The sequence below is a fragment of the Linepithema humile genome, chromosome 8 (assembly GCF_040581485.1).
Source record: "Linepithema humile isolate Giens D197 chromosome 8, Lhum_UNIL_v1.0, whole genome shotgun sequence".
Classification (NCBI taxonomy): Eukaryota; Metazoa; Arthropoda; class Insecta; order Hymenoptera; family Formicidae; genus Linepithema; species Linepithema humile.
The window spans coordinates 1,912,710-2,056,888 of NC_090135.1; the positions used below are offsets into that span (position 1 = coordinate 1,912,710).

Consider the following 144,179-nt stretch of genomic DNA (forward strand, 5'->3'; position numbering starts at 1 on the left):
TAAAAAAACTTGGGGCGCCATACCCAAAAAAGGTTCTGAGGCTTGCACTTCACCTTATGACCTAAAATGTGGCCAAAGAAGTACAACTCTGTAAAAAAAACTGAGGGAGAAAACCTCAAAATGGGCCTCTGTAGACTGTTCTCCTTCTCCCTCTCCCTTTCCCTCTCCCACTCCCCTTTCTTCCTCCTCCTTCCCCTGTCCTTTCCCCCTCTCCCTTTGCCAGCCTGTATGCCCTAAAAAGCCGAGGAAGGAAAACCTTGTCACAAAAACAGGGGGTTTGAGATACCTCCTGATGAAAAATCTCAAATGGAAATAACCAGCTGGCCGGGATCCAGGCTAAACAAAGATCACCCCGAGGAAGGAAAACCTCGTTTAACAATCGTGGATTCGAGATACCTCCTGATGAAAAGTCTCAAATGGAAATAACCAGCTAGCCGAGATCCAGGCTAAACAAAGATCGCTCCGAGGAAGGAAAACCTCGTCAAACAACCGGGGATATGAGAACACCTGATGAAAAGTCTCAATGGAAATATCCAGCTGACCGGGATCCAGGCTTAACAAAGATCGTCCCGAGGTAGAATAGCCTCGTTAAACAACCGGGGGTCTGAGGAATACCTCCTGATAAAAAGCCTCAAGTGGAAATAACCAGCTGGCCGGGATCCAGGCTTAACAAAGATTGTCCGGGAGAAACGGGCCGCTTCCTTAAAGCGCTACAGTAAGGTGCCCCTGAGAGTGGACAACTCGGTTGGTAGCAATTCCACGTGGCAAAGCTACGTACGCCTTGGGTGCCCGAGAGCCGGACCGGAATCCGGAGAAGGGAGAAAACAACGTCCCGGAGAAGGAATAACTCCGTGATCAAACCTGGGTTTTCTGACGGGGTTCCCATGATTGGAAAAACCCCTCGTGATGGTACGACTTTTAGTCGTCATCTTGTAGGTTTTCCTTGGAGGCAAGCAGGTTCCTCCTGGATGGTCTGGGGGAGGATATGGATGAGATCCACTCGTCCTGCTTTCCCTCATCAAAGGCCAAACAGGAGGAAAGTAAGAGGAGGAGGGCTGGGGGGAAACAGGAGTTTCTTCCTCTCCCCACGCCTTCCAAGCCCCGCAAAAGGGGAGGCTAAGAAGCCCCGCTCCCTGGTGGTGGGAGTAGCCAAAATATGTCCACTCCTACCATAGGCACCGGGGAGGGTCTAGAATCGGGGTGTTCAGACGGAGTTCCGTCGGCCCCACCCTCGGTCTGGACGGGGGTCCACGCATCAATCCCGCCCCCTCCCCCCACTACCATCGGGAGGGCGTGGGGGAGCAGAGGTGACCCTGCTTCCCCACATCAAATGATTAAGACCCAGTCATGGGCAGTCCGGAGGTGTTAAAACGGACGAGTGGGGTCGCCGACAAGGCGATGAACCGGGAAGGTTCAGGAAGTAATGCCACAGGCGGTTCCCTGGACCCTCCTAAATACGGTCAGCGTGGATCACCGGTGGAGTTTTAGTGGGTATACCTGGGAACTTTAATTTCTAGGAGACTCCCACATAACCCGTAGTCCTCCCCCGAGGATAACGGGTATCCATAAAAAATTTCTTCACTTTAAAAAAAAAAAAAAAAGAAATCATACACTAAAGTTTTTTGACAGAATGTATGGTAAAATTAAAACACAACACTTATAACCTATATACACATATACACTTATTTTACTTAATACATTTATAACGAATTTGATCACTCGCACTACACTGCACTACACTACTCTGGTGAACAGAACACGAATAAAAAAATTGGTGAACATTAAGCAGCCTTGAGTGTGCACCAGTGCAATGTAGTGCGAGTGGCCGAATTCAATATTATTTTTTTGACACATCTTCTGTAAGGTTATTTGGTATGCGCGGCTATTTTTTATAGCGCCACCAACACAAACCTAACTACTAACATCAATATAGCCATCTAGTGTAAAAAATGATAACTGTACATCCTAGAAAATTGATAATATTTTTGACATTTTGACTGGATTTTTATATATTTATTTATAGAGCACGTAGAGCAAAAACAAGCATACTTTTATTATATATTTTGGGTATGCGCTATCGATTGAGACTATTATTAACTCGATTGGCCCAGGCATTTATGAGTTCTGATAATCTCGGCTCTCTGGGCTCTTTGGGTTCGCGTAAAGATACACGTTTGGTCTTGCGTTGCGCGTGAACTTGGCGCGAGACACTACCGTGTCTCTTGATGAAGTTTCAAGTGGATCGCGATTTTTTTTTTCCTTGCTGGGTGCCATCAACGAAACATTTTGTCGAGATATTAGAAGAGGATGAAGTCGAATACGTAGACGATGTTGCTATTATAACTTTTTCACCAGCGATATAGTGAGATTTGTCTAATGTATTCAGAAACAAATCTTTTTGGCAGTGGTCAGAAATTTCTGAAGATGACTCAAAATTTTCACGCATTGCTCTGAATAAAGTAAATCGATGACTATCTCTAGGAATATCGAAATTACATGCAAATTTTAAAGAAATGGATGTCTACTGGACTCCCATAGCACTTTGAAGTGTATTTGTTACTGTGGGTTCAAAATTCTGCTTGTTTTTTGATAATCCATGTACACTTCTTTCCAATTGATCCTCAGGAAACCTGTATAATGACATACATAATAATATATAATACATATATCTTTTTATTCAGAATTTCTTTCAGTAATGTTACAAACAAAAAAAATTAAAGAGAAAAAGAACAATTTTGATTAAAAAATCAAGAAATTACTTAATTTATTAAATCTCATAAATATTGTTCTTTTGTTTTCTTACAAACATTTTTTTAATGTTTATTTCTTAATAAGTAATAGCAAATAATAATTATGATTATACTTACATTTTCTGAATTTGACTTTTTGACTGGTTATTTTTGAGCATGTGCTCTGGATTTTTTTAATTCTTGTATTGATTGGATCACGTTCTAATTTGATGTTTTTAATTGAAATGTATTTTCTCTATTAAGAAATAACAAAAATATTAAAAGTAAATAATGATAATGTTTACAACACTGACAGTAATCATTATTTAATATAAATTATTTTAATACTTGTCTCTTTTTTGTTTTGAAAAAACTAATATTTATAAAGTTCTCCAATACCAATGAAAATGATTGAATCATAGGGATAAAGTCTTTGCAATTATTAAAATCCTTGAAAATTAGAAATAGTACTTGAAGTATTTGATATTTTAATTATTTATTTAAAAAGAAGTTTATTATTCTTTTGATTTTCACAAACTTTGTTTTTGCAATTTAATAATTTTTATGGATGTTTCTTAATGTCTTAAATTTAAATATTGATAAACTAAGAGTAATTTAAATAAATATTATAATGTATAAGATACCTTTCATTTTGATAACCAAAATTTAATTTCTTTGATGCATTGTCCTGAGGTTTGGTGTTGGATTGCAATAAGACATTGCTAAAAGTCCTACAATGCAATTCTTGGAGTTAATATGTTATTAAAATAACTGATTTTTTTGTGACTTAATATCTTCTTTTCTGAATGTGTTTTTCCATTAATTTCATGTTTTCAAACAACGGCTACTGTTTTATTACTTGTGTTACACTTCCACTGCGTGTTGCACGGTCATTTAGTCTCCTTTGCTTGCTGTATCTGTCCTTCAACCTTTTCCATCTTTGTTGTACTTCATTAACTATGGAAAATGAAAAATGGAATTTAAACATTATTTCAAACATTAGGATATAATTTGGCATAAACAAAAACATACCTGTGTAATGTTCCTCAAAAATTTCCAAAATTTCCTATTACCAATAATCAATTAATAGAGATAGATTTAGAATACTAAGATGCATGACTAAATACTAACTTATTTAATTTAGAATTTAATGATTAAGGTGGAAACCCTAATATACTTGCGCTTATTCATATAGTCATTATTATTTATTAATCATAAGATTAAATATATTTGTTTAACAGAAATAATAAAAGTAAAAAGCTATAGATATATACAGGGTGTCCCATTTTAGAAACCCCACGTGAATAACTTTTCAAAGAGACATTTTTAAGAAAAATGATTTAGACCAAAGTTGTTGGGTTTGAAAAAGGACATTCGATAATGACATTGGTTTAACCTAGAGTGTACATGGTTATATATAGGTCAACTTTGTTTTTTTAAATAGAACACCCTATTTTTTATTCCAAAATCTAATAGCTGGTGTCAAGAGCTTTTCAAAACACTATAATGAAATTATTTTTTATTAAGTACTTTTCGAGTTATGAGGCTTGTAAATTACAGTATTTTGACATAAAATATAAAATATCTTGTAAAACATTCAGTTTTTGAGAATGTTACCTTAATACTTTTATGCATAAAATAATGAGACAAATTAATTGGTATAAAGAAAACACATTGGTTTTAAAAAAAAGTATGCAGTTGCATGTTGCAAACTACATATTTTTTCTTGAAAGCAACTATGTGTTTTTTTTATACCAATTGATTCGTCTCATTATTTTATGCATAAAAGTATTAAGGTAAGATTCTCAAAAATTAAATGTTTTACAAGATATTTTGTATTTTATGTCAAAATGCTGTAACTTTCAAGCCTCATAACTCGAAAAGTACTTAATGAAAAATAACTTTATTATAGTGCTTTGAAAAGCTCTTGACACCAGCTATTAGATTTTGGAATAAAAAATAGGGTGTTCTATTTAAAAAAATAAAGTTAATCTCCATATGACCTTGGCATGTACACCCTAGGTTAAACCAATGTCATCATTGGATATCCCTCTCCAAACCCAACAACTTTGGTCTGAATCATTTTTCTCGAAAATATCTCTGAAAAGTTATTCACGTGGGGTTTTTAAAATGGGACGCTTTGTATATGTGAAGATCGCTCTCTAAACGCAATGCTATGACGAAGTTATAATCGATAAAACAGACCTCATACGCATATATATATATATATATATATATATATATATATATATATATATATATCTTTGGTACAATTCGGGGACTTTTTTTGATACATATGGTATATTTTGAGAACATTTTGCACTTTTGAGGACCGTCCTCATTATTTTTTTTCCTTATGGTATATTTTGAGGACTGTCCTGAAAATTACAATGTTTCCAGTTGGTAATATTCGAGGACATAAGCTCTGTTGATTAAAAGTCTTCATAATAGACCAAATACATATGAATATTATTTTGTATTTGGTACATTTTTAGGACATAAAAAATTCAATTTATTAGCATTTATTTTTTATTTATTTTTATGTCTTCTAGCTTTACACCTGTTTTTTCATTTTCACTAGCATTAAAATAAGGAAAATAAATGCTAAATCATTATAATAATGCAACCTCTGTATTAATTCAATTTCGAGGACTGTCCTTAAAATTACAGCTTTTTAGTTGGTAATATTTAAGGACAAAATCTGTCGTATAAAAGTCTTCATAAATGACCAAACACATATGAATATTGTTTTGTATATTTTAAGGACATAAAAGAGTTTAATTTTTAGCTGTGTATTTGTTTTTTCATTTACATAAGCATTAAAACAAAGAAAATGAATGCTAAATCATATAATAATGCAATCTCTATATTAATTTATTAGTACGTGTCCTCGAAATATATATTCTGTTTTTTTCAGTTTATATTTCTTTATTATTATCTTTAGAAAAAATAAAAAAAAACAAATATAAGAATTAAATATTAAAAATAATTAATAAAAGTACATAAACTGTAGGAAAACTAAGAGATTATTGTATTATATAACATTTATTAGCATCTGTCCTAAAAAAATCCCAATCGCGTATTTTTCTGACTTTCTACTCATTTTAAACGTTCTAAAATTACTAAAAAAGTAATAAGTATTAAATTATTAAAAAATTTATTAGAAATAATCAACAACAGGAGATAAAAAGAAAACTTATTGTAAACGTTTTAATTTATTATACAGATATCGTCAAATGGTATATTTACAAATACATACAAATAGTATTCTAAAAATATAAATATTTTATATATATTTATTTAATCATTGATAATGAAGAGCAAATAAACAAAAAAATTTATGGAAGAAGATTGCAGGAAAAAGAAGAAATATTATACGTTCCGTCTCAATTTATTAGTACATCCCCAAAATTTAATAAACTGTATTTTTCTAATTATTTTTTTTTTGCTTGTTTAGTCTCATCGATATCAATAAACCTTAAGAGATTAAACCGCCTTAGCAGCCTAAAAATGATATCTATGTTTGGAATTTTTGGAGGAGAAAACAAAAGATCAAAAACTTTTGATTGAGACTTTATTATATGCATCTTTAAAAATATAAAAATAATTTTTTAAATATATCAAATAAGAGGCATATCGAGCCGTTACTGGATGGTAAAAATGGAATGTAAAAATTTTTCGGATGTCATATAGAGAAATTGATTTGTCTACAAAAGACTTTTAAATTGCACACTGATCTCAGTTCGAGATACATAATGTGAAATAAAGTACAAAGATCTCCATATTCGGAGAACACATGTTGTACGAAATAAGAAATTACAAAAAGGAAGAAAGAGGAATAAGAAAAAATATCAGGGCGCGAGTGGCCCCGATATTTTTTCTAATAATTTTGTAATTTTTATTTTTAACAAAATGACGGCGCTATAGCCGTATCGCTAGCCATCGTTTTTAGATGGATCTCTCCACAGTGGTATTCATAACTTCTATACCATTTAACATGGGACAAAATACAAAAAATTTTCGTCATCTGCGTATCAAATACTAAAAAAGTAGGATTTTTCAAAAATATTGATTTTTGGCAAAATGATGAACAAAAGAAGTGCATTTTTCGCTTAAAATTTTATAAAAATGTCAATTACAAAAAAAGTTTTATAAGAGTAAGTATCCACTCCAAATTTCAAATAAATCGGATAAAAAATGTGAAAAACTTTAAAAATGCTATTTTGAGAAAAACACGTTTAAAATTTCAGTTATTGTTTAAAATTTCAGTTTTGTTCATAAAACAATAAAATCTCAATTTTATTTTCAGTCTGCTATTCCTGGGTTATATAACTGTCCTAATAGTTAATTTGTCTCATCTGCCTCTTTTCTAATAGTTTTTAATGTCTTTTGAGTTTCTTTAATGGCGACTGTCAAGGAGCGGTCAACCGCTTGCACGCGGCGCATGTTCGCTTTCGCACAGAAATTATAGCAGTTGAGGCTAATTAGATTCAGAATTTTCAATTAAAACCATTTAAATTCTATTTTTAAAGCTATAAACTATCGATTTAGGTAAAAAAATCAATTTTTGTTAAATCGCCAAGGTGGTCTAACCGCTTAAGTTTGTGTATTGCGAACGCCTTATGTAATGCTTATAAAAATAATCAATCTTTTATTAACAAAAAGAAATTGTTCTCAATCATATTTGATTTGGACAATGTTTGAGAAGAAATCGTGAGCTAATAGCCTAACAACAAAAGTACGTAGCAAATAAATTAAAAAATGGCACACAAATGCATTGCATCTTTTACTACGTTTGATATTAATATATATTTTTTTTACCAATTTACAATTAGTTATATAATATAACTATTGTTATTCCGTGGCGGTCGTGGCAGACATGGTAGCGTGCCTGCTCTTCGTGTAGGAGATCCGAGTTCAAATCCATCCAAGAACTCAAGTAAAAACAAAAAATAAAAATAAAAATAAAAATCGACCCCCACCGGTTTGTTCCGGCCAACCGACAGTCAGCACAACTCTGACGGCTGGATAGGACTCTGTGGGCCAATCACCCGCAAGTCCGAAAGCAATCGATTCGAGAAACGGACACGAGCCTCGGATATGGGACGGAATCACCGGCAACGACCTTTGGCAATCAAAAAGGCATACGAATTGGCACATGGAACATCCGGACATTGGCGCAGGCATCCCGATTAGCACAGCTGGCCAGGGAAATGACCAGGTGTAAAACCAAGATCTTGGGCCTTAGCGAAGTATGGTGGAAAGACAGCGGTGATATAACAACACCAGATAATCACTATATGATATTCTCGGGCAACTCAACCTCTCACATCAACGGGGTCGGGATTATCATGACAACCGAAATAAAAAGATCACTAATAGAATGGAACCCAGTCTCCGACCGAATTATCACCGCCCGCTTTCGAACAAAAAATCGCAATGTAACAATCATTCAATGCTACGCACCAACGGAGGCAACGGACGATGGAAAAGATCATTTCTATAATCAACTGCAATCAACAATCGCCGCAGTGCATAGGAAAGACGTCAGAATTGTTATGGGCGATTTCAACGGGAAAATTGGCAGCAATAATAACAACCTTACTGAAATAATGGGCTTCCACGGACTCGGAGAAACACGCAGTAACAACGGCGAACGACTGATCGACCTCTGTATGGCCAACCATCTCTTCATCGGGGGTACGCGTTTTCCGCACAAGGACATCCACAAATATGCATGGCAATCACCAGATGGAATAACACGCAACCAAATCGATCACGTATTAATTAATAAAAGCTCTCTGAACTCCCTCCTGGATGTACGGACAATGCGCAGTGCAGACATGTACAGCGATCATAAGCTAGTTGTGGCAAAAATACGCATAAAACCAATGAAAATAATAACATCAAGAATAAGTCGAAAGAAATTTGATACGGAAAAACTCAAGATCAAGAGCGTCCACCAAAACTTCTGTGAAACCCTTGCAGCCAAAATGGAAATAAATCCTGAGGTAGACGCCAGGGAGAAATGGGAAGCAGTGCAAAAAGCATACATTAAAACTGCAACCGAAATCATCGGGCTCAAAGACAACACTCGTAGGCCATGGATTACCAATGAAACCTGGGAATTAATAGAACAAAGAAGAACGCTATATTTACGACTAAATCAGAATCGGAATGAAGAAACTCTCGCAAGATATAATGACATAGAACAACAAATCAAGACAATGGCGAGAAAAGATCGTCGCAAATACGAGGAAAAAATCATTATTGACGCAGAATCAGCAGCAGAACGAAGAGATGTGCGTGGAATGTACCAGTGCATCAGGAGGGTTACTGGCCAGTTTACGAGCATCCCACCAATTAAAAACATTGATGGTCGCATTCTCACCACGGAGCAACAGCAACTTAACCGATGGGCAGAATTCTTCAAATACGATGACCCAACAAACGAAAATCAAAACATCGACTACCCGTCATCATCACATATCAGCACACAACCACCATCAACTACTGAAATTAGAACGGCAATAAAAAAGCTCAAGAACAACAAAGCTGCCGGTAGTGATAACATCGTACCTGAACTGCTCAAAACCGACTCAACTTCAGCGGCAGAGATGCTTGCGCCCATCCTGGCAGAAGTTTGGAACACAGGCAACATTCCGAAGTCATGGAAGCAGGGGCTAATCATCACAATACCAAAAAAAGGCGATCTACGCGAGTGTAAAAACTGGCGTGGAATAGCCCTCCTGAACACAATAACCAAGATCCTTGCATCTACTATTCACGAGAGATTGGCAGCTCACGTCAACGAGAAACTGAGGAACGAGCAGGCAGGATTTCGCCCCGGACGCAGCTGTATCGATCATATAAACAGCCTCCGCATTATTGTGGAGCAATCGGCGGAATTCAGCTCACCACTGTACATGACATTCGTGGACTTCGAGAGAGCATTTGACACCGTAACAAGACCGGCTATCTGGAAGGCACTTGAGAAATTTGGAGTACCAGCCCAAATAACAAGGCTTATAAAAGAGCTATACAATAACGCAGAATGTAATGTCCTCTTCAAAGGGAAAATGAGCCCCGCCTTTCAGATCAACAGAGGTGTCCGCCAGGGTTGCGTTCTATCGCCGTTGCTGTTCCTAATGGTGCTAGACACGGTGATGGAAAAATGCAACCAAGAAGCAGCAGGCGGGATATAATGGCTGCTGACCCACCGGCTCAACGATCTTGACTATGCGGATGACATCGTGATGCTGTCACACACGTACAGTGACGCGCAAGGAAGACTTTCAGCATTACAAAGATGCGCAGCAGAGGTTGGACTAAAAATTAACATTAATAAAACCAAGGTGATGCGCATGGGAACAAAGGAAAACGCACCCATTTCCGTAGTAGGACACACAATTGAAGAAGTCAACGACTTTGTATACCTTGGTTGCGTAATCGCCAAAGACGGAGGCACTGACATAGACATCAATAAAAGAATAAACAAGGCCCGACAAGCTTTCTTCCGACTCAACAAGATATGGAGAAGTTCAAAAATGTCTAACACACGCAAACTCCGACTCTTCAACGCCTGCGTCAAGTCGGTATTGCTATATGGCTGCGAAACTTGGAAGGCTACGAAAGGGATAACAAAGAAAATCCAAACCTTTGTGAACAAATGCCTACGACGGATCCTAAGAATATTCTGGCCAAAAACAATAACAAATGAAGAACTCATAAATATATCCAATCAGGAAGAAATCGACATCGAAATCCGTCGACAAAAGTGGAAATGGATCGGCCATACACTGAGAAAGGACCCACAAGATATAACTCGCATGGCCATGGAATACAATCCGCAAGGAAAACGCAAGAGAGGAAGACCTGCCATGACATGGAGAAGAACGGTCAACAAAGAACTAGAAACACTAGGAAAGAGCTGGGCAGAGATAAAAGTGATTGCCTCAAATAGAATAAGATGGAGGAGGCTCGTTGACGTCCTATGCTCCACTTAAGGAGATAAAAAAATTAAAAAAAAAAAAAAAAAAAAAAAAAAAAAAAATTGTTATTCTATTAATAACTGTAAAGGGAATCCTTATAACTGTATATACACACATTACTTTTATTTATTTTTATCAAAATATGAAATCAATTTGCAATATATATGTGGTGTATATTTTTTAAGTATACGCACGTATGATTGTAATATAGAAAGAAAAAAACAAAACATTTTTAGATTATTTTTATTTTATAACATTTTTAATAAAGATATTAATAAGATCACATTAAAAAAATAAACATAAAAATGGTACGCGCACCAACTAAAAAACTTACGATTTTAAGGACAGTCCTCAAAATATGCCATATATGTCAAAAGATGTCCTCGAATTCTAAATATATACAGGGTGTTCCATTTTAATTGCTTCAGTCAAATATCTCGAAAAATGAGCTCGATAGACAAAAATGTTTCAGACAAAAGTTGTATGATTTCGAGGAGGTCATTATACAATAACATATTTTTTCAGAAATAGAAGCATTTCAGAAATTTAAAGGTCAATTTTGATTTTTTAAATGGAACCATTTTAATTGTCTTACATAAATATAGATTCCTTGTAACATTGCATAAAAAATTATAAGGGTAAAACAGCTAAAAATTGAACGTTCTACGAGATTTTTTATATCTTAATCTGACATATTTTGATATAAAATATAAAATATGTCGTAAAATATTTAATTTTCGATAATTAATTTTACCGTAATACTTTTATGCACAGAATAATGACAAATCAACTGATACGTATAATTGTTTGTAAGAAAAAGTATACAGCTGCATATTGGAAATTATACATACATTTTCTTACGAACAACTATGCATTTTCTTTGCACCAGTTGATTTGTCTGATTATTTTGTCTATAAAAGTATTACGGTAAAATTATCGAAAACTAAATATTTTACGAGATATTTTGTATTCCCACACAGCACATGATATCATTCGAATATTCTGTAGTCATACTGTGAATATACGTATTATACATAATATACTGAGAATATTTCTATAACATCTCTTATAGTATATTATTTTTCGTATATTCTCAGAACATTCTTATAATATCTCTTATAGTATATTACTTCTCGTACATTCTCGTATATTCTTAGAACATATTTTTAAGTTACGTAAAATAATTTATGCAGTGCTGACAGTGAATTTCAGAATGCAGCTTTAAATTTCCTAATCTCCGAGAAAGAGCGCTCATATCTCCTTCTGGCTCGCTATTTACCAGGACTCGCGATACTAGCGCTCGCGCAAGTGTTATTAGAAGAACTGTCTAATACAAGAAAGCAAGTGCCGTGATTGCCATTTCAAAAATAAGTCTACGTGAAAGCAACCAATATTCTCTAAGGTTTGTTCAAATTATTATTACTCTTATTAGTCTTTAGTCAATTTTTTGTTTTTTTTTGCTTCCAAGTTGCTTTCCATTTACATCAAAACTCAGATAATTCTCATTTGACGTCATAACTCAATTGAATGCACGTTTCTTTTCATTCTGACAAATGAGATTCAACTGAGTTTTTACCTACAATCTGCACAAGCTCAAAATCGTGTGCTTTATTGAGGTTTGTTAACTCATATTAAAAGTGAGGTTATAAATTTGTGTGTTGAATGGCTAATATGAATGAAATACTGCCATCAAAAAAGAAAAAGATTAAACATTTTTGTTATCTTTAATAATAATATTTTATTCTTTATGTTAGCAATTCTATTAAAAAATTGAAATCGACGGTTAACAGTAACCGACGTTGGAAAAAGTGGCCCATAAACTTGCGCGTTTTTTTAAATCAAAACAAGAAGAATAAAAGTAAACAGTCAGTGCTAGATGTTCGTATGTATTGGAGTACAATTATGAAATAAATAACGTTTCAACCTGTATCAGGTCATCTTCCGTTAATTTTATATATTAACAGAAGAACCAAATTGAAGATTTGAATTATTTTATATAATTAAAATCGTATCTTTTATATAATATGAAATCATATTTTATGTAATTAACATTTCTTCCAAATTAATATTTTTTTTATAATTTAAATTTTAGTCTTAACATTAAATTTGACCATGAACAATACATTAATACTTGGAATTCTCAGCGATTTCATAATGCGAAATTCTAACAAGATATTGCGTGCGAATAATTAGCAATGATAAATAATTCATTTTCAAAAACGTTATAATGTATGATAAATCAATTTTTGTAAGAATTTGAAGATGAGCTGATATAAGTTGTTTATTTTATAATTGTATTTCAATACACACGCACGAACATCTAGCACTGGTCTGTTTGCTTTTTATTCTTATTGTTAATTTTGAATTTATTGGCCTTGAATTTAATTCATTTCTATCTTTAATATTCACTGAACAATGACGTCATTATTTGAGTATAAAATACTCACATAACTTTAGACTTGTGTGAAAATGGAGAACAACTGCATTCTCTCTGCTATATATTGTCCGCATTAACAATAATTGTATATTAACACATTCTAATAGAATAAAAATGAATCGAAAGCACTAAAGAAGAAATATTTCATATGTATCAAAACGCCACTTCGACAGAATAACTAAGTTAGAATCGGAAATGATTTCTGATGTTCTTCTCAGCACATTACATGAAACATCACATATTAATATTAATGAAAATTCCACAAAAACTTTTGTAAATGTTTCCACAATGGGTTGTGATATTCCGATTGATGAGGATATTGCTGGTAATAGTACTATTAATGAAGTGAGGGAAATAATTAATGAAACATCTATAGAAGATAAAAATGATTATGAATGCAGACAATCAAATAATTATACATCTGATTCGCAACAATCATCTGAAGAATTTTTACCTTATCTATCAGAAAATACAGAAATAATAGACAGTAATATAATAAGTGATTTAGCTATGTGGGCTGTAAAATATCAAATTTCTCACATTGCTTTAAGAGCATTATTACACAGATTGAGAAAACATTCTTGCTTTTCAACGTTATCATCAGATCCAAGAACACTTTTACAAACACCAAGGAAGCAAGAAATACGTATGATAGCGCCAGGAAGCTACTATCATTTTGGTGTATTAAATTCCGTATCAAAGATACTAGCATCTATAAAAGATAACATTGATTGTATAAAAATAACTATTAATATTGATGGGTTACCACTATCAAAATCGTCAACACAGCAATTTTGGCCTATATTAGGTTCGGTTGTTCCATATAATAATGTTTTTATAATTGGACTTTATTACGGTAACGAAAAACCAGCAAATGCCAACGATTTTTTGAGGGATTTTGTTGATGAAGCAAAAGATTTATTCGAAAATGGCATTAATTTTAATGGCCGTAACATACCATGCAGGCTAGAAGCTCTAATTTGCGACACACCAGCAAAATCATTCGTTCTTTGTGTGAAAGGACATACAGGATACTATAGTTGTACTAAATGTCAAACAGAAGGAGAATATGTTTGTAATCGAATATGTTTCCCACAAGTCGATGCGCCACTTCGAACAAATGACGATTTCATTCAAAAGATAGATGATAATTATCACAAGCCAAATATCACTTGTGTTTTACTGAAATTACCTCATTTTATGCCGGTGACAAATGTTCCTTTGGATTACATGCATTTGATATGTTTGGGAATTATGCGCAAATTGATATATTTATGGCTTGTGGGAGACATTCAGTATCGATTACAATCAAGAACTGTTGAAGAAATTTCTACAAGTCTAGTAACACAGCTGAAACCTTCAATACCTGTAGAATTTGCAAGGAAGCCACGAAAACTCGATTGTGTTAAATTATGGAAGGCTACGGAGTATAGAATGATATTATTGTATATAGGTCCATTAGCTTTTAAATCCAAATTAAAAAAGAATGTTTTTTTTAATTTTCTAACATTACATGTGATTGTAAGAATTTTGTCATCACAAAAATTAAACGAACATCTAACCTATGCGCAAGAATTGATTCTTTTTTTTATAAATACATTTAAGAAACTATATGGAACTCAACATATATCACACAACGTGCATAGTCTTATACATCTTGTTTCTGATGTCCAAAAATTTGGGCCACTTGATAATTTTAGTGCATTCAAATTCGAAAATTACATGCAAATAATAAAGAAATATATTAGAAAAGCAGATAGACCTTTATCGCAAGTAGTGCGCAGATGCATTGAAAAAAAAATAAACTCTGAATCATCACTATCATTGATTACTTTATCAGATTGTATAATGAAACATCCCAGTTTAATGGCGTTGCATTCTGATGGTCCACTGACAGACAACAGCACCAATCCACAATACAAAATTGTGAAATATAATGGACTAACATTAAAAGCTGGATCACTGGCGGATAATTGTTGTGGCTTAAAATGTAGTGCAATTGTGTGTATACAAAATATAGCGTACTGCACTAAGCGAAATATTCCAATAATAATAGGTCATGAATTTTTGGAAAGAGAAAATCTATATAATATTCCTTGCCCATCCTCATTACTTGGAATTTATACTGTACACTCTTATTCTAATTTGAAATCATGGCCGTTACAAAATGTCATTACAAAATATGTCAAATTGCCTTGTGAAGATAAATATACAGTTTTTCCATTGTTGCATACCGCTATGTAATTTATTGTAAAAGAATATTTATTGTAACAGTATATTTATTGTAATAGAATGAATGACGACAAATTTTACGTCATTGAGTTTGAGGATGGACTTCAAATAGTGCCCAACAATTGGTTAAGTACAGTCCTGAAGAGTGCTGTCTGGCCTGTTGGTTTCATCAGTAATATAAGATACGATAAAGCTGTAAAATCGATGGAAGAACCGCAAAGTACATGGTTGAGTCATCCCATTAAAAAAATCTATGGAACATATTGTAAGTAATATTATATTCTTCTTAAATGTATTATTACTTCTCTGTATGAAATATTAATATATTTTAATGTTCTTTTGTAATATAACTTAACAATATGTTTCTTCATAATTATATTCTTTTTTTTGCAGCGCATTATGCAATAGCAAGAAAAAAATTAAAAGAAGCTGAGGAAATATCAAATCTCAATTCTGGAACTGAGAAAAATGAATATCTTAAGAGGTCTAGAAAAATTAGAGCCGCAAAACTCATGAACTCATCAATGAGTGGTGGTGATGAACTTTCTGATGAAAATTTGCTGTCTGATCTTCCAACAGTTCCAAAAACTTCTAATATGACTACTAAACATGTTTCGAAAAAACAAAAACTAGAAAGACGTGCAAAAGAAGGTATGAGCATTAATAGAAATAATAATGGATTAAAAATCATGAGATGTTTTAATAAAGATCTAGTGAAGCAAATATTGAAGTTACTTATATATACTGTTCATTATGTATAAATTATACATGTATGATTCTTGTTGATAGAACAGGGTAAGCAACGTTAGCAGGGTTAGGACTTACTTTACTAGATTTAGGGAGGGACAGTCTTTTGCTGAAAAAAAGTCAACTGTTAACTGTCTTTTGCTGAAAAAAGTCCCATTATAAAATATTTTTTATATATATCACACAACAAAGTAAAGAAATATAAAAGCACGTTAAACTTTTTTGTTTTAGAATTACAAAAGCATACAAACGAAATTTTTGATGGCGATTTGGATTGTATAACTATGAATGATTGCAATAATAATTTAAGTATGTATACACTACTTATAATAACAAATATTATATTTTATCGAATTTCTTATAATATTGTGTTTATCATAAATAAGATAAATTTTGTATATTTAGATATAAATATAATAGAAATAATGTATGTACAAATTATATGAACATCACATTGATAACATTGTTTCAATATTTTTAGAGCCGCAATGTAAAAATTTTTCTAACACTAAACATAATAAGGAGAATTATGATAAAAGCGAAATGAGCAGAATTCAATTTTCTAAAAATGTATCATATGATGAAGAATCGTATGATACTGATGATAGCGAATTTTTAACATCAAATTTAAACCGGAATAATACAGGAGGTTAGTATACCAGTTTATTGTTATTTGTATTTTACATTGTATTTTATTTTTGTAATTATTGATGGCAGAATGCGCGAGGTTGAACGGAGGACAGCTTTAGTTAGAATACAACTAACTTCCTGCTTTAGTACAAATATATCTTCCGCACTGCGCACTCTTTGTTATTTAATTCTGAATTTTGTATCTTATCTCTAATGTTTAACACTACTTAGTAATACTCTATATACTATAAAACTGAAACTTAGATGTGACATCAACGAAGGTCTTAATGTAAGTTAGTAACAAAACGTGGCGCAGCTACGCTGTATATAAAAACCAAAAACAAAAGAAAAACTCTTAATAGTGTAAGAGAGAGAAGAGGGAAACCACACGTCATCTCTCTCTCTCTTCTAAAGGCCAGAAGATGTCTTCACTCTAACAATTGATGAATTAATATGCTGTGTACAGTCATATTAGTGTTTCTGAAACAAATCAGCATGAATTTAGTTATTATATTTTTTTTCTTATTTCTAACATAAACAATTAAAAAATTTTTTTATTTTATCTGTAGACAATTAAAATGTTTTTTATAATGAGAATTTTCCAATAAAAAATACAGTTTACACTGTGTTATATTATAATTTGTATCTATTACCAAAGACCGTCCGATCTTAATACTATTGCAGAAATAAAATCAAAATTAATAATGCGATTTAAAACAAATATAAGCAATTAATAAAAATAGTAATGCATAAAGTAAGTGTTTAATATAGATGGAAAGAAAGACATGCAATTTGTAATATGTATAGCACATTATATCTATTATCAACAATGAAATGAACATTGCATATAAAGCTTCATTATGTATTAATTAATTTTAAAATTGTATTGGAATAATGGTAACATTTTTTTTATTACGTTTAGATACACAATGTACTGGAAATTTCATCACTCACAGTGAAGCAAATAATGAGGATAATATTGCGAGTGACAATTGTGCAGCCTCAAAGAAAACAGCAGTATTAAGCCCAGAGTTAAATCATGAACAAAGTTAGTAAAGGAACTAATTTTTATTGTATTTTTTATTTGTGACATATTAATACTTATAACTTTATTTATTCTGAAGCAACTTGGCACAATTTATTTCTTTTTTTATATTTCTTTATTTGTACAATTTTTGAAAAATTTTTTATTTCATTTGTACATAAATATGCATCAAAATTTCGATTGTTTTAGAAAATTTTCAACATTTTTTAATAAGAAAAGTAATACATTTAGAATTAGCATTGAATGATATAAAAAAAAATCAAAAAATCATGTTGCAAAAATTGTCAATAGATTCTTTCCATACAAAAGAAAAAGAAACTATTGATACATTAAACGATTTTCCATTGAAAGACCAAAACGATCTAGATACTATGGAAATAAAACTACAAAATGATTCTATTTATCGAGACAAAATGGTAAGTAAAATGTTAGTATTTTATTATAAACAGTGTCTTTGAAAAAAGAAAGGATAATGGTTTAAAATCTGACAAACAATTTAATTATGAAAACAATTTGTACAGTATAAATGTTATTTAAATACTTTTACTCACAATTGCAAATCCCAAGTTGATATCTTTCTTTTTATTTTTGGATGTTATATACAAAGAGTAGAAAACTGTTTAAATAATAAAAATACAACTTCAATTTTATAGTAACATATTTTGTAACTATTAATAATGCAATGTAATAATTTCAGAAAACACAATTGACACGTGTACTGAGCAATTGTTTAAAAACTTCATGTTTACGACTAATTAAACTAATATTTTCGAACCAACTTGCTCTGAATTATAGTTGGTTTGGAGCTAAAAAGAAACAAAATTTTTCTACTTTGAATGTATGCAAAGTAATAATGAGTAAGATATTTAAAAACTCTCTTTATTTTTTTATTAATCAATGTTATAACTAAACCAATGAAACTTGTTTACAATTTTTCATATTTTTCAACAGTTTCTTTTAAATATTACAAATAAAGCATAAAATGTTACTTAATTTACATTGCATTACATTATAGTGATATTTGTTTTAATTTATTAATAAATATCTTTTTTCCAGGTGTTATACGAAAATCATTTCCTGATACTACAGATGATAAGATCTCTGCTCCTATTAAAACCTGGTTGGCTCATGCTAAAGAACGTATAGAGAGACATCAAAATCAATCTCAAAATCAAGATGAAAACCAAACTCAAGAATGAATTATGAAAGCTTGTCACATTTTTATTACAATAATTTTTTTGAAGTTTTATTTGGGTAAAGGAGAATAGGAGTTTCTTATATCTCCTTGGACATTGATCAATCTTTTTTTGAAATTTTCTTTGAATAAAAAGACTAGGAGTTTTTAATATCTTCTTGAACATTGATCATTTTATTTTTTGAAATTTTCTTTGGATAAAAGACTAGGAGTTTCTTATATCTCCTTGGACATTGATCAATCTTTTTTTTATTTTTTTGAGTTTATTTTGGGTAGAGGAAAAAAGACGTTATTGATTTCTTGTTAATGTTGAAATTAAATTCAGAGAAATGATGAGGCGTTTAATTCTCAGCACGTAATTGTTAGAGAAATGTTATGGTAATAAAAATAAAACATCTATAAATTTAAATATTTTTTATTAATAATAATTTTATTAATAATATTATTATAATGTTTCAGTGATATATGGAAAAAAATATTGAAGCGGTGTACATACAAGTCACCGAAACGTTTTATTAGATAAAAGCCAGAATATTTATATTGGCGCAGAAAATTATGTTCGTTATGTTGATTCGAAGTTGAGAGAGGAAAAGGCACTTAGAAATACTTGGAACTGAATATGCAAAAGGGTTTACGGATTGTTGTGTGAAAATGTTAGTTACGACTTTTAAGTCTGCGATTTTTAAATCTCACGGAATATCCACGGATCAACATAATCAAACTAATAGTAAGTAATCACTATTATTAATCATATGTGTGTATATATACATATATACATATATAATTCATTGGTTTGCAATTAATTTTATGATGCTGTTTCTGTGATGCAGTACTTAACAAGAATAAATAATTACAGAATTCAAGCTGAAACTAATGGCTAGAGTGTCCGACGATGTGAATGTTAAAAAATTTGGAAGAACATATATTGCGAACGCAGATCGAGCGGATATAATAGCAGTTGTGTAGATGTATTATATCATTCAAGATTTCGAGAAATATTATATAATATATATAATTAGTTGTTAGTTTCTTACTATATGTAGTGTTTTTCTAAGAAACGTGAGAAATCGTGCTGTAAACATTGAAAAACATTGAAGTCTTCCCGTGTATTTTTTTATAAAAAAATAAATAAATATATTTTACATTAAACAAATCAAAGTATAAATTAATTTATATACAAAGCTGTGTATATATGTATACGTGCATGATATACCGTTCACATACCGTAACCGTTCTATATGCATACTGCGGGATATTCACAGTACGTACTAAGAACCAAGTTACGCGAGACATAGGAACTTACTGAGTATGTACTGCAGGATATCGTAGTACGTATATCGAATATTCTGAGAATATACGCAATATACTTTTGTGATATTCTCCGAATATTCTCAGAATCTACCTGTGCTGTCTGGGTTTTATATTAAAATATTTTAGATTAAAATAAAAAATATCTCATACCGTTCAATTTTTAGCTATTTTACTCATATAACTTTTATGTAGAATATTACAAAAAATCTAAATCTTTTTATATAAAAAAATTAGAGTAATTTTATTTTAAAAAATCAAAGTTGACCTTCAAATCTGCGAAATGTCTTAATGAGGAAAATTTTGTTTCATCCATTACGAGATATTTTAAGATATCTCTTAAAATCTAACAATTTTTATATAAAACATTTTTCTTTAAAATGCATTGTTCAAGAGATATATGAGATAGTCATTTAAAATGGGACACTCTGTATATATGTATAACAAAATGTGATATAAATATGTTGTAAATACATTGCACATACAAACAATAAAAATAAACATAAAAATGGTAGTGTTGAATGCTTTTTTTATTATCTTCCTAATGAAAAATATAATAAATAAAAAGTATAAACACTTATATAACTTAAATTGTATTTATCATTTACCTTTTGTTAAAATATGTATATATTTGTTAAGATTGCATTATATTTAATATAGAAAATATATTAAGATATATTAATACAAATAAAAATATTTTCTTTTACAGATACATTTAAAAATACATTTTAATCGATAATTTCGTGTAATGTTCAAAATAACGACGAATATAAAAACTGTAATTATTAAACAATAATATTTATCATAAAAATTAAATATTAGTAATTATTTTTAATTAAAGTTTTAATATTCATATCGTGAAATATTTAAACTTAGAACAATAAAAACAAAAACTTTAATTGTAAGTATAATTCAGTACTATAATACTTTTCCTATCTAACAAATAATAATGTTTCTCTGATTTCCTAATTTCATTTATTTGAGAAATTTATTGTAGCAGATTGTTCGACTAATTTTATTTTCAAACTATTATGTATCAATTATCAATCATTGTGCGTTGAAGTGGATGGTTTTCGCTTAATTTTTGAGGAAGAATCTTTGTTATTACTATAACTTATTATAAAAATAATCGACATAGCGATTTTAAATTTTAATTTTGGACACCGCTTGGATATTTTACCTCTCTGGCCTTTAATAGAAGACAACAATCTACATAATTTTTGCATTATTATAAGAATTTCCTGATACATTATATGGCACTACATTCAAAAAACATATAGTCATTACGGAAATTACTCTTAATTTAATGGACAATCAGATTACGGATCTACTCAATTTCATGGACCATCATAAAAAAAATACACAAAGAAATGTACAGAAAGCTGGTAATAATTAAAGATATTACAGAGAAGTCTCACAATTTTTAGAAGCTGCACAAGACATGAAAGATTTAGCGAATAATTTAATTGATGAAAGCGACAGCGCTGAAAATGATAAAAACACAAAAATTAAAGACAATAATAAAATATTTTAAAAAATTAATTGTTTATCAGCAATTGAATGATAGTGAGTAAAAAATTTATTTCCTAAATATGTAGATTGCTTTATTATAATTTTAATGCAGATGTATAAAAAACGTACAAAAACTGAAATAAAAATAGTATAGAAAATGCAGATCAGGAAGTAAAGATCTGGTTTATGTACATGTATACATATACATGTAGGTATGTACATGTATATTCAACTAATAATGTTATTTGATATTAAATAATCGTAAAAAGGATATTTATGTATAATTTGTTTAATTTTCTTTATGTGCAGATGCATTTATGACGCCTGTTAAATATGCAACTTTGATACAAGAAGAGAAAAGAATTGTGTTAGAAATATTTGGAAAATAATTACAAACTGGGATTACAAGATATACTAATAACTGAAAAAAAATACAGAATCTTATATCTAGTCCTTGTATGATTAAACGAACAGTTCCACAAATATATATATATAAGAGTATGGTTATACACGTAAAAAAAATTAAATAAATTTTAAAACTATTTATCACAAAAATCGCATCATAAAATTGTTTTAATACTTAAAAAAATGACTCAGTGTGTAATATACCTTTAGGTTGCAGTCCACTTGACGCTATAAATATACTTTGAGACGTTCCTTCGATAAAGAAAGAAAGAGAGAAAGAACACTTCAAAACATTTATAACGTCAACTGGATCGCAGTCATAGACATTATATAGATCGAGCATTAACTATTTGTATGTACATATACAATAAAAGTCCTCAAAAATACCCATTTATTTAAAACAGTAAATATTATATAAATAAAGTATAATTAGCAATATACAGCTATAACAATTATATTGTAGTTATAAAGTGATATTGCTTGGCTTAAATTGAAACATGTATAAAAATTTCAATTTTATACATCCATGTCCCTATAATAGTCCATACATAAACATATACATATACATATATATGTCTTCATATCAATCCATTAGCTGTTAATATCTATACATTCTTAAAATAGACCGTATATGTTAAATCATTTATAGTTTTGACAAAAATAATATAGAATATAGATGATTGCGAGAAATAGCTATATTGACTAAATAATATTTACTGCTTCTAAATATACGCATCCTAAGTAGCACATGTTTGTTTCATATGTACGTTTCATATACGTTTCCTAAATGTATCCAATGGTTTAGAAAACGTATATGAAACAACACGTGCTACCTGGGATGTATATGTATATGTCTTTTTAAATGTCCTTAAAATATACCAAGCGCGTGCGCGCGTGCGCGTTTGGTACAATTTGGGAACATTTTTTGATACATATGGCATATTTTCAACTCTGTTCGAAAAATTAAAAGTTTTTTCGTTGATGCGTAAACTATTTTTAAGTTTATTTTTATTTTTTATTATATTCTGATTTGATGTCTTTATTAAAAATGTTACAAAATATAAAAATATATAAAAAAGTGTTTTTTTTTTCTTTCATCCCTAACAGCACATGACATCCTGCGTATCATCCCATTTTCATACTGATTCTACTGTGATCATCCAGTAAAAATTGAGATCATCTCTGTAAGATCTCTGTAGTATGATTCGGTTTTTTTTTGCACGCGTTAATTCTCAGAATTTACTCAACGTACGCAAATAATACATATACGCTTTTCTATCGCATGCATATATTATCGGAATTTACTCAACTTACGCAAATGATATGTACGCACCTTTATCGCGCGAGTATAATCTCAGGTTTGACCGCTATGATACCAGCGCCAACTACGTCATTTCCATACGTACTACTTCCGGTCTTTTCCCGCTTGTCCGATCACCGAGAATTGTGTGCGTGAACGAGGAAAATTGAATTCCATCGATATCGAAGGTAATCCTATTTATTTCCTTACATTTATTTGACAAAAGTAGTAAATATAAAGTCAGAGATAGTTGTATTATATTTTTGTGACATTTCTAATTAATTTTTATATATTTGTCTGATCATTGTGTTTTTAGGTTAAGAAATACTTTAAGATTATATTGTTAGCTTTTATTATTAATTGTCTAATCTCTCTGATTTTTTAATCTGTTTTCAGCTTGCAATTGCAGGATTGAAGTCTTTTGTGCATTAAATTTTATTTGCATTCTTTTATTTGGCTGTATTCTCTGCATTCCACATTGTACGTAAGTCCTTTTCTATACTTTATATTTCACATTTTAAATGTTGGTTAACATTACAATTTTTCACTTATATTTACTTGCATAATAATTGTTTCTTAGCTTTCTGCTTTTTGGTCTGTTTCAGCTTGCAGTTGAAGGTTTAGAGTCTTGTACGCTCAATTCAATTGGCATTCTTCTTTTTGACTGCTCTTTCTGCATTCCAATTTCTACGAAACGTAAGTATTTTTCTATACTTTATATTTCACATTTTAAATGCTTGTTAATATTAAAATTTCTCACTTATATCTACTTGCATAATAATTGTTTCTTAGCTTTCTGCTTTTTGGTCTGTTTCAGCTTGCAGTTGAAGGTTTAGAGTTTTGTACGCTCAATTCAATTGGCATTCTTCTTTTTGACTGCTCTTTCTGCATTCCAATTTCTACGAAACGTAAGTATTTTTCTATACTTTATATTTCACATTTTAAATGCTTGTTAATATTAAAATTTCTCACTTATATCTACTTGCATAATAATTGTTTCTTAGCTTTCTGCTTTTTGGTCTGTTTCAGCTTGCAGTTGAAGGTTTCGAGTCTTGTGCGTACAATTCTATTGGCATTCTTCTTTTTGGATACTTTGTTATTGAATATCGAGAATATTAATTAATTGTTATTATTTAGATATGCTATCGCAATGAGTGACAGAGTACATAATGAAAACGACTCTTCATGCTGGAACAAAAGTTATTACTTTTCTACCAGGAACAAAGGTATGCATTTGTATTTATTTTATGTTATAAACTCATGTATAATTCTACACAAAGTTTTATTAATTTCTTATAATGTTATATTTCTAGATCAAATATTGGTGTGTGGGACGAAAGGAATGCCATCAAAGATTTAAGGAGAGCTGCTGAGATTGATCTTTCTTTACACAATTCCGTTGAGAAGAAATTGCAGATATTTGTAGCAGCCATTAAAGAAAAAAAGACTGTAAAAATTTTATTACTTTAATCTATTTTTTCAATATTTTTTAGTAACAAAAAATGAAAGAGATTAGTTTTTTATAGGTCGTTTTTTTTAAGATCTTATTGATAATTTTTTTTTAAATATAAGGAATTAAATTTGGAAGAAAAATCTTGCTTTAGTATTTATGTAATTTGTACTATGCTAATGTTGAAAGGTCAAAAATGATATGTATCGATATTTATATATGACTTAAAAGAATAATTTATTAGTCTGTTTAAATGGACTGTAAAAATAATTGTTACGCGATGGTGATTTAATATTAAATTAATAATATATTTGCATTTAAAGGACAAGTGTCATGTTTGATATATGGCATAATTTATTGTGCAATACTTCGAGTAAAAGTAAAACATAAAATGGATAATGTTTTTAAAAATATAATTGTGCAATAAAATAAAATGTAGATAGATATATATTTATATTAAATTTAATCTACAAAAATTTTATTTTATAACAATAAATTTATATTATGCTTTATCAGAATATAATTTGGAAATAAAAATAACATTTAATAAAAATTATATTTTATTACTTAATAACCTAACCTAACCTAAGCGTAAAATGACGCGCGCTTGAGCGCTTGGTTGTGTAAATGTGTGCGTGTATGTATGTCCTACTATACAATTCCCATTTTCATCCCATCTTCACACTATTCTTCTACTATAGACATAAATGCGACTAACTGTAGACGTTAGTGCGACAGTCTATGGGACGTTTTACCCCGGACATACGATGATTTCTAGAACGTACTACGTAGTATCGCAGTATCTGTGAGACTGTTCTGAGAATATCACAATTATACTGTTGCGATATTCTCATGATGGTCTCAGTATCTCCGTGTGCTGTTAGGGCATATTCATACAATCATACATCATGCGTCGAAACGTTTCCAACTGGCATAATTTCTTATGTTTTTTAAATATCTTATTATCAGTAAGGACACAAAAGGACACTAAAGAATTATATAAGTATCATAAGTATTGCTCATTGGATATGGAACAGAGACAGAATGATATTGTATCGACTGTGTCTCTTGCTGGAAAACAACCTATGAAGACTTTTTATTTAATAGATTTTATGTCCTTGAATATTACCAACTATAAACTTTTAATTTTAAGAACAGTTCCCAAAATATACCATATGTATCAAAAAATGTTCTCGAATTGTACCAAATATATATACATATTATATACAATTATATACAGTTTAAATTATATAAGTGCCTATATTTTTTATTTATTATATTTTTTATTAAGAAGATAATAAGAAAAAAAAAACAGATAGCGTGAACGATTTTCATGTTTATTTTTATTGTTCGTGTCTATATTATACAACGTATTTATATCATATAGTTTTTATTAAGACGTGTATTGTATTTAATGTAGAATAGGGATACATAATTGATCGAATCCGGCCCGCGAGGATTTACAATCCAAACCGTGACAAAAAAAGCAAAAAATATAATAATAATAATGTTTTAAATTTAGCTGCTGCGGTCCGCGGTATAAATCTTAAATTTCACATTTGGCCCAAAAAATTTTGCGTTTCCCTGATATAAAAAATATATTATAAATAAAAAAATTTTTTTTATAGTATACAGTTTATTGCATTGTATTTAAAATACATTTAAAAATACATTTCAGTCTATAATCTCTTGTAGTGCAATTTTTTAAATATTGTATATTGAATTAAATTCACAATATTCAATGAACATAAAAACTGTAATTATTGCACAATAATTATTACATTATAAAAATTAAATAATTAAAGTTTTAATATTCTTTTACATTAAAATAATGAACATGAAGATTATAACTATCACATTATGAAAAGCAAACCTAAGTAACTATTTTTAATTAAAATTTAAGTTAAAGTTTCAATATTTATTTTGTGCAATATTTAAACTTAAAACAATAAACAAAAAAAACTATAATTATCACAATATAAAAATTAAACATAAATAATCATCAAATAAAGTTTAAATTATTGCTTTAATATTGCACATTAAATTATTTTTTAAATATCAAAAAAATTTTAAGATAATTTTTGTGACCGTTTTAAAAATTTAATTTCTTTTTTTGCGTGTGTAACCATACTTTCATTTGAGGAACTGTTCGTTTAGCTAGACATGGAGTACTAGATATAAGATTCTGCATTTCTTTTCCAGTTATTAGTGTAACAGTTTGTAATTGTTTTTCAAATGTTTCTAATACAATTCTTTTCTCTTCTTGTGTTCAAGTTGCTCGTTTAACAGGCGTCACAAATGCATCTGTACATAAAGAAAAAATCATACATAAATATCCTTTTTACATTGTGGTTGTTTAATATCAAATGACATCACCAATTTATTAGTTGAATATACAAATTAAATTTCTTACCCTCTGATCTGCGTTTTTTTTGTACCGTTCTTATTTCAGTTTTTGTACGTTTTTTATACATTGAGTCTGCATTAGAAACATTAACATCATAATAAAGTAATCTATCTATATATTTCGGAAATAAATTTTCTACTTACTATCACTCGATTGCTGCAAACTATCTTCAAATATTTCATTCTCTTTGATTTCTATATTTTTGTCACTTTCAGCTTCGCTGTCGCTTTCATCAATTAAATTGTTTGCTGCATCTCTCACACCTTGGGCAGCTTCTAAAAGTTGTGAGACTTCTGTAATATCTTTAATTATTACCGGCTTTCTATACACTTCCTTGTGTATTTTTTCATGATGGCCCATGAAATTGGCTAGATCTGTAATCTGATTGTCCGTTAAATTAAGAGTTATTCCCATAGTGGCTATATGTTTTCTAAGTGTAGTGCCACGTAACGTGTCAGGAAATTCGGTTTTGCTCTCTTTAGCAAAACGCAACATAACTCGATATGCACGTAAATGTTTATCAATAATTTTGTCATGTCCTGGAATACCAAATAAATAAGGATTTTTTAAGTGTACTTTGGCTTTACTTCTTAACTGTAAAAACATTTGTGCACATTCCAAATTAAGTTCATCTAATATTATAGGAACAGTTCTTCCTAACTTTCCGCGTATACAAAATCGGACATATTTTTGTGCTTGTTCTTTTCTTTCTTTAGATAATTTACTGAACGTATCGATATTTTCATTAATTCTTTCGTAATTTTTAAAATCAGAAATTAATATTCGTTCAGTTTCTCCTGGCCGGCGGCGATTAAATAATTGTATTGATGTTAAAGTAGCTTCTCCAAGAGAAATCCAATCAGACAATGAAAATTTGTTTTTCAAATTATTGTATGATTCTTTTTGCACTTTTAATAGATGATTCCGCAATTTTTGTATATCTTTCATTGTAGGAAGTTTTGTAATTTTTTGTCTTCTAAATTGAGTTTGAGATTCGACTACAGTTTTGTTAACACTTGCTCCATAATCAACCGTTAACAGTTTTAAAAAATTTTTTGTATTTGTTTTTGTGTTATCGTCATGTTCTTTTATGCATTTTGTTATTAAAAGTTCGCCAATATACTTTACGTAAGTATCAAGATTAGATGCAACAGCTGGCTTTTCATAGGTATCCTTTTCTTTGTCATATTGTGCAACAATATTTATCGCATCTAAAAAAGTATCGTAATATTTTGGGTCATAAATAGAAGTCAAAGACGTTACATCATTATTAATATTTCTCATCGCTATCAATAGACGACTTACAAGCCGCAATCGAGCTCGAATCATTTGTAAATGATGCGATGAGTGTCTATATTTTTTGCACTGGGAATTCGCATACAATAACAAAAAACTATCATAACGAATATTGCGCGTTACGTCATCATTTCTCATTACTGGTAAGACTAATCGTCGTACTCTTTCATCAGCTTCTTTGAGACATTTGCCTTCTATTCTTCGACCCATTCGACCCAGTCGATTTAACAATGCGACTTTTTTCTCCTGTCCGACCTGTACATTTTTTGAAATGATGTCTTAATGTCGATTTTAAATAATGACCCTTGCAATTTCCACATGCCAAATAATTTTTCAAAATCTTAGATTAATTTTCTCTTGCTCGTCTACATGGAATAAAACCTTGTCCTTCGTATTGTTTTTCAATATTAAATTTGAAATTTCCTCTTTTTCTTAAAGTATCGATGATCTTTCTTGTTTCGCTACAACTTTTAGGTAAATATTTGAACTTTTGAACGTCAGGTTCCTTAGAATGAACCAATTCGAAATGTCGAGCAATTTTTGCTTGCATTTTGTGACAGAACACACACATATATTTTTTTGTGCCAGCAAATTTTGTAGGTATTACTGTTTGTTCATCTTGCCGAGTTTTAAGAATTTTAAATTTCCATTACAAGATACGCATTACGGAATACAATTCGTGTGATACAATTTTTAGTTACATGATACGCATTAACAAGACGCAATTAATATAAATTATAATCTTTATTGTCCAAATCCGTTCTATGTTCAAATTATGAGAACATACTGTTGTGTAAAAAGCCAGCATTTCCAAAGACATTTTTTTGTATAAAATTCGGAATTGTAGCAGAAAAATAATTCGATGATTAAATTCCTTAATTGAGCGGTGGAAGAGAAGGAGTGAATATGTCACTGACAGTCTGAACAAGAGAGATTCACTCTTATGTGTTGCAAGTTAGAACTCTATGATTAAAAATTGAGTTGGAATTCGTTGCTCATTTTTAATCATAGAGTTCTAACTTGCAACACATAAGAGTGAATCTCTCTTGTTCAGACTGTCAATGACATATTCACTCCTTCTCTTCCACCGCTCAATTAAAGAATTTAATCATCAAATTATTTTTCTGCTACAATTCCAAATTTTATACAAAAAAATGTCTTTGGAAATGCTGGCTTTTTACACAACAGTATGCTCTCATAATTTGAACATAGAACGGATTTGGACAATAAAGATTATAATTTATATTAATTGCGTCTTGTTAATGCGTATCATGTAACTAAAAATTGTACTACACGAATTGTATTCCGTAATGCGTATCGTGTAATGGAAATTTAAAATTCTTAAATTAGTTTTTTATAATATTAAATTAACATCTAATAACACTGATGAAGGCCTGATCCAGGCAGAAACGTTTGTTTTATATACATTTATACTATTGACGTAAATATATGTACCTTGTCCCTACATCGGTTCTTTATTTTATTCTTTGATTAAATAATAAGTCTAAGACTAAAAATAATCATAAAAATTGAAGTAACAACATATAATATGGTTCTATTACCTTGTATTTCAGTATCATTCTCTTGTGCAAAGCACAAGTTTTTTACATTATTTGTTTTAATTTCTTGAAATTTGCAGGAAGTTGAAGGAAGTTGTTTTTCAGCATTATTATTCAATATTGAATTAAAACTTATATCTATAACGTAACAAATAAACATAGAATATAGATTAATTAAATAGCTAATTTATAACTAACAATAAGTAAATAGTAATTAAATAATTTGTAAAAAAGTAAGCTAATACAAAATTCAATAATTTTATTTACAATTTGTACAAAATAAAAATACTACCTGTATTTAATAAATCAGGAAATTCATTAGAATTTATTAAGTTGGAATCAATTATCTCCTTTTCAAGTATATTAGTATCAAGTATTGATGATATACTTAGATCATTAATGATGTCAGTGCTTGTATTTCTTATATCATTTTTAACAAAATCGTTAATGTTAGACATGACATCTGTGTTTGTATATAAAAAGCAATTTTCGTCTGAAACATGAAAAAAGTAATTATAAAGGAAGTTTGTTTTACAATATTAATTGATGTAATTAAATAGAAATTAAAATAAACAATGTGGATTAATATTTTTTACATATTAATAAATCTAAATTTATAGTATAGATTAAAGACCAAGTTAAGCTGATGTAAATTTATAATGAATTTATTTGCGTGATTTATTTTTTTTTAGTTAAAACATAAAGCTTTAGATTAATACTAGTAATATATTAATTCTTATATACAGTGAACCTTTAACATCATCAATGCATGATTGTCCTCGTATAAAGAATGTTGTATTTATCGTGTCAATATTAGTAATTTTACATCTGAAAATAAAAATGTTTAATGTATATTTTCATGCAAAAATATAAAAATTATTATTTCATAAATACTTACTTATTTGTTGCCACTGCAGTTACTGGATCTAATTTTTTTTCTTGATAACTACCTACAATAAATGACATATTTTACTATGTAAATTAAATTATTATTATTATATATTTATGTTTTATAAGACACTAATAAAAAATTACATAAAAGATTAAATCAATAATATAAAACAAAAAATAACATTTTTATTATCATGCAATTAAAAATTTAAAAAATTAAAAAATTACTTCACCTTCATCATTGATTATTTTTGATATTTCAGATAAGGAAATATCTGATACAGTTAAATTTTCAGAAATATTCAGTTCTGTAGAAAGTTTAGACTTCTCTGTTGGAGATGCTGTTGAAAATAGAAAAATGAAAATTATATTTACGAATTAATTCTTATATATTAATTCTTTATATTAATTCTTATATACAGGGAACCTTTAACATCATCAATGCATGAGTGTCCTCGTATAATGAATTTTGTATTTATCGTATCAATATTAGTAATTTTACATCTAAAAATAAAATTGTTTAATGTAAATTTTCATGCAAAAATACAAAAATTATCATTTCATAAATACCCACTTATTTGTTGCCACTGCAGTCACTGGATGTAATTTTTTTTCTTGATAACTACCTGCAATAAATGACATATTTTACCATGTAAATTAAATTATTATTATATATTATGTATTTATGTTTTATAAGACACTAATAAAAAAAGTTACATAAAAGATTAAGTCAATAAAATAAAATAAAAAATAACATTTTTATTATTATGCAATTAAAAATTAAAGAAATAAAAAAATTACTTCACCTTCATCATCGATCATTTTTGATATTTCAGATAAGGAAATATCTGATACAGTTACATTTTCAGAAATATTCAGTTTTGTAGAAACTTTAGACTTCTCTATTGGAAATGCTATTGAAAATAGAAAAATGAAAATTATATTTACGAATTATAGAACTTGAATAAAATTGTAATTTTACTTTTGATATATGATTTTACTTTTCTGATTAATTAGTTTTCTGGTTTCAAATATCATGGAAATAATAAGTATCTTAGAAACTTCTTTCTTCGTCAAAAATATAGCTAAATTTTAAAGTAATTATAAGCCTAATGTATATGTAATAAATAAATAATTAACAATATAACCTTTAAAATTAATTTCTTCCATAGATTTTCTTTTCTTTAAAATATGTAATGTAATATTTTTAGAAATATTTATTTTAGATACTTTTTCTTCTGAAAATTTAGTTGTTTAGTTGTTCATAATCATAAATATAATGTATACATATGTAAATAAATACCATATGGACATAATAATCTTACCTTTAATTTCACACTTTTTCTTAAGTTTGTTTCTTTTCAAAACAGTCTTATCCTTGTGTAATACTGTTTTATTCTCACAAACATCATTCATGCAAATTTTTTGTTTGCCGTTCAAAGATTTAGCTGCGATCACAAAAAATAATTTATTCACATGAACTGTTCTTGTTTGCCTGATATATCTCTTTATATATATATATATTATATTAAAATAAAAAACTTGTCAAAGACACTTACCATTATATGTATTTTTTTGTTGTATTGTTTCAATATTGTTTCCTTTATTATGTACTTTGTAACGCATTAGTACAACTCGTGGCATTATCCCAAGGAACACACTAAAGTCAACAAAAAGTCAAAATGATTTTATTTTGATTTAAAATAGTCACGCGTTTTCTGTGTGACGAAAAATTGATGACAGCGCATGTTACTTAATGACGGAAAGATGACTTGCGTTGGCCCTCCAAATTTATTATGCGTGAAAATTTTCTGGAAATGGTAAAAAGTTTGATGATTTGCAAATATGGATCGTTATATAATTCCAATGCTGTAATATACTATCTTTTACAATTTAATAATCTTTTCAGCATATAATTTTTATATGTATATTAAGTATATTTTATTTTTATATATATATAATAGTTCTGTTTATGGTATGTATTATGTGTCATTAATTTTGTAATGAAACTTTCTCAAACAATATAACTTATTAGAAAAACTCCGTATAAAAAGTACAATGTGTATATGCACTGATAAAGTTATCACATTTGAATTTACCGCGTGTTGATCAAGCGGCGTGGTCATGTGACGGGCGGCGTGGTCGGGCCGCGGACCGGCCGGTCCTTGTGCAGATCATAACCATCATGGTGGAAAGAAACAAGGTGAGTTATTCTCGTGATTGCGCAGTAGTCTAAAGGTAGTGGGGAGCGGACAGCCAATCATAGGGGGCCCATTTCATGAAAATTCAGTATGGCTGATGGCTGATGACATGCTTTATTAACGTATATAAAGTGTATACAGTGTTCCTCTTAAAAAAATATATAGTGTTCGTGCAGAGAGTTTTCTTAAATTTGGAAAAGACCGATGTGACCGTCGTGTAAGTAATAAATAAATATATAATATGAAGATTTGTTTAGAGTTTGGTGTAATATGTAATATTATGTGACTTTATCTTTGTAGACAGTATGCCGACATGTTGCATTAAAAATTGTAATAGTCGCAGTATTTATTTATTTACAATACTGTTTTGATTTTTTAATCAGCTGTGAACGTTTGAATTTTGCGCGCATAAAATGGGTCCCCTGTGATTGGTTGACAAGCAAGTCCCCCAACTCTTTGCCGCCATTATGCGCAATAACTCACCTTGTTTCTTTCCACCATGATAACCATAACGTGCAACAGTCGACTCAACGTGTTCACTCTTGTTTTCAAGGTATTTTTCATTTTTATTCGTGATAGTTTTAGATTATCTATTATGCTAGCGCCAGACTATACGCGTATTCGCGATTCGTGATACATAATTTGTAATAAATACGCAGTTATAGTGAATAGTGTGAAGAAAAAATTCGTTAATTAAATTTACACGCGCATTGACGAATTTTCTTTTCACACTAATGCACTGCGTATTTATCACAAATTACGTATCATGAATCGCCACGAGTCGCGAATTACAATTATATATATTTTGGCGCTAGCATTATGTGGTAGAAGATATATCCCATATAACATCGGACATTCTATGAATATATATTTTTGTTCCATAATATGAAAATAATATCTTGTATGTCAAATGTTTATACATTACATGTACATAATTTGGATGTATATCACAATATATGACATGTATATTTATTAATGTACTTTATATGTATATATAGTACAATGTATGTCAAATGTTCATACATAATATGTATATATATTGCTGTACATTATATATACATACAATATGCTATTGCTAAGTACATACATTGCACATTGCGACGTGAACTAGCCTCGGAATCACGCCAGATCCGAGGGAGCACGCCCAATGGAAATCGGTACTCGAGGCATCGGCAATAACTGCTCGACTCGGTAACTTACGGTATCAGAAACAGATGCTTAATTCGGTAACTCGCGGTACTCCACGCTCGTCGGGAGCAAGGTAACTCGCGAAATCGGCAATGACTGCACGATTCGGTAACTCGCGGTACTCCACACAATTCGGGAGCAAGGTAACTCACGCGATAACGGTAACCGGAAATGGGCGCCAGGTGCGAATAATCGCACCGCGGTATCGGTAACTTTAATAGTTCTCAAAATTTGCTCGGCCGCTCCCCGCTCAGTATGGCAGAGGGGCGCAGTTCTTTTACTTAACGTAGATATCTGGAGTGAGAGGTGAACACAAGGACAACTCAATCATTAATATTTAACAATAATGTATTTCCATGATTCGGTTACAAGGGTAAAGATGCGTAGATCGTTCGGCCTGAGCCGATACGGCGGAAATAGTCTAGTACGGTAGTAAGGTAATTCGCTCAATCAATCGATAACGAGAACCAATTTCGGTAACCATATGAAATCTCGGAAACGCGATCACGATAATTCGCAGCTGATCCGACGATATTTGACAAAACAAATGACTTGTATTACGACCATCCGATACGGTCGGTGAAGGCCAAATAAATATCCTTTGAACGACGGTAGCCTAACGGCCAGAAATGCGATGTCGCGGAACGGCTATTTTCGCGGGTTTTCACGTTTCTCGCCGAGACGCTAACGTGGCGGTAACAGCGGTCTCGCGGAGAACGCTCCCGAGCAAAATCCGTCCGCGGACATCCGCCCACGGTACTTTCGGTATGGTGATAACGCGACAAAAAACGGTAACAAAACGATATCGTAAGGAAGACTGTAGCAATTAATCAGTATCCTACAAAAAGAAACGGTAACGGGAAGACGGTACGGTAACGAAACGAACGGCAAACGAAACGGCAACGAGAAAGAGACTGTCGGCGCTTAACTCACGCAAGACGGAGAGACTTTTACGCGATATCCGGAGCCGGCTGGACACGCGGTAATTGAGCGTCAATACGCGCTCACGGTATCAAAAATCTCGGTTAGTTGTGTGAGAGACACTAAATACAAAAACAGACTCACGCTACCAGCCATAACCGGACGGAACTCTACGGCTACCCGAGAGGCGGCTTACATCGAGTTGACGTCTTCGGCGTCTTCGGCGTCGTGGGGTTGAGTCCTCGTGTTCGTCCTCACGCACTCGCGGCACACCGAACAGTGACTCTTCTCGGCTCTGCCTCTAGGTCCTTCCAGATTCGCGTCGCCTTCCTGCGCATCCTGCCGATTTTCCGAAAAGGGGGGCCCCTGAGAACCGCCCACAGTTCATCCAGGGCGCCCCCTTCCGCTCACTGTGGTTTCCTCAAGTCTTTCGGCTGATAGTGTGTCGGTAAGTCGATGTTCCCGGAAGAGACTGGTTAGGCTGGCCGGGCCATACTCCGGTCCTTCCGGGTGCAGCATCTTCGGGGTCCTCGAAGCCGTCTGCAGCCGGGCGAGGTCCGCTGCTGCGTGTCTTTGTGTTGCTTTTGACTTTGTGGCTGAAACCAAAGCGGAGTTAGATAGGGCTTGGATGGCGGAGGCGACGGAATCGCGGTACCTGACCTTTTTCGTGGGGTCACTAACGCGTGGCCCCTGCGGATGATCCCCCGGTGTCCGGCTTCCCTGGCGATGCTGTCTTCGCCCTGAGGCACAAAACACGCAACGCCGCCCGCACGGGGTCTCGCCTTACAACTCAAAAACGGTATTACGGTACAAAAACAGGAATTACAATACAAACGACGCGCAAAAATGGTGGAGTCTCGCGGGTTGCTCTCTCCACGCGAGGAGCAACACCAGGGCTCCTTGCTCCCTCGGCCGGGCTATCGCCCTTGTGACGGCGCTCGAAAAGCGTCACGTCACAACTCCCCCTTCCCAGAGGAGGACCGCGGGGTTTTCGGTCCCGACGAACGCCGGTGACCGCCCCTCCGGTAGCCTTACCTGTGTGTTCTCACTCCAAAACCGCAAAAACTCGACAGCCTCCCCAGTCGCTTCGTTTTTCCTCCCCCCCTGTCCCTTTCGGATTTCGCGTGCGACCCCCCCGGAAGTCTCTACGAATTTCCCGTCCACGCGAGAGTCACGGGGTGTTTCTCAGTTAACGGGAGATTCACGCCTTACTACCAGGGGAGGGTGAGGAAGTAGACATGAGTCGGTTTGACGGGCTTTATTTGTGCGCTGTCAATGCAGCGACTGGTCGGTAACAACAACGAAGAGAAAAAAAAGTACAATCAACAGAATAAGGGAAAAAAAAACTATAACTATATAAAAAAACTATAACTAAAAAAAACTATAACAAAAAACTATAATTATAAAAAAAAACTATACTAACTTAGCCTATGAGAATACAAAAAAAGAAAAGTGAAGGGAAAAACAACAAGAAAAAACGAAAAAGTAAAAAGGAAAAAGATAAAGAGAAGAGAAAAAAAAGAAAGAAGAAAGAGAGAAAAAAAAAAAAATGTTGGGGTCTGTGTCCCCTGGGTCTTCACTGCGAGGAGGATTCCGACTGGCTTCGCCACGGCCATCCCCCGGAGCTGGTGGAGGTTTGCCGGGTCCTTCGCCCCCGGTCGCCTCGTCGTCTCTGCTCTCGCGGTCCCCGGGGCCCTGTGTAGGGCTCCGTCCGCCGATACGTGGGTCCGCAGCGCGGGCACGTGCGGACGGTCACGTCCCTCTCCCCGCAGCCAAAGCAAAAGCTCTGCATCCGGGGCAGGTCGCACTCCGGGTAGGCGTGCAGCTCGGAGAGACAGTTCCAGCAGCCTCCCGGATGCCGCAGGTTCTCCGCTGGAGGGGCCCCGTACCGCCGGGCTAGGTCCTCCCTCACCGTCTTAGTCGGCGGCGGCGGCGGCAGCCAGTCCTCCTGGACTGGTGCCGGTTGTCGGGCGCCCTCCTGGGCATCCGCTTGGGTGCCGACCTCGCAGGTCGGTCCCCGAGTCGTTTCCACCGCCGCGTCTCTCGTCTCTCGCGCCGGAGTTTGGGCTTCTGCGTCCCGGGTGGTAGGAGGCTCGGCCACTACGGCTCCCTTCTCCGTCCACCGCCAGCGGCGGGCCACCTCCATCGTGTCCCATAAGTCGTCCCAGAAACCGGGCTCGTGGCTGTGTATAAACCGCCATACACGACGGTGGCGGTGCCAGAAGGCGCGCGAGATCCGGCGTAATTCCTCGCCATCCATTACGTTGCGCTGCATCTATTGTTCGGGATCGGGAAGGCAATATGGTTTCAGGTCTTGTACGTGAATTTTTCCCGCGGGAGATCCGTCCAGCTGGACTAGCTCGTACACGACGGGCGAGATCACCCGCGAGATTTTCAAAGGACCCTGGAACTTGTGTGCCAACTTCGCGGCTATATTCTGCGCCGCAGACGATAATACGTGCTGTCGCTTCAGCACCAAATCGCCGACCTCAAAACGTCTATCACGCCTGCGTAAATTATAACGGGAGGACTGCTTTTGAAACGCCTGGTCTAGGTTTTCCACAATCCATTCGCGCAATGACTGTAACTTCGTCATGCGCTTCCCCCGGTGTCCGGCTTCCCTGGCGATTGCACCGGCTCCAACTCCCTTCCTAAATTGAGGAACGCAGGAGATGTCCCTAAGGACGAATGAAACGCGGTGTTGTATGCGAAACGAAATTCGGACAAATGTTCGTCCCACTCGCGGTGGTCCTTCTCTATGAACGAAATGACCATCGTCTTAAGAATGCGGTTTACTCGCTCTACGGGATTAGCCTGAGGATGGTAGGGCGGTACCGTGGTGTGCGTAATATTACGCCCTTCGGCAAACGCCTTCATCGTTTTATTGATAAATTCGGTACCGTTATCCGTCAATAAAAATTTCGAAGCGCCCCACCGAGAGATTACTAAATCTTCGAGGGCCTCTTTAATTTTGATTCCGGTAGCAGATCTGAGTGCCTTGCACTCCATCCATTTTGTGAACAAATCCTGAATAACGAGAATGTACTGAAATCCCGATTTACTACGCGGCAATGGCCCTATAATATCGGCAGCCACGGTTTTCCATGGGCCGTCCGCAATTCGGCGACCCATGAGACCTGCGGGACCCGTTTGTTCGACCTTGGTGCGCTGGCAAATATCACACGTTCGCACGTAATCGGTAACATCCCGAAACAAATTCGGCCAGAAATAAGAAACGGCGATACGCTGATAAGTTTTTTCTACGCCCAGGTGACCTGCCTGCGGCGCGTCGTGCGAGTCTTTTAAGGCTTCTCGGCGCAATTCTTTCGGTAGGACTAATTTCCACCGGTCGAGGTCTTCGACTATCTCGGAAATCACGCGTTTCGGCCTCAAAAAGTACAATTGCCCGTCCACGACCTTCCATTGCGTGTATTTACTCGGACTTGATATCACCTCTTTATATCTTTTGCGGTACCAATCATCCTTTGTATCTATCCCCGGAGCGGTATCGGCAGCGGCAAGCGCGCCAGCGGTATCATTTTCGGTAACCAAATTAACGGTATCGGTAGCGGTATCGGTAACGGTATCTGAATTTTCCACGGTAACCTGAGTTTCGAACATGCGAGAGAGTGCGTCAGGCACATGATGTAAGGCACCTTTCCTGTGAATTACCTCGTAATCGTACTCTAATAATTCGAGAGCCCATCGAGCTAATCTACCTGTTGGATTTTTCAAATTATGCAACCAGCGTAGACTGCTGTGATCGGTAACAACTGTGAATTTATAGCCTTCAAGATATGGTCTGAATTTCTTTATCGCCCAAACGACTGCTAAGCATTCTTGTTCGGTAACTGTGTATCTTGTTTCGGGGCCTGCCAGAGCTCGACTTGCGAAAGCTATTACCCTTTCTTCGCCATCGATATTCTGGGTCAAAACGGCACCTAATCCTACAGAACTAGCGTCAGTCTGCAATACGAAAGGTTCTTCGAAGTCTGGGCACGCAAGTGTTGGTGCGGTAACTAAATGGTCTCGAAGCTGATCGAAGGCGCGGACCTGATCACTCCCCCATTCCCAGCGCTTGCCTTTTTTCAAAAGGCGTGTCAATGGCTCGCTAAGAGTGGCAAATTGTGGAATAAATCGTCGATACCAGGACGACATGCCTAAAAATCGGCGCACTTGCTTGATATTTAGCGGCGCGGGATATTCGAGGATCGGTCGCGTCTTTTCAGGGTCGACCATTAGCCCTTCTTTTTGCACGAGAAATCCCAAATATCGCACCTGAGCACGGCAAAATTCACATTTGTCGGGATTCACGGTAAGACCGGCAGCGGTAATTCTATCCAATACTTTATTCAGCCAGATCATATGTTCCTCAAACGTAGGCGTTACTATCACAATGTCATCGAGATATGCAAACGCAAAAGGTTCCATTTCGGGGCCTATCAACCGATCTAACAACCGTTGAAAGGTTGCGGGAGCCCCCGTTAAACCGTACGGCATCCGCGTAAATTGATAGAGTCCTTTACCCGGAACACTAAACGCGGTAATTTCTCGGCTTTCCTTAGCCAACGGTACCTGAAAATATGCCTGACTCAAATCTATAGTCGAAATGTAACGGGCTGATCGCAATTTGTCCAGAATTCCCGCCATGTTCGGTAACGGATATGCATCTTTCTTCGATAAACTATTCACCTTTCGAAAATCTAAGCAGAATCGGTACTTGCCATTCGGTTTTTTGACCATAACCACCGGATTCGACCATTCGCTAAACGAAGGTTCTATTATCCCAGCGTCTAACATTTTGTCTACTTCCGAACGGATGGCTTCTTGGACCTTAGGCGACACTAAATAACAACGCTGCTTCACGGGCGGATTACTGCCTACATCGATCTTATGTTCTGTGAGGCTTGTAATACCGGGATTCACAGACGGTTCCGGGAGGGTTTTCAAAAAGGTATCTAACGTATGCTCCTGTTTTGACGTTAATTCCGTCAATCCATAATATGAGCCTTCACGAGAAATTCGGTTGGTAGCGAGACGGTAACGAACGGTTGGATTTTGCGCAAAATACCATTCACCTGTTGCGAAATCTAACCCTATACCAAATTTCGTTAAGAAATCCACCCCCAAAATGCAGGGTACTGCCAACGTCGGCAATAATGCAACGGTAACCTCACGACACTGACCTTCTAATACTAACGGTAACTTGATTTCTTCGTGAATGTTTGCGATCTGTCCATTCGCTGTGCGAATTTGTATTCCTCTCCCCTTAGAAGTCACGAGTCCTAACGTACGAATAATTTTTATTCCCTCTCGACCGAGTAAGGTTCGATTGGCTCCGGAGTCCACGAGGGCCGAAAGTGTATAATTGTCGATACGGATCGTAAAATATCGCAGGGGCGGCAATTCGTCTCGCTCGAACGTAACGTATGAATGTATTAGCGTTTCGGTATCTGTCAATCTAGCTCGGGTCTCTCCCTGTGGATCCGGAGTCGTAGGGACCCTACCTACTGGCTCCGGTCCGCGTTTCCCGCACACGTAGGGCAGGTTCTGACGGTAACGTTCGGTTTGCCACACCGGTAACAATACATACGGCGCTGCTCGGTACATTCGCGTGCGCAATGTCCGAGTTTAGTGCAGTTCCAGCATTTAACATTGCTGGCCGCAGCGGTAGCGGAAACGGTAACGTTAGTTGACGAATCGGAAGCGGTATCGGTAGAGGTATCCTTATCGGTATCAGCCTTCGCCTTATTCGCGGTTTTGGCCTTCTTTTTCTTCTCCTTTTTAGTGGAGGCAGCGGTAGCAACGGTAACAGGGTTTTTCGGTTTTCCTTTCGGAGCGCGGTACGCTAAGTCCGGGAAAATAGATTGTTCCGGCGGTAACGGGGGTCGGTAATTTTGTTCCGCGAGGTAGCTTCTTTCTACGCGGCTCGCTAGATATTCCAAGGTGGAAAAATCCCCGAATTCTTGCCGGCGGATCGCGATCTGCAGACGCGGTAACATATTGCGGTGCGCGAAATTAAGCTGTTCCGCTAAGGGCCAGGGGGGCGTCATTCTATTTAATAACGCGCGTAAGCACGTTAGGTAATCGGCAGCTGTCTCGTGCTCCCCCTGGGTACGCCTGAAAATTTCGTCACGCAGCGCGTACTGAAAATCGGGATCCCCGAATCGCGCTCTCCATCCAGCCTCAAAATCATCCCAATTTCGCCAATTTGCGCTCTCTAATCTCACCCAATAAAGCGCCATGTCCGATAAGAACAGCGGTAAACATTTAAATAGATCCGAATCCGATATCGGCACGATCGCACGAGCTTCTTTTATCCTTAGCAGGAATGCTTCCGCGTCGCTACCCCGTTTTCCCGAAAACTGTAGGTTCCACTTACGCATCAAATTATACGCCTCCGCAGTGGACGCGCGTGACGGACGCGGTTCGTATATTTGCGGGGGAACCTCCGGAATTTTCGGGGGACGCGTAGGATAAGCTCCTCCCACCGCGGCATCCTCCTTTTCCCCCCCGAACGTGAAACGGGGGTGTCCCGGGTAAGTGGGGTCTTCCCTTCGGGGGGTGGATTCACCCGACATCGCGCCCTTGTCAAGTGACATCGCGGCGTCCTCAGCCGGGCTAAGTGCCGGAGACGGGGGAGACTTTTCCTGCTGAGCGTTCTCGTACCGCGTAAGTCGCGCTCGTAAAACCGGCAAAATTCCCTGGATACTTAATCCTCTATCCGATAAGTGTTGTCGCGCTTGTTCGATAGTCAGTTCGTAAATCCACTGATGAGGATTACTATCCTTCCTCATGTGGAGAAAGAAAAATTATCCGGTCCTATTCCCTAGACCCACTCGAATATTCGTAAAAAAAAACGCAGTCAAGACGCAAAACAACTTCCAAAAAAAAATTACCAATCTCAGTAAGGAACGGTACTAACGAGAAAGAAAGACGAGAAAGAAAAAAAACGACGCTAAATTGATTCGTACTAACCAAAAGTACTTAGTTACCGAACGAGAATTCGCCACAAAAGAACGCAATACCGGAAAATGCACACGCAAAAACAACAAAAAAAAGAAATCAACGATATATGATAGAAGAAAAGAACGAAAAAGAAAAGAAAGAAAAGAAAGAAAAAATAATTAACGCCACTAACAAGACGAGAGGAAATCGAAGATACGAACGAACACCAAGAATCGAAAGTAAGCTTAATTTATTACTCTCAACTGACTCACGAGATGATAATCGCCGACAAACGAAAAGGGACACGGAAAGAGAAAAGAAATCACGCCGAGAGCCGATTCTCGACGGCGTATTCCAAATCTCCACGAAATTTCAATAAGTCTCTCGAAAGGAAAGAAAAAAAAAATAATGATAACACCGCTACACTTGCAGGGTCTCACCGCAATTAAGCGTCACATACGCCTTCCTTGTTATCCGTACGCGAGAAGACACAAAAGAGAAAAGGACATACAGAGAAAAGGAACGAGAAAAAGAAATGAAAAGGAAATTAATAACGGTAGCTTAATTCAAGATAAAAACAACACACGAAAGTGACCGTATGCTCGAGTAACCGACACGAGAAAAAAAAAAAAATCATAAACACAATTGATACGGTAACGAATAAATACGAAAAACAAACAATTTCAAACGACACGAAAACTGTACGTTTTAACGACTTTGATACGCCAAATCAGCCAAATTCAATGCGAGTCCGTTAAACCCACTATCGAAATTTTCATCATGTGGCTATATCACTATAATAACGGTAACGATATTTTCAATCCGGCCTCAGTCAGGCAATACATTACTTAGAGAAAAAAAAAAAGGTTATTCGGTATGACTCGAGAGAAAGAAAAAAAGAATTTTACAAAGAAACAAAGAAAAGAAAGTTAGCAGGCTAAGATCACTGTCATATAATTTTAAAATCAATATATAACGGAAATGAAACGTTAATTGCCAGCGTTATCGTGAAAAGAAAGAAAAGGAAAAAGACAAAGGAAAGAAAGACGTTTTTAGTTGTCGAATACGGAACGCAATGATCAATCCACGAATATTAACGAAAAAGAAAGAGATAACGAGAACGGGCAAAAAGAAAATAATTAATTTTGAAAAGACAATAATTATGCACTTAAAGAGCGAAACGAAAAGAAAAGGAAAAGAGAAAAAAGAAAGGTAGCAAAAAAAGGTGTGATGTGATCACGCAAAGTTGAATTAAATAATTCCGTAAGTAATAAAAATCAAAAGAATACGTTGAGACGGAAGTTTAAACGCAACGAATCTAAACACGACCTTATACGTTGAAGCCTAAGAGAAAAGAAGTAACAAACAAAATCCGAAAAAAAAAGTAATACATGAGCTATCGACAATAATCAAAAGAAAGCAGCTGAGATCAACGGTATCAAATAATAAACAAGTTGGTCAAGCGGTCATAATAACGATTCTCTTATGCGAACAATATTATGCGAATGATTCGTTATAACGGAAATTTATGAAATTAACGAAAAGATCTTGAAAATCAGGCCTCGCGTATAAGTAATATCGGAAAGATACGATAAACGGCTCTCTACAACACGCTCGAAATCAGTCAGGCGGAAATAATGCTGAACAGGTGGAACTTTAAAGGTCTCCGTTTTTCTATTGACCTACTTAATTTCTGCGAAATCGGTCTAGACGGTATTATATAAGCGAGCGCGTGTATGAGTGTTTACGTCGCGTTCGGCCGCGAGCGAGCGGCGTGTAGAAAAACTCTACAGCTGAGCGGCACGCGCCAACACAGCGAGCGGTATCACACGTATACGCGGCGGCACACAAATTCCAGAGTCCTCTTCTTTTATATAGGACTTAGAATATACTTATTGCAACTTACTTGCATAGGACAGCATATATATATTGTGGACGATACGTACATTTGTCATATACACAGACGAAAGAACATGAAATGTAATCAGTGGATTAGTACCTTGACAAAGACACAGATATAATTAATTGAGTTACGCTCTCTCACTCTCCAGATTTTACTCTCTCCTAATTTCCCGATAATTTTTCACGGCGTGGGCCCCACGTTGGGCGCCAAAATTTGCGACGTGAACTAGCCTCGGAATCACGCCAGATCCGAGGGAGCACGCCCAATGGAAATCGGTACTCGAGGCATCGGCAATAACTGCTCGACTCGGTAACTTACGGTATCAGAAACAGATGCTTAATTCGGTAACTCGCGGTACTCCACGCTCGTCGGGAGCAAGGTAACTCGCGAAATCGGCAATGACTGCACGATTCGGTAACTCGCGGTACTCCACACAATTCGGGAGCAAGGTAACTCACGCGATAACGGTAACCGGAAATGGGCGCCAGGTGCGAATAATCGCACCGCGGTATCGGTAACTTTAATAGTTCTCAAAATTTGCTCGGCCGCTCCCCGCTCAGTATGGCAGAGGGGCGCAGTTCTTTTACTTAACGTAGATATCTGGAGTGAGAGGTGAACACAAGGACAACTCAATCATTAATATTTAACAATAATGTATTTCCATGATTCGGTTACAAGGGTAAAGATGCGTAGATCGTTCGGCCTGAGCCGATACGGCGGAAATAGTCTAGTACGGTAGTAAGGTAATTCGCTCAATCAATCGATAACGAGAACCAATTTCGGTAACCATATGAAATCTCGGAAACGCGATCACGATAATTCGCAGCTGATCCGACGATATTTGACAAAACAAATGACTTGTATTACGACCATCCGATACGGTCGGTGAAGGCCAAATAAATATCCTTTGAACGACGGTAGCCTAACGGCCAGAAATGCGATGTCGCGGAACGGCTATTTTCGCGGGTTTTCACGTTTCTCGCCGAGACGCTAACGTGGCGGTAACAGCGGTCTCGCGGAGAACGCTCCCGAGCAAAATCCGTCCGCGGACATCCGCCCACGGTACTTTCGGTATGGTGATAACGCGACAAAAAACGGTAACAAAACGATATCGTAAGGAAGACTGTAGCAATTAATCAGTATCCTACAAAAAGAAACGGTAACGGGAAGACGGTACGGTAACGAAACGAACGGCAAACGAAACGGCAACGAGAAAGAGACTGTCGGCGCTTAACTCACGCAAGACGGAGAGACTTTTACGCGATATCCGGAGCCGGCTGGACACGCGGTAATTGAGCGTCAATACGCGCTCACGGTATCAAAAATCTCGGTTAGTTGTGTGAGAGACACTAAATACAAAAACAGACTCACGCTACCAGCCATAACCGGACGGAACTCTACGGCTACCCGAGAGGCGGCTTACATCGAGTTGACGTCTTCGGCGTCTTCGGCGTCGTGGGGTTGAGTCCTCGTGTTCGTCCTCACGCACTCGCGGCACACCGAACAGTGACTCTTCTCGGCTCTGCCTCTAGGTCCTTCCAGATTCGCGTCGCCTTCCTGCGCATCCTGCCGATTTTCCGAAAAGGGGGGCCCCTGAGAACCGCCCACAGTTCATCCAGGGCGCCCCCTTCCGCTCACTGTGGTTTCCTCAAGTCTTTCGGCTGATAGTGTGTCGGTAAGTCGATGTTCCCGGAAGAGACTGGTTAGGCTGGCCGGGCCATACTCCGGTCCTTCCGGGTGCAGCATCTTCGGGGTCCTCGAAGCCGTCTGCAGCCGGGCGAGGTCCGCTGCTGCGTGTCTTTGTGTTGCTTTTGACTTTGTGGCTGAAACCAAAGCGGAGTTAGATAGGGCTTGGATGGCGGAGGCGACGGAATCGCGGTACCTGACCTTTTTCGTGGGGTCACTAACGCGTGGCCCCTGCGGATGATCCCCCGGTGTCCGGCTTCCCTGGCGATGCTGTCTTCGCCCTGAGGCACAAAACACGCAACGCCGCCCGCACGGGGTCTCGCCTTACAACTCAAAAACGGTATTACGGTACAAAAACAGGAATTACAATACAAACGACGCGCAAAAATGGTGGAGTCTCGCGGGTTGCTCTCTCCACGCGAGGAGCAACACCAGGGCTCCTTGCTCCCTCGGCCGGGCTATCGCCCTTGTGACGGCGCTCGAAAAGCGTCACGTCACAACATACATAATTTGTATATACTTTATTAAACGTAATATGTATATACATTAGACATACATAATTTGTATATACTTTGATGTATATAATGTGTATATATATTGCTGTATATTATATATACATACAATATGCTATTGTTAAGTACATACATTGCACATACATAATTTGTATATACTTTATTAAACGTAATATGTATATACATCCCAGCAAACACAGAATATTGCAGTAACATTGCGGCAATGTTGCAACATTGTAGCAACATTACAGCAATATTGCAAAATTGCCACAATGTTGCTGCAATGTTCTGTGTTTGCTGGGATTAGACATACATAATTTGTATATACTTTGATGTATATAATGTGTATATATATTGCTGTACATTATATATACATACATTATGCTATTACATTGCACATACATAATTTATATATGCTATACTGTGTATTATGTATATTTATTAATAGATATTATAGTTTATTTTATTATTTATTATATTATTGTATATGTGTGAAGCTCTGGCAATTTTAATTAACTTTTCAACTAACAAAATGAATATTTTTTTATTGCATTAGGCCCAATGCAATAAAGAAAAATATTTAAAGATAGAAATATTAAATAATATAAGAAAAGGAAAAGAAGAATTTATTCTTTTTCTCTTATTTAATATTTATTCCTATTCCTAATATTTTCTCTGTTATGCGTTGGACCTTAGGCCGGTATTCATAGTCCGTTCTTATATTCAAGATTGTCTTAAGTACAGACTTATATTCGCTCTCTTCGTCAGACACAATCTATGTGTGACGAAGAGAGCGAATATAAGTCCGTATTTAAGACGATCTTGAATATAAGAACGGACTATGAATACCGGCCTTAGTATCAGATCACGTGTTCAATCACGCATGCACGTTTCGTCGGGCATATTAATCCCTGCAGTGACACTCCACGTGGTCTGTATTCTTTCGCGTCAAAGTTTCTGTGTAGTAATGATACATACTAATACATTTCAACATTTTACATCATATTATTAGTTTATTCTCTTCGATTATTAGACGAATCTTTCTCAGAGTAAGTACTACAATACATATATTTATAACTTAAATATTTATTTATCCTGTTTAGTCTAACCTCTAATTTTAGCCATGGATAAGTTAGAGAACAAAAATAAAATAAAGTTTCACAGAAAACTTAAAAATAAATTAAATCGATCTCTAGCACTAATTAACAATAATTCTGTATCACTTTATAATTCTCATATCAATGATAACGTTAGAAAAATTACAATTGATAATATTGCTACTGATAGTACAACATTGCATACAAACTCTTGTTATAATAATGATATTAACGTCAATGTTCCATATTACAATGAGTTATCTAATGATGCCGAATCATCAAATAATATTGAATATAATAATAATAGTGCCAAAAATGATGTATCGTTAACTTCAAAATTAGCTACATGGGCGGTAAAAGATAATATAACTTTATCGGCGTTAGGAAATCTACTTTCGATAATACGAGAAATACCGGGATGTGATAATATTCCGAAAGATCCGAGAACGCTTCTAAAAACACCTAATAAAATAATTGTAACACCTTTAGGTTCCGGAACATATTTTTATTTCGGTATAGAAAAAACGTTAAATTTATTTTGTATAAAGCATGGAATCAATATCGAACAAAATAAAGAGTTTTTATTAGCAGTCAATATTGATGGTTTACCTTTAAGCAGAAGTTCTAATAGCTCGTTGTGGCCTATTTTATGCTCGGTAAAATCAATAAAAATTCTTATAAAACAAGTATTTTTAGTTGCTTTATATCATGGTTCAGAAAAACCGAAATCTGCTAATGATTTTCTTAAAGATTTTGTAAATGAATGTATTCATCTATCAAATAATGGAATATTAATAAATTCTTTTAGATATAAATTCCGAATTTTTATGTTAATTTGTGATTCACCTGCAAAATCATATGCTTTAGCTATTAAAAGTCATACAGGCTATTTTTCTTGCACAAAATGTGATGAAGAGGGTGAAATGTTTAATCATGTACTATGCTTTACGGAAACAGAACGTTTTTGCAAAAGAACCGATATTTTATTTAGAACTGCTGCTCAAGAGGAACATCATATTGGCAAAAGTATATTATTAGATATACCAAACTTTAATATGATAGACAGTGTACCAATAGATTATATGCATAATCTCTTATTAGGTGGCATAAAAAGACTTCTTTGCCATAAACGGTATGGATGGATTTATGGTAAACCACCTCATAAATTACGAGCTTCTAATGTAAATACAATTTCGGAAAATCTTCTAAAATTAAAGCAATATGTTCCTTATGAATTTTCAAGAAAAACACGTTCTATACTTGATTGTAAGAGATATAAAGCTACGGAATTTAGATTTTTTTTGCTCTATGCTGGTCCTATTATTTTAAAAGACGTTTTGTCATCTAAAATTTACAATAATTTTATTACATTAAATCTTGCAAGTTCCATAATGATAAGTCAATATTATTCGAGATTTGAAAACTATGTATTATATGCTCATAATTTGATGAAACATTTTATTTGCCAATCTATTAAAATTTACGGTCCAGACTTTGTATCACACAACATACATAACTTCTTGCATTTAAGTGATTGTGTAAAATTATATGGTTCACTTGATAATTTTAGCGCTTTTCCTTTTGAAAATTACATGCAACAATTAAAGAAAAAGATTCGCAAATCTGCTTTACCTTTACAACAAATCATACATCGTGTGTTTGAGGAAAGTAATATTCAACATAGTTTTTCTATTACGAACAATGATTCTGTAAAGCTATTGATAGAACATTCCAATGGTCCTTTGACAAATAATTGCACATTTCCACAATACAAAAGAATACAAATAAATAATTATTACTTAGATATTTCAAAAAAAGCTGATAAATTTGTAGAATTAAAGAATAATGTAATAGTTAAAATTGAAAATTTTGCTTCTTGTGAAAACTCTATATGTTTATTAGGCTATAGATATAGTAAGCAAGGTAATTTTTATTCAAAGCCATGTTCATCATCCTTATTTAATATCCAATATATAAAGAAGGAAAATAACTCACTTGAGGTATGGAACATTGATTTTATCAAAAGAAAATTGGTAGTGTTACCTTACAAACACAAACTTGTTTCATTTCCATTGTTACATATATAAATTATTGCTAATTTTAAATTGATTTAAAAAATGTATAACATTAATTGTGCTAAAATTTGTAATAATTTTTTTTTAATATAATATATAAATATGTGTATTATTAATTATTATTAATTATTATTAGATTAATTTTTTTCATGTTTTACGTTTTAAAATCTTTACATGCATAAAAATTTTATTCTTTATTATAAATAAGTAAAAATGTGAAATTAGTTGTATTCTATAAACTTGTTTATTTACATATTGTAATATGTAATATGTATTTCTTTTGTTGTAAAATATTCTACAATAACCTAATCGTGATGACAAGATGAGCTGGATTGTCGTAAAATTTGATGGTGAAGAAACAGTAGAAGCTGTACCGAAAACATGGTATATCGAAAAAAATTCACAATGTTATTGGCCACCTGAAGGCACTGTGAAACATGTTATAATAGACTTTATAAAAAAGAAACATCAACCTGCAGCAAATTGGATGCTCTATGAAGCAAGTGTTTTGGGCATTTATGGTAAAAACACACATTTTTATATATATATATATATATATATATATATATATATATATATATATATATATACAACACACACACACACACACATACACACACACACACACACACACACACACACACACAAATATGTGGCAAATATATATTTTACACTTCATAAATCTTTTATGTATATATTTATATAACTGTATTGTATAAGTATTAGTGATATCTATTGCTTATTATGATAATTTATTTAACTATGAGAAATACAAATTCCGCATTTATTTCTCATTTTTATCTAATTTAATTGAAATAAATAAATAATCTAATTTTAATTGAATTATAAGTTATTTTATTTATTTAAAATTCTATAATTTTTTATAATTTTTTAATAATTTTTTAATAATTTTAATAATTTTTAATAATTTTTTAGATAACTATAAAAAAGCAACAGAAAGCTAATAAAGCAAGAAATACAAACATTCTTTCTTCCAACAATGAAGAATTGAAACAAAAAAAGAAACATGATAGGAAAAAGAATAGAAGGCCTCAAAATAAATCTAATAGTGAATATGAACTGTCCTCTGAAACAGAAATATCATCAGACGATTCAGTATACCCTGACGTTCCAATTGAACAAATAAATTCAAGCAATAGTAAGAAGCAATAGTAAAGAATATGATGCTAACATAAAATTACATTTACGTAATAAAAAAAAATTAAAAAATATTTTAATAAATATTATAAATTTTATTTATTATCTGTATTCTAAATATTTTTAATGAAAAGTATTTTTAATAAAGATAATTTATATTAAAAAATGGAAAAATATATAAAACATATAAGAAAAGTTTAAAATTCTATTTGCACTTTTTTTTATTTCTTTAAATTAATACTAATTTAATATTTGTAACAGCTATTAATCTATTAAAAAAGTATATAATTATATAAAAAAGATATATTTAATTCTTTTTTAGGCATGAGAGTAGAAAATAACACTCGTAAGAATAATCAGTCAAAAGTTATTACTCATGATACTACTTCTACTTGTGGTATTACTCTTCCTACTTCTAATACTGCATTATCATATAAATCTGGCTCGACTTTAGAACAAAATACTTTCGAGAGAGATAGTTCGTATTTGATATATTTCACAATTATATAGTACACTATAATTACATAAATAAATATAATTTTGTAATTAAATTCTGGAAAAAATATTACTATACAATACTTAGAATTAATTATTTACATTTTAGAATTTGAAAAACGAGTTTTCAGAGAGTTGAATCTTCTCAGTTTAAAAATTAATGATATTTGTGAAGGTATGAATGCTTTATTAAAAAATAAAGCAGATGGAGAAAAACAATCTGTATGTAATGAAATGCCCGAAATTATACAATCATTTCCATTAAATAAAAATTCTTTGGCTGAATTGGAAGACTGGTTAATGAATTCAGAAGATAATAAGACAATTTTGGTAAGAGAAATCAAAATATTTTTCTACTAATATATAATAGTGTTAAAAAAATAATAATATTATATCATATTTAATATTTTACAATTTTTTATTATATTTAAATTTTTATGTCTAACTTGACTTTATGTCTCTTTTTTTATATTTAACAAAATCTGTAAAGATTATATATACAATATATTTAAAAATATAAATAATTTGTAATATATTTTATTTGTATATTTTATATTTTCTATATGTCACCTTTTTTTACATTTAAAAAGATTGTAAAAATTATACTATTTTATTTGATAATATTATTTAATTATATTATACTATTATATTATATACTATTATATTTAAAATATAAATAAATAATGATCTTATTATTTTAGTCTCAAAATTTAAGCCGTATTGGAGGGTCTTGTATTAAAGAAATCGTACGGAGAATAATGTATCGTGTGTTTACCAATGAAGTTGGTATGTCTTATTCTTGGGAAGGAGCTAAGAAAAAGAAAGTTTTCAAAAATTTAGCTGTTGCATCTGTTATTCTCTGTAAGTTATTAAATTATTTTTATAAGTTTTATAATTCTTTTATAATTATTTTTATTTTTGTCTTTTTCAATTTTAGCATAAATAAATATAATAAAGTATATTTTTTGAATGGAACTATGTAAAATAATATTGCTTAATGTATTGTAAGCCAATCACGAATAAGAAACTAGATTAAGGTTGTCCAGAACGTATTTTATAAATGGCGACCTACATCTCGATACTTAGTTAGATCGATATATATATATAGACCCCTAATCTCGAAAGTAAAGAATCGAACAGAACTGTATGCGAGAAAAGTTAGTCAGGCAGTTCTAGACCGGAACTCAGACGAGGCACATGGTGCGCAATAAAGTGCGTCAACAACACACAAGGGCCTCTGGACATTTATTTTATTCCGCCTACCGCTCCGTTGATCCCATCCTGACACATATTAGTTTTGCTACGTGCAGTGACTATCGTTTCTTAGTAATTAAAGCTTACAGCATCAGAAGTGGGATTCGAACCATCGGTTTGACCGGATTTGTGATCAACTGTGATCGATTTGGACCGTTTACGGTTGTATTTGATACATTAGTGCACATTAACTGTAAGGGTGTTGAGCACATTAGTGCACAGTGCAGCAAGGATCAATTAATGTCCTTTATCCACCGCCATCTTTATCGCGTCCGCGTGGTCATCGCGTCGGTTCGCGTTAGTACCGCCATTTTCGGGCCTCATAAGAGTCGCCGTCGATGATTGGCTTGCATCGTGGCAACCATTTTGTTAGACGCTACGCTCTATTGGTTTGTCACCAGAACGACACGTGCTGATTGGCTCTTGTCTTGTGCAACTGGACACGATGTTACGGTTATTGAGTTAAACATTTAGACCGTTCGACTAATTAGTGAAGGTGATACACATTAGAAATGGATCACAAAAAGGAGTTGGATCGTGCGAGATTAGAGAAGCTCTCGTTAGTGGACCTCATGAAATTAATGGAGAGATACGGTCTTACCCCTCTTAAGGCTCATCATAAATGCATCGACGCCTTAGTGGATCTTGCCGCAAAGGAAACACGTGGTGAGAATCGAGAATCGATTGATTTAAGGGATGCAGCCGCATCTAGTGAAAGTGGAACAAATAGTACTTCCGCTCAATCCGCAAATACTTCCGCTCAATCCGCAGATAATGCTTGGCAATCAGCATTTTCTAGTTTATTGGAACAAATAAGATGTCAGCAAGAGCAAATGAAGACATATCATGAGGAAATAAAAGCTCAAGGGGCTATGATTGCTCAATTGATGGATAACAATCAAGGTAATGTTAATAGAAGTCAATCTACCTCTTTTATTAATCCTGAACCTGCTGTGATACCATTAAGTCCGTTTAGTACAACGAATAGTTCAACTAATCAATCGCTGTCAAACGTACCTCCTGCTCAAGCGGTATCGTTGTTGGCGAGCCAGATTCCCGTCTATAGTGGAACGGAAGACGAAGATGTCGAACTTTGGGTACGTAGGGTTGAATTAGCAGCCAGTGTGCATGGAATTTCGGATAATATCACTTTGTTAGCATGTACTAGCAAGTTGCAGAAGTACGCTAGAGATTGGTTCGATTTGGAAACTAACCTTGCTGGAATAACATGGAATACGTTTAAAGAAGCCATCGTAAGAAGATTCAAAAGAAGGGTTCCTTTCCACGTTGCGATGCAGAAAGTGGACGCTCGTAAATGGATCTACCCTAAGGAAAGCTTTCAAGAATACGCTAATCAAAAGTTAAAAATGATGCATCATCTTCAGTTGCCAGTTCGTGACCGTATTCAATTATTAATAAACGGTATTGGTAATATGTCTCTCAGAGGAATTGCTGCAATGCGGAAATCTGAATCAATAGAAGAATTTCTGGAAGATATGGATCATCTTGTTAGTTCTTGCGGTGCTCCATCCAAAAGGAACTCGCCTCCTCCAATAAGGAAGGAAAAAACTAAGGATTCTACTGACTTAACGAAGAAAACTACTTCTCTTCTTGCGAAGAGTTCAAAGGATCTTGTTTGCAATTACTGCAAAGTGAAAGGACACATCAAGTCGGATTGCTACAAACTAAAGCGAAAAGAGCAGTCTTCACTCACGTCATCAGCGTCAGCAGCCCCGGTAGCAGCAGCCGAAGAATCTAAGGAGGATCTGCCAACGGTAGCCTGCCTCGATAAGAATTCGACTCGAAGGTTTGAGATAAGTAACTCAACTGTTGAAATTTGTTCTTTAAATAATATTACGTGCAATTTGTTAGCTTTACTCGATACCGGTAGTCCGGCCTCTTTTGTTCGGTTGTCAACGTACAAAAAATTTATTGATAATAATGCTCACTTTGACAAACCAGTAGTAAACCAATTTAAAGCTTTAAACGATACAAAGATTTCAGTTATTGGTTCTAAGACTGTTACATTGAAATTGTCGGCTCTACCGACGCACGAGACTAAGGTTAAACTTCATATTTTAGATAACTATTTTTGGTCTAATGACATAGTTTTAGGTCGTGATTTCTACAACGATAACGATTTAACAATAATAATACGTAAATCAGCTGATATAGATTTAGCTGAAAAAGTTAAATTGTTCAATGAGGTTGCGTCAACAGACGTTTTAGAAAATCCCTCAAATGATTGGGATATTAAATTATCGAATATTAAAACTGATTTTGATGAAAAAATTGATAAAAAACTGACTGATTTGTTAAGAACAGTTAATGAAACTAAAGTTCCTATCGTTGAAGACGACTATAGTGTAAAAGTAACACTTAAAGACGATTCTGTATACGCTTTCGCGCCCAGACGTTTTGCGTATAATGAACGTCTACAAATTAGACAGATAACTGACGATTTACTAAATAGGGGAATCATACAATATAGCCAATCGCCGTATTGTGCGAGAGTGGTACCTGTTCGAAAGAAAAATGGACAGTTAAGACTTTGTGTTGATTTAAGACCTCTAAACGCACGTGTAGTTAAACAAAAATACCCCTTTCCCTTGATAGAAGATTGTTTATCCAGGTTAGGGAATAAAACTATTTTCACCTTACTGGATTTAAAGGATGGATTCCATTTAATAAAGATTCATCCAGATTTCATGAAATATTTTTCGTTTGCTACTCCAGATGGGCAATTTGAATATACCAGATTACCATTCGGGTTTTGTGAAGCTCCTGCCGAATTTCAAAAAAGAATTGTTCAAATTTTACAGCCTCTTATTAGAAAGGATCTAGTTATCGTGTATATAGACGACATTTTGATACCCTCTTCCACAATTGCGGAAAACTTAGATGTTTTAAAGCAAACATTATTGTTGTTGAAAAGCTATGAATTCGATTTAAATTATAACAAATGTTGCTTCCTGAAAACAAAAATAGAATATTTAGGTTACGTTATTTCGACAACGGGTATTACCCTGAGTGATAGACATGTAAAAGCAGTTCAGAATTTTCCCGTCCCATCTAATGTACAACAGTTACAGAGATTTTTAGGTTTGGCAAGTTATTTCAGGAAATTCATACCTAATTTTGCCTCAACCGCTAAACCTCTACATAATCTTCTGAAGAAATCTACTCAATTTTGTTTTGATGATAATTGTCAACAAGCTTTTGCTCATTTAAAAGATTGTCTAATAGCATACCCTGTATTAAGACTATATAACCCACTGTTAGAAACAGAACTGCATACGGATGCTAGTTCTATCGCAGTAGCTGCTATCTTATTGCAAAAGCAAAAATCGGGTCAATGGGCTCCCATAGCCTACTACAGTCAAACTACCAATTCTGCAGAGAGCAGATATCATTCTTTTGAATTGGAAACTTTAGCGGTAGTAAAAGCAATAGAGAGATTTCATATTTACCTTTATGGCCTTAACTTTACAGTGATTACTGATTGTTATTCGCTAGTTTATGCTCTGAACAAGGCTCATTTGAATCCAAGAATCGCGAGATGGACGCTTCGACTTCAGGATTATAGATTTAAAGTTTTGCATCGCGAAGGCCGGAGAATGGTTCACGTAGATGCTCTTAGCCGTATTGTTTCTACAATTGAATCGGTATCTATAGAAAAAGAGTTGCAAGTTAAACAGCTTGCTGATCCTCAAATCCAATTACTGGCCCAGCAACTAGAGAAAGCTGAGCACGAAAAGTTTACTCTTATAGAAGGACTAGTATATCGTAAGTGTCTGGATAAGCCACGATTTTTCGTACCTGACACTATGGTTAAACATTTGTTATACTTATATCATGATAATTTAGCGCATTGCGGATTTGATAAATCATTTGAGAGTCTGAGAGTTAATTACTGGTTTCCGTCTATGCGTAGTAAACTGAGAGAACATATAAATAATTGTATGGTGTGTGTATTCGCCAACGCTTCTTCAAATTGTGAACGAGGAAATCTGCAAACTACAGAAACACCAGATGTCCCATTTGACGTAGTACACTTAGATCATTTTGGTCCTTTGACTATAACTCTAAATGGATATAAACATATATTAGTATTGGTTGATGCTTTCACTAGATTCACTTGGCTTTGTCCTTGCAAAACGACTAGTTCAAAGGAAGTAATCAAACATTTAAATCCTATCTTTTCTACCTTCGGTAACCCGAAAGTTTTAATTTCGGATCGAGGAACTGCGTTTACTTCTGGTGAATTTGCCGAATTTCTTAAAAATAGAATGATTAAACATCATCTGGTAGCCGTAGCTGCACCATGGGCGAACGGATTGGTGGAAAGAATTAATAGATTTTTAAAATCCTCTCTTAGAAAGGTAGTGGAAAATCAAGCTACTTGGTCTGATTGTCTAAATGACATCCAATACGTAATGAACAATACGTATCATAAATCCATTAAAGCCTCCCCATCAAAATTATTATTGGGCTATGAGTTACGTAATCGACCAGATTCAGATTTAACTTCATTTCTCTGTACCTTAGCCAAAACAGAATTGAATTTGAACGAAGATAGAACCGTAAGTCGAGAAATAGCCGTAGAAGCTACCAATAAAATCAAGCAATATAACAAGGAATATTACGATCAAAGACATAAAAAACCACCTCTGTATCAACCAGGAGATTATGTTGTAATACGTGACTCGGCTTCCAAGCCCGGTGAAGATCGTAAACTAAAACCTATATATAAAGGTCCTTATTTGGTTTCCAAAGTCCTTAACAAAAATCGTTATGTTATTGAAGATATTCCTGGGTTTCCGATAACTCAGAAACCCTATAATTCAATTCTTTCACCTGACCGATTGAAACTATGGTTTAAACCGTTATCTGAATTGAATTAAGATTAAGGCTTAATATTTTAAGGTCTAATATTTAAGATTACACATTGTATTTAAGTTAAGTAGCATTTAAGCAGTGAAGTGATACTCAGTAACAGAACTGTGATTGGCAGAAAAGCCCGAAGAGACTGATTTATGAACATTTTTTATAATTTTTGCTTTTGTTTGCGACATATTTTATTTTTATTTTTATCGGTGCGAAAACATTGTCATCGTATTATATTTTGTTTGTTTCATGTATTAAAACATCCGGGACGAATGTACTCGCAGGATTGGCCGAGCTGTAAGCCAATCACGAATAAGAAACTAGATTAAGGTTGTCCAGAACGTATTTTATAAATGGCGACCTACATCTCGATACTTAGTTAGATCGATATATATATATAGACCCCTAATCTCGAAAGTAAAGAATCGAACAGAACTGTATGCGAGAAAAGTTAGTCAGGCAGTTCTAGACCGGAACTCAGACGAGGCACATGGTGCGCAATAAAGTGCGTCAACAACACACAAGGGCCTCTGGACATTTATTTTATTCCGCCTACCGCTCCGTTGATCCCATCCTGACACATATTAGTTTTGCTACGTGCAGTGACTATCGTTTCTTAGTAATTAAAGCTTACAGTATGTATAATTAAAAAACAAAGGAAACAAAAAGAATGTTTAAAGAATTGTTTAAAGAAATATCATTTATATTTATAAAAATTGTAAATAATTATCTTTATTTTTTATTTATATTATATATATATTATATTTATAGTATATTTTACTATTTATTTATTGATATATACACATATATACATCGACACTTTTAATAAATTTATAATATTTTTGAAATATATATATATACAAATATATTTTTTATAATATTTTGTGAAAATATTTACAGCTGCTGTACGCCTTAATAAAAACGCTCAAGAATGTACAGATTCAGAAATAATATGTTTTATAAAAGCGTGGCTTGTAAGGAGTAAAGATCGCTTTAACAATAATAACAAAGGCAAAAATATAGCTCCTCAAAGAGTTGAAATTGAAGAATCAACTCATTAACAATATAAAAAATCCAGATGCATAATGTTCAAGGTTCAAAATATGTTAAGCTTTAGCTTTAATCTATGTTCGAGATTATACATGTGTGTATAATATATTTAATATAATGAAAATTTATGTTTTTATATTATAATAGAGAAACATTAGTTCTTCTATTTATTTTTGTGTTAAGTTACAATACTATATAGATAGATTCTTATATCTAATTGTATTATGATAAAAAACAAAGAAGAAATGTGCAATTTTTTTTTATTTTATGAAACAAAAAGAAGAAAAAGAATGCTTTAAGCAATTAATACTGTAAGCCTTTTTTTTATTTTATGAGACAGATAGAAAGAAAAAAAAAGTGTAATAATATGTATGATTTATTATTAATTATAGTATTCTTTTCAATTCCAAACTTGTCTTTTTTTCTAGTTTGTTATATTAATTCTTTCCTTTTGTCATTCTATATGACTATTGCACACACACACACACACACACGCGCGCACGCACGCACGCACGCACGCACGCACGCAGGCACGCACACACACACATAACGCATATAATAATGCATGTATGTATATGACACGCATGATTCCTTCAGCTAATAAATACTATATATTTATATTTACAAATATAAAATCATTATAAAATAAGATATTCCATATGTTCATATGCACATTCAACATACAATAATACATATTATACAAGCTCACATATATGTATGTACAGATGTATGCATACAGAAATATCTTAATAAATGAATTTAAACGCATATCAGGGTATATATCTGTAATACATATACATGTGAGCTTGTATGATATATATATTATATGTTGAATGTGCATATGAACATGCAGAATATCTTATTTTATAATAATTTTATATTTGTAAATATAAATATATAGTATTTATTAACTGAAGGAATAATGCGTGTCCTTATAATTAGTATATGTATACATGCTATATATAAAAATAATGTATATAAAGTATATACATAAACTGTACTAATAACACGTACATACATATGTATGTACTGGATATTCTATGTATGTTGTTCCGGTTACATTTGCACATACATTTCATATTCTATGTATCAACACGTATAAAAAAGTATATACGTAGAATATACATAAATGTATATACTAGGTATATTATAATGTTTTATGATTTATATCTAATGTATGTACACTTTGTATACACATGGTATATACAGGAAATGTATATACATAATACATGTACATAGATTGTACTTATCATATACATATGTATGTATCATGGATCTCCTATGTACATTAATCCGGTTTCATTTGCACATACATTTCATATTCTTTATATATAAATTACATAAGGAAGTATATACATAGAATATACAATATACATAAATGTATATACATTGTATGTACTAAGTATATCTTAATGTTTTATGGGATATGTATATCAGTTATGTGTAAAAAATGTGCATATATTAATTACGTTAAAGAAGACTTAAAGAGAGAGGATATTATATATTAAATATTAGAGATATTATTATACATTATATATATTTTAAAGATATATTATATGTGTCTGACAATGAGATAATTTTAATTAATAATAATTAATAATTATTATTGTTATTGCAGCGAAATTGTAATCTTTGGAGTCTTGTGAGAGCAAATTTCTAGCAAGATCCGTGGAGATAATCTAATAGCCAGTATAAGAAAAAGAGCATTATTATATTATAATTCAAAATGGAGGATGCTGCAAAACCAGTAAGTATAACCATGCACAAATACGAATTTTGCTTGCTTAAGCATGTATTCATGCATTTCATGACCTAGACAATCATGAAACAAATTAGATTCATGTTTCTTTTGCTAGTAATGACAAACTATTGTGTTTATAATTCAATTTTTCTGCGATATAATATAATAATTCATATACTACGCATTCATGTATTATAAATAGACTGCGCTGAAAAGTTGTCTTCACTTTGAAACGAGACAACATGTTTTGAACCCTAGCTCTCTTTCAGTCTATCTAATGTCTTTCATAGCTCATAATGCCTAACTTCATTATTCAGTACATTTATTACATTTATTAGCCAAGAAGGAGGCTACGGTTTCAGAAAACTCTTTTTAAAGTGAGAATACTTTTTAATAGGGTTGAAGTAGGGAACACGCAGTCTATTTATTATACATCTATGATACTACGCAACAGAAAATAATTGACAAAGTTAATATTTAATTTAATGTAACTTGTTTGTTAATTGTCTAGATCATGAATCATTTTTTGTTTAAAAGAAGCTTAATGATAAATTTGAGTATATTTCAAAAATTGAATACAAATTAATTGATAGAATTATTATTACATTGCAATATAAAAATTATTTGAAAAATTAAGGAATTTTTTTACAAGATTTAAACATAGACACTCTTACTATTTTAATTCATTAAATTATTACAACATATCGAGATATAATTTTAATTAATTATAGAATATACACATAATATATAATTACTTATAATATATAATATATAATTAATTATAGAAAATTATACATTTTCTTTAAACAATTTTTAAAGAGTTTACTTAACTAATATTTTTGCAAGTGTGAATTTTTGTAGCAATTTTACTATTTAGTCAATTGCATTAATAAATACACAAAATTATAGGTATTAAAACAACTTTTATATTTAGAGCAAACACATATGTAAATATTTATGTATAATTTTTTAACTATTAGTAAAAAATTTTTAACTACATTTTTAATTATTCATTTATTTATTGTGTGTATGTGAGCAACAGTAAGTTGATTCATATAATCTTTATGTATATAAATATATGTGTATATTGACTTAAAATATAATAAAATATAAAATATAATAAATATAATGAAATTATTTAAATTATGTTACATAATATGACATATAAGAGATGTAATTTAATATAAAAAATATACAATTTAAATAAATAAAAAAAGAGTTATATTGTCAAACAAAATTCTGAGTTATACAATATCTAAAGACAATACTTTGCAGTATAAAATCTTTATTTGCCAATGATACATAAAAATGATACATAATTTGCATTAATGCATGTGTCAATACATAATATTCAACCTCAATAGAGTTTAAAACTTAGCTTGCTCTTTGGCAATTATGCATGAAATGTGTCACAGATAAAATAAGAAGCTTTTATATAAAAAGCTTATATTTATTTAAGTTAAAGCAACTACATACTTTGTTTTCTCTATTAAATGTAGAGTCGTAAAAGAAAAATTAGTCGGAAGGCGGTGACAAAAGCAGCGACGCGTTTGCGTGTTATAAACTTGCAGAAGCGTATTGGAAACATCTTAAATCTCTCACCTCTTTCAAGTAGCACTGATAGCATCGAAGGCGAACATAATGAAGAATCCGATTGTGATAGGAATAATATCGAGAAGTCCAGCATTGCTAAAATGCAAAAGAGCAGTGACAGTGATATAAGATCTAATGAAGATTCAGACGATGGTAGTCGTGATAGCAATAATCCAGAGTATGAATCAGATTCTTCAGAATCCAGTGATGCCTGCGAAATAGTTGAAGTCGAAAATCTAAGAGCTTTACGCGATGATAATGAAAATAGAAATGCGTATATTCTACGCGAATTGAAGAAATGGGCCATGAAAGAGGTTTCCTGCAAAAAAATTGATACACTTCTCAAAATACTGCAGATAATGTTTCCTATTCTACCAAAAACCTCTTGAACTTTATTAAAAACTCCTAGAATTACAAATCTTGTGAATATGGGAAACGACAAATTCTGGTATAAAGGAATTTACCACAGTGTTTTATCGCGGCTGTCAGAAAAGTATCTATCTACAAGAGAATGTATACGATTTGACGTTAACATTGACGGTCTAGAATTATATTCTAGTTCACGTAAGACATTCTGGCCAATATTGGGATGCCTTGTAGATGAGAAGGAACCGTTCATAATAGCAGTTTATTATGGAGAGGGTAAACCTCCACTAGAACCCTTCTTGCGACAATTTGTGGACGAACTTTCCACTTTAATGATAAATGGAATTATATTTAATGACACTACGTATCGTGTTGAAATACGGAATTTTATTCTAGATGCTCCCGCAAGGGCGTTTATAAAATGTATTAGAGGACATACATCAAGAAAAGCTTGTGAAAAATGCCACGTTACTGGTGTACGTTATAAAAATAGAGAAATTTTTCTAGATTGTGATGCATTTCTTCGCAATGATGAAGAGTTCAGATTAAAGACAGATGCTGCCCATCATATTCCCGGGATCACATCTCCATTAGAAGAAATTGGAATCGGTATGGTGTCTCAGTTTAGATTGGATGAAATGCACCTTCTGTATAGCGGAGTTTTCCAGCGGTGGTTGGAATTTGTTTTGGGAAAACAAGGACTAAATCGAGGACAAATTTCAGTGCACGACAGGGCTGCTATTTCCGCAGCAATTGACGAAATTAAACCTTATATTCCGGTAGAATTTTGCAGAAGACCTCGTAACTTATCGTATTTCGGAAGATACAAGGCATCGGAATTTAGAAGAATTCTTCTTTACGACGGATTAAAGGTGTTCAGTTTGCTTGATCAAAATCTATACATAAACTATTTATTTCTGCAATGCGGAGTGTACATTCTTTCAAGCCCACTTTTAGTTGAAAAGGATGGTATGATTCAAATAGCAGACTTGCTTCTCCGTTCATTTGTTCGTCATGCTGTGGATATCTTCTGGAAATGGAATCTTCTGGAAATCTGGAAATGAATTTGTTACTTATTACATTCATGCACTTTGTCACTTAGCTATGGAATGCCGCACACAGCATCTTGCGCTTAGTAATTTCAGTGCTTTTAAGTACGAAAATTATTTGGGTATCATTAAGCGTTGCCTAAGAGCAACACACATGCCTCTTCAGCAACTTTATAATAGAGATTTTGAAAGAGAAGGCCGACTTATGCAAAAAGATATAATTGATGAAGAGCGTATTGAACTAAGTAAAAAACATAACGGAGAAGACGATGAAGTAGAGACTTATTCCAAGTTAACTGCGCACGGAATGACACTTTCTACGTCAGAAGCTGATTGTTGCTTTAAATAAAAAAGTGGCGAAATAGTCGTTCTTACAAAAATTACTTGTTCCTATCGTGGCACACGAATTTCTTTACATGGACATAAATTTAAAAACATTTGTGATTTCTTTACATTTCCTATTCAATCTACGGACATAGGTATTTGTAAGGTATCACAACTTGAGGAAGCTGAAAAAGTGTGGCCTTTTACTCAGGTTCTTCAGAAATGCATTCTGATTCCTGCCAATAATAATTATTTATGTATTCCGCTCGTTCATGCTGGACAAGAATAAAATAATGGTGAGATATTAAACTGTTATAAAATTTCAATTTTAAAAACCTTTTACCCCTTTTTTTACTTAAATCAAATAAAAATGTTTATTTTATTGATTATTCTATTAGTTATTCTATATAAACTACATTAATTTTTTTTTTATTTGTTAGATATGAATAATATATATAATAAGAACGTTAAATATAAAAATGGATTATGTATATCGCTTTATGAGTTTTTATGTATTTCAAAGTGTTTTCTTCTTTATTTTATTTATTTTTTCTGTTTCATGACAGTTTTCAGTTGTTGTTTGGCCGGATGATGGTATATGCGTGGTGCCAACTAAATGGATGAATAAATCTAAAGAAAAAGTTATGTATCCCACTAAAATCAAATGCTCTACGAAACTGGTTAAGTCTCTAGTAGAAGCGCAAGAAGATTGGGAAGAAGTTAATGTTGAGTTCTTGCACAGTTACAGTAAGTAGTTATAAGTTGTACGCACTTGGTTCAGTTACGGATACTGAAGTATTGTTTCTTTTCGTGTTTTTTCCAGAAACTTTTAACCTGGCTCGTAAAGCCGCTATAATAGCTGCCGAAGATCAACCTATAGACTCCAATATAGAAACTGATTATGAAAAACCGCGAAAGCGTCAACTTCCAGCCAGATTTATTCAGAGTTCTGATGATGAAAACTCAGAAAAAGAAAATAAGTGTATGAAACGTAAGCGGACTATTGCAGCAAAATTCCGTCGAGAGATGCAATATACAGATAATGAGGAGAGTGAAGATGTTTCTCAAGTAAATAATGTACCAGCCCCTGCAACAAATATCAGGGACCAACTTGCTGCATTGAAAGCTCAGATTTCGCATTCCAAAAGTTTGGAGTTCAACGAATCTTATTTGAAAAAAAAATCGTGAAAAAACTCATAAAAACAAATAAAAATGATAAAATGTCTCCCAAAAAATCAACACCAAAAAGTAATAAATCTTTCAGTATCAAGACTCGTAATTGTACTTATTTGTGTCATATTTGTATTTTTGTGTACGCTTCACAATTATGTTGTTACAGAAATTGTCAACTATAAGGAGAGTCCTCGAGATATAGAAAACATAAATATTGCTGATCTTCCGTGTACATTTGAATTTGCAGATCAACCTTCTTGCAGCACGTTTACAGTTCCGTTGGATAGTGACAGTAAGCTTTTTTTCTTTATTTTATTTGCAAAATATTTTTTCATATTTCTTAAATTATTTTATTCTATGTTGAGCGAGCATTACTTTTTTTATCCACCTATACTCACAATGTAAGTGGTGGATAAAAGAAAATGTTTACTTAATATGGAAAAAAACATACGCTGTTTCATTCATACAATTTAAAACGAAATTTTGTTTATTTTTTTGTTTTTCTTTTTATCTATAATATGTTATGAGTGCAAAAAAAATGACAGTAATACAACGGGACTTTGAAATTCCTCCGCATTACATAGATTAGATAGAATAGATTGTAAGCTTTAATTATTTAAAAAAAATTGTTTCAGGTATCACTTCTGATTCACTTCTCTCAACATCTACACTGCACCAAGTAAAAGATCAAAAAAAGCAGGATGAAATTTTCCAAAGTGACGAATGTAGTGATAATATAGAGAAATTTGAAGAACACAGTCAACAAAAAGATGCTGCAAAGTCATCTTTGGAAAGTGAGAACGTGTTATTTAATTTGTTAACTAACTATTTAATTTGTTTTCAACTATAATTTAATTATACATACAATGTATTTTTTTCAGGTTCTGGCGTCTTTTTCCGCAAGAAGGGAAAAAGAAATGATAACATTGTCAATCATAATATCACATCGGATATTATTGACCATTTTATCGACAATGTTCAAGTTCAAGAAGAAATACGCGTCAAGCTCGACCATATGGAAGTTAAATTAGATCGTATCTTAAGGAAGCTCTTTCCAGAAGAAGTAAAATTGAAGCGACCACACGGAATTCCTGCATTTCCTTTACGTACTGAAAAAGAATGGAATACTCTGGAAGATATTCTTGCAGATGACAATATATTTACATATGTAGTAAATATCTCAGCAGTTTGTTCCATTTTTAATTGCCTAAAATTACACATTTTTCCATTTGCATCTTACTATGTATTTTGGCTTAATTAATTTATATGTATAAATTAAATCTGTGAAATATTGTACAGGTAGATGTCTTCGCGGCAAAAATTAAAAACCAAGAATCAGAAGTTGCTGCTGTACAGTCTGTACTCCCTAAAATAATTACAAATTCCCTTGCCAGATGTATTAGCTGGGGAGGCACTCAGAAGACTAAAATTGCTTTTAATAGCAGCAAAACATATGAGGCTATTCAAGGTAATTTAGTTTTGCGTCATTATTTTATTACAACTGATAAATGAAATCTAAAATGATACTTCACATTTTGAAAGAATCCAAAGAATCATACAATTGACATAAATTAACTTTTAGGGTAATTTTTATAATCCGATTAAATTATTAACTTAAATTATTAACTTTTAGAATTATTTTATTTTAAATTATTAACTTTTAGAATTATTTTAGATTATATTTGATCTTAAATTTATAATTTATTTTATATATCTTTTAACTTTAACAGAAATTTTAATATCTCCAAAATTTGAATAAAATTACATTAGTTTATTTGAAATTGTTCATTCTGTATTAACACTAATTATTCTTTATTTCCTTTAAATTATTTGAATTGGTCTTTTAAAGTGATTTTTGCAACTAATTATGTTTTTAAACTGATTGATATTTTTAAATCTTCAACTGTGTGATGTATTTCAATCATAAATGACACTTTCATTTCAAAATAGTTGATCGAATAATGTTTCTTTTTGCAGCCACTATTTTGCAGAAGTTTGGTAATAAAGCTGACCTAGATAAACCCGAAAATTACGTGAAGTGCTGGTTTAGTACAAGTGCTCAGCGAGTGGTGTAAATGCGTTTCATAAAAATAGATATTACTAAAATGTGATATATATTATTAGTACTTGTTTTATGCAGCAATTTATATAATGTGCAATTTAACTATATATAAGATAGGTATATAAGCAGGCATAATCTACGATATATTTTGATTGGTTATTTAATATTTACCCACAGTGTATACATGTATATCCAAAAGATGCTTAGAGGACATTCCGAAGATATCTTTTAGAGATCTTCGAAATGTCTTTTGAACGTCTTTTGAATATGTATGCTGTATGGATAAATAATATTATAGTTTTAGTTTCTTTAATTTTTAAAAAATTGCGAGTATATTATTTTTTTAACACTGTCGTAGAGCTATTAATATTTAGAGCTAGTATATATATATATACTTATTGTACTTATATACATATATAAAATAATATCAGATATTCCAATAAATTTCACATATTTTATTGAAGAACATGTTTTTAATCTCATTCTTATAATTAAAAAAAATTTACCATTGGATCCCCATACTGCAAAGACGTTTTTTTGACGTCAATAAATAGTCAAATTTTGTAACCAAAAATCATCATATTGACTTTTTCTGCTGTGACGTAATTCTGATGTCAAAATGACGTCATTTTGACTATGTTGTGTTCCTTGGGATATCTTGAAATGATGAAAATGCAAAAATAATTCAATGTTTTTACGTATTATATAAAACACAATGTAATGTCCGGAATATACTTACTTCCCAATGTGTTTTGTTCTTCTTTTGCTTTTAACACATTACGTTTCCTTAATGAATACATTTTATACAGCTACCAAAAAAACTTACTTTATAGCAGAATGACGAATAACGCGCCAAGTTTTACTTATGTTAGCTACTATCATAGACATAGTAGTATATAGAGCGTACCATGTGCCTGCCATAGATGTAGTAAGCATAGATTGTTCATCGACGTTCGCAGAGTGTCGAGATTTAGAAAAAGAGAGAAAATAAGCAGTTTTTTTTCTCTATCATACATAAGAAGAGCATTTATTGCGGCTTTACTATTCCCCACTCAGCTCTATTCTTTCCACTACATAATATACTTCTTCTAATCAAATTGAACAGAGATAGCAACTCTGCCGATTTTTCGTGCTCTCTTTCTAAACTGCTACGCTCGCCGTTCAGGCATAGAGATAGGGAATGAGTAGTCTATACTTACTACGTTTGCCAATAATATACACTATATATATTTGTTCATAGTTGGCGTGCGAAAGAGATGAAACATCTCAATTTCTCATCTCTTTCTAATAGACAGAGAACAACTTTTTGTTAGAGAGAGAAAAGAGAATAAGAATGAGTTATTGTGTTCCCTCTTTCCTACGCGTGCCGACTAGGTCTCGCACGTCATGCTCAATCTATCTATGTTATTATGTCTATAGCTACTTTTGTGTAAAAAATGTGAATGCCATTATTAATTTCTCAGATACTAATAGATATATATAAATCACACGACACATCATTCAAGTGTTTTATAGATCATATGGTACATATTTGCACTTTCTATTTTACAGAAATCGATATCTTTCTTTTCAAAATAATAAATGATTTAACATATAAATGTTAAAGGCAATGTTAACAGGCAATTAGATTGATATAAAAACATATATATGTTTACATATGGACTATTATGGGAACATGGATATTTTTGAGGACTTTTATAGTACGTACATACTATAAAAGTCCTCGAAAATACCCATCCATATAAAACAGTTAAATTATGCAAAATACAGTATAGTTCGCAATTATAGCTATAAGGTGATATTGCTGAGTTCAAATCGTATTAAAACATATAACAATTTCAATTTTATACATCTATGTTCCCATAATAGTCCATATATAAACATATATATGTCCTCATATTAATCCATTGTCTGTTAATATTTTTATGTCCTTAAAATAGACCGTACATATTAAATCATTTATAGTTTTGAGAAAAAAGATATAGATGATTGCGAAAAACAGCTATATTAACTAAATAATGTTTACTGCTTCTAAATATATAAATGTATATAGGTCTTTTTAAATGTCCTTGAAATATATCAAAAACATATATATATAGGGTGTTTTCCAACAAGTTACACAGATGACACAGTGTGACATTCATTGTGAGGGTGTTGAACCGCGAAAGGAACAAAACCCCTGCTACCTGAGCGTTGAACGCTATACGCCACACACAGTGTGACATTCATTGTGAGGGTGTTGAACCGCGAAAGGAACAAAACCCCTGCTACCTGAGCGTTGAACGCTATACGCCACAATACTCTCCACTGTCCAACGAAACCCCAAAAGCCGGGCGATAGAAAAATCCAGCAGCGCCTGCGGGTTCGCACGCAGGATGAGCAGTTCAGCCATGACTGGTGCAACCACCCCTTTGCACACCCGGAGAAGCGAACAGGACACACTACCCACCTGGCGTTGATGGACGCGCCCAGCCGCCGCCCCCTGCACCCTAGCCACGCCTACAGGGACCACGGGGAGGCCTGCTCATTCGTGTCCCGTACCTGGACACGCGCTCTGACCCTGTTGGGAAGGAATATGAGGTTTGGATGAAACTGTTGGGAAGGATATGACAAACACGTCATTGGATATTAAGGTTGGAAATCCTACCTAACAGAAGACTAATTCCTATACCTAACCATCCGGTAACGCAGTTGACCCGAGAAGTTTACGAGGCTGCGCTCCCACGCCCGAGGGCTCCGACGCACCCCGAGTGAATGGCCCAGAATCTATTTTTATTTTTATTTTTATATCGCGCGCTACACTTATTACTTTTCCCCCGCCTACTTATTGCTCGGATTGCTTAATCCATAACGACTCTCTACAGAAATCGCTGAACAGGGAAAAGGCCTCTGGAGTCTGCACCAAGAAAGGTGCTACTTCCGGCCATCTCCAACTGTCAGCCCCTACTATATCGCGCAGAGCGACTCTCTGCGCTTCGAATCTTTTGCACTCCAGAAGGAAGTGCGGTACAGTGTCTTCACCGCCGCCACAGTCACAGGCGCCGCTGTCGACGAGTCCGAGCGACGCAAGGCGTGCTCGGAAATCGCCATGACCCGTAAGCACCTGCGCGCTCCAACGGTCAGGTTGAATCCACCGCGCGCCCATCCTCCCAGAGATGTTTCTGAAAAACGAAAAAGTGGTACGGCCTTTCGTCGAAGAGCTCCACTTGGCCTGCCACATCCTCCTACCCTCTGCCTTGATGCGTTTCACCGCATCCTCATCTGTCGCTGCGACTCTAGCTTCTCCTATCGGTGTCCCTAGCTCTTCTAATTTCATACCTAGCCCTGCCTTCCTGGAGGAGGATTTCGACAGGGGTCGCACCGGCGACAACGCACAATGATTCCCGCGACGACGTTCTATACGCGCCTACCACCGGAATAAGCACTTTGCGCTGTATACTTTGTAGTTTCCTAATATCGCGCTCCGTACAAAGGTCTGTCCATCCCGCTGCGGCATACGCCACAGTTGGAGCGAACACTCCCCTGTAAATAGTCGAGAGCGCCCTATATTTCAGACCCCATGTAGATCTAGCTAACTTACCCAATCTCGCGAATAGTGACTCTACTTTATTTTTCAAATATTCACAATGACACCCTACTTTCATACCTTTATCAAAATGGACACCGAGATATCTAACGGAATTCTTGAATTTAATACTTTTATCTCCTATTTTTATCGTTGGGGGTCTTCCTGCTAGGTCTACCTTTTTTGTATTCGTTTTCCGCTTCCTATCCGGGCGGTCTCCTCCCCTTCTACCAATCGGTGCTCTACATATATCTTTATTTTTCAATACTATCGCTTCTGTCTTTTTTTCCGAAATTTCCAATTTCGCGGACTTGCACCAATTTACGATCCTATCAACGATTATTTGACCCTTCAGTTCTAATTCCTTTCGCGAATTTCCTCTAATTACTGTTATTAAATCGTCCGCGTAAGCTGCATATTGTCCCGGAGCTATTTTCTCTAATTCTTTAAGAAGGCCGTCGAACATAACGTTCCAGCAGGTGGGACCGAGAACGGAGCCCTGCGGGCACCCCCTCGTTGCCTGCTTGAAAACTTTCTCGTGCCCTAATTCAATCTGCACCCTTCAATCGCTGAAGTAGCTCCGGAGCACTCCAAAAACGTTCTTGGGGCAGTTCCTATTTTTGAAGCTATCTAAGACCAGGGGCCACCAGACATTGTCGAAAGCACCCGAAATATCAAAGAGCAGGGCGACGGCATACCTCTCTTCAGAGGCAGAGACCATCCTCCGCAACTCCACGATAGCATCTTCCGTCGACTTTCCGGGCGTGAACCCGAACTGCCGGTCGGAGACCTTATCAGGCGCCATCGACGTGTCCTCCAGGCGAAGCTTAATAAGCTTTTCGAGAAGTTTCCCTACTACAGAGAGGAGACATATAGGCCTATAGGATTTCGGGTCCTTCTCGTCTCTGTCCTCGCTCTTCAGAAGAACTCGTAATGAGCCCTCCTTCCAAATCGAGGGAAAGACGCCCCACTGAAGGCACCCGTTGAATAACCTGACTATCTGACCGGGGATTGTTCTACATGCTACTTTCAAGACACTGACCTCGATTAGATCAGGTCCGGGTGCTTTATTATTTTTAAAACTTTTAACTACCTCGGCCACTTCTCGCTCCGTGAAGATGGGAGCGTCGGCCGTATTTGGCGCAACTTGCGCGTTTTCCCTAACTGTGATTTGACTATCTGTATCCTCATTCTCCCGGTCATCTGGGACGTGGACATCCAGAAGGTAGCCGGCTGTCTCTTCTACGGTGTTGGTAGAGTATTCGCCTCGCCGGAGGGTGTTGACCACCCTCTCAACTCGGAGCTTTTCAGCTTGTTGCTTATAAACGTAGCCCCAAGCCTCCGAGTTGCCGTGCGACGTGACGAATTTTTGCCAGCTTGCGAGTTTTGCCTTCCTCACCTCCCTTCTGTAGTACCTCAAAGATACGCTGTACTCTTGGTGAAGGGTGAGGTAATTGAGCTCTCCTCGCCCTACCTGGATGGCACGTCTTAACCTATATACTGACTTTTTGATGACAGTCAGTTCTCTAGTCCACCACGGGTTGGATTTTCTAAACCTTCTCTTTCTTGGCATGGAAGACTTACAGGCCTTTTGGAGCACCACCGTAAGTTCTTGCGCCATCAATTCTACTTCCTCCGCAGACTGCAGACCGAGGACCTCGAGCCACGACCTGGATAGATCGCGCAGGCTCTCGGCGAATCGATCCCAATCGGCCCGACGTGTGTCGAAACGACTGGTCTCGGCCCCCCGATCATTGCCCGTTACTTTTGGCACCCTCACCCTGATGTCCACGGAGTTGTGGTCGCTGCTCGTCCAGTCCTGCCTCACTTTCCACTCGCCGATGAATTGGCTCATGGTAGGGGACGAGAGAGTGACATCTATGTAAGACGACCCTCCCGCCGTCCAGTAGGTAGGTGGTTGAGCAGCGTCGTTCAAAACCTGGAGGCCAAATGCTTGGATGAGGTCCTCGAGTTTGGCACCTCTTTCGTCTGTCCTCTGAGGGCCCCAGAGAGACGACCGCGCATTGGCATCTAACGCAACTATCATTCTCTTCCCCCTCAGTGAATGACACACCATTTCGAGGTGGCTGAGGTGTTTCTCGATCTCGTCGCTGTACTAGAAGTAGCACGACACGACGTAGAACGAAAAATTGGGGGCTTGCACTTCCGCACAAACACAATGCGTAGTACTAAGCTGCGAGACAAATAACATTTCTAAATTTGGATTACTTATGGCTACTGCCGCCCACGGACGTTGCGAGCGAACAGCCGCCACCCTAATTTGCCTACCTAGCCCATAGAATATATGGCTTGAGTTTTGCTTCTTGACGTATGGTTCCTGCAATAACAGGACGTCAAGTCGCTTTTCAGAGGCCAGTTGACGAACCTCACCTGATACTACTTGTGAACGACGCATGTTCAATTGTAGTATCCTAATTCCCGTGGACCGCGCACAAACTACCACTGGCTCCGTAGCCGTTACTAAATTTTCCGCCGAGTTTGACGAGCTAACATTGTTTAATGTATCTTCCAGGTGGGTCTGGATGGGGTCCGCGAATCTAACGCGTTTCTTTTCAATTCTTGCCTCGCGTGGCTTAACGTTACCTGACCTATTCTTTGTTCCTACAAAACTATCGCACCTTTCCAATAATACGCGGGCTGTACGGAATTTCTTTAACACGCACGCTATCCTATCACATTTTTCAACTTCAATGCGGACAGTACGAAGACTGCAAACCTGGGATTGTACCCCGCCGCGTCCAACGCGGACTCGCTCGGGCACAGCACGGTAAGGCGCTCTCGAAGAAGCGGAGGCCACCACCGAGCCCACGAGCGATCGCGCACGGAACTCAGCGGCGGGAACTCCCACCACTTCCCTAACAGCAGCCCTGTCTGGCCGGAAGCGGCTGGCCAAACGGGCACTCCTCCTCACCAGATTTAAAATTTCAAAACTCATTTTGTTCCCACGAGTGTGGTGGAAGGGATGTCCAGCGCCGTAGAGCCACCTATACGACACTAAGCCTAGCTACACCGAGGGGTCGGCAGGTACCCCAGAGCGGACCGTTAGCGACTGCGTTAACGCCTAACCAAAACACTCCCGCAGCCATTCAGACCCTGAGCACGGCACCAACACCTTGGTCTTAGAGTGAAAATCCCAACTAACACAAAACGGGGGAGCCCGCCGGTCGGACACCCCCAACCCCCGACCTGAAAAAAAAAAAAAAAAAAAAAAAAAAACCACCGGTTCCGTCGCCGTCGCACCAGGCCGAGGCCTAGCCCGACAACGCAGGGCCCGGTAGGCTCTACTCTGCGGCCCCTGCCCCTTCCCCCGCGCATCCGCACGAGCAGGCCCACGCCCCGGCCCCTGCCTAGGCGCAGACCCACCCCCACTTCAGAACAAGAAAAGGCGCAGCGGAGAGGGAGATAGGCCACAGGGGAAGTGGGTTATAATGTGGGTAGGGTGGAAAGGGGAGAAGTGGAGAGGAGGTAGAGACATGCACCTGTTTCCGACAGCCACTGGAGATCATGGTTTTGGGGGCCTTTTACCCTTGTCGGACATAGTGCACATCTCGCGGGTGCGTTCGTTTCCCCGCCGGAACGAAAAAAAGCGTGCCCGACGGGTACTGAGCCCCCCCACCACGACAAGGTGCACCCTTGGGGGGGACACACAGTGTGACACTGTGTCCAACACGAACTATTCCAACAGTGACACCATGTTACACTGCTCGACACAATAAAAAGCTGTAAGGTATTTTTTCGATCGGCCAACAGACGGCGCCAATAAGGCACCAAGCGAGGTATCGAATCGCAAGAACTCGATTCTCGAATGATCGATGTGACAGATCGATCCATGCGCGCGCTGCCGGATCCGCCGAAGGATCGAGAACGATCCGGAATCTTCCGCAGGAGCAAGATTATCCGGAGAGAAATTCGGTGAACCACTCTGTTCGGAACCGGCATAAAGATCAGCCGCGTTTATTGTATTAGAGTCGTCGATTATACTGAGAAACTAGAGTCGAACGATAGTCGAGATATTCTGTATTAGCTGATGGAAATAAAGGCCATTTGTTATACAGTTTAAAAGTAGTGATTTATTCATACATCTCAGCTACAAGTTTGCTTAAAGAACTAGTAGGATTTTTATCCTGCCGTCTCGTGCCGTTTGTCGTCGAGAAAACTACTCGGAGAACTTTCAGTTTTATCAGAAGTGGGATAACGGGCTCATTTGACCCGCATCGTGTCGGAGAAAAAGTCGAGTCGGAAAAACTTTGTCGTGTCGTGCCGAAAGGAGTACGGGCTCATAAAAATCCGCGTCGTGTCGAAAAGAAGAGTCGAAAAGACGTTGTCGTGTCGTGTCGAGATTAAAAACGGGTTTCGCAAGTCCGCATCGAGTCGGTTAAAAACTTTGTCGTGTCGAGTGAGTGACGAAAAGGAGCATGCCGAAGACGAGGTCTAGAATGGAGCAAGCCGATCTGGAGAAAGCCACATTGAAGCAGCTCCAAAATTATGCAAAGCACAACCAGCTTCCGCTGTCGGAGGACCGAGAGGTACTCATTAAATTGATTTTAGCTCATCTGGAGAAATCCAGGAGCGCGGATACACCGGCCGAGCCACACGGTGCATTCGGAGAAGGGACGGTGCCGTCGGCCGCCACGCGGTCAACGGTTGCAGAACCGCTGACTGCAGGGGTGCTCCGGCAAACAATAACGGAGATAACGACGTCGATGATGCAGCAACAGCAGAATATGCTACGTCAACAGCAGGAACTGCAGCAGCAGCAACAGCAATTTATGTTGCAAATGATGCAACAAATACAGGCAGCGAGACCCGCTGCACCTGTAAGTCGAGCCGAGGAGCCAGCGGCTCCAATAAACAATTTGGAAAGTTCAAACAGGACGAATTTTGCGGGGTCGTCCTTGAATTCCGCGCATGCTCAACCGATGCAATTGGTGAGTATCGGGAGCGGGCTGCCAGCAGGAAATGCAATTTCCTGGCTTGCCTCGCAAATCCCGGAATTCGGAGGAGCCGAAGAAAAGTGTGTGTCGGTGTGGGTGCGTCGGATAGACAGGGTGGCGCAAATACACAGTGCAACAGACGGTGTGACCTTGCTTGCCGCATCGAGCAAATTGGTCAAGTTCGCGCGCCAATAGTATGACATACAGTCGGGACCGGAAATCGAGTCGTGGCAAGGCCTGCGCCTTGAACTATTGAAAATTTTCGAACGAAAAGTGCCGTTTTATAAAGCGATACAGCGGGTCGAGGCGCGTAAATAGAACGCGCAAAAAGAAACTTTCGATCAATACACGATCGCTAAACTTGCGCTAATTAATAAAATGGACTTGCCGGTAAAAGACGCGATCCATCTAATAATTGGTGGAATCACGCAAAGCTCAATGAGAGCTGTCACGCTTTCGGTTGCAGACGAATCGTTGGACAGTTTTCTCGCTAAAATGAGAATAATTATGGAAGGCAGTACCGAGTGCGAGAAAAAGTCAGTGTCGAATGTGCCGGTAAAAAGTAAAGACATTGCGTGCCGAAATTGTGGTCGAAAGGGCCACTCACACTTGCAATGCAGAAGTGACGTCGTTTGCTTCCACTGCAAGGTGAAAGGCCATCGTCAGTTCGATTGTCCCGCGCTGAAGGGTCGAGCGGGCGGGAAATCGACGTTGCCAAACCAGCCGTCGGCGGCGCGGACCGTAGCAGCTGTTGCAGAGGCTGCCTCATCCGAAGTTGATGCTGATTCCGTCGGCGCTGCGGTCATGGAGGCAGAGGGCGCCAGGAGAGGACTCAGCAAGCCGTTTCCGATTGTTACAAGTATCTGTAAACAATTAAGCAAATTACGAGCGTTAGTAGATTCCGGTAGCCCGGTTTCATTTATGCGAGAAGAAATATATAAAGACTTTGTCGAGCCGTTACCGCATAAATTAATACCGTCGGATAAACGGTTTTATAATTTTAGTGGCGTACCGTTAACGATAATCGAAGTCGTGCCGGTCGAGTTAACTATAAAAGAATTAAACGACCTATCACTAAAGGTAGATTTATTCGTTATAAAAGAATCATTCGAGTGTGATTTAATTTTAGGAAGAGATTTTATTAGCTTAAATAAAATTTCCTTATTCTATGATCTTGCTGAGTCGGAGGATAAATAAATTAACTACAAAGTTAACTTGTTTCAACAGTTACCGCTTTGCGCTGTCGAGAACCCGCCGGAAAATCTAGAACAAATTATAGACGATAATGAAATCGATTTTGACGCGAACGTTAAAAAACAATTGAAAGAAATCATTTTAAAAATTGAAAATGATAATGTGCCGATTGAGGACGATTACAAGGTGCAAGTACACCTGAGAGATTCTTCGATATTCGCGTACTCACCGAGACGATTCGCATATGCGGAACGCATCAAGATCCGCGAGATCACGGACGACTTGATGCGCAGAGGAATCATTCAGCCAAGTATCTCGCCCTATTGCGCACGCGTGATACCTGTTAGGAAGAAAGACGGACAAATTAGACTATGCATAGATCTCAGACCGTTAAATAGCCAGATAATTAAACAGAAATATCCGTTTCCGGTAATAGAAGATTGTCTTTCGCGATTGTCGGATAAAGCAGTTTTTTCATTATTGGACCTCAAAGACGGGTTCCACCAGATTAAAGTTCACGAAAATTCAATGCAGTATTTTTCTTTCGCGACCCCCGACGGACAGTATGAATACACACGCTTACCGTTTGGATACTCGGAAGCGCCGGCAGAGTTTCAGAAACGGGTAATCCAAATCTTGAACCCGTTGATACGCGCCGGGAAAGTTTTGGTGTATATCGATGACATACTGGTCCCGACGGCAACTGTCAAAGAAAATTTAACATTATTAGAAGAGGTTTTGAGCATTTTTAAGTCGTACAATTTCAAATTAAATTATAGAAAATGTCGATTCCTGAAAAAGGAAATAGAATTTCTCGGATATATGTTATCGAGTAGCGGTATTACGTTAAGTCCTAGACACGTAGAGTCGGTCAGAAATTATAAACCACCTGCCAATGCACACGAGGTGCAACGGTTTTTAGGTTTAGCCAGTTATTTTCGTAAATTCATTAAAGACTTCGCACTTAAAGCGAAACCGATACAAGATCTTTTGAAAAAAGATACGGAATTTAGATTCAATAGTCGATGTATTGAGGCATTTGAGTTATTGAAGAAAGAGCTCACCTCAGCCCCGGTGTTAGCGTTGTTCGATCCGGCTGCAGAAACGGAGCTGCACACAGACGCGAGCAGCTTAGGCCTTGGTGCGATCCTACTGCAGCGGCAGAAGCACGGATCTTGGTGCCCCGTGGCTTACTTCAATAAGACCACTAACGAGGCGGAGCAGCGCTATCACAGCTTCGAGCTAGAAATGTTAGCCATTGTTAGAGCAGTGGAGAGATTTCATTTATATTTATATGGATTGCAATTTACAATAGTGACGGATTGCAGCGCGTTAGTGTATGCCGTTAATAAGGCAAATCTTAACCCACGTATAGCAAGGTGGACACTTACCCTTCAGAATTATTATTTTCGAATGGTCCATCGGCCAGGAAAGAAAATGGCACACGTGGATGCCTTGAGTCGTTGCGTCGGATTTGTAAATGAGCGGCCAATCGAACGCGAGTTAGAGTTGAGGCAGCTCACAGATCCTAGAATTAAAGAGATTAGCGATAACTTAGAGATTAGAGACAGCAAAAAATTTATTATGTTTAACGGATTAGTATATAAGAAAGCAGAAAATAATAATTGTAAGTTTGTCGTACCTGCTTCAATGGAGACGAGTCTAATTAGGGCCCATCATGATGATATGGCTCATTGCGGTCTAACTAAAACATTCGAGGGCGTTAATCAAAATTATTGGTTTCCGTCAATGCGTAAAAAGATTAACGAGTATGTGTCAAACTGCGTTACCTGTATGATGGCAAACGATGCCGTCAATCGTTTTGAAGGGGAGACATCTCTCTACCCCTCGTCGTCGATTCCGTTGGAAGTCCTCCATGTGGATCACTTCGGGCCGCTGGAAGGAACGATAGATCACTTTAAGCACATTTTTGTGGTTGTAGATGCGTTTACGCGCTTCACGTGGTTATGCCCGACGAAATCAACCACGACGCGCGAAGTGATAGAACATTTAAAGAACATTTTTTGTTTATTCGGTAAGCCGACAGAATTGATTTCGGACCGCGGAACCGCGTTCACGTCAAGAGAATTCGCGGAATTCATTGAAAAATTTAAAATTAAACACCGCAAAGTTGCAGTGGCTGCGCCTTGGGCGAACGGGAGAGTTGAACGCGTGAATCGCTTCATAAAATCCTCGTTAATGAAATTAATTGATACAGCGTCGCAATGGAAAGACGCTATCGGTCTGTTACAGTACATTATAAATAATACGTACCATACGGCAACGAAGTCCAGCCCGTTAAAATTATTGCTCGGATATGAGCAACGCAGCCACGCAGACTTTCCGTTTGCACGTCTCACTCGGGTCCTCGCCGGCATTGATACGGACCTGGATCTCGAGCGAAACGCCGCACGTACTACGGCGCACAAAGCGTCAGAGCTGATACGCGCCTATAATAAAAAATACAGAGATGTTAGATTTAGAAAACCTTCGGTGTATGAAGAAGGCGATTTAATATTAATCAGGAATACAAGGGCGAAGCCCGGCGAAAACGCCAAATTAAAGCCTAAATTTATCGGCCCGTATATTGTGGGCAAGAGTTTGGGTAATAACCGATATATAATTAAGGATATACCTGGTTTTAATCATAAGATGAAACCGCTGAACACGATCATGTCGAGCGAGCGGATGAAACCCTGGGCCAAACATGTGCCCGCCGCAGATGATCCTGAAATATAATCAGGCAATCAGCATTAGTTAGAGTTTAAGTTGCAATAAAATAAGTTACGATAGAATAAGTTGCGATAGAATAAGTGGCGGTAGAATAAGAATTTATAAAGAAATTATAAAACTAAAATGCTTACCGATGCGGCATGATGATACATGCACGATACACACACGAACTGCTTATAGCGCCTGCGTACTACAAATGGGACGTAGTACCTTAGAACATATATAAATGGAAGAGGAATTGCCTATATTGCTTACACACCGAGCCTGAAGCAAACATCTGTGCGAGAGAGATAGCTAAGACTCCCAAATGTTCACAATGCGCATGCGTTAGTATTGCCGCAGCGCGCCGCTTTCTTAGTTGATTTAAATCGAACAGATATTAATATAGACACATTGAAGAAAGATATATATTTATTGATGTTTAAAATGAATTAATTTTGAAAACTTATGTCTAATAAAATCTTTTTGTTCACATAATGTTGCACATTTGCCTTCGTGAAATAACCGTATATTGATATATGTTAAAATAATATTTTTTATCAGTGTGGTCTTGTGGTCATTTAATACTTCTTGTTGCATAATATGTTCTGTCATTTCGATGTCATTAAAAACTGAATGGCAGACAGTTTTGAATGTCCTTGTAATCAAAATATTTTTAATATTTTTTATAATAAAAATTTTATGTTTATTTTCCCGAATGGTCATTTCACATACTCGAGCTATTTTAATGACATCAACTGATGAAAAAATTAATTTTCCTCTATTTTTTAATTTTATTAAAGATGAGTTGGTGGATTTGGCTATTAAAAAGCTCGAACAGACGTGGCAAATTCTTCGCAATAATTTTTTCACAATAAATCCACTAATATATTGGATCACCTCTTCAACATATGCACTCAGTGACCATAAGGTTGACAAATAATCGTGATCAAATATATTAGTAGATATTGTATCATCACCTTCTGTAAATAAACCATCGCTTACATTACTCATATTTATCGATGACACATATAAAATTTGGATATCATTAATTTCACAATTTCCGTTTTCTGATGCTTGAATTTCATGTCTTACAAGCAATCTTTTATAACTACTTTGAAATTGTTTTGCGTTAGGATTATTATTGAAACCTCCTTTGCTGCGTAGCGCACTAAAAAATGTTTTAAGGTGATCCTGGTTTAATTTATAAGTTAACAAATATGACAGTCCTTTTTCTTTAAGAATATTAAAAAGTTCGAACATATTTGTTAAGCAAACAATAAAACCGAGGAAACCTGTTTTTCTATTACCATGCAAAATGGATATATTGCTGGAATCTTGTAATAGTTGAATATATGCAATAATATCTTCTGCATAATTTTTTAATTTATCAAATGTTTCGTTTGAAAGAGCCATATTGCACTTTTTTATTTTACTAAACTTACTTCTCACATTTAACAAGTCAAAAGCATCATTAAACATTGTGCAAAATATAGCAGTTTCTTCCGGATGTTGAAATTTTTCAGGAACACATTCATGGCAAAATTTTAAAGCTGCACTAACACTCTCACTTAAAGTTTGAGCAGCCAACCTTACGTTCATACGTGCATTTTGAAACATAATATGCTTTTTTGTTAATTTTGTGCCACATTTTAAACCTTCAACTTCCTGTAATTTTTGCAGAGATATAATGTTTTCCCAAAGAATACTTTTTCCTTTATAACGAAGCTTTAATTTATCACCCAATGTATTCCTGACTAATTTCAACATATGACATTGATCTAAAAAACAATAAACTTTTTCTTGAGTAATAGGATGAATAAAATAAGGTTTAAAATTTTCCCCCAGTTGAAAATTTGCACCCAAATTATTGCACATGCTTAAATTTACATTTGTACCATCAAATGTTAGAGAGTGCAATATGACTCCAGTTTCATGAATAAGTTCCAAACATTTTTCTACTAAACTGGCTCTTTCCTTTCCGGTCATTGAATCAATAAGAAAATAACCTACAGGAACTTTCCAATGACCATTTAATGCAACTACCATTAAAACCAATGCACTCTTTGCTTTTCGAGGTTTATCTGAATCATTTTGATCTAAACCTACATCTACGTGTCCATAATATTGGTTACCATCGTAAAAGATATGTTCTCGTATTGCCATCTCGTCCATTATTAAATTGCAAAAAATCGGAGTTTTTGACTTTTTTACTTTACATTTTAAGGCATCCAAAACTTCTTTTGTAAATCCTGGTCGGCCATCTACTACCGAATACCATTTTCGGATAGTAGAAGGATCAGGGAGAAAATTGTTAAACGTTTTACGAACATATTTATATGCTTTAGCTGAATAAAAATTCAGCGTAAGAGCAAATTGTCTTAATTTTGCAGAATACTTTTTTCTTGCACCTTTTCTTCGTTGAAAAACATGATTTATCACCGCAGGAAGTTCAGCCTATATAAAACATGCATAATGTTATTATTAACTGAAAGGAAATGAATAACTGAAAGTAAGTTGAAAATAAGAAATTAGGAATAGTAGGAATGTGTAAAACGAATAAAACAAAATGATTATACAAACTTATAGTTTTTATTGAAATTATTGTACTTTAATCAATTTTACTACAATGATTTGCATATGTATATATAATTCACATATTTATTATTTATTTTATTTTATTATTTAAATATACAAATTCCTCATTCATTATTTTCTGATTTCCTTATATATATTTCGATCAATAAAAGATACATCCTACATTTAGTTTGCTAAAAAAAGAAAAAAACAAAATGAAAAGAAAAAATTTTGCATGATTATTTTATTCTTACATTTTCATTTTTTATTGCAATTTCTTTTTAATATCTTTGCATAATTTTCTGCAATTGCTTTGTACATTTTTTTACAATTTTTCTTCAATTTCAGTAAATGTCATTGGTAGAAAAATTGCAAAAAAATAGCAGAAACATTAAAAAATTGATTTAAAAAATTGATGAACGTTGTTTTACTCTATACTCATCTTTAACAAAACTGATAAAATTATACAATAGTTTCCCAAGAAGAACAGAAAGTCAAAATAATGTCATTTTGATATCATATTGACCAAAAATGACAAAAAATGTCATTTTTACGTCATTTTTTGGTCATTTTTTGGTCAATATAATGTCAAATAACATTATTTTGACTTTATTCTCCTTGGGTTCTCTACGGTTGGTATTTATTAGTCGGATTTTATATTTAAGATTGTCTTAAGTACAGTCTTAAAATGTCATAAACCAATCACAGAGCCGTATTAGCGTCTTAAAACATTATTTAAAACGATCTTACAATAAGGACGGACTATGAATATCGACCTATACACTTGAAATTACCATTAAATTTTCAGCAGTCGCTTCTGATAGTAGATCTTTTTGTTTCAAATGTCCTATTAATCCTTCCATTGTTTTTAGGCGAGTAACTAATCTCCTTTGTGATTGTTTTAAAGCTTTTATCTTTTTTTGTTGATTTTGTATGGTCTTCTTTGCTATATCTAAAGCTCTTTTAGCTCTTCTAGGTGTATAAATATGTGACATTTGAATGTCACCAACATAGCGAGGTACACGTACAGTTTTGATAGATGTCTGAAAACACTCAATATTCCTAGAACTTAATGGTGTTGATGGCCGATTTGCTGCTATATTTTCTGGAATCAAGAAATATTAATCAATTAAAAAAAAAATTAATTATGAGAAATTTTACCTTTGTGAGATGCATTGTTAAAATACATATTTTCAATTTCATTGGTGGCAATTTGATTTGTTCTAATCTCTTCTGTAACTTTTTCAGTCTCGACAATGATTTCATCAGTGGCAATTTGATTTGTTCTAGATTCTTCTGCAACTGTTTCAGTTTTGGCAGTTCTTTCATAACTTGACGGTGGAAAATTTATTGTTGTATAATTTTCTGTGAAGATGATTATTAATTAATTTATTGTCACTCCATTAATCAATTTACGAGTCATTTCAAGTAAAGATATAAAAAGAGTAATGTTTATATTACCGCTCAATGGTACATTTTCTATGTGTAACCTTTTCTTTTTAATAATAATGCACGGCACAGCATTGGGCTTAATGATTGAACCTTTCGTTTTGTTGATGATATCTTCTTTTTGAAAATGATTTGAACATAATTTAGTTGTTGTGTTCAAAACTTTTTCGTTGATGCCACAAAAAGACAGCCATTTTTCACGAAATTCCTTATTTTTCGGAAATCTATTTTATATATAAACAAATAAATATAAAACATGTAATATCATTAAATAATATATAAAAATATAACCTATTTGTGATCACATAATTCAATGCATGCATATAATATTTTATACAGTTACTTACGTATAATATGAAACCAATTTATCGCGATTACCACACAACACACAATATGCGTTTGGCATTTTTGCTATGTATTTGACGTTTCTGTAATAATAACGTGTAATCAACGTGAAAACACATGTGAGATTGATAACTGAGATCAACGCATGCGCATTACAAACATTTGGGAGTCTATAGCTTTCTCTCTCGCACAGATGTTTGCTTCAGGCTCAACGTTCAATTCCTCTTCCATTTATATATGTTCTAATGGCTGGTTTATGTTTCGGTCTTAATCTTAATCTTAGTCTTAGTCTTAACTTAATCTTAAGGACTCGTTTATGCTTCCCTGGAAATTCGGACTACGCATGTGCAAATGTAACAAAACCTAATCACTAATTTATTTTTATAATTTGGATTTTTTTTATTCCAAACAACATCGAATTGTTGGACACATTCAATTAAATCAGCATCACTCATTTTCGTATTTTACAAAAATCGAAAACCATTATTTCGCGCGGTTTCGTGCTGCGTCGGACGTCAGACTTACCTCATTGGCCCGGCCTTAGGACATTAGGGACTAAAGTTAAAAGATGGGATCTTTCCAAGATTAAGATTAAGACTAAGATTAAGACTAGGGAAGTATAAACGCCCTTATGGCATTCTACGTTATCAACTCTTAAGATTAAGATTAAGACCGAAGCATAAACCGGCCATAAGCGTAGTACATTGGCAGAATGGCCGAGCTGTAAGGTATTTTTTCGATCGGCCAATAGACGGCGCCCATAAGGCACCAGGCGAGGTATCGAATCGCAAGAACTCGATTCTCGAATGATCGATGTGGCAGATCGATCCATGCGCGCGCTGCCGGATCCGCCGAAGGATCGAGAACGATCCAGAATCTTCCGCAGGAGCAAGATTATCCGGAGAGAAATTCGGTGAACCACTCTGTTCGGAACCGGCATAAAGATCAGCCGCGTTTATTGTATTAGAGTCGTCGATTATACCGAGAAACTAGAGTCGAACGATAGTCGAGATATTCTGTATTAGCTGATGGAAATAAAGGCCATTTGTTATACTGTTTAAAAGTAGTGATTTATTCATACATCTCAGCTACAAGTTTGCTTAAAGAACTAGTAGGATTTTTGTCCTGCCGTCTCGTGCCGTTTGTCGTCGAGAAAACTACTCGGAGAACTTTCAAATAGCGTTTTCGATTATACAGGATTTGAACGACCCAGGGTTGGTTAATGACGTCATTGCAACCTCTCCACCAATGAAAGACTTGCATTTATAGTAAAATAGTGATTGATCAACCCTGGGTCGTTCAAATCCTGTATAATCGAAAACGCTAAAAGCTAAGTAGAAGCGTGTAAAATGTCCCAGTGTTACCAACATTTTAAGAAATCTTATAATTTTAAATGATGGTAATACTTTTGATCATAACCTATAAATGTAATAATACAACGATACGAGAGAACGAGAGTACAAGATTGAAAATTGTGAAGCTCTATCTCTATAGATTTAATCTCAATAGATCATATTTTGGAAGTTAATGGTAAAATAAAACATTAAAAAATACAATAAAAAATATGCAATACAAATTTTATTACTTATTATTATCAATAAAACATTTGTTACATATTTTATTATATTTTTCAGAATTCACGTGCAAACATTGTAACAACGCAATTGCTTCATTGGATCATGTTTCTGATCATAGTTATTTCTTTGGAAAAGAAGTTTATATGCCGAATAATGTTTTATTTGCAGAAGTGGTTAGCAAATCTTGTTCGTATACGTGTAAGAAATAATATATAAATATTATATGAAATTAATTTTATATATTCAGAAAATCATACGTACCAATAATATTTTAGTTGACTTTTAATGTTTTTTTTTAATAGTAAATAATGTTTTATCATCTGAAGAAAGTTTTTCTCAAGGCCAAGATCAAGACCAAGACCAAGATCAAAACCAAAACCACGATCAAGATCAAGTTAAAGATCATAACAAAAAAGAATTAAACAAGGTACATTGCATTAAACACATAATTTAATGTAATTAACTTTTATTATTTGAAAATAATTTTAGTTGATAATACATCTTTTAATAATATTTTAGATGCAATATGGACTAAAAATAAAACACTTGCACTTTTAACATTAGATGAAGCAAATGTCAATATGCTAGATAATCCCAGAAGAAAAACAAAAATTTGGGCTGCAATTTCAAGAGGCTTACTCGATCTCAATATTAAAATAAATTTTATATAAATATTACTTTCATATTAATATTGCAAGAATTACAAATGTTATATTACTTATTTCTTTTCTTATTTCTTAGATGTCAAGTGATCAAGTCAGATGGAGTATGAATTATCTCATGAAAAAATATAAAGAATGTGTTGATAATAATTTAAAATCTGGAAGAAGTCCTATGTCTTTTGAATTCTTCAATGAAATGAAAAACATTTTTAGATGCAAGAAAGCTGCTGTTGCTACTTACTTAATATCAAGCAATTTACCCTTAAAAATAAGTAAAAACTCAAGTAATAAAATGGAAATTCAATCACACACATCAAAAAGACAAAAAATTAAAGATACTTCAGTTAATATTTCACCTAACACTTCAACTAATATTTCAACTAGTGCTTTAGCTAATAATTTAGTTAACATTTCAGCTAATACTTCAAAAAATATTAATTATGAAAATAAAGAAAGTGCGTGCGCTCGCATGAAAGTATCTTGTGAAATAAAATTTACAAGTACACAACCAAAAATTAATTTGAGAACTTGTGGTTAGAATATATGGAGAAAAAAGAAAAAAGACGCGAAGAGCGTGACGAAAATATATTAAAAGCAAAAAAAGAATCTTTAAAATTAAAAAAATATACAGAAATGCGCGAAAAAGAATTAGAAGTAAAAAAGACAGTTGCAATAAATAAAATAAAATCCAAAGAAAAAAGACATAACGAAATATTAGAGATAGAAAAACTAAAGTGCAATTTATTGAAAAAACTACTAAATGATAAAGAACATTTTAAGACTGATAGTTGTAACGGTGCAGCCCGCAAGCTGCATCGTTACGGCTACCGTCCATCGTCCGTAGCCCACCAAGGGCGCATCGAGCGCCGATAAAGCTTCATCAAAAACAACGGCGGTCAAGTGCCGAACGGACCCTCACATCCGACCGTTCCGAAATTCCGTTAGTGGGGGCCCGCCGCCGAAACCGCCGATGCTTGCCGATCCGAAGCCAATCGGCCGCCAGCCGGGTATAAAAGAGGCCCGGCTGTACGTCTTCTCACCAGATTTACTTATATGATCTGTGCACCAGATCCTGTTCGCTGCTAGACAGCGAACATCTCTCTACGAGCGTTCTCGTAGTCCGCCGAGTGTACTCGGCTTCTATGCCTTTTTCCAGCACACGAGCGTTCTCGTGTACCGCCGAGCGTCCTCGGTATTCTTGCCTCAGCATACGAGTGTTCTCGTATACCCGCCGAGCGTACTCGGCTCCTCTAGGCACCAATCTTCGTGCAGCGGGCATTCCCGTGTACCTAGCCGGATCGCCGTTCTAATTTCGCCTTCGTACGAGCGTCCTCGCACTCCCGCCGAGCGTACTCGGCCCCTCTAGGCACCGATCTTCGTGCAACGGGCATTTCCGTGTACCTAGCCGGATTGCCGTTCTAATTCCGTCTTCGTACGAACGTTCTCGTACTCCCGCCGAGCGTAATCGGCTTCATGATCCAAATATCGCGTTTCTTCGCCGGGATTGCAAATCGTAATCCGTCCGGCAGGCAAAACCGCGTCGACCAATCCGTGCCGCCGAGCAGTTCGCATCGATCTATTATTGAACGGAGACTCGCGACACTCTACGAACGCACTCACCGACAGGCGCTCCGTCGTGTGCCAACTATTACGACTCGATCACACGGCGCTTGTGACTCAGAATAAGCAAAGTTATTATTGTTTAATTTTCGAATACTTTTTAAATTATTTCTTTAATTTTTAATCATTAGTTATGATTTATAATATGTATGCACGAATACTTGAGATTATTTTTCATTTTTATTTTCTTTAAATTTTACATTGGGTGTTACATGATATAAAAGTTTGTGATATAAATAAATATTACTATAAATATTACTTTAAGTATAAGAAGAGAAACAAGAAGAGAAACAAGAAGAGAAATTAAAAATTATAAAAAAAATTTGAAGATTAAAATTATGTTTTATGTTTAAAAAGGATTATGTTTAGAAAGAGACTTAAAGATTAAGGATTATTATGTTTAAAAAGATTAAGAAGGATTATTTTATGTTTAAAAAGAGGCTTAAGGACATTTTTGTGTCTATAATTTAATATATTTTATAACATTATTATAATACATGTTTGTTATATGCCACTTGATAAAAGAAATAAAGAGTAGTATTTTTATATAAAAAAGAGATTACATATTTTTTTAACTTTATCTTTACATGTGTAACTACGATTTAAGAAAATAACTCGTTGAATAATATTGTTTTTCGATCCATCACGATTCTATTATCGACTTTTTCATTAATATTATCGACTACATCATCATTACAATCATTATCTTTATAATATTCATCAATGTCAATATCATTTTCATTTATACAATAATTGTGTAAAATACATGCAGCAATAACAACATCTGTAATAAAATTAATATGTCTGTATTCGGTAAAAAATTTTATGCGACGAAATCTTTCTTTTAATAAACCGAATGTTCTTTCAACAACTATTCTTGTTGATGATAACATGTAATTAAATTCTATTTGCTGGGGAGTTAAATGACCATTGTCATGAAATGGTGGCACAAGCCATGGCAATGATGGATATGCTGAATCACCAATTATGAAAGTATTTTGAGGAAATAACGTTTCTCTACTTTCATTTGCTGCATTATAAAGGAAAGATCTTCTTAAAACACGAGCATCATGTAAAGATCCAGGTTCACCATAATATACATTTGTAAATCGCATTTCAGAATCAACTACAGCTTGTAGATTTATAGAAAAATATTTTTTACGATTACAATAATTATTTGCATTTACAGCAGGTTTTTCTATGCATATGTGAGTGCAGTCAATTGTTCCTAACACTTTTGGAATTCCTCTTTTTAGAAAAAACTTATCGCATACAGTCCAAATATGATCATCTTCTGGCCATTTAATAATATCCATCTTAGTTAAAATCCAAGCGATTACTCGCCGAATAATTCTAAATACTGATGATATGGATACATCAAAGCGATCTGCAATTGTTCTTAATGGTTCTGTATTGGCCATGAACCATAAAAATATCAAAAAACTCAGCTTTCCTGAGATTGGTTTTCTTCCAAATGAATGTTGCGGAATAAGAGGAGATTGTCAATTTCATCTAAAATTATAATATTTATTCAGAATTATAATATTCATATATTATTTATATATCTTTTTTCTATTTCTAAATAAATGATTATAAATGTACTTTTCTTACGAATTAATTGATAAGCTATTCTTCTTGATAATCGCAAATGCTCTTTGAATTCTAAATCTGTCCAAGATTCTACAATTGCCAGGTAATTTTCAACCCTTGTTTTTTTCACTCCAGAAGTTAGATATTTCATTAAAGGAAAAAAAAGCACATCTTCTTCATCTGTCCAATTGCTTTCCGTCGAAGAATTACTTAATTCGCTAACATTACTGCTTATTGAAGTATCACTATCACTACTTATCTCAGCAGTTTCAAAGTAAATATAACCTTACGATTCATCATCTGCAATTCACATAAAAGTAAAATTAAAACAAAATTTAATCAAAATATATCCTCATTCAAAATTTGGTTAACTATAAAAATTAATTACAATAATTTTTTGTTATTACAATAATGTCAATCTCTTCTAATTTCGTTGTTACAATAATTACAATAATGTCAATCTCTCCTAGTAATAAAAATGGAGAACTATAATGCCCTCTACTGAGATTTTTTAGAAATTACATTTACACTTTATCGTTCCAACAAAAGTTTCACACGGTGTAACACAGTGCAATTTAGCGTGTTCTAGTTGGAAAACACTCATATATATTAATAACATTCTTTCTTTTAATTTACACTGTTGTGCTTTTGGTGGTAGGGCACAGGTTTGGGATCTGCCGAGGAGTTAGGCCGAGAATCCGGGAAATAATTCTTAGTTGCTTTGAATAAAACTAATCTTCCTTATATTTATTGGTCTCGTTATTTTACAAGTTTCCTTGTTAATAGATAACCCAGGTTCCGTTTCAGGAATCCTGGTCTTAGTTTTAGTTTCACGGAACCTCAAGTTACTCGTATTCGCTTCAGCGATTCGTTATAATTCGCGATCTTTTTAATTCGTGGTCCCGACGGACATACGTCCGTTCTGTTTAATTGCTAATTGTCGACCCGCCGTCGTGATCTCGCGACGGCGATTTTATAGTCGCGAAACTGCAATTGATTGTAGTTTTAAAGGTCTTTTTGATCGGACTTGCTGACGGATATAATTCATCAGCATTCTCGCGTTAAGAACGAATTAGGTTTTCATTTTCGCTGCGCGATTCTCCGGTGTCTCGCACGAGCCGGAAACGCACTGAATCGTCAGCGTTCTTATCTGATATCTTAATCTGATATGTAATAGATATTCTTATATAATTATATTTTATTAATATATATATTTTATTAATTAATAATTGGTTGTGGTTCTCTGGACCCACAACATCCTCCCTCCGTTGAGAAAAGAAAACGAGGAGATACGAGTTTTCGTAACCTTGAGACTCCATTTATTTATTCTAAAATGGACTTCGCTCTTTCCATAGTTTTATTCCTAACATAATCGCAAGTATTATGGCAATTACAACAGCTATGCTACTTGTTGTCATAGGATAGACAAATGCTCGTTCTGCGAATGGATTTTTTTAGATTGTCGTTAACATCTTTATTTATTTTCTCAAGTTTATCACTGAAGTCCATCAATCCTTTTGGATCTTGTATGATTTTTTTAAATTTTAGTCCTTGCAGTGGATTTTTCTTATTTTGTATACTCTGGTCTTTGCTAAATGTTAAATTGAAATTTGGTAAATAAGTTTGTATATTTGCGGTTTGCTCAGAGTTTTTTGTTTTTATTGTCATATCTGTTGCAATTACCTTACAGTTTTCTTTTAACGTTATTTTTCCTGTTCGCTTAATTACTACAACAGTTTCTTTATTACTTTTACAATGTATATATATTTGTTGTTCCTTAAGTGTAGAGTACACGTATTTGGCGTTCTTAATGCTATCCATAATGTTTGATTATTCTTAATATAACGCTTATTGCAATTATCTGTATTTTTTGTTATGTGTGAGTACGCTTATATTTTGCAAAGAGAATTCGTGTTTACAATATATATAGGACTATAGAGTTCGCATAAATATGAATTGTGTATATTGATACATTTATTTAAATTTTCTTTCGTTATTGTCATGTATGTCGGTCCGTCTGTACTTATCGCGATTATATGTTGATTCATTTCAGTGAAAACGAAAATATTGTCATGTATAGGTAATAAAATTATTTTTATTATTTTGTATTTAGAAAACGTTATCAAAGGGAATCGTAGTATAGTATAAATATTTGTATTGTCATAGTATGTGCTTGTGAAGTTCAAAAAACGACACTACTAAGTCAAGAAAAAAGTCTCTGGCAAAGTTCAGAAAATGACACTACTAAGTCTCTTATCCTGCGCGCACAAAGTCGATTTTTCGGGGGTTTGTAGCAACTAAAATATAAAAAATTTTACAAAAACACATAGTATATCCTTAATGGCGGCATCGCCACGTCTAATTTGAGCCAAAAAAAATTAAAATTGGTCCAGCCGTTCCGGAGATACAAGCGGTCAAAAAGTGAAGTTGGTAATGCAAAAATTAAGAAACGTCGTCTCCTTATTCTTCTCCTCTGTCCGCAGGAGCGAATAAAGAATTTACGGGGCCCAGGGTATTATCATTATCATTAAAATTTACGGGAATTTCTCGCACCAGGTGCCAATAGTCGACGAATTCGACTTTTACGAGTTGCGCTACGGGAATTCCACGCACCAGATCCCAAGGATCGACGAATTCGACTACCCCGAGTTGCGCTACGAGAATTCCTCGCACCAAGTGCCAAGGGTCGACGAATTCAACTTTCGCGAGTTGCGCTACGAGAATTTTTTGCACCAGGTGCCAAGAGTCGTCGAATTCGATTACCCCGAGTTGCGCTACGGGAATTCCTCGCACCAGGTGTCAAGGGTCGACGAATTCGACTTTTGCGAGTTGTGCTACAAGAATTTTTTGCACTAGGTGCAAAGGGTCGACGAATTCGACTTCTCCGAGTTGCGCTACGGGAATTCCTCGCACCAGGTGTCAAGGGTCGACGAATTCAACTTTCGTGAGTTGCGCTACGGGAATTTTTCGCACCAGGTGCCAAGGGTCGACCAATTCGATTTTTGGGAGTTGCGCTACGGGAATTCCTTGCACCAGGTCCCAAGAGTTGACGAACTCGAGTACCCCGAGTTGCGCTACGTGCATTTCTTGCACCAAGTGCCAAGGGTCAATGAATTCGACTTCCCCAAGTTGCACTATAAAAATTTCGCAAACATGAAAAAGAGAGAGAGAGATATGACATATTTTGATATAAAATCTAAAATTTTTTAAAATATTTAGTTATCGATAATCTTACCGTAATATTTTTATGCGCAGAATAATAAAACGAATCAATACGTGTAAAAAAACCCATTGTTATTTTGAAGAAAAAGTATGTAATTTACAATGTACTTTTTTTTAACAATTATGCGTTTTCTTTACCACTTCTCATTATTCTAATCATAAAAGTATTACGGTAAGATTATCCATAACTTAATATTTTAATTTAAAGAAATATTTTAATTTAAATTTTATATCGAAATATGTCAGATTAAGATATAAAATAACTCGCAGAGTATTAAAAAAAACTTCTGCAAAGTATGAAAAAGAAAATTATATCCTTTAATTTTGTTAATATTTTATTAACAAATAAACTGCCATGTAATAGAATTTTATTAGTATTAATGAACGAAGAAAATCTCATCGACGTTGACATCGATCCAGTCGCAAAACTTATAATATAAAATAATTTAGTTAATATGTTATTAAGTTAATATAAATGTTACATTCAAAATGTAGAAAAATAATTGAAAAATAATTTAAATTTTGTCACATAATTAATTTTGTACATTTCTGTACATTTTTATATTAACTTAATTACATATTAACTAAACTATTTTACATTATAACACGTCTTGCGTTTTATATAGCATTTAAGTCATGTGAAACAGATGTTTTATTAGTAATATTAGAAAATAACTAATTACATAAGTCTTTGCGTTTGATATCACAGTTACGTTATGTGAAACACAATAAGTGTCCTTTTGAAAGTTCTAACTTAATTATTTTATGTTTCATATGTCGCTGATTTGATATTATAGTTTATATCATAGTTTATATAAGTATTACATCCGAAATGTACAACAATAATTAAAAAATAATTTCAATTCTGTTACATAATTAATTTTGTACATTTATATTAACTTAATTACATATTAACTAAAATATTTCACATTATAACACAAGTATTGTGTTTCATATCACACTTATGTCCTGTGAAACAGATGTTTTATTGGTAATATTAAAAAATAACTAATAACATAAGTATTGCGTTTGATATCACAATTACGCTAGGTGAAACATAATAAGTGTCATTTTGAATGTTCTAACTTAATTATTTTATGTTTAACATGTCTTTGATATCATATCATAGTTTTTTTCGCATATTTTATAAAAATTTTAACATAACCGTGATATGAAGCAAAGATATTTCACATTCAGCTATCCATAACTTCATATCAATGGGGCAGTTAAATCAAAGACATGTTACAACTAAAAATAGTTTAGTTTGAATATTTGAAATAAAACACCTGTTTCATAGAATGTAAGTGTGATATGAAACAAAATACTTGTGTTAGAATGTAAAATAATTTAGTTAATATATAACTGACTTAATATAAATGTTACATTCAAAATGTGCAAAAACAATTGAAAAATAATTTCAATTCTGTCATCATTAATTTTATAAAACATTTATAAAAAAGTAGGTGATATAGCACAAAAATTCATAAATGGTAAGGTCTGGCCAAGTTCCAAAAAAGACACTCTAATATGTTTATATTTTTATAATTATCTAAATTTTTAATATATCACCAACATGAAAAGTAACTGATATATTTTTTAATAAATATTTTGTTATTTTAATTAAATTTTTTAAAATAAAATTTTGATCAGTTTTATTTATACATTTTATGTATATTTTATGTATATTTTACGTTTATTTTAAATTTGCACCTTGAATAATATATCAGTTACTTTTCATGTTGGTGATATATTAAAAATTTAGATAATTATCAAAATATAAACATATTGGAGTGTTTTTTTATAAAGCAAGCACATACTATCTATGTGCTGTATATTTTATGTATGTTTATTTTGAATTTGCATCTTGAATAATATATCAATTACTTTTCATGTTGGTGATATATTAAAAATTTAGATAATTATTAAAATATAAACATATTGGAGTGTCTTTTTTGGAACTTGGCCAGACCTTATCATTTATGAATTTTTGTGCTATATCACCTACTTTTTTATAAATGTACAAAATTAATTATGTGACAGAATTGAGATTATTTTTTAATTATTTTTGCACATTTCGGATTAACATTTGTATTGACTCAATTATATATTAACTAAATTATCTTACATTCTAACACAAGTATTTTGTATCACACTTACATTCTGTGAAACAGATGTTTTATTTCGAATATTCAAACTAAACTATTTTTTGTTGAAACATCTTTGATTTAACTGTCCCATTGATATGAAATCATGGATAGCTGATATAAAATATCATTGGTTTAATATTACGGTTGTTAAAATTTTTACAAAATATACGAAATAAAACTATAATATCAAATCAAAGACACGTTAAGCATAAAATAATTTAGTTGAAACATTCGAAATGACACTTATTATGTTTCACATAGCGTAATTGTGATATCAAACGCAATACTTATGTTATTATTAGTTATTTTATAATATTACCAATAAAACATCTGTTTCACAGAACACAAGTGTGATATGAAATAAAATACTTGTGTTATAATGTGAAATATTTTAGTTAATATGTAACTAAGTTAATATAAATGTACAAAATTAATTATGTAACAGAATTGAAATTATTTTTGCACATTTTGGATGTAACATTTATATTAAGTCAATTATATATGTATTAACTAAATTATTTTACATTTTAACACAAGTATTTTGTTTCATATCACACATACATTTTGCGAAACAGATGTTTTATTTCGAATATTGAAACTAAACTATTTATAGTTGTAATATGTCTTTGGTTTCACTGCCCCATTGATATGAAACCATAGATAGCTGATATGAAATATCTTTGGTTTGATATCACAGTTAAAATTTTACAATATGCAAAATAAAACTATGATATCAAATCAGAGACATGTTAAACATAAAATAATTTAGTTAAAACATTCGAAATGACACTTATTATGTTTCACATAACGTAATTATGATATCAAACGCGATTATGATATCAGACTTATGTAATTAGATATTTTCTAATATTACCAATAAAACATCTATTTCACATGACGTAAATGCAATATAAAACACAAAACGTATTATAATGTAAAATAATTTAGTTAATATGTAATTAAGTTAATGTAAAAATGTACTGAAATGTACAGAATTATTGAAATATACCATACAAATATGTATGGCCTTGAATTATTGAAATATTCAATAATTTAATTGAAAAATTATTTGAAATTTCCGTAGTGCAACTTGAGGAAGTCGAATTTGTTCACCCTTGGCACCTGGTGCGAGAAATTCACGTAGCGCAACTCGGGGTACTCGAATTTGTCGACTCTTGACACCTGGTGCGAGAAATTCCCGTAGCGCAACTCGCGAAAGTCAAATTCGTCGACCCTTGGCACCTGGTGCGAGGAATTCCCGTAGCACAACTCGGGCTAGTCGAACTCGTCGACTCTTGGCACCTGGTGCGAAAAATTCCTGTAGCGTAACTCGGGAAAATCGAAATCGTCGACTCTTGGCACTTGGTGCGAAAAATTCCCGTAGTGCAACTCCCGAAAGTCAAATTCGTCGACCCTTGGCACCTGGTGCGAGAAATTCACGTAGCGCGACTCCCGAAAGTCGAATTCGTCGACCTTTGGCACCTGGTGCGAAAATTTCCCGTAGCGCAACTCGGGGAAGTCGAAATCGTCGAGTCTTGGCACCTGGTGCAAGAAATTTCCGTAAATTATAAATAATACCCTGGGCCCCGCAAATTCTTCATTCGCCCCTGCGGACAGAGGAGAAGAAGGAGACGACGTTTCTTAATTAAAAATAAAAAACATCACTTTTTAACCGCATGTATCTCCGGAACGGCTGGACCGATTTTAATTTTTTTTGACCCATAATACTCGTGGCGATGCCACCTTTCAGGACAAACTATGTGTTTTTATAAAATTTTTTATATTTTAGTTGCTACAAACCCCTGAAAAGTCGACTTTGTGCGCGCAGGATAAGAGACTTAGTAGTGTCATTTTCTGAACTTTGCCAGAGACTTTTCCTGACTTAGTAGTGTCGTTTTTTGAACTTGGCCGGAGACACTACCGCGTCTCCTGATATTTGTATTGTCATAGTATGTGCTTGTGGTAATTAATTTTCTGATGGTATTCCATTCTTCTATTTTAAGTCCAAAGGGAAATTGTGTTCCTTCAGGCAAATGAGGTATCGCTTCTTTTAATTCGGAAATTATTTTTTCTACTGGTGTTATTTTTGGATTTAATATTTCGTTTTGTATATGTGTTAGAAAGTCAATAATATCTTGAACATCTCGTTGTAGATCAATCAAAATTGCGTTTATTATTGGAAAGTGTTTTAATATGTTTTCTCGTTTAATTTCATCCGCGATTCGATTGTAAATATTTTTTGTAGCGTTCTTTAATATTTCGTTATTATGTTCTAGTGTATCTTCTAGCTTATTTATGTGTGTAAGCATTACGTTTAATATTTTTATTTATGTTTTCGCGGCGTGTTGTGTTAATCGTTCGTTATTCTTTATCAAATGTAATTGTTCGTTAATATATTTCTTATCATCTGCGTCCATAATTCCAAATAGTTTTAGCGATACTACCTATTCCGTTAATTAATCCGCGTCGTTTGTTGGAAGGTTTTTTATAAACAGTATTTATTTGTTTTATTGATTCTGTCAATTAGTTAATGTTCTTTTCGATTATCAACTTCATGTTTCGGTATTGTGTTTCTGTAGATTTATTATTAATTTCGTTGCAAATCTCATTCGTATCTTGTATATTTTCCTTAATACGTTTAAATCTTATATTTATTGCCGTAATATCTAATTTTATTACTAGTTTCCATTTTGTTTCAATGAGATTTAGTTCTCCTATTTGTTCGTAATATAGCCCTGGCTCCCGTGAGAAGTATTCTATCTTGACTGGGGATATCGTTTCGGTTTTCACCTTGATTAATTCATCCTCCAGTATAGCGTACCTGGAAGTTTTATGCTACGTGTTATATTATATCAGTAGTGTAGGGTGTTAAGATAATTTTTCATATGTGCGTGTTCTGCATTTCGTCCTTTGGAAGGGTCTTATGATTCTCGCTACTGTGCGTCAGTTCTCGTTCGGTGTCTGATTTGTTACCGTATCTACCATTATCATGGAGTTCGAGAATCTAGTGGTTATTTTACGGTCTGAGACCGATAATAGGGTACTGATGCAGCGAGAATTTTCTCTTGCGGAGATATTGAAAGAGTTGGTGCCTGCCTTCGTGCAAAGTTCTCCTGAGAAACTTGTCATACGGCGACAAAGGATGGCCCTTTGTCGTCAGTTCCTTGTTGGGCTGCGCCGTGCTGTATCGCGGCAATTTTGGCCGTTTAATGGTCGCCGTCGCCGGATTGGACATTTGCAGTGACGACGTGTCACGTTACTGATTACGGAGATGACCTGTGTTCTCAACCGGGTGCAGTGGCTCGCGGAGGAGGAAAGCGAGAATGAAAAATATCCCGATTCTCTATAATGCGGTAAGTGTGATTTAGTTTTCAATAAAATGCTTAATGCGGTTTGCATGCACCAGCATTGTTTTTCGCCCCTTTTTAATAATGTAGTTAACGCTTGATTTTTTCTGGATTACTACGTAAGGTCCTGTCCATAACGCGTCGAGTTGTTTCGAGCGTCCTCGTCTTAGTGTTTCGTCGTATAATAATATTTTATCTCCTGCTTTGAATGTGCTTACTTGAGTCTTTTTATCATAATAATCTTTAGCTTAAATCTTTTTCTCCTTTAAGTTTTCTTTTGCCACTTGGTGTGCGGCTTTTAATTTTTCTCTTAATTCTGCGGCGTAATTATCGTATGTATAGCTAGCTTTCGGTGGATAGGATAATGCTGTCGGAAGCGTTGCTTGATGTCCGTATATTAATTCGTACGGAGTATAAATTGTCGCGGTGTGCGGTGTTGTATTATACGTGAACATCGCGTAAGGTATCCACTCATCCCAATCTGTTTGATCGGAGTTAATATAATACCGTAAATATTCTGCTAACGTTCTATGTGATCGTTCGAATGCTTCGTTGCTTTCCGGATGGTATGCAGTTGTTTGTATTTTTTCTATTTTTAGTAATTTGCATACGTTTTTAAATATTTCGCTTACGAAGTTGGTACCTTGGTCTGTTAATATTTTTTCGGATATTCTGTATTCTAATATTATTTTCGTCACAAATTCTTTAGCTATTGTGTTAGCTTCTTGATTAGTAATTGGTATAGCTTTACTAAATTTAGTCAGATTATCTTGAAAAGTTAGAATATATTTATTTCCGTTATCAGTAATTGTCAGTGGCCCTACAATATCGAGAGCGCATTTTTCAAAAGGTTTCTTTGGTGTATCAGTGATTATTAACGGTGCCTTTGTTCGTCGTGATAATTTATTTTTCTGGCATAAGCCACATTTGGCTATATAATTTTCAACATCTTTGATTAGTCCCTTTCAATTATGCTTTAAGCGTATGCGATTAATTGTTCTTTCTTTTCCTTGATGCCCTCCTATAGGTGCATCGTGATATTCGTAAAGTATGCGTCGTTTTTTTTCTTCGCTATATATTTTAAGTGCATCGTTATCTTCTTCCTTTTGGAACGTAAAAATTTTTTTGGCCACATTGCGACTTAATACGTTTGCATTTGTATTAGATTTCCCTGACTTATAAATGATTTTGTAATCGTATTCTTCTAATTTTAATCTCTAACGGATTAATCTTGATCCCGGATCGGTTACATTAAATAGCCATACGAGTGGTTTATGATCCGTAACTATTTTGAATTTAGTCCCGTATAAGTATGGTCGGAAATGTTTTACTGCCCATACTATAGCTAGTAATTCTTTTTCTGTCGTATTATAATTTTGCTCGAGAGAGTATTCGGATGGCGTATGTTATAGGACGGTCGTGTCCTATTAGGCCTTGTGATATTATAGCTCCCAAGGCGTAATCTGATGCGTCGGTAGTTAATACAAATTTTCATTAAAGTCCGGATATTTAAGGATTGGTGCCATTATTAATTTTTCTTTAAAGATATCAAACGCGGTTTGTTGTTCATTTTGTTGCGCCTACTATGGTAGCGGTAGGCGCTGCGTAAAGATTCGGGATTCGCCGTGCTGGTCAAGGGAGCTTTACTCGGGAGTCAAAGCAATTATCTGTTTCTCAGTAAATAAGTTATTATTATATTACCTTTGTTTAGTATTCATTTATTATGCTTTACACTTCACTCACACGGCGACCGTATCACTGCGGTTACGCGTGTACGCGGCGTGTCGTGCTTCGTCCGGAACTTTACAGATAAAATAACCCGCGGCGCCTTGTGTGCCGCCTTTATTTATATGGATCAGTATTCGCAACACAATGAGACTTGAACTATATCGGTCCATTGTATTACCAAAATGCTGATCTGTTTAACCTACTTTAGACACAAGTGACACTCGGGCTTCTAAGAACGAGTCATCAGTGCCTAATTGTTTAATAATTAAATAACTTTTGTAACATGATTCTCGAGAAGTGGCCTTGATTAATGGCCTTCTAAATGTTTATTATTGTTGTTGCCTAATTAACCTATAATTATAACGTTGTGGTCTTTCGACACACAACAATTTGTCCATTCAAATCTTATTTCTTTTTTCGTTAATTTGGTTAGCGGTTTAGCGATCTTAGAAAATCTTCAATAAATCTTTGATAATATCCCGCGAGTCCGATAAAAAATTGTATGTCTTTTACTTTCCGCGGTACCGGAAAATTTTTTACCGCCTTTAATTTTTTTGGATCGGGCATGATCCCGTCTTCTGTTATTACGTGCCCAAGATAAGTAACTTCCTTCCTAAGAAACTCGCATTTATCGGGTTGTAATTTGAGATTGTTGGTTCGTATTCTTCGCAACACATCTTCTAATCTACGGTTGTGCTCTTGGAGACTGGCTCCGTATATCACTATGTCACCGAGATATACTAGGCACTTTATTCCTTGTACACCTGTTAGAACTGTATTCATTAGGCGTTGAAAAGTTGCGTGCGCGTTTTTTAATCCAAAGGGCATTCTATTAAATTCATAGTGCCCATGTGGCGTAGAGAATGCAGTTTTCTCTTTATCTTTGCCGGCCATTGGTATTTGGTGATACCCTGACGCTAAGTCTAACGCCAAAAAATATTTCGAATTTCCTAATTGATCGAGTATATCCGTAATATTAGGTAATGGTAATGAATCTCCGATTGTTAGATCGTTTAGTTTCCGGAAATCTACGACTACACGTAATTTTGCCTTTCCTGAAGCGTCTGTCTTTTTTGGCACCACTAGCAATGGAGCAGTCCATTGGCTATTGCTCGGCTGAATAATTTTATTTTTTAGCATTTCCTGCACTTGTCGATTTACCTCTGTCTTATGTTTCTCGGGCAAGCGATAAGGTCGAGTGTTAACCGGTGCTGAATCGGCACGCATCGCTATCTCATGTTTCGTGGCCGCGGTAGCTGTCAGTGGTTCTCCTTCTAGATGAAATATTATACATCATCAAAATCTTCGCAGATTTTAAGTAAGGTTTTTCGCTCTTCGTTATTTAAGTGATCAAGACGAAGCGCCTCTTTAATTCGTTGCGTGACAAGGGAATTTCCTTTGGTATATACGTTTGAGCTATTAATATCTCGGTATTTCCTTCTGTCTTTACTTCTTCAATTTCTACTACTGGAGCTTGCATTTCTATTTTAGTTTCGGTAGTATTTATTATGCTAATCGGACAACTATTATTTTTTGGCTTGACTAGGCAATTTTCGATAAATATTCCTGGTCTAGTTTCCACTGCTTGGATTATTTCTGCTGTGTTTTCTTTAGTTATGGCTGTTATAATAGTTTCGCTTCTAGCTTCTAAAGTAAATTTTTTGCATGGGAAAAGCGTAAATAAATTTTTATCGATGCGTAGTTTTTTAGTAGTATAATCCCAAGATGCTTGATATTTTTGTAAGAAGTCGGCTCCGAGGATTCCGTAATATTTAATAGGAAAGTCGTCTTTTATCACGTTTAATTCGTGTTTAACATCTCTTGTTTTTAATGGAATAGTTGCTTGCATTACGCCTATAGTATTTGCTTTGTGTCCTGTTGTGCCAATGATTGTTATCTTTTTATCGTATATTATGGTTTCATCTTTCAATTTATTTAATTTTATTAGATTCATGGTAGCTCCTGTGTCGATCAACATGTTTATGTTATCGTCAATCACTTCATTTATGAGTAGTGAAATCAGATCGAGCTCAATGTGTGCATGGTTTATCTCAGTGCTCGGAATTAGTCTGAACATTTCAGCCGATTTCCGTGGTATACGCCTCCTTTCCTCTCCTTACCGCGCGCGCCGCAACCGCTAGGGCCAGCGCCGCCGAGCGTTAGGAGCGGCACAATCCGATTATGAGTGGGTTCTTCTCCCTATTTATTAAAATTTAAAAAAATTTATTAAAATTTATTAAAAATAAATTTTTTATTTTTAAATTTATTAAGTGAAAATATTTCAATAGATTTCCACGTCACCCATGAGGTACTATTGCTGACGCGTTTTTTTTCAAGTGGTTTCCCCAGTAGGCCTACTCCTAGACCTACACCTAGACCTAGACCTAGACCTTCAAGGTCACGGTCAAGGTCATATTCCGATGTAAAATTTTCCGCTCTTTCTGAATCTACGATGAAAAATGGGGGTTCCTATTTAAAAAAATAGACTTGACCTTCATATGACTTTCAAGGTCACAGTCAAGGTCATATTCCGATGTAAAATTTTCCGCTCTTTCTGAATCTACGATGAAAAATGGGGGTTCCTATTATAAAAAATGGACTTGACCTTCATATGACCTTCAAGGTCACGGTCAAGGTCAAATCCAAGGTCACCATTGAAAAGCCAGAGAAATTTCCTAAAACTTTTGTATTTAACATTTTTTCGTAAAATGCCTTCCTCAAAACTTATTCGGGGGTTTCCATACTTTTGCCTCACCCTGTATATATATCACCATCGACTCACAATCAGTCATCTTATATTCCAAATTCATATCCCTCTTATCCTCCATATCCGTATTATAGATAAAAGTATTATGAAAAAAGTTTTTTGTATTATGACTTTGCTGCAAAATGATATATGAGTGGTGGCATATAGATTGGTACCAACATATCCAGATGTTATATTTTGCTATGTGTTTCTTTATTTTTCACAATTTTTCACAATTAATCTTGCGGTTTTTGCACAATTTATGTGCATTTATGTTAGTTTAAAATAGATCTGCTTTTTTTTTCTTCAATTTGCCGCAGTCTTGTTAAAAATTTTGTAATACTTTTCTTTTGGTTTTTAATTTGCTTTTCACATTGTGCTTTTTCCACAATTTACTGTGTCCAAAATTTTTTTTTTTTTGTAAAATGTGATACACATAATAGTGCAATGTAATAAGTATGATTTATTTTTATAAAGGTTTTGTATTCGCAGTAAAAACAGTAATTTGTGTTTTTTACTTAGTTTATATGATGTATATTGCTGTATTCTAATACATAATACATGTACGATACTTATGATTTTGTAATTTATAAATTTTGAGACTTATATTAATAAATTATCTAAATAAATATCACAATTAATTTTATTATTAGAATAAATAAATTTATAAAAATTATGGTTATAAAAAGAATAAAAACAATCGTACTACCAAAAAATAAATTTTATTCCTATCCTTTCTATTACCATCTTTTGTAATAGCAAGAGTTGTAACAATTTTTTTATTCTCTCTCTCTCTCTCTCTCTCTCTCTCTCTCTCTCTCTCTCTCTCTCTCTCTCTCTCTCTCTCTCTCTCTCTCTCTCTCTCTCTCTCTCTCTCTCTCTCTCTCTCTCTCTCTCTCTCTCTCTCTCTCTCTCTCTCTCTCTCTCTCTCTCTCTCTCTCTCTCTCTCTCTCTCTCTCTCTCTCTCTCTCTCTCTCTCTCTCTCTCTCTCTCTCTCTCTCTCTCTCTCTCTCTCTCTCTCTCTCTCTCTCTCTCTCTCTCTCTCTCTCTCTCTCTCTCTCTCTCTCTCTCTCTCTCTCTCTCTCTCTCTCTCTCTCTCTCTCTCTCTCTCTCTCTCTCTCTCTCTCTCTCTCTCTCTCTCTCTCTCTCTCTCTCTCTCTCTCTCTCTCTCTCTCTCTCTCTCTCTCTCTCTCTCTCTCTCTCTCTCTCTCTCTCTCTCTCTCTCTCTCTCTCTCTCTCTCTCTCTCTCTCTCTCTCTCTCTCTCTCTCTCTCTCTCTCTCTCTCTCTCTCTCTCTCTCTCTCTCTCTCTCTCTCTCTCTCTCTCTCTCTCTCTCTCTCTCTCTCTCTCGTCCTCCTTTCTTTCTTTCTTCTCTTCTCATCTTTCGAGATCATAAGATATATCGTTATATTATTTTTGCACACGTATTGACAATTTATTACTGCCTGTATTGTTTTTTATAATTTTAAAATATTATTGATGGAAAAAAAAGTAAGTAGGGGAGAGCAAAAAAATGGAAAAAATGCGAAAGAATAAGTGTACTCCGACTGTGTCATCAACAAAACTTCTAACACAGTAATCTTTTTTTTGGTAATACAAAATTATATATCCTTTTCCAAGAATAAAGTATATATATTAATATAATCTGCAAAGTATAAATTTTAAGCAAAAAAAGAAAAAAAATTAATTATAAAAGAAATCAGAAATCAGTAAAAACGAGATAAAACAGAAACAAATATAGTATGACGCCTCTATAGTTATATCCCTGAACTGATTTTTTGCTCTGTTTTATCCTATTATCTTCATTTGCATCCATCTAACCTTCACAACTATCAATAAATTTTCGTGCATACTAATCTTTTATATTACATTCCTAAACTTAATTCTAAAGGTTTTATGTGATTCTTCTGTATCATCTAGTATCTGCAAGCTCTGTTTTGTATGTACAAACTGCATAATTTTATATTAAATTAAGAATTTAGTAAATCGAGATATACATTATAAATTTTTTTTCTTTCTTTGCTTATAAGGTATACCTTGCAGATTGTATTAATGTGTATACTTTAATCCTGGAAAAGGATATCTAATTCTATAGAACCAAAAAAAAAGATTAGTGTGCAGGAAAATATTACAAATTCGGTCGATAATACAGGACGACTTTAGGATCCCCTTAAAATCTAGGTGGGCGTAGTCTTTAAACCGATCGAAGGAACGAAGGGTGGTCTATAGAGGTGCTTGCCCCGATTTCCGGCTTTCGGATTGGAGGGTTGAGAATCGGTATATGATTTCGCGAGACCTTGGGTCACTGATCTAATAAATTTGACAGTTTACGACTGTCGCGTGGCCCTGGAGTCGCGTGGAGAGTGCAATTAATGCATCTCGGTTTCCCAGACCTACTGAACACGTGCATCGTATCAGGTGTCATGCCTTCTAGGCGTGCGACTGTGGTCATTGCCCGATCGTCACTCGGTAAAACCTTATCTACTAGGGTTCCCGTAGGCGGAATCTAAATATATGGCTAGCTGGTGCCAGTTTTTATTTCTTACTTTAAACATCTGGAGTCGACTAAGGACTCCGGTTACCGCAAGTTTTGACTTTTATGATTTTTCTGACGACGATAGGCACGCTGACCGACTAAAGTATTTTCAAATATCTATCCCCCTTGCTATTTTTCTCTGTGAGAAAGTTCGAGCTCATGGTGTCTCGTGAGAAAAACAGCTCTGGCGTTATAATATTCTTTAAGAGTTTTTATTGGTCCCGTGTTTACTAGATCTGGTATTTAATAAAAAGAAAAGAATCGTGAAGTCTGATCAGGACGTAACAAGTGCAACGTCTCGATTTCTTTTCCTCGATCATTTAAGGCATGTGAGCCGCAGAAGCATGTCTCTTTTGGAGGGACACCTGTGGCTTACATGTCTGAGCACAGTCAACGGAAGAACGTTTCCTGCCTTTTTTCGTAGGAACACTTCCACCAATCAATCCATCCACGAGCGCAAGTCTGAATTTTTTTAGCGATAGATTGTTTGCACTGCTACTTTGTTTGTAAATGATAAAAGCGTTTGTCACGCAAACATCAAGAAAGTGCCAAACTATTCGCAGTCACCATTTCTTTGACTTTCTATCAACTTCGTATAAGGATTTCAACATATCCGCCTTATCGACATAGCCCATGTGCTTATTATATTCCTTTACCATTTCAGGACAGCTTATAATTTTTGTCGAACCATCTTTCATTCGTCGATTGACATCTATCGTAACTGAAGGATCATGAAAATTCGATAGAAGTGACACTACTCGATTGTCTTTCCATTTTAGCCACGCAAGACCCTTGTACGAACTACGAAATTCATGCTCATCTCTTACCATATTCTTATCTTTTTTTTGTGTCTTGGGTAAACCGACTCTGTTGCTCCTTACAGTTCCACATGCCATAATATTTTCAGTCTTCAAGGAAATCATAAGTTCAATACTGGTAAAAAAATTATCGAAGAATACTTGGTGATTATCTCCGACAATTGTTCGAGTTAGATCTTTCACCACCTTTGATCCTAATGACTTCTCCAACTGATTATTATCTGATTTTCCTACGTAAACCTGAAACTCGCACACAAAAGCACTTTCATCTGCACGTACCCAAACCTTATAGCCACGTTTTATGGGCTTCATCGGCATGTATTGTTTCAATGAACTTCTTCCTTTGAAACAAATCATACTTTCGTCGATTGATTGGTACTGATTTGGTTTGTAGCAGGTTTTGAAAGTTTCAGATAGTTTATCGAGTAAAGGTCTGATTTTATATAACTTATCAAATCCTGGCTGCCCCTTCTTTGGTTCATTTGAATTGTCGTTTAGGTAAAAATGAGATAATAAGTATCCAAAGCGGATGACAGTCATTACGTTTGAGACATATGTGTCATGGAGCAGTTTATTTCTTGACCAAAAATCACGATAGGATGGCAGTTTCTTTACACCCATAAAAATGTTCAAACCTAAGAATTTCAATATTTCATCCTTTATAACAACATTGAACGGCTTCTTCTCTATTTGAGCACTATAAAGATTAGTTTGATGAACAATCAACTCTATAAGTTCATTACGAAATAAACACAAAAAAATATCCAACGGAGTTTTGGCTGAATCCGGAATATTTGGACCAGAATTTTTAGTGAAAGGGGTGTCATCTTTTGATCTTGATTTTTTTTCCCAAATTCCATCTAAATTTGCTAATCGTACTGTAAGAATTTCATTTGATTCATTGTCACTGTCATCAACACTATCCATTCCAACGTCACTTTCTTCTGAAAGCTCCACATCGTGATTTATTCTAGTCTTAAGAGGATGCTGGAGTGAAAGTCGAACTCCGACGGGATAGCGCCATCATTTCGATGGAACTAAAAATGAATGCGACATTATCGGCATAAGTCCGTGTGCACGTATTTGTTTGTAGTGGTAATGCACTACACTGAAGTAGTTATACTATGATGATTCTAACCCATGGGGCAATGAGGGGGTGCGCGGGTGAAGAGGGGAAGAGGGGTATCGGATAACAGTGGAGGGGGTAATGACGTCTTCGTTTTTGGAGGAGAGGGGGTAAATGTGGAGTGGTAGGGGTATCAGATTACAATAATTCCCGGAAGATAAGGATTGTTAATACAAATCGCGAGATAAGGATTCCCGGAAAAGATAAGGATTGTTTATTGGAAAGAGAACTGTTTATTGGTGCAGGTTTTTTTTTTCTACGCATCAAAGTAGAGCGCCATGTTGTCGGAATCATTATGTTTATAATATGTAGGTTCGTGCAGGTTTACGGATTGCGTCATCGCTGTATTTTAGAACAAAGAGGCAGCATTTGAGCGTCGTTTCTTAGAGGGTGTGATAAGGATTGTTAATACAAATATGAACCATCGATAGTTTTAATCAATTTTGTGTGCAACAAGCGGGTATATAAAGCAAGTGAAAAAGAATAGGAACCATCAGTCGTTCGAAATCATTGAGAAAATCACTAGTTCGCTGTGACGTTTACTAGCAACGATGTTTTGCACCATGTCAACCGTGAATAATCAGATCAACGAACAGCAGAGTGCGAAGAAGCTGCAATTATCCAACGAGTATGTTGTTTCTTTAGCCACATCTTTAAACTTAATTGTTATACTTTTAAACTAACAATTTATTTTTTCACAGAAAACAAAAAAGTAATATGTCAAAGATGGAAAAAGAATCATCTAGGATCTTGGTTAGAAGATACTCGTTGACAAAAACCAGTTACAAATATCTCGACATCGGAATCAACGTCTCAACGTCGAGCCGTGTGGAAATCGCTCTCGGTGACAACCATGGTAAGGAGCTACGTCTATCATACGACGTATGGAAAGAACTCATGAATCAACGGGACATCATCACCAGCTTCTTTAAGAACGATGTGGACGAAGCACCGTCTCAGACCGTTGGACCGTTGGACACTGCACGTTAAGTTTTGGAAAAATGAACAACCTAAAAGTAATGCGCCTGGCAACATCAGCGTTATGTTTAATCATGTCAAACCGAACCGTGTGTAACATGTTTGCACTTGAATATTGCGTAGACTGTATCAATCATTCGTTGAACAACATCACCGGTACGGTTGATGTCAAGTTCGCACACTTTTCAGAAATCGCGAGGAATGCGAAGGACCCCGATCACGTGGCGATTCGCAAAAGCGATTTATTCGATAAGAATAATATAATTGATTGTGAACTGGTGACTCAGGTCTTTGCGGAGTTGTAACAATACATATTAATAAATATTATTTCAACTGTAATTAAAATTTTTTATTATTTTTCCGTGCCATCTTATCCGCTATACCGACTTATCCTACAACGCGCGCATCAAAGTAGAGCGCCTGTTTAAATTGCGTTATCATGTTTGAAGGAGAGGGGGTAAATTCTGAGTGGTGGGGATATCATATTACAATAATTCCCGGAAGAGAAAAGATAAGGATTGTTAATACAAACATGAGCCATCGTTATGCTTATAGTTAGTGTCGTATGCAACAAACGGGTATATAAAGCGAGTGAGAAAAATATGAATCTTCAAAATCATTCGCAATGGAGAAGGAGCGCGATCTTACCGTACGAGCAGCGAATATCAAAACGACGGGAGAGTTCCTTCCATGGGACTACGAGTGCAACGAGTACCTCGATTCTCTCAAGGAACAATGTCGCAAGAGACAACGCACCGGAGTAGTCAACTCTCTGGTGGCGCAAATCGCGCGTCTGGAGGGTGTGAGGGACGCTCTGCACGAGCGTTTTGTACCCGTCGGTGCCGGATACGGCGGATACGAGAAGAAGGGCTACACGTGGAAGGAGATCGAGACGGCGTTTAGGAACCGTGTGCTGACGGGTGTGGTTGTCAATCACGAATACATCGATCCTCGTGAATTTTTCGAAAATGTAAAAAATACGGTTATTGAGCGAATCCGGAGCGTCATGGCGGAGCATGGGAACGTTAAAATCAACACCGCGTTCAACGGAGAATTCACCGCAGGCGCCAAGACTGCCGTGAAGACCATCGCCACGAAGAACTGCGAGCTCTTTCTAACATCTGATCTACAAGAATGGTACACGAGGCATGTAGTTGACGCCATCTTGACATCCTTGGAGGAGTTTCAGGAACGCGACAGCGGATGGGCGTTGTCACGTATCCTGAACCTAATGATAAACGTCAACAAGTTCAATCCTCTGCGCGCGGGATGCTACATCGAGTTACCGTGGCAAATTATGCTAAAAAGGGCTGTGGTCAACGTGCAATCGACGGACAATGCATGTTTTGCGTGGGCGGTGGTAGCAGCTTTACATCCGGCGGAAAAGTACCTGGAAAGAGTATCGCAGTACCCGCACTATTCAACGGTATTGAATCTGTGCGGCATCGAGTTCCCCGTGACGCTGCCACAAATATCAAAGTTCGAGAAACTAAACGCCATCTCCGTCAACGTCTTCACCACCGAAGACTCAAAAATCGTCCCTCTGCGGCTCGCCGACGACAAAAAGGAGAAGCACGTCAACCTGCTCTACGTGCGTAAAAACAACGATGCACACTTTGTGTGCATCAAAAACTTGTCGCGGTTGGTGAGCTCGCAATTGAGCAAGCACGCAAATAAAAAGTACATTTGCGATCGGTGAGTGTAAAAACATATTTATAGAAAAATTCGAAACTTTATTCACAGTATTAATCATACAAATTATTACAGGTGTCTACACTACTTTTATACACAGGAGAAATTATCGGCGCACAGCATCGACTGCGGCAAGATAAACGATTGCGCCGTCGTTCTCCTCAGCGAGGACAAAAAGTGGTTGACGTTTCACCACTATAGTTGGAAGGAGCGGCTCCCGTTCGTAATGTACGCCGATCTCGAATGTACGCTCGAGAAAAAGGAGGATCAGGACGGTATTACTTACGCCTACCAACATCACAGAGCCTTTAGCGTAGGATTTTATGTAAGTTGCACGTACGATAATTCTTTATCTAGTTTTAAGTTGTATCGCGGTGAGGATTGCGTGACGTGGTTCGTCAACGAACTTCACGATTTGGCGCGTCGTGTGAAAGTGATCCTCACCACCGTCGTTCCCATGGCGGATCTTACGCGGGAGGAATCGGAAAAATTCCGTAGCACCACGACGTGCCACGTGTGCGAGAAACCGTTTACACCGGACGATACGCGGGTGCGCGATCATTGTCATCTCACCGGGCGTTACCGCGGTGCCGCGCACTCGTCGTGCAATCTAAATTATAAAGACTCCCACGTTATCCCGGTGATATTTCACAATTTATCCGGTTACGACGCGCATTTTATTATTAAAGACGTTGCCAATGCCTTTAAAGGCAACGTCGAATTGTTACCGCTGACGAAAGAGCGATACATTTCTTTTACAAAAAATGTTAAAGATACCATGGATCAAAAATCAAAATTGTGTATAAAATTACGGTTTATTGATTCGTTTAAATTTCTCAGTATAAGTCTCGACAAATTGGCATCATATTTAACTGTAGATGAATTAAAAATTTCACGATCGGAATTCAATCATTTATCCGCGGAACATTTCAATTTGCTTACTCGGAAAGGTGTGTTTCCCTACGAGTACGTCGACAGCGTCGACAAGCTCCGGGACACAAGCCTGCCATCGCGCAAATCGTTTTACAGCTCGCTCACCGGAGAAACGGTATCCGAGAGCGATTACGCGCACGCGACAAACGTCTGGCAAACATTTTCAATCGAAGATCTAGGTCAATACAGCGATTTGTATCTAAAAACTGATGTTCTTTTGTTGGCGGATATTTTTCAAAATTTTCGAAACATGTCTATAAAGAGTTACGGTTTAGATCCCGCTCATTACTACACTCTACTGGGATACACGTGGGACGCTATGATGAAGTACACGCGTGTAAAATTCGAGTTACTCACGGACATCGATATGGTACTGTTTGTCGAGCGCGGTATACGCGGCGGTCTCAGCCAATGCTCCAACCGATACGCCGCCGCCAACAACAAATACATGCCATCCTACGACCCATCGGAACCGTCGTCGTACCTAATGTACTATGATGTAAACAACTTGTACGGGTGGGCAATGTGTCAACCGTTGCCCTACGCCAAATTTCGATGGGTCGATGATGTCAAAAACTTTAACGTAATGTCCGTTGCATCCGATTCGGCTACCGGTTATGTGCTGGAAGTCGATCTCAAGTATCCGGTGAATCTTCACGACGCGCACACTGACTTGCCGTTCTGCCCGACGCGCGATAAGCCGCCCGGCAAGCGGGAGATCAAGTTACTCGCCACGCTGTGCGATAAGCAGCGTTATGTCATCCACTACCGTAATCTGCAGCAATGCGTGCGACACGGCCTGCGAATTGCAAAGATTCACCGCGTACTGCAATTCGCGCAATCTCCGTGGCTCCGCGGATACATAGAAATGAATACACAGTTTCGGACACGGGCAAAAAATAATTTCGAAAAAAATTTGTACAAATTGATGAACAACGCAGTTTTCGGCAAAACCATGGAGAATGTGCGAAATCACACGGATGTCCGGCTCGTTACACAGTGGGATGGTTGGTACGGAGCGGAGGCTATGATCGCGAAACCGAATTTCCACAGCCGAAGCGTGTTCTCGGAGGATCTAGTCGCCGTAGAGTTGCGAAAACTCGAAGTGAAATTCGACAAGCCGATCTACGTGGGTATGTGCATCCTTGACATATCCAAGACCTGCTTGTACGAGTTTCACTACGAGTACATGGCGCCTCTCTACCGCGACAATTGCAAAATTATGTATACCGATACCGACAGTCTGATATACTTTCTGCACTGCGAGGACGCGTATCGGGATATGAAACGCGATATATCCAAATTCGACACGAGCGACTACTCCGAGGACAACGCTTACGGTATGCCGCGCGCCAACAAGAAAGTACCCGGTCTGATGAAAGACGAGAACAACGGCGCGATCATGACGGAATTTGTCGGACTGAGAGCGAAGATGTACGCGTTGAGAGTCACCGGACAAAAAGATGTCAAAAAAGTTAAAGGCGTTAAGAAAAACGTAGTCGTGAGAATGATAACGTTCGACGATTACACTCGGTGTCTCAACGACGAAATCGAGCTGACGCGGCGTCAATCGTGCATCCGCTTAAAGTTGCACGAGGTGTACACCGTGTCGGAGTCGAAGCTCGCGCTCAGTCCGTACGACGATAAGCGGCACGTCGTATCCGGTTCCACCGACACTCTACCGTGGGGACATTACAAGATACAATTGTAGTATTATTATGTTGTATATAGTTTATACATTATATTATTTATATTGTTTATACACTAGTGTTAATATTTATGTATAGTTTAATATTTTATGTATTATTATCGTTGTTAGTTTTAAATGTATATATTGTAGTAATAAAGAACACCATTGTATATATATGTAATTGTTTATTGTACAATAAATATAGTTTATTACAATACATCGTCTTTATTTATCCAAGAGTTGTGCGAATTGTCGAATCCCAACCACTTTACAAACACCTTGTCGTCCTTTCGGCGCAACACCTTCTCCACGAGATAAACGTCGGGTTGTGCGGTCTTGAGCAATTCGTGCTCGTAAAAGCCTCCCGCGACCGGATCTCCGCGATAATCTTTAATCAGATACGTTACAGGATTGGTACGTTGCACCTTGGCGATCTTAAACACCTCCGTCGACCAATTCGGCGTGTATCCTTTCTCGAATACTGTTTTGAATTTGCTCACGCGCACCGAATCACCCACCCTGAATTTCGCCGGCGCGGCAATTTTTATATTACCGTACACGGTGCTCAAGAGTCCTTTTGCGATTTCGGGAGTGACATCGATCGGGCGCATACCGATCGTACGATGTTTACGACCGTTGTATTCCGAGACCAATCGCGGTAAATCGTCGATCCACCTGTACGATCCCGTGAGCGTGAAAAACTTCCACATTTCGTTCTTCAACGTGCGATTGAATCGTTCCACCACCGAAGCCTTCATAACCGAGTATGTCGAATAATGATTGATGCCGTGTTTCTTGACAAGATTTTGGAAATCTCTGTTGTAAAATTCTTTTCCATGGTCAGTCTGCAAATTTTTCAGAATTCTCTCCCTAAATATCGCGGAAAATGCTTTGGACGTTTCGATTCCACCCTTGGTCTTTAAGGGCATAGCCCACGCGTACTTGCTCAACACATCGATAACGGTTAGAATGTAGTTGCAGCTGCCGTTGGATCGCGAGTACGGTCTCATCTCGACAATGTCAGCCTGCCACAAATCGTCGTATCCTTTCACGACGACTGGCCTACGCGTAAAGTTTCTTCTCGCCGGTGCGTGGAGCTCGTCCACGAGCGATCTCCTCTCCAGGCTCACCGCTTCCTTCTCGCTCATTGCGATTCGTTTTGCTTCTTCTTCATCGCCTCATCGTAGTATTCGATGAAATTTTTTCTCACAGCTCTACGAAGATTGTGAATCTCTCGCTCGACAAGACTCTTCGTCTCTCGCTCGCGATCGACGAGTTTTCCATCGAGTCGCGCTACACTATCGTCGAGGAGACTTCTCAGATCGTGAATCTGCCGTTCCAACGCCACGTATCTGGTCTCGATGTAATCGTCGTGGTCTCTCTTCCAGGTCCGCTCGGTATTCTCCGAATCTTCGAGTCTCGAAAGTACTTCTCGCTTAAAATTTTAACAGAGCATACGATTTCGATTCTCACGATCGCTCATAAGCTTGAGGTGATGATCCAGATGCAGCTTGTTGACGGCGTCGGTGTCCGCTTCAGGGTCGGCGAGATGTCTGATCACGCGCGACTTGGCGTTGAAAACCTCACCATCCTTGCAGAGACAATTCTCGCGCACGTAATTCTTCGAGACTCCGCCGCTCTGTCTCGTCACCCTGGCGCTTCCTCCTCCTAGCTGTAGTCCGAATTTGTTGATAGACATTCCTGTAGCATCACACGAGCAATACTGGCGATAGTTGAAAAGCTGTGATCAATTTATAATCAGACCAGCTTCGCGCAGTTTCTCGATAATCGAGAGAAACTTGTTGTCGTGCGCGTTGTTTCCCGCCTGACGGGAGGCGTCCAGCAATCGAAGGCGATCCACCAATTCGTTCGGATCATCCCAGTGCACGTAATCGACCGCGTTGTCGGTCACAGTCATGGTCTGTGGTACGTTACACTTGGATAACGTGCGACCCACACCTCTCCTGTCGAGATGTGCAACATCTCCACCTTTCTTAGATATCAGAGGTGATATGTTTGTATTTGTATCCTTTGTTTCCCAAAACAGGTAAATGCGCGTTATAACCGCGTCTGTGAGCGTTAGTAGCGAGTAGTATGCTCTTGTACTTTTGTTTGTCATCCTCCGTACACAGCGTATCGTCGGGAAGTCTTTTGAATATTAATTCAAACAGGCCGGGTGTGCCAGCGTATTTCACACCGTCCACGATCACATTGTCGTCTCTATCAATGTCGAAGACCTTGTCTCCGAGAAACGTTCCCGCATCGTTGAAGTATACACCGTACACGTTGTCGATCCCTCTCTTCTTGTCACCGCTCAAGAGCTCCCCGATGTACTCTTGACCCAGCGGACCCATTTGGCCGTACAGAGCTTCCCGACCATCGGACGTTTGCATCGTCTGTCTCACGGATGTTACGAAAGACGGGTCCGTGGTTTCGAACACGTTTTCGGTCAGTAAATATGTCGGCGCTTCAAACACCAATTTTTGCGGCTGGAACGGAGTCGAGGCTTGTATCGGTGGCGTCAATGGGGTCTGTATCGGTGTCGTCAACGAGGTACGCTTGATTTTCTTCTTCTCAGAGCTTGTCCGCTTTCGTTTGATGTCCGGTTCGTTTTTAATCTCGAGATCGTCAACCGAATCATTGTCACCCTTGATGTTCTCGACGATTCGTTTCAACGGCTCTACGATCGGTTTCAACCGTTTCTCCAATTGCACCTTTTGCTCCACTCTACCCGTCTTCAACGTCCGATGCTTCTTGCGAATCGACTCGCTCGTACGAGCGATTTCCTTCGCGATCTTCTCCCTCTCGTCGATATCCTTCGTGTCGAGCGTCATCGTCAACGTCTCGAGAACAACTAACCATTCCGTGGTACCGCAAACTCGTTAAAACCACGTCTGTAACGTCCATCGTTAATTGCACTATCCTTGTCTATCACTAAAAATCCGTACTTGTGCTGCCAACATGCGTGACACAATGTACCGAAATCTTTGTACGTCATGTCCGTATTCACATGATCGTTGTAGACGTGCTTAAGGTTTGTTCCATCCTGCTTGAATATAACGAGTAAATTCGCGTTGTCGCGCACGAGATGTTTCGGTATTTTTGCATACGTTTGGCATAGATAAAAACAATCGACCTTCGAATGTCGACCCATAGCAAAATACTCGCGTATCGCATTCTGCTTGTCGCACGCTATATCGTCGAAGACGAATACGGAATTCGGTAACGCCTCGCTGTGCGGTACAATTGTGTTGTTGTCCGAGAATGTAAAGTAGCCGATTTCATCGATCGATCCGAGCAATCTTTCGAGATATCGATACTTTGGTTGATTCAACGATTTCGAGTACACGTACACGTTTTCGAAACGTACACCGTTCGGACTTTCCAGCAGACTAATCATTACATTGGTTTTACCGCAATTCGAGGAACCGCAAATGATACCGCGTATCGTGTTTGGCAGCATTTTACCGTGTCTGCACGCTTTCTCACAAACCCCTTGCGTCTTATTATCCATGTATTTCACACGGATCGTGTACGGTTGTTGTACAAATTTCATTTTTTTTTACCAGACTCTTTCTCATCCTTGTTATTACGCGACGAGTGCGCAGCATCGGTTGTTGGAAAGAGCGGTGCTCGGATATTTGTCGCTAGATCTAAAATATCTCTATTTCCATACATGATTCGGACATTATCCTAAAAAAAAAAAATATTGTTTCAAACACACGATTAGCGATACACGTTTGCGACATTCACCTCCTTCCGTTCCTTCTTATTATCCCGGTTATTCATTGTACTTTGTCGTCCGACAAACTTTGATATTCTACTGGTTAATGATCGATACGCGCCTCCTATTTATAGGTGAGCGCTGTCGAAACACACCTCAGTTGGAAATATGATTTTCACGCGATACGTTAGAATTCGCGTTCTATGAAACAATACAAGGGTGCCGGTTTACTGAACAGTGTGATAAATCGACTACCGTTGGAGCTGCATATACCCGGCTACCAATTTTGCGGGCCGGGGACTCGTCTGCGGAAACGACTCGCGCGAGGGGATCGAGGTATCAATCCGTTGGACGCGGCGTGTCGCGATCACGACATCGCGTACTCGCAAAACCGCGAATCAGCGGACCGCCACGCAGCCGATCGCGTTCTCGCCGATAAAGCGCGGGTGCGGATCACCGCTGCGGACGCGACTCTCGGTGAGAGGGCTGCTGCTACCGCCGTATGGGCTGCTATGAAAGCAAAGACGAAATTGGGGATGGGTATGACAAAGAGAAAGAAGAAGAAGACCAAGAGGAGAACGCTTCCGACGGCGAAACGCGGTGGTATGTTACCGTTGTTACCGCTCTTGGGAGTCATCGGTTCGCTTGCCGGTGGAGCGGCGGGTGTTGCAAAGGCGCTGAACGACTCTAAGGCCGCGCGACGACAACTCGAAGAGACGAAACGTCACAATAAAGCAATGGAAGGACGGGGGATTTATCTCGCTCCGTACAAGCGGGGCAAAGGATTGAAGAAAAAAAAAAAACGTCGAAAAAACGATAGAGATGTCCGCGGGTGCCACCACCAATCTACAGTTGTTACAAATAGCGAAGCGTATGCGAATACCGTATTTCCGAGGTGTCTACATGCGTAACGCTTTACCCAACAAGATACATAAAAATGAGAGCGGTATCGTGAATTTGGACGATGTCGACGGGCCGGGCACGCATTGGGTGGCGTACGCCAAGAGAGGCGATCGCGCCGTATACTTTGACAGCTTTGGCAATTTGCAACCGCCGAAGGAGCTTACACGCTACCTCGGAGACACCGATACAACGATAACGTACAATCGCACGGTCTACCAGACGTACGATCAAACGATCTGCGGACAATTGTGCCTCCTGTTCCTTCAGAAAATAGATATAAAAATCGATCCGCCATCGATCGACATCAGTCGTCGATGGAATCTCGGCAATGTCGCTGACGCTCACTCTAAGCGGTAAAAGCAGCGTTCTCACGGTGGATTATTTTCCACCGATAGACTTGAGCGATGGGGACTACGAGCTCGGCCTAACCACGATGGAGACCTACAACACGATTCCGAACGTGACGGTAGCGAACAATAAATTTTATTCCGACGACAATGACGAAGAAATTACAATTCCCGAAGGATCGTACGAATTGGACGCCATTGCTTCTTATCTGAAACGCGCGATACTGCAAAAACGAGGAAAAAGTGAAGAGCAGGATTATCCATTGTCACTTCGTTCCAACGTTAATACCATGAAGAGTGAAATCGTGTGCGCTTTCCGGATAAATTTCGCCAAACCGAATACCATCGGACCATTGTTGGGATTTTCGACGGGTCGTATACTGGAACCGAAAAAGTGGCACGAATCAGACTCATCGGTAAACATTGTCAACGTAAACATTATTTGAGTGGAATGCAGCATTACCGCGGATGCGTACGCCAACCACAAGTCAGTGCACACGATACACGAATTTTCACCGAACATGCCTCCGGGATATAAAGTCTCGGAAACACCGGCGCAAATCATTTACCTTCCGGTCATCGCGAGGAGCGTTACCGATATCACCTTGCGTGTGGTGGATCAAGACGGACGATTGATTGATTTTCGCGGAGAGGAGATTACCGTCAGACTGCACTTGCGGCGACGTGGTGCGAGGAAATGCTCGTGTTGAACGAACAGCGAGTGATTAAGAGAACATCAAAAATTGAGAAAACATCGCCATTCAAAAGGCTCAGTACGACGAACGTAAACTTTTTAAAATCATTGGGATTCGTTGTGAGAAACGATTAAAGAGATGGATATACTCGACATCGCTGACGAGCCCCTCTTCGACGAGCGTATCGTGAAATATGAGATGCACACGTACAATCCGTACGCTAACATGACGTTGGGACACAGCGACGAAATACGAATACCTATACAACAACAGGATTTGTGCACGTTGCCGTGTGAGAGTTTTCTCTACATTGAAGAAAAACTTGTTACTCCTGTCGATAGGAATAGAGATAACGTGTGTATAATGGGAGATAATTGTGTTGCGTTCATGTTTGATGAAATGCGATACGAGCTCGACGGAGTTGAAATCGATCGTAACAGAAACGTTGGAATAACGAGCACGATCAAAAACTATGTATTGCTGACGACGGAGAAGAGCAAGACGCTGAAATACGCATCGTGGAATCCGGATGGAAATCCGTTGCTCGATGGAAACTTTAATTTTTGCGTTCCGCTCAATACTCTTTTAGGATTCTGCGAGGACTACAAACGGATTGTAATCAACGCTCGTCAGGAACTTGAATTGATACAATCGCGCAATGATAATAATTCTCTCGTTGGACGAGTCGGTACGAATCCAACGATCAAACTGCTCAAGATACAGTGGCGAATGCCGCATGTATCTCTGAGCGAAGTCAACAAGCTGTCTCTTCTTCGAACTTTGGAAAGCGGAAGATATCTGAGCGTGTGCTTCCGTTCGTGGGATCTGTACGAGTTTCCTCTGCTGCAGAATACAACGAAGCATTCCTGGGCGGTCAAAGCTGCGACGCAATTGGAAAAACCGCGATACGTAATCTTTGCTCTCCAAACCGGTCGAAAAAACGTACTGTCTGAAAACGCTAAGCAATTTGACGCTTGTAAACTCACCAATGTGAGACTGCATCTGAATTCAGATTTTTATCCGTACGACGACATGAATTTGGATTTCGACAAGAGTCGACACGCTATACTGTACAATATGTATGCGCGTTTCCGCAAAGCCTATTATGGACAGGACGATACGTATTTGGACATCGATGAATTCTCGAAAGCCGGTCCGTTCGTAGTCATAGATTGTTCGCGACAAAACGACTCTGTCAAGAGCGCCACCGTTGACGTGCGAATAGAATTTGATTGTAAGGAAAATATACCGGCCAACACCACCGCCTATTGTCTCATTATACACGATCGAATGGTCGAATATAATCCACTGAACAACATTGTGCGCAGACTCGTGTGAAAAGTTATAAATTAGACGTGTGCGAATGGGAACGTCAGTTTTCCGACGGTCGACGACGATGTCTGACGTACCAATTTTCGTCGACTTGCAAGGTTACGCGTTCAACAACATTTTTATCGTGAAAGAGGTAGCGGTACTTCGAGATGGCGAAACGCTATCTCATTACGTATTTCGTGAACACGTACCGTGGTATCTGTTGACGAAATCGGAAAAATCGCTGGCGTGTTGGTTATATACGGATACACCACCACGGCTTCCGATGGGAAGATGGACACATCTCGTACAGTCAGATGAAAAGTCTTATCAACAATGCCATTGGTGCGGAACCGTCTCTGATATACGTGAAAGGACTCGAGAAGAAAAAGTGGTTGTGCGAGATTTTAGAAGATGATGTAGAGATTGAAGCAATAGATGCGGATTACGAAGATATCGCACGCCTGACGAACTTGGATGTAATCGGACCTTGCGCTGCGCGTATCACACGAGACATTGCGCTATGCGGAATGTTTGCAAATTGTACAAGTGGTGGTTTGAGCGTAACAAACGTGTAAAACAACTATGATTTATGCTAATAAAATGATGTATATCACACTCGTATGACTTTTATTCCACCTTTTACCCATCACATAATCCAACATATAATATGGTCTATTGCTTATCTCGCAGTAAAATGGGACGTTGAATAGGATGGGGAAAGAGTTTGGTAAAAAAAAAAATAAAAAATTAATTTATTTAATATAAATAATATTTATTAAAAAACTAAAAAAAAATATATGTACATTTGAGCAAACAGAACGCTTTTTTCAATTGCATAAAAATGTTCTTCCGACGCCTTTCCACCACCGCCGCATCGATATCCCTCCGCTTGCCTTGTTTCCTCCGTTCTTTCCTCGCGAGGAATCGACTGGCGAAACCGACAACTTCGAAAGCGCGCCGCAGGAACCTCGCCCGACCAAGTTTTCCTCCGACTCTTCTTCTCCATCACCACCTGTTTGAACTGCAAAAAGTCAAAATTAAAAATTAATGAATTAATTAAAAAAATTTGAGTATGAAAATATAAAATCGAAAAATTTGTAGTGTTAAATCAACTCACCTCTCGATTTTCTTCTTTTTACTTTACTCCCCCGTTTGATAATTGTAATCGGAAGAGTAAGAAATCACAGGGGGGCTGTATCCTGTGAAAATTTTATTGTTTAAAAAAATAAAATTCGAGCATAAAAGTAACTGTAAAAATTTTCAATCTTTCTTACCTCTGTCACCCATTCCCCATCCGTCTTGCGCGTAGCCTTCCTCATCCCCTCCTTCATAATACCTCTCCTCTTCCTCAGTCTGTAATTCCTCTTCCTCAGTCTGTAATTCTTCTTCCTGCTCTTCCTCCTCCTCGCGAAGTGAGCTCGTCGATTCGTCGCTCGCGAGATCGACGAGCTCAGGCGTTAGAACAATTCGAGCGCGAGCTGAAACATTAAATTTTTTTTGTAAAATTTCCTAATATAAAATCGATGCTGTTATTTCATATAAATAATGTATACAGCGACTTACACGAGGGTCCGGCCTCAGGCGAGGTATCTGCTCGACGTCTTACCCCGAGACGTCGAGTAGCTCGCTCGTCACGGTTTTGACGCGTACCACGCACCACACCCTCCACCACCATGGTTTTTTTAGGTGTTGGATGTTGTAGCGTTCCTAAAAAAAAAGAATGATTTTAATTTTTTAAAACTTTGTTTTAATATTCATAATACAAAAAATAGAAACTTACCATTTTTTACCGCACCATGATAGCAATTCGACAGCCTGATGATATAGCCTCCCGCATCCTCTTCCTCGTTGTCGTTGAACGCTCGCCTTGTCTCGATTATTTCGCCAGCAATAATCAAGAGCTGCAGATAAATCGAAAAATGTCCCAAACGGAATAAAACCGCGAGCACCGCACTAGGGCACGCACCCGCAAACTTTGCGAATACCGCATAATTATTATCGTCGTTGTCGGATAACGATGATAAATAATTATCGATGCATAGCCCGTTTAAGTTACACGCCAATCGCAAACACGAATCAATAATTTTCCGCAAACTAGACATTTTTAAAACGGATAACCAGCTCCCGGATGATTTCCTACGTTCCACTCGAGCCTTGAGAAGTTAATACGTCGATGCAATAGTTAATCCCGGCTTATATACCCTTACATCAAAGATGCCGCTAAATCTTATTATAATCTAATTATGTTCACAGATAGCTAACATTCGTATCCATATCCACTATAGTTTACAATAATATGTCGAAGACGAGATAACTCGCTCGACAGTAGCATTTCCTTTTCGAGGAACAGTAATCGTGGATCTAAGGTTTCGCTAGGACGATAGGCGATAGGCCAGCGTATCATATTTCCATTTATTCAACGTCTATCGTACGTCTTTGAACCTCTATCGAACGTCTATCGTACATCTTTTAACGTATTGTTGAACGTCTTACGTACAACTTTTAACATCTTTTGTACATCTTTTCAACATTACTTAAACCACTTTTAACATCTATCAAACGTCTTTTAACGTTTATTACTACAGCGAAATTGACGTTTTTGCGTCGAGCTGTATATAAAGTGTGCGGAAGAGAGAAATTTATCAGTTCAAAGTGTGCACGCGGTGGAGAAAAAAGTATAGAAAATGGAGCGTGACCAGAATAGAAAAACTTCCGAATACGAGAAGTGTAAAGATTGCGGAGTGTACCACAAGCCGATAGCTGTGGTCGAGCCTTGTCCGAGGACGACTCAAGCGCCTCCCGTCCCTCGTAATCGTGAAAGGCGTTAAAGGCTCGGTTGAAACAATTTTTTTTTTTGTAAAAAATGTATAGATGAAAAAAAAATATGAATAAAATTTGTTAATACTAATCTTATTGCGATTTTTTTCTTCTTTCACCTACCATCCTTAAATTACATATTAAGTTTAGATTAGAGTTCCATTTAAATTTATATTTTACCGCGGATAATTTGTATTAAGAAGAAAACATAAGTATATTATTGGTGTTTAGAATAAATGCATAACTTAAATAATTCACTTTATATTATTCGCCACAATTAAAAGAAAAAAAAAATGATAGTCACTGGTTCGCTCGTTTCCTTCTATCGTGTAGTGTAACATGACGCGCGCGCTTATCTCGCAGTAGGATAAGTCAGTGAATAAGATGAGGCACAGGAATAATAATTCAAATTATTTTATTGATAAATAATATTTATTAAAAATAATTAGTTCCGCATACATGGTTCAGTGTTGTATACTCCGTTATCCCGGTTCTGCAAAAACATTGTTCATTCTTTTCTTGCACTGAGGTGTTGCATACTCCGTTCTCCCGGTTCTGCAAAATGTGTACGATCGATGTTTGATGTTGAGGAGTTGTGTGTACTTTGTGCAAATGTATCGATGTCGGCACCTTCTCTGGATGCATTTTTCTAATTTTTTCCAGTATCGCTGATCTATACTGCTTCGGTATCATATAATATATGTAGTCATAATAGTGTGAAGAGATCCTTGATATTAGACTATCCTGAGCGCATAACGAGCACAACTTTTCCATCAATATCGGCAGGATAGATTCTATTAAAAACGTCGAAACCGACGTTTCCTCCTCGGAATATTCTAGTACACTGTCGTCAATTTCACTCGTCCATTCGATAAATTGTTGTCGAAATATAGTATCCGGAATATATGGTTTAATGAATGCAGGAAATGTTGTATACTTTTCAATTATTTCCTCACTGTTTTTATATTTCCTTCTACATTCCCGACATGTTGTTAACCAATCTGTGAGAGTACTCAGATTTTCCTCTCGTAAGATGAGATTGTCTTCCATCTCTGTAATAAATAAAAATTATTAAAATAAAAAAATATTCAATTAGTTATTACGCATTCGAAAAATGTGTATCAAAGATATTTTAAAAATGTGTACTTTACCTATTTCAGTTTGCACAGAGTGCAATCTTTCCTGTACGGTGGGGGCCCGTCGATGTGGTCACGCTGCCACGACTGGTTGTAGTGCAACGAGCACCGACGATAACCTTGCACTTCCGGATCCGCTCTTAAATGATCCGGTAGCCTATCCCACACGTGATCCACAAACCGAGCAGTTTTTTATAAGAATCACTTTCGGCACGATTTCTAATTGCTCCGCGGACAAGCTCAGAATGTCACGTTCGTCCAATAGCGCGATGAACATTTCGACTGTTACCTCGACTTGGTCATGATGGACCTTATATACCCGCTTGTTGCACACGACATTGATTAAAACTATCGATGGTTCATATTTGCATTAACAATCCTTATCTCTTCCGGGAATTATTGTGATCTGATACTCCCCACCATTCCAAAATTACCTCCTCTCCTCCAAACACGATGACGCATCTAGCAACATGGCGATGCCTACAATTTGTATTAACAATCATTATCACACCCTCTAAGAAACGGCGCTCAAATGCTGCTTCTTTGTTCTAAAATACAGCGATGACGCAATCCGTAAACCTGCACGAACCTACATACTATAAACATAATGATTCCGACAACATGGCGCTCTACTTTGATGCGTAGAAAAAAAAACCTGCACCAATAAACAGTTCTCTTTCCAATAAACAATCCTTATCTTTTCCGGGAATCCTTATCTCGCGATTTGTATTAACAATCCTTATCTTCCGGGAGTTATTGTAATCTAATACCCCTACCACTCCACATTTACCCCCTCTCCTCCAAAAACGAAGACGTCATTACCCCCTCCACTGTTATCCGATACCCCTCTTCCCCTCTTCACCCGCGCACCCCCTCATTGCCCCATGGGTTAGAATCATCATAGTATAACTACTCACTGACGTGAGGACTGTGTCGGTGTGTACGATGTGCGATGCGTCAGATGTTTTATAAATAACGCTCGCGCTTTTTTTTCAATTGAAATTCCGTCGCAAGATTGCAATATAATGTACAAGACGAAATAGGCTTACATAAAGTGTCTAATAGCATAAACTGAATATGATAAAATATTTTATTTTTAAAAAATATATATATGTAATACTGTATGAAGAAAAATGTCATATGCTTTCCTTATTTTTATCCTTGTGTAATAAATACAAAATTATAATTAATAAATTAATCAATATATACATATACACATGTATTAAATATAGTTATCTTTATTTTGCATTTTATACGATAATTGAAACAATGATTATATATTACTTCAATCGTATACAAATACAAAATAAAGATAACTATGTATTCAATATATGTGTATATGTATGTATTGATTTATTTCAAATTATTTTTGTATTATTACATAAGAATAAAAAAAAGGAAAACATATGACATCGTTCTCCAGTTCAATGTATTGTATCATACATATATTTATCAAATAAAATATTTTACTATATTTAATTAATATTTATTAGACCTTTTGCATATACCTATTTTGTCTTGTACATTATATCACGACCTTGCAATAAAATTTTGGTCGAGGAAAAACGGTGACGGTACCGTCGTCGTCCAGGGAAAGAACGGCGACGGTACCGTCGTCGCAGAGCGGAGGAGCAGCAACGGTACCGTCGTCGTCCAGAGGAAGAATGGCAACGGTACCGTTGCAGAACGGAAGAGCGGCGTCGTCCGTTGCTTCCAAGGACATGCCACCGCCGCCGCCGCCGCCATCGCCGCCGCATCCTCGGCGGCAATTGTATAGGCAACCAAATACGCAGAGAAATGTAAGTACAAATATAAAAATATAAGTATGAATAAGTGTGTGAATGTGAAATATGAATTGGGTTGTGTATGTGTGATGTGTGTAAGCATGTGAAAGTATGACGATGCAGCGAGAGGGAAAGAACAAGAGACATTTACAAAAAAAGTTGGAATAAAAGTGTGTATTGTGTGTGTGTATATGCGGTGGCATGTAATCGATGTAAGGGTACGATGATGCGAGACAGAGAGGACGTCCACGAGAACGGCGACGATACCGTCGTCGTCCAGGGGAAGAACAGCGACGGTACCGTCATCGGAGAGTGGAAAAGCAGCAACGATATCGTCACCGCTGTTTCGCTAGACGATGACAGTACCGTCGCCGTTCTTGCCCTGGACGATGCCGGTGCCGTCGCCGCGCTGTTCTCGTGGATGTCCTCTCTGTCTCACATCATCGTACCCTTACATTGATTACATTTACCACATATACGAACACACAATAAACACTTTTATTCTAAGGAGATGAGACTTAGAGAGAGAGAGAGAGAGAGAGAGAGAGAGAGAGAGAGAGAGATGTCACAAAAAGAAACATTATATATATAAACTACATATATAATAAAATTAAAATAAAAAAAGGTTATGGCATTATAGAAACTGTCAATATAATAATTATGTCAGACAGTAGCGCAGCTCATACGCGCCTCTTTAGTATTATCCGTGAACTAATTTATACTGTATTTATCGATATTGAGCACACATTTTACTACAAATACCAAAAATCTGTACAATTTTTACATAATACTTCCGATCTCAATTTTAGTGATTCGGTAACATTTTATTATGCAGTGCGCAATTTGCGCTGCTCTTATTCGGTGTATTAAAATCGTTAAACTTTTATAAAAAGCTAAAATTGATAGCTCTAAAAGACATGTTATCCTAAGAGTATGTCAATAAAAATTAATGTTATAAATAACTTCATTTTTCCGAATTTTTTCGACCAACGCGAATTCCTTTTTTGTGTGCTCTTTAATCCTGCAAAAGGATTTTTAATTCTATGCAGGCAGAAAAAAGCTGTATTTGTTAGAAAAAAGTCAGGAAAAATACAGCATTCATGTGGTAAAACAGAACTCCAGCATCCTCTTAACATCAGAAATAGCAACATCTTCATCCTCAGAATCACACAATCCATCAATGGATTCAGAATCACTAGGTATATTTTCATATAATGTTTCCATGTTGCAGGAACTTGTCCTCAACTTTCGCAATGAAATTGACAAATCAAAATATTATGCACAAAAGATACACGTGATAAAACGTTAAAATCGATGAACATTTATCAATATGTTCACTAGAAAAAAGATATGAATGTGCAAAATGCAATGAAACAAGAGACAAAAGAGAATCAGTCATTTATTTGTTATGGTTTGTGAAAAATAAGTGAAACTGATCTCAGATCCTAACACGGATAAGTTGTTACGAATTCGAAAACTGCTCCAAACCGAAAACGCCAAGTTAGCCTAGACTGCTCTACTCATAGTTTCGCTTGACACAGTGCGGGTAATGTCAGTCAGGTAATCGTACATTACAAATTTGATCTCAGATTGCAAAAATTCAAAATGGCGGATTCAAGATGGCCCCCCTAAAAGTAAAAAATTACCCGATCTTGATGAAACTGACAAGGGATACCCGCATAACCTGAGTCACCGATTTGGCTGAAATTTTACAGGTACGTAGTACTAGTATAGTAGTAAGTAATGCTATACGGAGACGATGCACTATTCAGCCGTTTATGAGAAATCGCTGTTTGAAGTTTATCATGTTGTATAAGTACTATGCAATAAAACATATTTCAAACAGCAGCGTGGCGCAGCGGAGTAAGGCGAATATTAGAGATCTAAAGGTGCGGGTTCAATTCCATATATATATATATTTTTTTTTTTTAATTTTTCTAATAGAAAAAATGTTCTTAAAATGCATAAAATATAACAAATATATATTATATAGTGTTTAATAAACCAAAAATCTGTAAATTTAAACTTTGTGTAATTTTTATAGTTTTTTTAAGTTTTAATAGTTTATATATATTTATTGTTAGGTAGGTATATTACTTCACCCATCACTACAGACACAGAACTTATTTTATCAGGTAGAGTATCAGTTAGAAGATGCTCCGCCTCCAGCAAACTATTGCAATATTTAACAGCATTCGTTAATTCGCCCTTAAAATCTTCAGTTTGCAAAAGTTTTTCACGCTCCTCGTCTATTTGTAACTGATCTATTGCCGTAGATGGACCCGGTTGATCCATTTTAAAAACTGTTAGTAAAAGGTTTTCGTACAACGTTCTCAACGATAGTTCACGATCAACTAACGGTTTCTGAAGTATAGACTACCTGAAAAGGGCGCAGTCTCTTATTGTTAGGCAAGAGAGGGGAACTTAAAACGAGAAATTGTCTAAAGGAAAGGGACTGCAGCTGTATCGCAAACTAATAACGATATATATATATATATATATATATATATATATATATATATAGATCTAAAGGTGCGGGTTCAATTCCATATATATATATATATTTTTTTTAAATTTTTCTAATAGAAAAAATGTTCTTAAAATGCATAAAATATAACAAATATATATTATATAGTGTTTAATAAACCAAAAATCTGTAAATTTAAACTTTGTGTAATTTTTATAGTTTTTTTAAGTTTTAATAGTTTATATATATGTGCAATACATATATATTGTTCTGAATATTGGATGTGATATATAATCAGGAAGAAATCTTTAAGATTTGTGTCAAACTTTATTCGAGTGGTATAAGGTTCGCATACATATGTTGTGCCCTTGGTAATAGGGCACGGTTCGAAATCTGCCAAGGAGTTAGGCCGGGAATCCGGGAATAATCCTTTGACGTTTTTTTAATAAAAAAACAGTCTTCCACATATTTATTGATCTCTTGATTCATTACAAATTCCCTTACTTCTATGTAATCTAGGTTCCGTCAGGAATCCTTGCCTTAGTGTAGTATCACGGAGCCCCAAGTTACTCTTATTCACTTTTAACGAATTGTTATAATTCGCGTTCTTCTAGATTTGTGGTCCCAACGGACATACGTCCGTTTCTTGTGACTAATAGTTTTAGACCCGCCGTCGTGATATCGCGACGGCGATTTTATATACGTGAAACTGCACTTGATTGCAGTTTTAACGATCTAACTTGCTGACGAAATTTGATCGTTCGTCAGCATTGTTGCGTAAAAAGTGAATTAGGTTTTAATTTTCGCTGCGCGATTTATCCGGTGTCTCGCATGAGCCGGAAACTGAATATTAGATATCTTAATCTGATATGCAATATAGATATTTTCTTATATTTTATTAATATATATATATATATTTTATTATTAATAATTGGTTGTGGCTCTTTGGACCCACAACACATAAATAAATAAAATAAATGACTTAATTACATTGATGTGTAAACTTTAATGGTGCGGGTGTTTTCCTGAAATTATTTTCACCTTTCACCTTTCACCTGTTCTTCTGAAGATCGTTCGAGTGCCTGAAACATACAAGGTATGATTAATGTTAAGTATATAGATAATAAGTATTAAGATATAGACACATTAAGCGAACTTATACTCGTGTATCTACATAAAGTAAGCTTATTAGACACATAATATTAGGATAATAAAGAACTTACTCAGAGAGGATCCGTGGTGCTTGCGAGTCTTTCTTCCACGTTGATGGTATCTGAAACATAAAGTTTAATTAGTATAAAGTCAATAAAGAAATTATATACTTGTGCCGCAAACTGCTGGTACCTGGAACATAAAAGTTTAACTCAGTAAAGAACTTATCTTGCATTGCCAAGCTGTAATTTTCCATGATGATGGTACCTGAAACATAAAGATAAAGTTATTAGAAAATTTATATAGACAGTTTGTGCTTGAGAATCAACTTTGTGAACTATAAATTGCGGACATTAAATGATAAATGTTAATATGTTTGAAAGGGGATTATTAATCTGATCTGAAATTTCTATATATTGAGTGATTATTACTGGGCGAAAGCTTTGAACATTGTTCTTGAGAATCTATTTATAACATCATTTAGATATGGGACAAACATCAGGAACAATTAGTGGTCAATTTAAGTCTCAACAAGAGAAGGAAAACTTTTGCAAATAAAACCACGGCAAACTATTATGGACATGGACAAGAATAAGGAATTTAACGTCTCAGCTTCGGATACTGAGAACCGGCACGTGGGGGGTATCGTCCCTGCCTCCCACGGGTCGTCATCCTGTGAAGGGCTAGCATCTGCGTCTCTGGCGAGCGCGGATGCCAAAGCTGTTATCGCCAGTGTGGAAAAGCTGGGCACCGCAATCACTATTCTTCCTGCAAAGAGAGGATCCGGCTCGAGCTCTTTGCGAGGGGGTGAATCTTCGCGAGCGAGATCACCTGCTGTGGACGCTATGCGCGTCTGTCAGACGGACTACTCCGAATCGGAAGAGATGGAGGCAACAGAGGGGTCGGTGGTCAGTTGATCATCTGGAAAAAGATAAAAATAGAATAAAACTTACTGGATCAAGGAAAAGGAAAAGGCGAGGATCTCCTAGAGATGAGGAGGATGAAGAGGAGAGATTCGCGACACGTTTTTCTGTCAACAGCAGGAAAAGATTGGAAGAAGAGCTGGCGGGTCTAGAGCTCGAACATGCAGCTCAAGTACGCCTAAAAATTGAAGACATGATCAATGCGATAGAAACGATACGAAGGAAATCTACTAATATGCAAGGCTCTCTGAGTGGTCAAATAAAGGTAAATTTAGAGATGATTCGCAGGGCGAGCACCATACTATCTATAAAGGCGTCATCAAACGAGGATCCAGACTATTGGAAAGCCAAATTCTATGAAATGGAGAAAATTGCTCTGGAAAAAAAATGCAAGTCGAAGGCTTTTGAGGTTGAACTGCAGGTCAAAAGGAACTCTAGAATAAAAGCGTCTTACGATATAGAAACTTCGGACGCTCATGATGAAGACTTGCTGCCTTCTGCTTCTTCGCACCGGGAGGCCAAGAGTGTTTCTCTCAGAAATAGAGGTAGTAATTGATGCGAACAAAAAATCCGAAGAAGAATGGAACAATTCATCAAGAAATAAAATGGACAGACTTGATATGGATCTGGCCATGATACGCACCTTAGATAAACTTGGTGAAGGGATGTCACATCTGATTAGAGAAACGAGACTTTTGAGGGAAGATCTCGGCACGCCACGTGAAGTCGTTGGTCCGGTCATGAGTGGCACTCCTGTGGTGGCTGCATCTGGAAAAAAGAAAAGAAACATTAATAAACTAAGTGACATTGATTGTGAAGATGATAAAATTCTAAAGTCGGGGGTTATACCTAAAAATAAAACTAAGAAGGGAAAAATTAAAAATCAAAATGTTATGCGAATTGAACGGGAGGAGGGTTCGGCTACTTCAACCGATCCTTATCAACCTAAACTTAGGAAAGAAGTGGTTTTTGTGGAGGACACACGCGGTAGACATTTGAATAAGGTTGACCCGTCGTATCTGATGACAAGTGTCAGTGAAGATAAAACAATTAATCCCGATAGTAGGAATGAGCAAGGTAGATTATTGGTAAACCTGAATAATTCTGTAACAAAACGTTCATATAAAGAGGTGGCCGAGTCTCGTCCCAGCCGAGAATCAAAGGAAAGTGTTTCGCGGAACTCAGAAAGCAGAGAGACATTAAGTTCTCTGAAAAGAAAGGTGCCACGTACAGCGGCTGTTTCGATACTATTAGAGGTATCCGAATTGACATACTCTAGTGTATTAAGTAGGGCATGGGAAAAAATCTTTCTCGATGAGTTGAACATTTTGGACACTCGATTAAAAAGGGCGGCAAATGGGGGAATTATTCTAGAGATTCCCGGTGATGACGCGGGAGTTAAAGCGGACAGGCTCTGTGATAAGCTCAGGGCCCTATTCGCTGATGATAAGGGTGTTTTTGTTCGTAGATCGACAAAATTAGCACAATTAAGACTATCAGGAATGGACGATTCTATCACTGTTTCAGAGATTAGAGAGTATATATCGCGAATTGGTGAATGTACTGTAGGTAATATTTCGTACGGAAGCATTAGGTACGTTCGGGGGGGCTTGGGTGTATTATTTTTAAAATGCCCAGTCACAGCAGCGGTTAAAGCACTCGAAATTGGGAAAATGACCATTGGTTGGTCGACCATTCGGGTGGAGGCACTGAGGGCAAGACCTCTTCAATGCTTTCGCTGTCTCGCGGTGGGACATACCGTTCAGAGGTGCCCGAGCACCGTGATTCGGCGTTTCTGTTGTTATCGTTGCGGAGAGACGGACCATAAGGCAACGGAATGTGTGAACAGGATAAACTGTCCTGTGTGTAAAGACAGGGGTTTAAGTTCGAGGCATCTGGTCGGCAGTGTTTCATGCAAACCTGTCCCACCTGCAAGGATCGTTCGCTCTATTGCGAACAAAAAATCTAGAAACTACATTCAGCAGGAAAAATCAGGTCCTCGGGTACCTGAAACAAAAAGAGTTAAAAATTTAGACAATAAGAAAGAATATGGTGCAGGGAAAAAGAAAAAGACCTTGGATGAAAGGGCCGTTGATCTTGATGCTCCTTCCACTTCCAGGGAGGGCTTTGGTGGTGACACGAGGAACTTGCGGCGGATTCCTTCGGACTCATCTATTGACGATGACATGGACATGGATTTGGATTACATGTAGGCTAATGTTTCCATTTTGAGTGCTTTCATTCAGAGTGCATTTAAATAAATAGTAAGGGTGCCTTTTCGCTTATCCCGCTGGAAAACAACATATGTTTAATATTATATGGTTGTTATGCTTAGTTTCAGGGTCGTTTTAGTCATAAGAGTGTTGTACAATTTAGAATTAGACATAGAGAACAATTAAGGTTTAGTTTAGTTTAGTTTATAAAAACTTGATTTTAAGATAGAAATAAGACAGTTTATATGGACGAACTTATATATATATATATATATAAAACATGGAAATTGGATGGGTGTGTGTATTGCATGTGGTGATATGTATGCATACTTACCAGTACCTTTTTGGACGTCCCGGTTTTCCCCCTTATTTTAACGGCCAAAGATGGCCGGAGGTGAGTTTTTAGCTGGTAGGCGGTCGAGATGGTTGTCGGGTCCGGTAGAGCTGGTGGATCTTCGCTCTCATTCCTGACTCGAAACGTTCGGTTCTCCTTCTGTCTGGGAGATCCTGGTTTTGGTCAGGGTGAGGCGTTGTCCGTCTCTGGTTCTGTCGGAGTAACCCCGACACGAGTCTCGGTCGAATCCAGCACTACCCTGGTCCGGGCCAGGGTGTCTTTCAAAGATTTTCTCATCTCTGAGCAAAAAAAAAAAAAGGTTAGGTTAGGTTATTGGTCCTCCTCGTTGTGCGCCACTTTGTCGTGGTGAGGGGGCTCACCGTGGGATGGCTCGTTGGAGTCTTCTCACGGTGCTAAGAGCGCACAGTTCCTCCTTAGGGGGGAACGGGGGTCCGGCTACCCCTCAAGGGATTTGTCCCGATTAGCCGGTAGGGGTTGGCGGCCCTGACTACAATCGCCCGAATGCCTGGATCCGTTAGGAATGTTTTTCACTCCACCAGGATAGAGGAGCATTACCTCGATAAAAAAGCCGGGGCCTGACCAGCCTCGTTAGCACGCCGGTGTTCCGGCATAACGGTCGAGCCCCCATTGCACGAGGGGGGGCGATAGCGTCACATACCGTAACCCCAGTTTATGGGGCCGGGTGCCGGTACTAGCGTAGCTAGGACGGGCTGCGAAGGTGGACAAACCTCTATAAAAAGACCCGGGTAGATCGAACTCGTTAGCCCTGGGTGGGCAGTCGATCTAGTGGAAGGAAAACCACGATAAAAAACCCGGAAAAGACAACTCTGTTAAAAAATTACAAACGATGAAAAATACATGACGACAGAGAGGAACACGTTACCGCCTCAAAGGATTCGGACCCCCAGAGGCCGGCGAGGGGGGTATCCGGTCCCGGTGCCCCCCCTGTCGTCATCTAGCGACGGGCCATCCAGGGCGTGCCACGCGGGCGCCCTGAACTACAGTGCTACCGCGGTTGGAGACCTGTGGGGTGAGGCCCACAGAATTTTGCAAATCCTCCTTGTCCTTCTCGAGGAGATTCGCGGAGGTAGCGCGCAAGCGCCACGTGGAGGGGAAAGCGCACAAGCGCCCGTCAGAGGGGGCAAATGCCCTGGAGGGAAGGGCTCCGAACCCTGCCCCTCTAAAAAGGAGGTTGGGTCTGTGTCAGGCGTACGGAACGCCCAAACACAGACCCGGAGGAGGGAGGGGCTACGGCCCGCCCGTAAAGAAGAAAATGGAGGGAAGGAGGATATCCTTCTTCCTCCTCGTTGTTATAAGTGCCTCCTTCGGGGGCACGAAAGGTGGCGGTGCCCTTTAGCGGTGGACCGCAACAAATGCTGCCTCCACTGCGGGGGCGTTGACCACCTCGCCGGAGCATGCTTGCAAAGGAAGGCGAGCTGCCCCGAGTGTAAGAAAGCGGGCAGGAACGCGGCCCACCGAATCGGTGGCCGCGCCTGCCCGGTCGTCCCCCCGAGGGGGAGACGCATAAGGAAGAGGAAGAGAAAGGGGGAGCCAATCCCTCCCCTCGACCCCATCCCCGAGAGAATGGAGGAGGGGGACATCGAATCCCCCTCATCATCCCTGGTGAAGGAGACAGAAGAAAGGGGGAGGAAAAATCCTCCCCCCTCATCACCACTGGAGGCGGTGGAGACAGAGGAAAGGGGGGTTGACTTCTCCCCGTTACCTTCTATGATGGAGGTGGAAGAGGAGGGGAAACCTGCCCTCCCCCCCAACTTAACAGGGACGGAGAAAAAGGGGGAGCTTCTGCTTCCCTGTAAAAAGAATGGAAAGGATAAGAAGAGGGGGGCTGTTCAAAGCCCACCTCCAGCCCCCATTCTTGAGAGGAATAGGGAGACGGGGGACTTACCCACCCTCCGCCATCTCCCCCCATACTACCGAGGGCGGGGAGCACAAAGCCCCCTCAGCCCAAGGTGGCTGGGATGAGGAATAGGGGAGTGGAGGTTATCCCCGTCAAAAAGACGCGGGACCCTCTCTCCCCTACAATAAAAGAGAGGAAAAAGAGGAAAGGGGAAGAGGACAAACCCTTGTCATCCTCGGAAGACAGGGGAAGGCCCGGGACCCCCAGGAGAATACAGGAGCACGACGTGGAGGTGTGCTGCCTCCCCGAGAACTCCTATGAGGTGACGCAGGTATGTGCAGGGTTTCTAAGGGAACTGTTCTCCAACGAACAGCACAGGCCGGACCTATGGTTTAGCCAGAAAAAGGAGGAGGCGAACAATACGTTCGTCTTCCGTGGTTCAGTCGGGACTGGAGAGGTCCGCAAGAGGGTGTTGAGTTTCCTGAAAAAAGTCAGGAAATTCGACACACAAAGGGTGTGGCCTGGGGGCATGGAGGTTCTCCCCACTTGTTGGGAGGAGTCGGACATCCATGCCCTAAGAATGAAAAGCAGGAAAAGGGGAAGTATGAAGATATACTCGCACTTCCCCACGCGAGAGTGGAATTTCTCCGCGAGGCTGGGGGGGATTATGGAGGACTATCTGACCTCTGAACCCTCCTCACCTCCTTGCTCGAAGGAAATAAAAGAAGGAAGACCAGTGAGGGCGAGAATAAGAGAGGAGGATTTTCTTCCCCTCCCACCCACACCCTCCAAACCTCTCCTCTAAAGGGAAAGGTGAATTCATTCCCCTCGGCGGCCGGAGACGGGCCTTGTTGCTCACTCTCCCGATGGCCAACGAGGAGAAAATTAAAGAAGTAAGGTGGGTTCTCAGAAGAACGAGAGCCCACACTGGACTTTGTCCAGAAAGAAAGGCCCGATAAGGAAGACTCCGAAAGGAGACAGCTGAGGGTGGGATGAAGTATACCCCCCGGTTTTCCGTCCCACCCTCACAGGCTAGGACAGGGTTTCTACAAGGGGAGTTTTTTTAGCGGGTAGGTCCTCGTGGTGTCTTGACTTTCGGTCAGGTTTAACACCGCGAGGGAATCCCGCACTACCCCGCAGTACGGGCTGCGGAGGGTCTTTTTGAAGATTTTTCTCCCCTTGCGAAAAAAAAAAAAAAAAAGGTTAGGTTAGGTTATTGGTTGTGTGACCGCCGTAGTGAGAAGACGGGTGGATATGGAGCTCTGCTTTTATCTCTTATTTGAGTGATATAAGTCTTCTTTTGGAGGTCCTATGGCGTTTTAATAGATTGTGCGTGTTCTCCGCTGACTGATAATGGTGAAATTTATTCACAATAATTGCTTTTGAATTAAAAGACTTGATTAGAAGGTATGTTCTGTGAAAAGTAAGGTTACCTCTCTATTGAACTATATATCTCAAATTATGAAGACTTTTATTAAGAATTTTTTGGACTAATACAAAAAACATAACAAACTGCATGTAGTTGTGTGCCATTCTGATTGCACATTTGGGTTTTATTAATGCAAATTGCAATCAAGGTGCTGCGTACTGATATCTCCAGCGCATGCGCTTGAGTATTTGAGACGGATGGCTTATAAAAGAATAATTTTTACACAATTATTACATGTATTATTGTTAATCTGTGGATAATTATCCGTCTAATATGACTGGAAATTTCATGGGACACTATATTCGCCTATTTTGATTATAAGTGAGAGGAGGCTGGCTGTCTGCAGTCTGAGTGGTTTATGTAATCCTTTCATTGCAGTTTACTTGTGTTGATTATAAAAATTGGAACAATAGCTTAATAATATTGAGTTATGTTATATAAAATATACAATATTACTCGCATTGAGCCGTTTGTGAATGCCTCTCTGTAGGAAGAGTACATAGAGATAATATGCTCACTGCTGAAAGATAATTTGTTTTTTACTAGATTATTGCATTTATTGATTTCTTACGTAAAATATATAATAGATGATGCAGAGACATCGTGGACCTATCAAGATTTGAATTTTTCTAGGCATTAATATACACCTCAAACTTATAAATTTGTGCTACTAGCGTATGCACTAAATTTTTAGGTTATGTTCCATTTGTGAAGTCAGCGTGGTTTGATTTTGAGTTATTAATTAGTGCTTTTTTATTGTTTTATTGACGATTACATAATCTAGTAACTTTTACTGTGAGCCCCATAGCTGTTTGTCTATGATATTGCAATCTATGGTTTACCATGGTGCATCAGATGGTGCTCCTATTAGAAGTGCATGACAGTAATCTGTCATAGTGTTATCATTGAAACTCTGATTATTTCTGATTATCTTTATCTTTTGAACAATGATTTGTCAGCGATTGAAAATATGTTTGAATAATGTTCGCTCAATGTATATATATGTGATAAATGTGGAGGTGAGACGCATGGTTGTGTGAAACCGAGGCATAGAAATCATGTTATGACTCTTATTTCCTATGTATACTGAACAATTATTGAAATCTATATTTTGAAACAATCACTAGATAGATTTTGAATGATTAGAACAATAATTATTAATCATTAATTTGAATGACTTTGATCTGACATATGTACATTTAATGAATATGAAATCATATTAATTGAACTACAAAATTTATTAAAGTGATGCTGTGTATTTTCTCCTGTTTGACTAAATTGAATGTGTTTTTATATACAATATACTAATGTGATCACTTTCACAGGTAACATATTGTGAAATGTCGGAAGGGTGACGGTACAATGTACAGAGACTTTTATGGAATTATATCCTTACTGGATGGACTCTACATGGATAATACATGAGCTATAACTGTTGGACACGGAAATAATGATGATTATACTATATGGCAATTTGCAAATCATATAGTTGTCTGGAGTGGTGGTTTTTATATTGTGACGTGACGCTTTTCGAGCGCCGTCACAAGGGCGATAGCCCGGCCGAGGGAGCAAGGAGCCCTGGTGTTGCTCCTCGCGTGGAGAGAGCAACCCGCGAGACTCCACAATTTTTGCGCGTCGTTTGTATTGTAATTCCTGTTTTTGTACCGTAATACCGTTTTTGAATTGTAAGGCGAGACCCCGTGCGGGCGGCGTTGCGTGTTTTGTGCCTCAGGGCGAAGACAGCATCGCCAGGGAAGCCGGACACCGGGGGATCATCCGCAGGGGCCACGCGTTAGTGACCCCACGAAAAAGGTCAGGTACCGCGATTCCGTCGCCTCCGCCATCCAAGCCCTATCTAACTCCGCTTTGGTTTCAGCCACAAAGTCAAAAGCAACACAAAGACACGCAGCAGCGGACCTCGCCCGGCTGCAGACGGCTTCGAGGACCCCGAAGATGCTGCACCCGGAAGGACCGGAGTATGGCCCGGTCAGCCTAACCAGTCTCTTCCGGGAACATCGACTTACCGACACGTTATCAGCCGAAAGACTTGAGGAAACCACAGTGAGCGGAAGGGGGCGCCCTGGATGAACTGTGGGCGGTTCTCAGGGGCCCCCCTTTTCGGAAAATCGGCAGGATGCGCAGGAAGGCGACGCGAATCTGGAAGGACCTAGAGGCAGAGCCGAGAAGAGTCACTGTTCGGTGTGACACAAGTGCGCGAGGACGACATCAGGGACTCAGCCCGACGACACCGAAGACGCCGAGGACGTCCAATCGTTGTAAGCCGCCTCTCGGGTAGCCGTAGAGTTCCGTCCGGTGATGGCTGGTAGCGTGAGTTCGTTTAATATGTAGTGTCTCTCACATTAACCGTAGTGTTTGATATCGTGAGCGCTCAATTACGCTCAATTACCGCATGTCCAGCCGGCCCCGGATATCGCGTAACAGTCTCTCTGTCTTGTGGGAATTCAGCGCCGACAGTCTTTTCTCGTTGCCGTTTCGTTACCGTTCGTTTAGTTATCGTACCGTCCTGCCGTTACCGTCTTTTAAAAGAAAAGAAAAACCGATTGCTACCGTTTTCTTGCGATACCGCTCCGTTACCGTTTGCCGCGTTATCACCGTACCGGAAGTACCGTGAATGTCTGCGGGCGGATTTTGATCCGGGAACGTTCTCCGCGAGATTGCGGTTACCGCCAAGTTCGCGTCTCGGCGAGAAACGGGAAAGCCCGCGGAAAATAGCCGTTCCGCGACATCTCAGTCCCGGCCGTTAGGCTCCCGTCGCTTGAAGTCTGTTTATTTGGCCTTCACCGGCCGTATCGAATGATCAGAGTATAAGTCCCGTGTTTACCGGATAGAGTCGGATCAGCGGCGAACTATCGTGATCGCATCTCCGATTTCGCGTATTTGTCTAACTTTATTCTTGTTATCGAGTAATTGGGCGAACGGCCCTGCTACCGCATTGAACCGTCTCCGCCGTATCGGCTCAGGCCGAACGCTGCACATCTTTACCCTTGTAAGCCAAATTATGGAAATACATTATTGTTAACTATTAAGTATTGAGTTGTCCTTGTGTTCGCCTCTCACTCCAGATATCTACGTTAAGTAAAAGAACTGCGCCCCTCTGCCATACTGAGCGGGGAGCGGCCGAGCAAATTTTGAGAACTATTAAAGTTACCGATACCGCGGTGCGATTATTCGCACCTGGCGCCCATTTCCGGTTACCGTTATCGCGTGAGTTACCTTGCTCCCGAATTGTGTGGAGTACCGCGAGTTACCGAATCGTGCAGTTATTGCCGATTTCGCGAGTTACCTTGCTCCCGACGAGCGTGGAGTACCGCGAGTTACCGAATTAAGCATCTGTTTTGGATACCGTAAGTTACCGAGTCGAGCAGTTATTGCCGATGCCTCGAGTACCGATTTCCATTGGGCGTGCTCCCTCGGATCTGGCGTGATTCCGAGGCTAGTTCACGTCGCAATATTAAGAGTAAACTAGTGATATTTTAGCCTAATTGAATGTAGCTTATCTATCCTGTCAATCTGATCGTATTGTGTTACTAGTAATATGATTTGTGGGATAATACTTTGAAACAAATCATTTATTGCTCACTAGAGCGATTTACTCGCTTGAACTTTAATGATATTATTGAACTGCACCAGATTTATACTGATTATAAACTATAATTTGTAATTTATAATAAGTTGTAATTTATAATAAACTGTAATTTATAATAAGTTCCGATACTACTATGTGATATATAAGAATCAGAGATATTTAATATATTCATTGTGATTGATTTAAATCTAAATTAAACTTAAATAATGTTCATTATATTATACGCAATGGTGTGATTGATATGTGTGTAGTTTCATTAGAACTTTGTGTATTTAGCAATTTACTGCCTTACGAGTGATGTATACAGCGGATATATGTATTGAGTGGAGAATAAATTACCAGTGGTGAGCCAGTGATAGGAAAACTATAGAATAAAATTTTCTTTATTTTGGATTACAAAGTTCGTAATTATTGGATATTATAAATAATTGTTATAAACATTAAATGATTATGCGGTGTTTGTTATCTTCAACTGATGACAGCACCTAAAAACATAAAGAAAGAATATTAGTAAATTGGGGAACTTCTATTTAACCTAACGTGTTAAAAGTTGGAGCGATAATAATTATTCTGATAATTAAATTTTGAATATTAAAAGTGATTATTGGCAATTTATACTAATCTATGTAGTGTATAGTTTACTTTTTTGATTCTGAACTGTTTCTTACTGTGTGAGATTTATTGATTATTGTTCCTTGGTTCTATTGTCAAGAATAGTATTAAGGGATATACCAGGAACAATTTATAATACTAAATTCCGCCAAGAGAAGGAAACTCTTGTAAATAAAACCAACGCAAAACTTATGGACATGGACAAATATATGGAATCAAACGTCTCGGCGTCGGATACCGAGAACCGGTACGTGGGGGATATCGTCCCTGTTCCCCACGGGTCGTCATTATGCCAAGGGCTGACCTCTGCGTCCATGGCGAGCGCGGAGTGTCGACCGATTATCGCCAGTATGGAAAAACTGAGTTTCTCGATAACCCTTATTCCTTTGAGAGGGCAAGGGAAGTCTTCGGGAGGCGATGGTGAAGCTGGACCATCAGGGATTCGTGAGACTGTTCTGCTCGTCTCGGAGGATGAAAATAACCCTATTTCTATCTGTAGAACTGACTATTCTGATGATGAGATGGTTATTTCTGGAGGCTCCTCGGGTTCTCTAAAACAGAAACGTAAAGAAAAAATTAATATTAGTAGTAGGAAAAGGAAAAAGAAAAATTTCTCCCCTAAAGAAGATGAAATAGATGAAAATAGATACGCGGTACATTTCACGGTTAATAACAAAAAAAAGATAGATGAAGAAATGGCAGGATTGGCCCTTGAACACGCTGCCCAGTTAAGCTTTAAAATAAGAGAAATGACGAATCAAATTGATTCCATAATAATTAGATCCACGGGCATCAAAGGAACTTTTAGTGGACAGATTAAGGTATTATTAGAAGTGATCCGTAGAACGGGTGATCTTTTGTCACTAAAGGCCTCCTCCAAAGAAGATCCTGAATACTGGAGGGCCCGTTTTTATGCTGCAGAAAAATCTGCTAATGACAATAAGATTAAGGCGGACTTCTTGGAAGTAGAGCTTAAAGAAGCTAAGAGGAGAGAATTAATTAAGGACACATATAATTTTGAATTAAATAACGACAAATTACCTGTGTTAACGGATGGCGGTGCTGAGGTAAGTGATAGTTTATCGGCTGTTACTCCCTCCATCACGGATAGACTCAGAAGTTCTTCGAATAAACATAAGTCTACAGTAAGTGAAGTGAAGTTTGACAGGGGAAAAACTCCATATGTCAGAAGTGATAAGTGTGAGGATCCCTATGGTCGTGTGGAGCTGGATCTCGCGATCATCCGCTCTCTTGACAGGCTGGGGGAGGGGATGACTCAGCTTATCCAGGAGACTAGGCTCCTTAGAGATGATCTCAATTCCGGAGGATCCAAAGTCGATGCTTTTCTCGTTCCCGGACCTTCTTCAGGTATTCCTGAAAAACGGAAAGGTAAGAATAAGAAGTTAAATACGACAAATCTAAATTTGAGTGGTGATAAAACTTATGTAAAGGCTTTTGGTTCACGAGTAGCCCACGAGGATGACAATATTAATCGGTCTTGTAAAAAGTCTGCTGGCAGAAGTGAGTTGTCTCTGGTTAATGTCGGTACTAAACCTGTAAACATATATGGTAATACTTTAACTAAAACAATTAACGATGAAAATAGAATTCTTAAAAGAAGTGATATTAAAAATATGAGTGAGGAAGAGATTTTTGATAATTTTATTGAGGTAGATAATAAAAAAGAAATTGAGTGGTCAGTTCCGAGAAATAGAAAGAGTATTCGTAAAAAGAAAAGACTAAAATCCACTCCTAACAAAGACAGTACACAATCAGACACAAATCCAGAATATGATCTTAGTAATGACAATTATGTTAATTCTAAAAGAAATGCGGATTATGGTGTTGCTAGAAAAAATAACGTTAGTAATATTAAAAGTAAACCTATCGGTAACTTTAAAGATAAGGTTGCAAATTTAAAGAGGAAAGTTCCGCGTACTTCCGCCATCTCAATTTTATCTGAAAGTGCTGATATAACTTATTCTGAAATACTGCGTATGGCAAGAGAAAATATTTCATTGTCAGAATTGAACATTTGTGATACAAAAATTAAGAGGTCCATTACGGGTGGAATCCTTATAGAAATACCTGGGGAAGAATCTGATCTAAAAGCGGACATGTTGTTATCCAGATTGAGGCATCTATTTAAAGATACTAATGGTGTTAAGATTAGGAAACCTATTAAAAATTCACAGTTAAAGTTAATGGGATTGGATGACTCAGTTTCTACATCAGAAATATGTTCGATACTTGCTGATATTGGTAAGTGTTCGACGGATAGTATTTCCTGTAGCCCAGTCAGATTCGTCCGTGGTGGTCTTGGCGTTGCGTATGTACGCTGTCCAATCGCTGCGGCAGTAGGCATTCTTGAGGCTACAAGAATAAATATTGGATGGACAACGGTGAGAGTTGAACCGATGGACCCGAAGCCATTGCAATGCTTCAGATGCTTGGCTGTTGGTCATACCTTTCAAAGATGCCCAGAATCCAAGGACAGGAGGAACTGCTGTTATAGATGCGGAGAATTTACTCACAGGGCCTCTGAGTGCAGGAACAGAATTAAATGTCCTGCCTGTGTAGATAGGGGCCTAAAGGATGATCATTTGGCCGGTACATTAGCGTGTAAGCCTATCCCTCCTAGGAAAACATTAATTTTTAATGTAAATAAAGATAATGATTGTACTCATTTAAATACCTTACCTGTAATACATACCGAGGAACGGAGGTCTCTGGTCACGGTGGAGTCATCCGCCTGCGAGATGGAAACGGATAATTTAAATGGTTAACTTACTACTGTGTAATGTAAACCACTCGAAACCAGCGTGTTACGTCCTGTTTAGGTTCCGCGGTTTATTGGACTGGGAGTATGGAAAATGGAGGAGAAAAATTAATAGAAGGGGGGAACAGGCCGCCCTAAGGTGAGTAATATAATTATTATTAATAATATATATATGTGTTTTTAGTGCCTAAGTGTCAACAAGCGGGGCCGAGCGGAAACCTGTACGCTTAGTTAACGCGAAGGGCGCTATGAGAGGTCCCTTTTTTAAACAGGACGCTAATCGCGCAGGGCGCTTGTGAAAATGAAGGGCCCTGGTTGATCCGGTGCGGTCATTGATCGTACAGGGTGACAATAGGTAAGTAAGAACCCTGGTTGATCTGCCGCTAATATGATAAGGTAAGTATATTTATTTTAATTTATAATTATAAGTATGGTAGCATGGCGTTTTATTTTTGTTTCGTGATAATCATTTAATTAATTTATTATTTTTTTGTTTCAGCTCAGGACTGTTGGAGGTAGTAGAAGATGGCGATTGGGAAACAATAACCTATGGATAAGAAGCAGTTTTACAGTTTTTATTCATTGTAGAATAAAAAAAAAATAAAAAAAAAGAAAAAGATACAAGATATTAGATATAGAACCTTAATCTAGAGAAAAAGAAATAAAAGAAAAGAAAAGTACAATAGTTTTGTTGCATTAGGAAAATAACATAATTAAAGATTAACAAATATAATAATAAAAAAAATAAACAAAATACTTTGGTTAAAATATCACTATTAGGTAATAGATTCTTTTATTAATAACTTAATCTATGGTAATCAAGAGTGGTTGCGGAACTAATTTGAAGCGGAAAAAGACAACCTCGTTTGATATAATTCGAGGGAGAACCTTTATAAATTTGTGCTCTAAGACCACGGTAGACGCTTGAGAAGAAGCATCTGAGTCGTATTCTAACTCGAGTGATGGAGGTTCATCTGGTTTAGAGAGAGAGCTCTGCTCAAAAATGGCGGCTTTAGAACCGACCGTTAAATTCCCTAGGGAATTATCCCTATTAAGAGCTGCGAGCAGCGATTCTTGCCCTAATTCGGACGTAAAATGTTCTATCTCCGAAGTATATGGAGGACTAAACTGGAATTCGAAGTCTTCATAGTGATTTATTTCTTCCCTTTTAGTTGGAATGAGAAATTCCAATATAGACCGTTGTGAAAAATCGGGTTCAGAAAGCAGCCCGTATCTTAATCGTTTCAATTGGACAGCCTTCCCCGAGCGTCGGGAGCGCGACATCCAAGAATATCCATTGTAGTCAATAAGGAATCCACGTTAATTAATTTGAATCTGATACCATTTGTTAGTTATATCTTGTTAATTTATTAATACCTATTTCTTTTATTTGTTTCAGGAAGAGCTGGCGGACGTCCAACTGAAGATCATCGTAAGAAAACGCGGATGAGGTAAGTATCAATTTAATTGTTATTGTTTATATACTAATCTTTATTTATTTTTATTTTAGGTACTACTACGATGGAGTCCCAGGTAGGTATATTGTTTATTGATGGTCATTAACCATTTATTATATTTGTTTCAGGTCCAAATCTTCGGAGGAACCAAATCTTATCGCTTCCAGATAAGTATAGGATAATTATGAAATAAAGTTAATTAATAATGTTTTATTTACGAAGTTAATAAATTATTTAATTGTTTAGACTACCCTTGTGAAGTTTATTAATAGTTGACTCTAGATTGATTATTAGTTTCCTTGATTTTTCATTAATAACCGTCTAGGGAAAATCTAGTAATTTCCTAGAGAGATTGGTTATTAAGCGATATCTCAGTTATAAATAATAGATTTGATATTTAACACAGATGAGAAGATTACTGAATGTTTATTGAAGAAATAGTATAGTTAGTTAATATAAAATTTATTGTTAAACATAGATTTATTAATATTTTCATTTGCTGCGAATTAGGCCGCGGTCCGAATCGTGTTTTCAGCACTACTAACGCTCACGGCATTAATGGTCGGTCCGAATGAGAAAGCA

At 36.6% G+C, this 144,179-nt stretch overlaps 9 protein-coding genes, 6 long non-coding RNA genes and 1 pseudogene across 19 annotated transcripts in view; 10 read left to right on the forward strand and 6 right to left on the reverse strand.

The window, feature by feature from the left end:
- Positions 1 to 10,087: 10,087 nt before the first annotated feature.
- LOC137001644 (uncharacterized) lies at positions 10,088 to 10,735 on the forward strand. The gene has a single exon (XM_067360755.1). It carries the CDS (start codon positions 10,088 to 10,090, stop codon positions 10,733 to 10,735), a length of 648 nt encoding a protein of 215 aa, XP_067216856.1.
- A 1,120-nt stretch (positions 10,736 to 11,855) lies between these two features.
- LOC105668714 (uncharacterized) lies at positions 11,856 to 20,164 on the forward strand. Its single transcript, XM_067360697.1, has 11 exons — positions 11,856 to 12,122; positions 15,449 to 15,654; positions 15,783 to 16,040; positions 16,368 to 16,445; positions 16,618 to 16,785; positions 17,689 to 17,814; positions 18,103 to 18,227; positions 18,509 to 18,668; positions 18,868 to 19,384; positions 19,466 to 19,733; positions 19,863 to 20,164. The coding sequence occupies exons 2-9, from the start codon at positions 15,450 to 15,452 to the stop codon at positions 19,008 to 19,010; spliced, it is 1,263 nt and encodes a 420-aa protein (XP_067216798.1). The 5' UTR covers positions 11,856 to 12,122; position 15,449; the 3' UTR covers positions 19,011 to 19,384; positions 19,466 to 19,733; positions 19,863 to 20,164.
- Positions 20,165 to 23,517: 3,353 nt separating this feature from the next.
- On the forward strand, positions 23,518 to 25,534 carry LOC137001588 (uncharacterized). 3 transcript variants are annotated; one of them, XR_010891566.1, is made up of 7 exons: positions 23,518 to 23,719; positions 23,928 to 24,015; positions 24,137 to 24,227; positions 24,349 to 24,439; positions 24,561 to 24,585; positions 24,669 to 24,757; positions 24,845 to 25,534. It is a non-coding gene; the product is annotated as an uncharacterized lncRNA (long non-coding RNA). The 3 variants fall into 3 exon arrangements; XR_010891564.1 differs by having other exon boundaries at positions 23,520 to 23,719; positions 24,561 to 24,757; XR_010891565.1 differs by having other exon boundaries at positions 23,522 to 23,719; positions 23,928 to 24,011; positions 24,561 to 24,757.
- On the reverse strand, positions 25,290 to 28,317 carry LOC137001590 (uncharacterized). The gene is made up of 2 exons (XR_010891568.1): positions 27,395 to 28,317; positions 25,290 to 27,285 (listed from the first exon to the last, which is right to left on the reverse strand). It is a non-coding gene; the product is annotated as an uncharacterized lncRNA (long non-coding RNA).
- Positions 28,318 to 30,246: 1,929 nt separating this feature from the next.
- Positions 30,247 to 71,241, reverse strand: LOC137001587 (uncharacterized). The gene is made up of 6 exons (XM_067360700.1): positions 67,324 to 71,241; positions 32,694 to 32,945; positions 32,460 to 32,582; positions 31,941 to 32,048; positions 31,709 to 31,760; positions 30,247 to 31,638 (listed from the first exon to the last, which is right to left on the reverse strand). The coding sequence occupies exons 2-6, from the start codon at positions 32,776 to 32,778 to the stop codon at positions 31,527 to 31,529; spliced, it is 480 nt and encodes a 159-aa protein (XP_067216801.1). The 5' UTR covers positions 32,779 to 32,945; positions 67,324 to 71,241; the 3' UTR covers positions 30,247 to 31,526.
- Positions 46,681 to 51,481, forward strand: LOC137001589 (uncharacterized). Its single transcript, XR_010891567.1, has 5 exons — positions 46,681 to 47,542; positions 49,988 to 50,186; positions 50,602 to 50,824; positions 51,146 to 51,301; positions 51,428 to 51,481. It is a non-coding gene; the product is annotated as an uncharacterized lncRNA (long non-coding RNA).
- On the forward strand, positions 51,531 to 67,330 carry LOC105669272 (uncharacterized). 2 transcript variants are annotated; one of them, XM_067360699.1, is made up of 11 exons: positions 51,531 to 51,648; positions 52,020 to 52,179; positions 60,128 to 60,256; positions 61,750 to 63,878; positions 64,149 to 64,329; positions 64,406 to 64,830; positions 64,922 to 65,047; positions 65,391 to 65,549; positions 65,637 to 65,926; positions 66,055 to 66,223; positions 66,733 to 67,330. In XM_067360699.1, the coding sequence occupies exons 6-11, from the start codon at positions 64,803 to 64,805 to the stop codon at positions 66,828 to 66,830; spliced, it is 870 nt and encodes a 289-aa protein (XP_067216800.1). In that variant the 5' UTR covers positions 51,531 to 51,648; positions 52,020 to 52,179; positions 60,128 to 60,256; positions 61,750 to 63,878; positions 64,149 to 64,329; positions 64,406 to 64,802; the 3' UTR covers positions 66,831 to 67,330. The 2 variants fall into 2 exon arrangements, with proteins under 2 accessions (XP_067216800.1, XP_067216799.1); XM_067360698.1 differs by having other exon boundaries at positions 64,406 to 65,047.
- Positions 71,242 to 82,728: 11,487 nt separating the features above from the next.
- LOC137001386 (uncharacterized) lies at positions 82,729 to 83,768 on the reverse strand. Its single transcript, XR_010891414.1, has 4 exons — positions 83,617 to 83,768; positions 83,282 to 83,493; positions 82,982 to 83,185; positions 82,729 to 82,925 (listed from the first exon to the last, which is right to left on the reverse strand). It is a non-coding gene; the product is annotated as an uncharacterized lncRNA (long non-coding RNA).
- Positions 83,769 to 84,481: 713 nt separating this feature from the next.
- Positions 84,482 to 86,406, forward strand: LOC137001387 (uncharacterized). The gene is made up of 3 exons (XR_010891415.1): positions 84,482 to 85,389; positions 85,494 to 85,618; positions 85,711 to 86,406. It is a non-coding gene; the product is annotated as an uncharacterized lncRNA (long non-coding RNA).
- A 1,867-nt stretch (positions 86,407 to 88,273) lies between these two features.
- Positions 88,274 to 88,975, reverse strand: LOC105670647 (putative nuclease HARBI1; annotated as a pseudogene).
- A 16,376-nt stretch (positions 88,976 to 105,351) lies between these two features.
- LOC105677292 (piggyBac transposable element-derived protein 3-like) lies at positions 105,352 to 106,533 on the reverse strand. Its single transcript, XM_012375826.2, has one exon. The coding sequence runs from the start codon at positions 106,531 to 106,533 to the stop codon at positions 105,352 to 105,354; it is 1,182 nt and encodes a 393-aa protein (XP_012231249.2).
- A 1,192-nt stretch (positions 106,534 to 107,725) lies between these two features.
- LOC137001554 (uncharacterized) lies at positions 107,726 to 109,409 on the forward strand. The gene has a single exon (XM_067360611.1). It carries the CDS (start codon positions 108,336 to 108,338, stop codon positions 109,407 to 109,409), a length of 1,074 nt encoding a protein of 357 aa, XP_067216712.1. The 5' UTR covers positions 107,726 to 108,335.
- Positions 109,410 to 109,628: 219 nt separating this feature from the next.
- On the forward strand, positions 109,629 to 111,366 carry LOC137001645 (uncharacterized). Its single transcript, XM_067360757.1, has 2 exons — positions 109,629 to 111,158; positions 111,277 to 111,366. Exons 1-2 carry the CDS (start codon positions 109,629 to 109,631, stop codon positions 111,364 to 111,366), a joined length of 1,620 nt encoding a protein of 539 aa, XP_067216858.1.
- A 142-nt stretch (positions 111,367 to 111,508) lies between these two features.
- Positions 111,509 to 112,049, forward strand: LOC137001436 (uncharacterized). Its single transcript, XM_067360275.1, has one exon. It carries the CDS (start codon positions 111,525 to 111,527, stop codon positions 112,044 to 112,046), a length of 522 nt encoding a protein of 173 aa, XP_067216376.1. The 5' UTR covers positions 111,509 to 111,524; the 3' UTR covers positions 112,047 to 112,049.
- Positions 112,050 to 139,126: 27,077 nt separating this feature from the next.
- On the reverse strand, positions 139,127 to 141,196 carry LOC137001795 (uncharacterized). The gene is made up of 2 exons (XR_010891665.1): positions 140,403 to 141,196; positions 139,127 to 139,912 (listed from the first exon to the last, which is right to left on the reverse strand). It is a non-coding gene; the product is annotated as an uncharacterized lncRNA (long non-coding RNA).
- Positions 141,197 to 142,685: 1,489 nt separating this feature from the next.
- LOC137001793 (putative nuclease HARBI1) overlaps positions 142,686 to 144,179 on the forward strand; it is a 3,400-nt gene continuing 1,906 nt past the window's right edge. For both annotated transcript variants that reach the window (XR_010891661.1, XM_067360971.1), the window contains exon 1: positions 142,686 to 144,179. This exon is cut by the window's right edge. The gene's annotated coding sequence lies outside the window, so the exon portion shown is untranslated.

Coding starts and splice junctions, on each gene's coding strand:
- LOC105677292 (XM_012375826.2), bottom strand. CDS start 106,533: ATGGATAGTGTTGATGACAGTGACAATGAATCAAATGAAATTCTTACA.
- LOC137001644 (XM_067360755.1), top strand. CDS start 10,088: ATGCGCATGGGAACAAAGGAAAACGCACCCATTTCCGTAGTAGGACAC.
- LOC137001587 (XM_067360700.1), bottom strand. CDS start 32,778: ATGCCACGAGTTGTACTAATGCGTTACAAAGTACATAATAAAGGAAAC. Junction 32,049..32,459: donor GAAAAAGTGTGAAATTAAAG/GTAAGATTATTA, acceptor TATTTTCAATAG/CATTTCCAATAGAGAAGTCT. Junction 31,639..31,708: donor ACTGCAGTGGCAACAAATAA/GTGGGTATTTAT, acceptor TTTTATTTTTAG/ATGTAAAATTACTAATATTG.
- LOC137001554 (XM_067360611.1), top strand. CDS start 108,336: ATGGAGAAGGAGCGCGATCTTACCGTACGAGCAGCGAATATCAAAACG.
- LOC105668714 (XM_067360697.1), top strand. CDS start 15,450: ATGAATGACGACAAATTTTACGTCATTGAGTTTGAGGATGGACTTCAA. Junction 16,786..17,688: donor AAACCGGAATAATACAGGAG/GTTAGTATACCA, acceptor TATTACGTTTAG/ATACACAATGTACTGGAAAT. Junction 17,815..18,102: donor AGAGTTAAATCATGAACAAA/GTTAGTAAAGGA, acceptor AATTGTCAATAG/ATTCTTTCCATACAAAAGAA.
- LOC137001645 (XM_067360757.1), top strand. CDS start 109,629: ATGTACGCCGATCTCGAATGTACGCTCGAGAAAAAGGAGGATCAGGAC. Junction 111,159..111,276: donor GAATTGCAAAGATTCACCGC/GTACTGCAATTC, acceptor TGAACAACGCAG/TTTTCGGCAAAACCATGGAG.
- LOC105669272 (XM_067360698.1), top strand. CDS start 64,795: ATGATAAAATGTCTCCCAAAAAATCAACACCAAAAAGTAATAAATCTT. Junction 65,550..65,636: donor TGCAAAGTCATCTTTGGAAA/GTGAGAACGTGT, acceptor TATTTTTTTCAG/GTTCTGGCGTCTTTTTCCGC. Junction 66,224..66,732: donor AACATATGAGGCTATTCAAG/GTAATTTAGTTT, acceptor TTCTTTTTGCAG/CCACTATTTTGCAGAAGTTT.
- LOC137001436 (XM_067360275.1), top strand. CDS start 111,525: ATGGCGCCTCTCTACCGCGACAATTGCAAAATTATGTATACCGATACC.